Source organism: Molossus molossus, unplaced genomic scaffold (genome assembly GCF_014108415.1).
Source record: "Molossus molossus isolate mMolMol1 unplaced genomic scaffold, mMolMol1.p scaffold_m16_p_13, whole genome shotgun sequence".
NCBI lineage: Eukaryota > Metazoa > Chordata > Mammalia > Chiroptera > Molossidae > Molossus > Molossus molossus.
Genome location: NW_023425348.1, coordinates 72486350 through 72630528, shown reverse-complemented (window position 1 = coordinate 72630528; position 144179 = coordinate 72486350). Strand labels below are relative to the sequence as shown.

Below are 144179 nucleotides of genomic sequence, written 5' to 3'. Positions count from 1 at the left end.
TCTGAAGCTTCCCTCCTGGTGTTCTGGGCACTCTGTCTTCTCTCTCGGAGAGGGAGCCAGCGTCTGTTCATAGGCCGCGACCTGGAGGGGCCCACGGTGAGTCAGGCACTCGCTGTGGGAGCTGGGCGGTTGCTAATGTCTTTGGGAACTGCTAAATTACCCATCTAATTTGTTCCTCTACGCCAGCCACGAAAGGAAATCATTCTGTTATTTTGATCCTCCAAACAGGCCAGTGTTTACCATGATCTCACCAGCAACTCCGTGCATGCGTGCGTGTGTGTGTGTGTTGCACAACGCCCTTATGAAGAAGTGTCACTGGTGTCCTTGCCAGCATGCTTCAACACATTCCAATTCTGAATCGAGGGCAGGGATACGCAGGGCCTCAGAGAGGCCCTGGCCCCCAAATAGATTATATAACTTGAAGGATGTTTTTTTAAAAACCAAGGTGCATGGGGAAATGGCCACAAGTTCCTAGCGGCCCGAGGACCAGTGAAGGGGAGCAGATATTTGGGACTGTCCGCTTTGTGCCTGGCTCTGTGCTCGGGCTTTACCGATTTTATCTTGTTGACTTCTCGCAGCTACCCTTTGAGGCAGGTGTATGCTTTCGTGGGTCCTGGTTCGCGTCCCAACGTTTCTGCTCATACAAAAGGCTGAGGTCCTTAGGTCCCACCTGAAAGTTGCAATCTTATGTAAAGCCTTTTCTGACTTGATCAGTAAAATGAGGTGCGCTCTCCTTTGTGATCTCAGAAAACCATCGTGATTTGTGAACGAAACAAATGGCTCTTGCCGGAATGGCAAACTCCAAACGAGACAGAAAGACACTACACAAAGAACTGGTAACCATACATCGGATGGTGCTTTGTGCTGTGGAGAAGAATCACAGAGTGAAGGCAAAGGGAGTGGGTGGGCAGGGTTGTCAGCGCCTTACCCTGGTGGAGAAGGAAGGAGGGCCGGCACCAGGGGAGAATGCTCCAGGAACAGGAGAAGAGCAAGGGCCCAAAGCTAGAGTGGGAAGAATAGCTCGAGGCCTGTGGGCTGAAGCGGAGGGAGGGTGTGGGAGGAGAGAACCTATGGATGCCTGGGACTAGGCATGAAGGGACTTTGGCTTTTTCTCTGGGAAGGAAGGAAAGCTTTGGAAGGCTTCAGGCAGAGGAGTGAGATGATCTGATGTAAATTGTAAAAGAATTTGCTGGTAGCTGCCTAGAGAATGCCGTGTGGCTGGGGCAGAAGCAAGGGCCAGCCCCTGGCCCCCCACAGGCTCCCCAGGAGGAACGACGAGATGACACATGAACACTGGGACAGGCCTGGCACGGACTAAGTTCAGTCCACAGGCGCTGCTGCGGATGCGGCGGGAGCTGCCTCTCCCTTGTCTCCTGTGGACCGTCTTGCCCACGAAGGAATGTGGTCCCGCACTCTCGGCCAGCGCCCACAGTCTACCTTTCCTGTAGTTACAGTGCCCCGCCGTTGCCCAGCACCCAGCTGAATGTGCCCTCAGGCACTCCCTCCAACTTGCATCTTGATGACAGCCTTCCCAGGGTCAACTGATGCCTCCATGACCTGGATCTGGCTCAGGAGATGCACCGGCCCTGACAGCCAACCACCGCATTGCAGGTGACCACAGCCCAGACAACTACCACTTCTCAGAGGTCTGCCGCTCAGTTCCCGCAGCGGTCACCAAGGTGCGCCCTGCCAGGGCATGGGCATTTCCCCTCGGGGGATCCCCGACTCAGCGTGTAGCACTCAGCATGAAAGAGGTGAACACCAGACACACCAAAGTGATGACTCTCTCCTCCCCATCCTGTCCTCCGGGCACAATAAGCCCCATTTCCACTGGCTGGAACTTCCCCTCCTGGACCTCTCAAAGCAAGCCTACTACTTAAGGGTATCCCCCAGGCTAATCTGTACGGCCACATGGTCAAGGCCACATCCCAGTGGCTGGATCTCACACAATGTTGGGCACACTCTGCCCCCATGAGCAAGCCATCCCCTTATTTACACAATGCGGATGACACTAAGCTCATGAAAAGGGCCCACAAAACCACCAATGCCAGCACTACCGGTCTACACCCCTAGGCGTTGCCCTGTCCTATCCAGGGCCAGATGGACAGGACACTGGTTGATGTTCTCAAGTCTGGTCCTTGGCCCATGAGTCCAGATCATGCATCTAACCAAATGCACATGCCTATGTTTGTGTCAGAGTATGACAGGACTCGTGGCCCTCCACTGGCCCAGGTAGTAAAGGAACATGAGTAATTAGAAGCCCCAGAGGTAACCTGGCTCATCTGTGCCACTCCCTACAAACCCCTTCCCGATGACCCAACCCCCTGAACGCACCTGCACGCTCTACTAACTCTGACAGTCACCTTAACATTGTCCCGACTGCCCCAGGATGGGACTCCGCTGGTCGTGTTCCCGGGGACAGGTGATGGGCCGTTTCCCTGCCCACTGCCCTGTAGCTGAGAGTGTCCTTAGGGGCAGGAGAAGGGAGAGGAAGCGCTCACAATATGATCACACGAGGAAAAGAGCAGATGCAGCAGAGGAAATGTCCAGGGTCCTGTCAGAACCTGTGACATGAACAGCGCTGGCACTTGCGGCTTTCACCGAGGGCGCAGTTCCCTAACTGCCTGCCAGGGTGGCAGGTAACAGACCAGCTGCAGGTGATGCTGGCTGCCCGGGAGTACGAGCCTCCAGAGAACTTCCTGCTGTACGTGGATAAAAATGCAGGCAAAGTAATCCCAATAGCCCCCCAAACCCAACTGTACACGATGTGCCCTGAACTCCCTAGGACCTGGATGTCCCTGGCAGCCTGGGTGACCGTGTTCCAGGGCCCTCTGCCAACAAGTGAACTTTATGTACTGAACTGACTATGTAAAATCGATACAGCCTACAAACATATTAACAAGAGTCTTGGCACGGGGAACCAATGTCGGGAGGTGAATTTTGAAGAAATTGAATTGGGTGCAAAAATTAGCTCCCAGCAAAATGAATTGTGGGCAAACCGTTGATACCCACCAGGGCAGAAACCATCAGACACCCAGTCCCCCCAGTTTGCCACACCTAGTAGGTCATGCAAGGTAACCCGCCCTGCCCCTTTTTAATTTTCCCTCCTCAGCTTGTCCCCACTGGAATAGAGCACCTGAAATCAATCTGCCCCCTCCGCCACCTCCTGGCATTTGCCATCAGGTAGGCTCCTGTTTTGTATCTGTGTCTCCAGGACCATCTCCCTGCAGATGTCAGGGTGCCTTCTTGTCAGTGGGATCCTCACCCAGGGACTTCCCTCACTTCGCTAATGCCTGAGTCAGTAATAACCCTTTGAGTTACTTGTGACTGTGGCTCAGATATGATGCATTTGACAAACCGGTTGCCAAGTTGGACCAAAACAATATTCCTGTGAAGGGAAATAGAACCGGTCATGATTCCATCACTCCCCCAGAACTGCACCTCCAACTCCTGACCCCATGCATGAGCCTCACGCATGCCATTTCCTGCCATCCATACCTGTTCTGCTTACCGGGTTGGCTAGGAGAAGCTGCTTTGAAATTACTGGCTTTTAATCCCTACTCAGTCCTCACTACTTGATCCTCAGTAGCTCTGTGAGCTGGAGCAAGCTCCTTAACTATTTTTTATCCTCACCTGAGGATATTTTTGCATTTATCTTCAGATAGAGTGGGAGGGAGAGAAGGAGGTAGAGAGAGAGAGAGAGAAACATTGACACAAGAGAGACACATCGACTGGTTGCCACCCACATGACCCCAACCGGGGCTGGGGACACGTGCCTTTAGCGGGACACGTGTAACTGAGGTACATGCCCTTAGGGGGAACCGAACCCAGTTCTCTCTGGTCTGCGGGCCAGCGCTCTAACCGCTGAGCCAAACTGGCCAGGGCAAGTTTTCTGTAACTCAGTTTCCTCATCACATTGCTTCCTTTATTGAGGTGTTGTAAGGACAAACAAAAAACATTCCAGGTAAAGTTCATAGTACAAGCTTGACACAAAGACCATTCCCAGGTAGTTACTCATCAAGGGGCAACTCAATGCCTACTTCCTCCAGAAAGCTGTCCATGCCTTGTCCCACTACAGTTTCTCCTCAATCCAATCCGATTGCAGTTTTGGTTGGCACCTTGCTGTAGATCATGTATTTGTTCTCCCTTGCACATGTGTTCATTTGGACTTCCCAAATAAGAGACAAAGGTCCCTGGAGGAAGGGACCACATTGTACCTTGCTCTCCTACTACTTGCTGTGTCTTCTCACACTTTCTTCTCTTGGGATTGAATTTTGTCTCCGGAATGGCAAATACATGGCATGTGTGCCCACATGATCCCACTGCACAGTCTTGGGAGACACTAGTATTCGATATGATTCTATTCTCCCTAGAACCTGGGTTCAGACTCAGAGTCCTTCTTAACCCAGTGCTTTGGAAAATGCCTACTAATTTATTCAATAAACATGTATTGAGTACTTAATAAGTAATACCCCCATTTCGTATTCCGGGCATAAAACTTTGGGCATCTTGTCCCTGCACTTATGGAACTTGTCACTAAGTGGGAAAAATGTGATAAGCAAACACAGAAATAAGAAAATATCAGGTGGTGATAAGCACAATGATGAAAACCAAATAGCGGCGTGTTAGTGCCCAGAGAGGAGGCTACTTTGCATTGGGTGTCCAGAGAAAGACCTTCCGAGGTGCTGGAAATTCTGATCCGGTACACGTGGTATGGGCCTAAGAATATGTGTTGTCAAAAAGCAAATGCAGAGAATTTGGTAAACACTGACATGGTGAGTAAGAATAAGGGTATGGAGTCAGAAAATCTAGGCTCAAGTCCCATTTCCCACACTTACAGAGTTGTGTGACCCTGGGCGAGCTATTGACCTTCTCTCACCCCCAGTTTCCTTACCTGTAAAATTGGAATGCTGCTACTACTGACCGCAGAAGGCTGTTATTGGGATAAAATAAGACAAAACCTAGAAAATGCCTGGCACATAGTATGTGCTCAATAAAAGGTAGCTATTATTTGCAACAATAGGCCCATCCATTCCTAAATGTAATCTTTTGTCTGAATTACTCAGAAGACAAATCCAACACATGAGTTGATTTTTGCCTAATAAAACGGTTCCTCTTGAAAGATACATTCTCAAAAGACCTCCCGTGAGCGAGAATGCCGGAGTCCAACGAGTAAGTGTCCTGTGGCTCTCATTTAGGCAGGTTTCAGATTTGAAATGACTTTGGCCTAATTTCCTCTCCTATCAGATGGAAGCCTGGCTACTCGCCGTAACTTGGGGAGGGGTGAGGGGGGTGATTTGTGAGACCCAAAGGAATGGGAGGTCGGCAAAGCGTGAGACGCGAACAGAACACTGGCCTCCTCGGCCCAGCGGGAGCACCCAGCCGAAAGGCCACGGCAGCAGTGATAAGGACAGCTCCTGATACACCGGCCTGAACATTTGGAGAAGTGCGCCACACCTTCACAGTTATAAACTAAACTGGTACATAACGGAGAAGAAGAAGAAGAAAAAAAAAAAAAAAAAAAAGTTGGGCAGGAAGCAGCCTTTCAACCAGTGAAGAAACCGTTAGAATCCATCCCTTTGCCGATGCCAGAACTCCGCCTGCCCCTCCCAGCCTCACTATCAAGGACCCTCAGACTCTCAGAAGGCCCTGGGGGTATTTGTCCTTAGTTATCAAGGACCTGTGGAAACATCCCTCTAACTGAAGATAACGAACTTTTTCCCCCTCTCTCTTTCTCCATTCTACTTCTAGCTCCTGCCAGACAGCTCCCTCATTTTCTCTGTGACAACAGTTCTGAAATGAAGATATTTTTCATCCTGGACTTGAAGTAACTGGTAGAGAGGCAGGTAAGATGAGTTTTATTCCTTCATTTGTTCGTTCATTCCTTCAGTCAGTATCGGTTGGGTACTTACTACGTGCTAGAAACCGCGCAGGTAGGGGCTTGCAGTCTTTGGGGGAGCCGGACAGAGCTTAACAATCATGAAATGTAGAATGACACACTGTGACCCGGCCTGGGAGTAGCATCTTCTATTGGTGGGTCCTCACCTGGTCACGGGGGCTCAGGACCCCTCCCTGAAGAAGTAATATTTGAGCTGAGAGAGCGTGTTTCATACTTTGCTGGATTTCACTCTTGCCCTCCAAGTGGGAGTTTTCAGGATTAAAAGGAGGCCTCCGGGCCCAAAAGACTTGCTGCCGTCCCCTGCCAGTGCTGCTTCCAATACCAAGTCACGATTGCTCGACCCTCGTGAAGGTTAGGACGGAAATGACTTATTGGAGTGATAGAGGAGCCAGCATAAACCTGCCAGGACCTCCTTCAAGATTCAGTTCGCTTTGCAAAAGTTGCCAGATAAAAGATATTTCCAGATGGAGGGCCACGTAGGAAATACAAATGGAATAGTTTTTAATAGCTCTTCCTTTGCAAGATATGACCCCAGGCAGCCTCCTGCAACATGACGGGCAGCAGTGTCTCCTGAAAGTGTGAGGGGGGCTGAGCGGGCCCTGGGGCCTTTGGAGAGGGGCCGTGGCCTGAAGGGGCATTAAAGATGCTCTACACCCCTCCCTCCACTACCCCCCAAAACGGAACCTGTGCCTGCTCCACTCCAACCCCCAGATTCTCAGAGGAGAGGGCAGACAGGTATCTATAAGGGCGTGAGGTTCCTTTAGGGTGTGGCTTTGCGTGATAACAAACTGTACCCTTTCTCCCTGTCCTTGGAGCCGTCAGGGACCAGCCTGGCTCACAAAGGCCCCAGTGGGCAAGGATTGCCATTAGGGCACCTGGAGAACATCTCAGCGTTCATGGGACCGGCTTCCGCAGAGCACTGGGGTTGTTAAGTGGGTCTGGAGATGAACCTGAGAAGGCTGTGAGCCCCCAGAAATGACAGGTACAACTCTGCCCCTTGGCACAGATGTGCCCCTAGAGAATGCTCTTTAGCTTTCACCAGCTTTTTAATTGTGGTAAAATGTATGTAACACAACATACCATGTGAACCAGTCCCAAGGTCAGTGACATGAAGCACATTGACATTGTTATGCAGCCGTCACTGCTATCCATCTCCAGAACTTTAAAAAAAACCTCTCATTTATTTATTTTTTAATATTTTAAATTTTCATTTGCAGTTGACATTCAATGTTATATTAGTTTCAGGTACAGCATGGTGGTTAGACATTTCTATGTCTCCAAGATTTCTTTTATTCTCCCAAACTGAAACACTTTACCCCTGTACCCAATGAACAGTAACTCGCCCCCACCCCCCCGGTCCTTGGCAACCACCATTCTACTTTCTGTCTCTAAGACTCTGACTACTCTAGTTACCTCGTATGAGTGGAATTACACAGTCTCTGCCCTTTTGTGACTGGTTTATTTCACTATGTATAATGCTTTTAAGGTCCATCCATGTTGTAGCATGTGTCAGAATTTCCTTCATTTTTTAAGGTGAAATAATATTCAATTGAATGCCTATTCCACTTTTTTAAAAACCCATTCATCTGGTCATGGACACTTGGGTTGCTTCCCTCTTTTAGTCACTGTGAATAATGCTACTATGAACGTGTACGTACAAATATCTGTTTGAGTCCCTGATTTTAATTTTTTGTGGTATATACTCAAAAGTGGAATTGCTGGGTCACATTTTTAATTTTTGAGGAACCTACATACTGTGTTCTTTGTAGCTGCACCATTTTATACTTTCATCAGCAGTGCACAAGCTTCCCAATTTCTCTACACCTCCTCCAACACTCATTTCTTGTTTTTGTTTTTTTAATAATAGCCATCCTTTAATGGATATAAAGTGGTATCTCACTGTGTCTTGATCTACATTTCTATAATGATCAGATGTGGAATACCTTTCGATATTCTTATTGGCCATTTGTATATCTTCTCTGGAGAAATGTCTATTCAAATTCTTTGTCCATTATTCAATAGGGTTGTTTGGTTTCTCTGTTGTTGAATTGTAGGAGATCTTCATATTTTCTGGATATTAACCTCTTATGAGGTATATGGTTGAAAATTATTTTCTTCTGTTCCGTGGGTTGCTTTTTCACTCTGTTGATAATGTCCTTTGGTTCCTTTGATACAAAAACATTTTTAACTTTGATATAATCCAATCTGTCTATTTTGTTGCCTGTGCTTTTGGTGTCACATTGAAAAAATCATTGCTAACTCCAGTGTCATGTGGATTTCCCCTGTTTTCTTCTGGACTTTAGCTACCAGGGTTTTTAAGAGGTCTGTGACTGACAACAGATGGGCCTTCCTCAATACTGATTTTAGGGAGACCTTCCTCCCCAAATGTGAAGACCCTCAATACTGATTTTGGGGAGACCTTCCTCACCAATGTGAAGACCCTCAGGTCTTGGTGAATGTCAGTGTGACCCTTGAAATTGGGAAATTGACAACATGGATGTGATATCTGAAGCCTTTAATTCAAAAGGAATTATTGAATATCTCCAAATTTATATCAGTACCCTGGGAGCTAATAAAAATGACAACCATAGCCTCTCTTCTCCAAGAACGTAAGTCACTTTTGGGATAGCAAGAAGCTATACAGGCATGAAATCATTGTCCTGGGAGACTGAGTCTAACGAGCTCGTAACCAGGCCCTACAGCCATGAGCTACAAGAACGCAGGAAAGGATCAGCCACCATGATCTTCAGGGAACAGAGAACGCTTTAGGTTTGAGCTGGGCCCAGGTTGATGGCCACAACTGGGAGAAGCAAAGGGGCCTGGGGAGGATTTTGTGCTAACTGCAGTAATGATTGCCATTTACTGAGCACTTTCTATGTGCCAGACACCGTGCTCTGCCTGCTGCATACATGATCTCAGTTACTCCTCCTAACCTTACATTTATCATTGTCTCTATTTTATCATTGCAAGCACTGAAGCTCAGAGATTTGCCTAAGATTAATTACCCAGATAGTAAGTTGTGAAGCAGAAACTCAAAACCAGTTTTATTTATGTCCAACGCCTCTATTCTTAACCAGTCTACTATTTTAGCACCGAAGTTTTGAAACACAGGCATCCCAGATGGAGAGAACAGAATAAGACAATGCATCAAAATGGGTACAAGCAGGATGTTTGAGGTCAAGGAGGAGCAAGCAGACTGGCTGGAGGGGAAGGTTCAGGCTTTAGGCATGAGGGGCACACAGATGAATTGATGGAGTGGGCAGGATGACGGGGCACCGTTAACGGAAGCACAGGGAGTTTGGTCTTAGTCTGCCAGAAGAATAGGATCACACATCGAGCTGCAGCTCTAACCTTCCAGTCCACCTCTCTCCTTTAAAGCAATGAGAACATTGAGGACCCGATAGGTTCAGTAACTGCCGATGGCCGCAGGCAATAGGGAGCCACTGCAAATTCTTGAGCAGAGTGGTGACAGTGAAGAAAACAGTATTCCAGATATGTTTGATTGGCAATAACACACATGAGGGGCCCCTGAAGGGAAGCAGAAGAAAGCACACAGCTCTTTCCCTAGTTTTTGCTGAAGGGTATTTCTAGGGAGCATCATAGACAAGATCCTTCCTGCTGATGAGGTTTGACACTTAAGAAGGTAAGCGGCATTAGGAAGGTCAGAATTGCCTTCCCCACCTGGCTCAGTACCTGCAGCTAGGACATGAGTGCCAGAAAACAGCTTCCCGGAAGCAGCCTGGCCCCTTCTTCCAATGGAAGGCCTGTCTGCAGGGCAATGTCTCAGACCAGAGACCCTCAACTCTGGGCCAGATGTCTGTAAGCCTAACCCACCTCACCGTAGGGGCACAGAGCAGGTGAGACCAGGCAAGAGTCCCCCAGGCAAGGAGACCGAGCCCACTCTGCTTCGGCTGAGCCCTCGTGGTAGCAGAATTCCATTATCCACCCTTGTCCAGCCAACAGAGGCCTGCCCTGGTTGACTATCCTCCTCTGAGGTTCTCGGCTTAATTAATTCTAATAATAGCTGCCATCCATTGAGCATTATGCTAAGCATTTGACATGCATGATCTCATTTTATTCCTACAAACCTGTGATGAAGATATAATTATCCCCATTTTGCACGTGACAGAACTGAGGCTCAAAGTAGTCAAATAATTTGCCTAAAACCACGTAGCTAAAAGAGCCAGGACTAAAACATAAGTCTCTATTTCCAAAGCCTGTGCCTTTACCCCTATGGTCACCTGTGTTCTACAAACTGGGTCATTGCAGCCACATCTCCTTGTGGGCTTGGGAGCCCTACAGTGGAGAGTCAAGCTTCAAAGAGTGGCCTCATTGTTTCTTTTTTTTTTAAATTATTATTATTATTTTTTAATCCTCACCTGAGGACATTTTTTGCATTTATCTTCAGATAGAGCAGGAGGGAGAGAGGGAGGAAGAGAGAGAGAGAAACATCAACGTGAGGGACACATCGAGTGGTTACCACCCACATGACCCCAACCAGGGCTGGGGACAAATTGCAACTGAGGTACGTGCCCCTGGAAAGAACAGAACCCAGGACTCTGGTCCGTGGGCCAACGCTCCAACCGCTGAGCCAAACTGGCCAGGGCCCTCATTGTTTCTTGACACCCCTGTTGAGTGTTTCTAGTATCAAAGAGCCTGATCTTTTTCCCCAACTAAATCCTTAGGCCCAAATCTGAATATCTAGGCCCTTATCTTCTCCCAAAAGGGGTGCTTAAGAAACACAAAGGATCTTCCAGGTCCTTCACAACTTGCACCCAGAGAATGTAGTGCAGGTGTGCTTTGGCAAGGGGAGCAGGGCTGCCATTTGTACATTCATTCATCCAGTGAATTTCTCTGCAGGGCCCGCTGCTTGCTAGGCACATTCTAGGTGCTAAAGATGCAACTGAAAACAAGTCATAAAGAATCTAGCCTCACGGAATTTATGTTCTAGCTAAGAAGAAAGGCCAAAACAACCACAAAAAACAATAAATACATATGTAGTAAAATGCAAGTAATGATGATACCAGGAAGAAAAATAAAGCAGGAGAAAGGGTTTTTAAACGCTCTTATGAGGAGAAAACATTTGAACAGAGACCTGAATGAAGTACATGGGAGCCATAGGATGAGGAATCGCATCTCAAGGAGAGGATAGAGCAAGTGCAAAAGGCTTCCAATAGGAGTTGTCTTGGTTTGTTTTCATAAATAGGGAAAAGGTCACTGTGGTTCAAGCAGAGAATAAGCGGATTGTGGTGGAGAAAAGCAGTAGGGGCGAGAAAGCGTGAGGCCTTCTAGGCCACAGTAAGGAGCGTGGATTTCAAATGTGCTGTTGCTGGGTCTGAGGAACTGTGGTGTGTCGCTCAGGTGACGCTGTCTCTGAGCAGCTAGAGAGAAGAGACAGTTTACGTGAACAGAGAGCACAAAGACAGCTCTGTGAGTCAGCTCACCCAGCTCCAACTCCACCTTGAACTCAGAGCATTACAGTTCAGGGCCCAGTGCCCAAGAGAGAGATGGGGGAGGGTCCGATGGTGGCTGAGGTGAAAGAAGAACCAGTTGATTCTGTGTTTCATTCACCTTGTCCACATGAGGGTGTCTGAATTATTAATAAGTGTTCAAATATTTGAAAGCTGGGATCTCTCTGTATATGCAAAACCTTCCACAGATGCTTACTAGGTTCCAATCTCCTTTCAGCACCTGATTTGTTTCATTTCACAGAAACTTTATAACAGCTCCATGAGACAGGTACCCTGAACACGCCCACTTTACAGATGCAGAAGCTAAAGTCCAGAGAGGTTGAGCAACACATCCAAGGTCAATAAGTATGGAGTTGCTGTGGTCAGAGCAGGGGCAGGTGAAGCCCACCAGGGAGGCACTTGAGAGAACCAAGGAGCAAGCTAAGAAGTCCCATTTCTGAGGCCCCCTCCATTAGGACACGCTATGAGCTTAACTCCGCTACGACCTCGCTGTGAAATGTGACATTTGTGTCAGTCACTTCAGCACTTGATTTTGCCTCTTGTCTTAGTTGTAAAGGGTGATTTAGGAGTTACGTGGAAGAGGGAAGTCGGATGAATAAAATCAGGGATGTGGCGTAAGCAGGCAATGTGGTTAATGGGAAACAACGAAACTGTCAGCAGCCTAGTGAGGACCTACATGGGCACCATCCAGAATGGCTGGTTGAGAACTGTGGGCTCCCCGAGCCTGAGGCCAGCTGACATCTTAGCCACGCTGCAGCCCTTTCTGAAGCACCTAGTCTCAGCATGGTTTGGCGGATGTCCTGACTAGCTGAGAGATTGTTACTTCCTGATCCAGTGGTGATTACTTCTGAAAGATGGGGTAATAACAACAGCTATCATTTCTGAGCATTTACTATGCGCCGTCACTGTGCAAAGCATTTTACACACATTGTCATATTGAATCCTCTCAAAATTCCCAGTGGCCTCACCCTCGTTCTGGCCCTGCTGGGCATTATGATTGCTTTCATTGACAGACAGAGAAACTGAGATTCAGAGAGGTGAAGTAATTTCCCCCAAATCACACAGCCAGCAAACAGGTGAACTACGTCTCTCTGACACCTGTGCTCATTTTCCTACATTCAGTTGCTATGGATTTTTTTTTAGATTTTTCTTGGGGTGGGGGTTTGGGGGACTCTTTTCTACTCAATAGAAAACCTGATCTATTTTTCAGTAAGGTTATTAATAGGTTGAACATTCTGTGAAAACATTTCCATCAACCGGCCCTGAAATGTTCTGAAATAAGTTTGGGAGGCAGGTGCCTGTGACAATTGAGGAGTTTAAGAATTTCACAGGAGAACTGAAGCCATATCAAAACCAGTCTTTATTTTTGTTCTTGCATGTGAATGTCACAACTAACAGGTATGTGAGGCAACCTGGCTTCTAATGGTTGGAAAAAAAATAAAAGAAATAAATTGTCATTCTTGGCATTTTCCCAATGACATTTGCATTTTTATTTCTATTAGAAGTCCATTTTAGCAAAGAAATGTAGCCTTAGTCACTTGAAACTGCTCTTCCCTAGAAAACAATTGTAAATGTAATAAGCAAAAAGAATAGAAAATGCCAACAGGAAAGAAGTGATCCACCTGGGGTCGGATTCATCATACAGACGGATTCCATTTTCTTCTGATATTCCCATTCAGAAAGGAAAACCTGGAAAATTTCTCTCAATTTTAGGGTATTTAAGATTTGTAAGGAGTGAGGGGAAGGAAGAAGGAATTCAATTGCAATTCCACTGGGTAGGCACCAAGCAGGGATTTCCCCAACTCTAAAGAACTATTTTACATATTCGAATCCTCTCACAGTTACTGAGTCCCTCTTCTGCATAAGGTATAAGGTTGCTATGGAAAGATACAATAAGGTCATGATTGCTTTAAAATTATTCATAATAAAAACACATTTTGAGACTTGATTCTAAATGTTAAAGTTAAATTTGAGCAATTCAGTTGCCCGTTGAATAGAAATGAAATCCCACCGGTCGGCAGTTATTTCTTCCAACCACTGTGTGTGAAATTGGAATCTTAAGATACCATTTCAAATATTCACTTTCTCTAAGGAAGTTCTCCCCAAAGAGTTGTGAAAGATAAGAAACTGACCCAAAGTCACAGGCAGTAATCACTCTTTCTTTACCCACTCAGGTCAAAACAGAAGCATATTATTTGAAGGAAACTGTATGCCCCAAAGTTGGCTGTTCAGGGGTTACCTCCTGGAACCCAAGGATATATTTATTTTAACAACTAACTTGAGCCCCATGCAAAACAGTAGCAAGGAAGTCAGCAACTTATCAGATTTAATAAAAGCAAGCAGTTGTAAGCATATCATCTAGTCACCAAGGTAGTGAACATTAAAATGGAAAATGCTTGTTTTGTTGAACTGCAATAAGAGGTGAGGTAAAGGGACCCTACTCTGTTTGCTTTTTAAAAATAGAAAATCACCCAGCCTGTGTGGCTCAGTGGTTGAGCATGACCCGTACACCAAGAGGTCACCAGCTCCGTCCCCAGTATGGGGCATGCAGGAGGCAGCTGATCCATGTTTCTCTCTCATCAATGTTTCTATCTCTCTCCCTCTCCCTTTCTTTCTCTCTCAAAATCAATACATATTTAAAATAAACAAACACATACATGAATAAATAAATAAAAATAAAACAATTTTTAATGTGGGTGGGAAATTCTTATCTTCAAATTTAATTTTAAGCTTTATTTATTTTTCACATATAACTGACACACAACATTATATTAGTTTCAGGTGTACAACATGATGATTAAATGTTTGCATATATTGTGAAATGATCACAAGTCTAGTTAACATGTATCATACATAGTTACAAACTTTTTTTCTTATGATGAGGACTTTCAAGATCTATTCTCTTAGCAACTTTCAAATACACAATACAGTATTATTAACTATAGTCATCATGCTGTACATTACATACCCAGGACGTATTTTATGTATAGCTGGAAGTTGGTACCTTTGACCATTTTCATCCACTTTGCTCACACACACCACCACTACCCAATGCAACTACAAGTCTATTCTCCATATCTTTTGTTTTTAAGATTCTACATATAAGTGAGATCACACATCTTCCTCTGTCTGATTTATTTAAAATAGCATAATGTGTTCAAGGTCCATCCATGTTGTCACAGATGGCAGGATTTCCTTCTTTTAATGGCTAATATTCATATATACAAAACATTTTCTTTTGCATCCTCACAACAACTGATGCAATAGGTCTGGCATCCCCGTTTTATAGATGAGGATACTGGGAGTTTCAATTCCTGCTGTGAGCCCAGGGTCACACCAGTGGGAAGTGATGGGTTGAAATGCAGGCAGTCTTGACTCTCTGAGCCTTGCCAAAGCTGTCTCCTCAGATTACAGAACTTTCCTAGGCCATGCTAGCTGTTAAACAAGAGCCTAGATCAAACCCAGGCAGTCCAATTCCAAAGTCCTGACATTTTACCACCACACTGACTAGTTGTAAGGATATAAACTGCCCATCAAAACCTGTATATATATTTTCACTTCTGACTGTAGAGTGGTAGATTAAATGTTTATCACATAATTTAGGCTTGCCTAAAAATTCTAGTGGTTTTCTTTTTAAATTAAAGACAAGAGTCTAAAAAAGAAGATTGAAAAACAAACAAAACCCAAGAGTCTGATCATGAAAATGTCTTTTTATATACTGAGGCCTTGACTTGGACCCAAAGCTGCGCTTAAGGCTTCCTTTCACCCACTCACACAGAGGGACAGATTTTAATTATACCCATTAGGGACCCAAGCATTGGACATGCACACAATAGTAAATTCTGGTTATACTTGTGAAAAGTCAGAATTTAGCTCTGAACAGGGAAAATGAAGCGCCCAGGGATTCCATTCTGATGTCAGTCACAACATTTCAAGGTGAACCCAGGCCCTTTTGTGCCATCTTTAAAATGGGAGTAGAATGTCTATCACTGTGATCCAGACTGTTAAAAAAAAACCAAAAAACAAAAAACAAAAAACACAACTACAGAGTCTGAAAGTAGTTGGTACTTTCCTCTTCACAAGACTTGTGACTGGCATCATGCACAAATAGGCCTTTAATATTAATTTCTGAATGTGATCATTTTCAAGGAACTCTGATGAGGCCCAAGGGACCCACAGTTTTCTATACGGAAGGGCAGATTATTGGCCTTCCCCTCTCCCCTTCTGTATTTCCTCTCTTCCTAGAATTTGCCCTTGAGGTTAGAGGGGAAACCTGAACTTCAAAATCAAGTCTGGCTTTTTCCTTATTCCCTGACCCAGGGCAAAATAGTCTCTTGATCATTGCTCTTGATCATTGGAAAGGCACTTTCTCTTGTGCAGAGTTATTACTGGCACTTTACAGGGGGCCAGTTTAACCGCAGGAGTCCGATTTTTGAAAGATGCTGAGGGAGGGAATTCAGCCGCCAGCAGATGGAGAGGAGAGGAGACTGGACCAGCGTGGTCCCTCCCAACCACCCTCCCTCTGGGATTAGCTGCCCTAGCAGAGCTCAGGCGTACCCAGCCCGTGCACTCCTCGCTCACATAGCTCCAGTCGCCTCTCTGGAGCACGGACGCAGTCACAAGCCGGCAGCCAGCAGAGCCAAGCTGTCTTGGGCATCCTTGCGCACCGCATCAGCGGACCTGGGACCTCGAACGCCGGACGGGCGCGAAAGGCACTCGGAACGCTTGCATTTCTGTATGTGCTTATTTCACATTCTTGTCTTTTCTTTCTTCCTTGAGCAGCCCGCTGGTTACTTTCAGCCTTAGTTAACCAAAAGAAAAGGGAATCGGAGAAGCCCTGAGAATGATTAGAGGCAACTCAGCCGCCTCTCCAAGGAGAGATGTTCACTGAGCGACTCTCCCTGTCCCCGATGCTGGCCCCTTTAAGAAGCCAAGTCTGTCCTGCTGCTGCTGCTGCTGCTGCTGCTGTTTGTATTGCAAATCCCCAGGAGCCCCGTTTAAAAAAAAAAAAAAAAAAGGAAGAAAAAACGGGGGGGCGGGGGTACCGGGCAGCTGTCTCTTTAAATGTGATTTCCTTCTATTGTATTTGAATCGTGATCAGGAAAAGGAAATGAAACCAGAGACAGAGGGAAGCTGAGCGAAAATAGACCTTCCCGAGAGAGGAGGGAGCCGGGGGAGAGAGGCACGATCCCCTCCCCGCCCCCAGGCTGCCGCCCCCTCCCAGCCCTCGGAGGCGAGCTGCGCAGCGACCCTGGGGGAAGGTGCGAGGGGCTCCAGGCGGCCAGGCGGGCGCTCACCATCCCCGCGGGGCTGCGTGGAGCGGGCGACAGCGCGCGAGCTGAGCTGGACCGGGCGGCGGCGGCGGCGGCGGTGGCGGCGGCGGCGGGACCGGGATGGAAGGTTAAGTCCTGAGCAGCAGCAGCTGCTGCAGCCGCCCGGGGCCAGGCTGCGCGCCCCGGTCCCCGCCTCGGCCGGCCGCGGTGCGCCGGCAGCCCGGTGATTCGCTCTCTCTCTTTGGCGTTTGAAGGGAGCGCGGCGACTGTCCTTGAGCGCGGAGGGGCGAGCTCGCCGCCGGAGCGCCCCAGCAAGAAAAGGCGCAGAAGCGGTGGTGGCGCCCGAGCACCCGAGGGGGTCCGAGCCCCTGCAGCCGGCCAGCCCCGAGCCACAAAGGCAGCGCCCCCGCCGCCTGGCACGCCACCTCCCTCCCCAATGTCCTCGGCCATCGAGAGGAAGAGCCTGGATCCGTCTGAGTAAGTGTAGCTCCACTGCCCCTGCCCCTGGCACCCATGGAGTCCACGGCCTCGCGCCCTGGGGCAGCTGGGTGGCGCCAGCGGCTGGCGAGAAGGCTCCAGGTGCGCGCCCGCAGCGTGCCCTTGGCTCCCTCTGCCTTGCGCAGGGCTCCCCCTTGCTCGCGGTGACCCCCGAGGCACTGGGGAAGGGGCCGGGTGTCAAGCGGTAGGGAGAGGGGGTCAGTCCTGCACCTCTGCTGGCCCCTCCTGGCTACCGGGGACGCTTCCCAAAGCCACCGCGGGCCAGAAAGTTTACACTGGAGTAGGCACGGGGCGAGCTTGGAGGCGCGCAGGTGCAGGAGCGAGAGCATTTAGGGCTTGATTCTGCTCCCTTCTCCCTACTCTCTTCTCCCCTCTCGTACCTTCTCGATCCCCGTTCTCTTTGTCTATTTGGTCCCGGGAAAGGGAACATTCTAGTGGAAGCTTCCCGAGTCCCCGACGGGCCCTCTTCCCAGTCCGAAGGTGGAGCAGCAGCCAGCAGAGCCGGGGACCAGCCAGTGAGGGGTGCGAGCGCCCACCTGGGAACTCACGCTGGCCTCCAGAGACTTTCGAGCAACTAAATCCGGAGTTAATCTGGATACCTGTACCACCCCCCTCCCCTCGGGGTCCTCCTGTGGGGGCCTGTGAACCTCGAAAGTCAGTACATATTTTGTGTATACTGTAGGTGAATTTTTCTGGCGATCGGAGTCCCAGCTTTTATCACAGTCTCAGAGGGGTTCGGGGTCAGAGAGAACTAGAGCTCTGATGAGCATTCGCCGCATTTGTTTTTTGAGCCTCTTACTGGTTGGAAGTGTTTCCCGGTCCCCAGCCTCTATACCTCCAACCCATTCCTTAGTGTTAAGGTGGGGAGGACGGGTTGTTTAAAATACCATTTTCCCGTCAGCGCAAATGCCCTTTTAAGATTCATTAGCTGTCTGGTTTTGAGAATTTTTATTCCTTTGAAGTCCCCCATCTAATCCTTTGAAGGGATTTGTTACACAGACCAAAGGAGCTGGTTAATGACTTGTCCATTTGTGCTTTTAAGAGGCATTTGTTTTGTTTTGTTTTCTTTCCTTTTCCTGCTTTAAAAGAATTGTGCTTTCCTGATTGAAGTCTCCCCTTCCCCCCATTTCAGCCTTCTTTGGTGTTTATATACCTGGGTTTTACCCTCAGTTACCAGCATAAAAGCTCAGCATGTTCTCATAAAACACAGGAAGTACCATGATCCAATGAGAATATAAACATCACTATTCAGTCTTGAGGGTTCAGGCGCCAGTTCTATACGGAGCTAGGTTTGTTCTAACAAAAACCCAGCTTCCTCACATTCTCAGGAGAAAAATAACATTTCTTTACACACACACAGACAGACACTGGGCTTAAGGGTTGGTTTGCTCACTTTTTTTTTTTTTTTACACAAACCTAGAATTACAACTTAGCTCTGAGTTTTCAGAGCCCGGGCAAGACCATAGTAATACTATAAGAGTGAATTGGATGAATCGGTGCCTAATGCCTTTTCGATCAGCTGAACTTAGTCACTAATCCCTTTATTAGAAGATAAATCTGGAGGTTTCAGTTCCCTGAAGGAAGTTTGCTCTTCTCAAAGTTTGTGCTTTTTTCACTGAGATGAGAAAATTGAAACATCCTCACCTCATAACACAGCAGGCCCCTATTGAAGGATGCTCATCCACTCCATCCTGCGCTTCACTCTTTGCCCTAGTGGAAGATGGACCAGCTAGTTGAGGAATTACTGCAGCACATTTATTTTAACCCCCCTCTCTCTTGAAAATTGTCAAGAAATTATCCTAGAAATACCGGATGAAATGTTTTCAGATGTAATTATCAGATAGGTTCTAGAGGATTATAAAATATTAATCTGAAGGTGAATCCCACTCAGTTATTGGCTTGGAACATCCACGAAAGATAATGTGACATTGTCATTAATTATAGAAAGGTAGGTAGAGCTAATATCTTATCCTGTCCTTTCCTATCTCAGGCTATCACAATAGCTCTTTTGCTTAATATCTTTACTGTGGACCACTATCCTACCAGATGCTTCATTGTGTACTTACTCAAAGCCAAATTGGGTCAGTGTGATCAGCATCTCCAAATTACAGATAAAAACTTGCCTAGGCATATGCAAATAAAACATTTAGACAGAATTCATGAACACAGAGGTTTTCTCTACTATGCAGTTGGTGGCCCCAGCACCTCCTTGTGAGTAACAAGAGCAGTTCATTTTAATTCCAGGCAGTTTTGCATCAGCTAAGTGCAAATTCTCCTCTTTCACAGTTGGTTGGCAGCATCAGCATCAGGGCATCCAGTGGTGTTGAGGTTCCCTCAGTGTTTTTGAAAGCCCCCAAGTAAGACCAGGGGCTGTGGAAAGAAGAGATGCAATTCTGGGTTGATGCACATGAAAAGGCTGGGGATATTATTTTTTTAGAAGGGAGAATGGAAATCCTTATGTCTAACCTGTGGAAACAAAGAAACACAAGTCAGGCTTCAGTGAACTCTTAAACCTAGTTTAAAGCCTTGAGTTTTTAAAAGAAAACCGGCTTGGGTTTCACATTTTCTTGTTCTAAAAGCAGATAATCTCATGAAGGATCCTTATACTCAATCTACAAAGTGTGGGCTTGGTTTTAGTTTTTCTACATAGTCACAGGGAGGTGTGCACTTTATAGACAGAGTCACCTGAAGATGTCACAGTGTATCACCAACACTGATTACCTGAGTCCATCGTCCCTAAGTGTAATGGGTGCTGAAGCCAATCAAGACACCAGGTCACCTGGTAAATTAGTGCCAGCTAGAAATAGGAAACACAGATTTATACCCTCAAGGAAGCCAGGGGGAAATTCCCTTTGGGAATTTCACAGTTGGAAGCAGGTCCATTTAAAACAAACAAACAAAAACAACAACATAATAGATATTTTAAAAATAGATTTGTGTTTGAGTAAGGTTCAAAGAGCACTTGTTAATTGTTACAAATCAACAGGTATTGGGTTTTTCCTATACCCCATTTGGTGCTAGAATCATTTCTCCTACTCTTTATTTTCTTTTGGCAAATAAAGTTATTTATTTTAAAATGTAGAAACAAAAGTATTCAGATTCAAGTTAAGCAAAGTCAGAAGCTATAAGACGTTTTAATGAAAGAACACATACCGCAGGCTCAGTATTAACAATTGCCTGGATGGAGATTTCATGGAAATAATTGTTGCCTCTCCCAATTTTCTATCCCAAATCAACTTTATCCAAACCAGTTTTGAAGTTGTAAATAATTTCACATGCAGGAAAGTCTGTTTGATGTTCTTGATAAGTTTAGCAATGGCCTTAACACCTGAGATTTTTCTGCAAGGTTTCATTAGGGAAGAAAAATGGAATAAGAAATTTATGTAAAAAATAAAATAATGAGACTTCCTATTATATCCTGATGGGATTCTTATTTTAGAAAGAGAACACAAAATCACTTTTGGTCACTTTCTTCTTTTTTCCTCACCTCTGCTTTGGTGCAGTCGGGAAGGGCTTGAGGGAGGGTAGCAGGCAGCATCCGTCAGAAATTTGCAGGTGTTCATCTCCCTAGATAGTCGGCTGTCCTGACGGTAAGCAGCCAGTTTCAGTCCAAGTGCCTCCTCTGGAGTTCGGCAGTGCGCCTGGGTCCGGGGTGTGGGAGGAGAAGGAGCAGAAATAGAGAAGAAAAGGAGGAGAGGCGAGTGAGAAAAAGAAGGGAGACCAAAGGTACCAGATGGTGCTGGGCTGGGCGTGGGCAGTACCATCTAAGTTGCCTCGGGCGCCTCTGCCTTTTGGTGCCCTGCATTTACTCCTTAAAGGACCTGGGATGTAAGGTCTAGCTCTCTCCTGTCCTAACCCGAGGCTGGCAGGGCCTCGCTGCGGTCCAGCCTGTGGACACGCGGTCTTGTCCTTTTTCTTTGTGTCACCCACAGACAATTGAGTGAGGTTCCCTGTTTGTTGGCCCAGAGTGATTCCTGACTGCGGTGCTTGCCTCACCAAAATGAGGTTGTCCCTAATGCTTGGCCCTCTTTCCAGGGAGCCCGTGGATGAGGTGCTGCAGATCCCCCCGTCCCTGCTGACATGTGGAGGCTGCCAGCAGAACATCGGGGACCGCTACTTCCTGAAGGCCATCGACCAGTACTGGCACGAGGACTGCCTCAGCTGTGACCTCTGCGGGTGCCGGCTGGGCGAGGTGGGGCGGCGTCTCTACTACAAGCTGGGCCGGAAGCTGTGCCGGAGGGACTATCTCAGGTACCCCCCCCCCCCACCTCCCGGGCCCTCGGCGGGGAGGACATCTCAGTCTGGGTCCATCTCCTGGCTCCTGCTACCTGCCAGAATGAGGTCAGGCTGCCAGGCTGAGTCTCAGCTGCCCCCTGCAGAGAAGCAGTTGGCATTTCTTCCTGTTGGAGAAGCCTGTTTCCCTCCATTCCTGCAGGGCAAAATACTAATAGTGTAAAGGCAAGAGGATGATAAACACCAAATTCAGAATACTTTGTAAGTTCCAGGGTAGGCTCTTAGGAGCTCATTTAATGCTTCGAAACATACCTCCAGGTTATAAATATTCTTTTGTGTGACTCCATATGACGTGAGGAGAAACTTAAAAATAGAAAGCGTGTTCCCACCATGGTGCTCCAAGCATGTGACCGTCCCCGTTGGAAGGCCCTGAAGTCACGTGTAGGTTTGAGCCCCAGCACCATTGCTTCCTAGCTCTGTGGCCGGCGGCAAGTTACTTCACTTTCCTAAGCCTCGATGCCCTTATCTGTAAAATGGGGATAATAATAATACCTACTTTCAAGGAGGCGAAGGTTCAATGGGGTAGTGCACACAAGGCGCCCGATTTGGTGCACAAGTATCACATAGAGGCTGGGTGCTCTGTAACTAACTCTCCTGGCATGACCATTGAGACTTCTGTCTGAAGAACGAAGAGAAGGGAGGATGGAGGGCATACGGGAACTCTGCAGTACTCAGACAAGCGCTGAGGATGGCAATGCTGCGGGTCATACATACTGCTGGCCACTTGAACGTTCCAGCAGGGCACTCGCTGAGTCCCTTTGCCTGGAATGTTCTAGCACTTCCAGTTTCACATCAGCTGCTGTGGAGGGAACTCTGTGCCCTCTACTGTCAGATCTGCTGAGCTGTGTAGCTGTCAGTTTTGTGCCATCTTCCTTGGCAGAGGGTCTGCGGAGTAGGCAGCCCTAATACATGAGGACCACCCAGCCCTGGGGAGCCCGTTTAGACTCCAGTGCCCTTGGCTGCCAGGCTAAGCTCTTCCTCCCCAACCCCCCTCCCCGCCAAGCATTTTACGTTTAAAAAAAAAAAAATGCAGGCAATTCTACAGTGAAGGGAGCTTATCTGTTTACTGAGAGACTGATAGAAAAAGCTTCCCCCCCCTAAATTCCCTGATAAAGTCCTCGCAAACGTGGTGGTTCAGAGAAAATAAGCAGGGTTTTCAATGATCATGATGATCATTTTGGTCAGCTGCTTGTAAGTTATAAGAAAATAGAACCAGGATAAAGAGAGACTTGATTTTGCTCGCTACCAGTTTGCCAAGTCAATGCAGAAAGCAGACGGGCAGCCGATCCCCATTGGGCCCCCTGACTACATCCCTGTCACATCATTTGAATCTTATTAAGTGAAGTGCAGATAGAGGAAGGTCAGAAGAGCCCGGGCTTCTCCCTATCTCTACGGTTTTTATGTAACATTCAAGAATAAACCCAGAGCTGCCGGGGCTTGTTAATCTTTTCCATTTTTAAAAAGGAGAGAGAAATAGTCTGGGAGAACCCAATGTTAATTAACTTGTGTCTTGGTGACATGAAATAATTCTTTTCCCTGCTACATTCCTAGGCAACATGTTAATTAGCTCTGTGTTAGTGCGGGGGTTCCAGCCATCCTTTAATATTTGTATTATTGTTATTAACATGGCAGGAGAAAGCTTAAGACCTGACACCTCTTGACAGAGGAGAAAAATCTTTTTTTTTTTTTTTTGCTTTAGGGATGGTCCTTTAGCCATGGATTTGTTTGCATACATTTGCACGGTATCTGTCAGGGCCTTAAAATGGACATGTCGGAGGAGGGACTCTGGGTCCGGTGATGGGGTTCAGTTCTTCCCACTGAGAACTTCTGAGCATCTCCAGTGGCTGACTCACCAGTTACAGTCTTTTTCAAACATTTAGCCTCAAATATTCATGAGACACTATGCAGAGCCTAAACCCTGCACTGTTACGTTGTGTTGTGTTGTGGGGAACCTAACACTGTTAGCTGTTAATGTGAGTGGTGGCCCAGATCCCCTCCTTTTTACCAACTGTGTGAGGGCACCCCCCCTGCCCCGCCCCCAGCCCCCAGCCCCCAGCCCCCAGCCCGTGGTTTCACTTTCAATAGCCAGCATCTGCATCTGTTAGGACCAGAAGCACACCCACTCCCCCCAGACCCCCAGAGCACCTTAACCAATGACCAGCACCGCAGGAGCACCAAAGCCCTGGAGACATAACTTACACCCCAGAGTCCCTTCCCAGCAGGCCAAAGCCACCCTCCCTTCCCTACCCCCTGCCCCGGGACTCTGCGTGCAATGCACGCCCTCCTTGCCTTCTGTCCAGGGTTCCTTGCCACCTAGCTGTTTCCTGAGATCACATCTTCGAGAACGCACCTCAGGCTCTGCTTCTGGGCATCCAGCCTGAGGCACAAGTTCTCAGTGCCCGCTGTGAAGGCTCAGGTTGGATGCTGAGTCCTCGTGTGTCTTTACTGAGTAGACTGTCAGAACCCCTGGGCAGGAAGGGGCTGCAGAGGCCTTCTCCTCCGGGTCCCCTGCTGTCCAGCTTAAGACGCAGAAGCCGGGAGAGAGGAATCCGATGCTGCAGGGCACCTGGCTTGTTAGAGGTGATGCTAACTAGACCTGAACTTGTCTCCCAAATATTACTCCCTCGTCCTTCCCTTCATTAGCTGCCTGATGTGTAGTGTAATCTACCCCCGACTTCCCTTTAATAAACGCTCTCCTTTCTTAAGGGTCACACACCCCAGGCGGTTGGCTTCATTTCACACACACTGTTTTGTGAGTCGTTTATCCTTGCTCAGGCCCCGACTCAACTTACTGAACAGTCAGGAAACCAGAACTGTCTTTCCACTCTGTGACCTCCAAGGTGGCAGTGTCCCACTGCTCCGCCATCTGCTGCGTTGGAATAAAATGCTCTCCCCCAGTAATGAGTTTGCTCCCAGGTGGTGCCTTGAAACCGCTCCGAGCTCTTCAAATGGAAAGCGGAATTCAGAGGGAAATGAGCTGGCCCTGGCTCGAACCCGAGTACCCACAGACCACGTCTTCTTGATCCCTTTAATTTTGCCCAAATGTTTCAAAATTTGTCAACTGCCCTTATCTCCCCTATCACCCCTCAGAATGTACCGGTTGAGTCTCTGCTATTCTGAAGTTAATAAGAACTTCCAATAAGAACAAACATTTGCATAAAATTGTCCTGAAGTTTTTGTGTGAAAAGGACCCCCTCATGTGCCCTGTTATCAAGCACGTGTGAAAATGACTTCCTGTTGCAGGACTGGTGCAGCTGGGAAGACCCAGCTGTGTTAAGAGACACAACCAGCGTTGGCTTAGTCCTTGGCCATCGGTGCTTTGACATACTCCCTTTGATCCTCCAGCAGCGGAGGGATGTAGATGCTATGCCCACTGTCCTTGCCCAAGCTCACAGGAAGCAGAGATTTCCCCAGCATCACTTACGCACTCAGGTGGTCCTGGACCGAACCTGGGTCTTCTGATTTCAATACTTGTGATAGTCCACTCTTGCAGGCTGATTCTCAAACTTCCAGAATTACCTGGGAGTGCTCATTCACACACAGAATGCTGTGCCTGCCCCACAAAGAGTGTCCCAACCCGGGGAGCCTGGGGATTTGCATTCCTGACAGGTTCCCACGTGCTGCAAATGCCGGTGGTCCCAGGACCACACTTTGAGAACCACTGTGTTGCATCTCTCACAGTGACACTGACTATTGCTTGAAATATTCAGTGATGGATCTACTGAGACTTAGGAGAGTCTTGATTTCAATGTCAGAAGAGAAGTTACTCCAAAGATTCATGGCAATGGGGCAGCGAGGACCTTGAGTTACGATCTCCCATTCAATGTGGGGAGATGCTGTTTGTCCCCCAGATCTCTGAGGCATGATTAACTGCACCCCGTGCTTTCTGTCCAACTCCCTCTGTCTCCCAGAAGCTGGGGTCCCAGTGGACGGTCATGTGGAGGTGCCCTTGTAGCTTATGGAGGAATTCAAAACCCACCTTCCTCACGGGTGGAATTAATGACTGTTGAGGTGATGGAATTTGGGAGTCTCTGAAAGATGCCCATTTCACTGCATTCTTAGTCAGTTCTCTCTCAGAGGGCCCCCAGCTCCTCTTCTAAAAGGAAAATCCCCCTGGGAGGGGACACAGGATACATGCCTAACCTCTTAACTTCAATCACCTCTGCTGAGTCTTTTCCACAGAGGAGGGGGCGGGGCAGCCTAGAGGCGTGGGGGATTGTGTTGCAGGCAGGGAGAGAGCTCAGGACAGGGACCAGTTATGCCAGACACAAATGCCACAGATGGCCGTTTCCTCCCAGAGTGCCCTCTTCCTTGTGGGAAAGACTACACGTTGGACATCTGTCTGAGCTCAGCGACCCCTTGCTTCCTGACATCCTGGAAATTCAGCCTACCTCTCAAGCCCTTTCTTCCGGTGTCCCTGCCACTGTCTTAGCCTTTCTTTCTTTCTTCCCCCCACACACCCTAGGCTTTTTGGCCAAGATGGTCTCTGCGCCTCCTGTGACAAGCGGATTCGTGCCTATGAGATGACGATGCGGGTGAAAGACAAAGTGTATCACCTGGAGTGTTTCAAATGTGCCGCCTGTCAGAAGCATTTCTGCGTGGGCGACAGATACCTCCTCATCAACTCTGACATAGTGTGCGAGCAGGACATCTACGAGTGGACTAAGATCAATGGGATGATCTAGGCATCTTTGGGGAGGTGTTTCACTGAAGTCACTGTCTCCGTGGGGTCTTCACTCTTAGGCACTTTGGGGATTTGAGGGTGGGATGAGACATTTCTTATGACATAATGCAAAGAATGATACCTAAATGTGACAAAATGAACAGCCTACAGGGAGAACTTGTGGACAATGGCCACACCCTACCCATAATAACTGACATGATTAGTGGAGGAAAGGATCATTGGGGGAGGAGACAGCATTTGTGTCATCATGATGGGACTTCACATCTACAGATAGGCAGTTGTGGAAAGACATGTTGTGACTTTGACCCTTGAGAACTAGAGATGTGCAATTGATTACTTCCTGGCTTTTATGGCAACCCTGTTCCAATTACTGTCCTCCACATAAGGGAAGGACAGAGAGGAGAGTGGCCAACTTCCCAAGGCCTTAAGCATTGGACCCAAGGGAAATTGCATGGAGACACATTTCAGTTGAGAACGGGAACTACAACTTTTAACCAAACAATTATTTAAAGCAACACTGATGAGTCACTGTTTTTAGATACCTTAGTTTTGAGGTGAGAAGTTCCACAGATTGTTTCTATACAAATGTAAATCTAAAAAAAAAAAAAAAAGGTTGTTCAACTATTTTATTATCTTAGATTATATGAAAGTATTTGTTGTGTGTAGTTATTAAAAAAAATAAACTTCTGCAGACAATAAAAAACAACAGACAAAAATGCAGTGTTGTTTATTTGATAATGACTTACAGTTTGGGATGGCAGGGAAGTGGCTTTTTATATTGTAAAGGAGAAGTAAATAAGCAATTTACTTTTAGGTCAAATAAAAACTTCCGCTTATTGCTTGGGTTTATATGAGGCAGGCACATTTCTATATTACTAGCAATTATATAACAGGTCATCGTGTAGCTCAGAGGGATGTAGAATAATTAAATTGTTATTGTCAAACGTGCGTTTCACTTCAGCATTGTATAGAATGAACAGAAGGCAAGAGCATTGCCTTTGGGAAACCTGTAACCTAGAAAGGACACAAATACATAAAACAGATTCCCTTTGGGAGAGAAGGTAATTACCTAGTTTGAAATGTGGCAAAGATGCTGAGCTTGACACTTGGATTTTCCAAGACGTGTGTCTCAAGGTATTTTATGACAAGTGGTTAAGAGGACCTTACTTTGAGGATTTAAAGCAGGCACCTTCCTTGGCGCGTTCGCCTTTCACCCTATCCAGGTCACCATGAACTGACTATGAGCGCCACCTGCTGGTCATCACCTCAAGACTGTCCCAATGGAAGACCAAACTAGATGGATATGCTTTTCAATTGTTATATAAAAATTGGCAAGCGCCAAAATGTCTTAATGTGTTTAATTATTAAGACATCAGAAACATGCACCTATTTCACAGTTAATTAACTAGATTTTTTTTTAAACTTCCATCACTAAGGTTTGTTTTTTTTTCTTCTAGAGGAGAAATAATTAAGTGATGGCTCCCTTGGTCTGTAAAAGTGGTTGGGAAAGCTGGCTACTTAAGGTGGCCTATTTAAAACATATCTAATTATATTGCATATCAACTCAGGTGTCAGTAGGGTACTGCCAGTGAGGGAATGTTTGCTCCTAATTCACAAAGGGCATGTGGTTCTGAAATTGTAATCCCCGAATCAGCAGTATCATCGTCACTTTATAATTTTTTTTTTTTTAATCCTCACCCGAGGATATTTTTCCATTTTTTGTACAGATAGAGTGGGAGGGAGAGAGAGGAAGGGAGAGAGAGAGAGAAACATCGACGTGAAGGGACACATCGAGTGGCTGCCACCTGCACGACCAACCAGGGCCGGGGACAAACTGCAACCGAAGTACGCGCCCTTAGCGGGAACCGAACCCGGGTCTCTCTGGACCGCAGGCTGATGCTCTAACCGCTGAGCCAAACCGGCCAGGGCTCATCGTCACTTTAAAACTTATTAAAAATGAAGAGTCGTGGGCTCCACCTCAATTGGAGTGAATCAGAAACTTTGGGGATGGGGTCCAGCAATCTGTGTTTTAACGAGTCCTAAAGATGATTCTGACTCATGCTCAAGTTTGAGAATGGCTGTTTCAACCACCACCACCCCCCCTCCACCCTCACTCCCAGGTGGCAGATCATGCGCTCTAAGTTGTTAGTAGTTAATACTGGACACAAATGTTAATCATTGAGTAACTTTTTTACATGTAGACAAACACTGCCTACCCATAGTCCCTACACTTTAAATTTTTGCTTTTTTTTGGTCTCTCAGTGAAGAGTTGTCATCTACCAGATCAATCACAATTCAACCCATTTTAAATCATATTAACATGAATTATAATGGCAATAGTAGTAGATTTTTAGCTATGCAACTATTTTCTGAGTATTCGGTGAAAATAAAAATGATTCTTGCCTTGGACATGTAAACTTTATTCTCAATCTTCATGGCAGATTCTTAATCTTAATCTTCAACACACATAAGATTCGAGAACCCAGCCAATACCTTTGCCATCTCAAAAAAGCAATAATGAGCATTTCCCATCTGTCAGTGGCACCATCTTGCAGAATTGCGAATGCACAGGCAGAGTCCTTGTGGCAAGTCATCCGGGGGCCCCAGATGTCTAACCCACAACTGACTTGAGAAGAAGGGAATAAAAGAGAGAGAGACTTCCTAGGGACCAGATCCCAGAGTTACCCTGGTGATCCTTGACCGAACGTCACCCACGTGCCCTAGACCCAGAGCCAGGGGAACCAGGCGCCTGCTCCCTTCCCCAGTCCATGCCTTAATTCAGCTGTTTGCTGGAGCATTTTGCTCCCTCTCACCTCAGTAATGTCTGATGTCCAGAACCAGCTTCCTTTTATTGCAGTCTCTAACATTACCACTGCTTCTCGGGGAATCTTAAAGTTCCACAAAGTTAAGATAGAGCGGTGGCTAAGGAACTTTATCATCCGAAGACTTGGAATTGAATTGTGATGACAATGACTTTTTCAGTTAACAAACATTTATATAGCACCATGTACCAAGTACTCTTCTAGGTGCTTTACAAATACTAACTCCTTGAATCCACGTAACAGCCCGACGTGGCCGTTTCTGTTCGTTACCGTCCATCGTTTGCTGTTGGGGACACTGAAGCACAGACAGTTCAGTAACTTGCCTAAGGTTTCACAGCTGATAAATGACAGTCAGTAGTTGGCTCTACCCGAGAGCCTTTGCCTTGTACTCTGCTGCCTCTCCCGGACTCACCAACCTGAAGTTCAGGTTCATCGCCTGCAAAATAAAAAGTAATACCTTTATCCCCAGGTTATTTAAAAATATCTGAGTTTAGTCTAACCAGAAATGTACCCACAACACTATGAGATTAACACCATAATAAAGAGACGTCCAAGTGCTACGGAAACACAGATAAGGGAACAATTAAATTGGCCTTGGGACGGCTAGCTGGAGTAAAGAGGAAATGACATTTGAAATGACCCTGGACCAGAAAGAAGGCAAAAACTCAGAGAGACCTTGACCTTTCAGAGCAGGGTGTCAGGCGAGCACAGGGTTTTCAAGCGGGCGGTGCTGGCGGTGCTTTGGCTGGAGAGAGGCTGGGGCAAGTGAGGAAGCAGGTAGGGCAGGCGGGTTTCCCCAAATCGAAATCAAAACACAGGAATCTGAGCGAAGAGGGAGGAAGAAGGGTGGAGAAAGGAGGGCCTGGAACATCTGTGTATGCCAAAAAGTAAGAAAATGTTCAAAATAGTAATATAGGCACGCCACAAGGACAACGAAGGCAGCTTGAAGGGGCTGTCAAGGCCACATCTGGGACAATTTGACCACCAACATAGTTAAGGACAATCACAAGTTAGAAACCACTGGCGGGGGTGGTGGGCGGAGAATTTGTAAGTTAATACCAGTAAATAAATGGAGAGAAGGGAGGGCTGTTGTTTATAGCAGAATCTTGAGTTCCAACCAGTAAATGTGAAGAGAGTGTGGGAGTCAGAAAATCACTTTGCAATTACCATGGTAAGATGACGGAATCAAGCAAGAATTATCAATAGCTGCTAAATTTCAACAAAGAAAGAGCCAGATACTTGGATGTTCTTAAAGTGCTTTCCCATATGTAGCTTATTCATTGCGAGGGGGGAAATCAGTAATTACAGAGGGAAGAACTGGATAACACCTGAGCAGGTAGGTGGCCAGTGAGGGGCAGATGAACACTGTGGCCTCCAGATGGGGTACGGTGTAAAGGACACTCATTTTAGTACTCTGGCTGAGTATGCGTAATCTGAATCTAGCTAGGAGGCAAATTATCAGACAAACTCAAAATGATGAACTTCGCACTTTAAAAGGCCAGCAGTAGACCTTATTCTTCAAAAAATGTCAACATCGTAAAATACAATGACAGGCTGTTCCAGATTAAAGAAGGCTACGGGGACCTGACCACAAAATCCAATACCTTGCTCCATGGTGGATCCAGGGCTGGAGGGGAAATTGCTCTAAAGGACATCATTGGGTCCATTGATGAAACTGGACAATCAGTTCAAAGTATTGCACAAATGGTAAATCTAGTAAAGCTGATAACTGTACTGTGGTTCTATGAGACAATGTCCTTATTATTAGGAAATACACACTGAAATATTTAGGAGTAAAAAGTCATAATTTATTCTTTATTTTAAAAATTTTTATCCCTCCTACTTTGTTACTCTTTTTTAAGATTGCTGTAGCTGTTCAGGGACTTTTTTGGTTCCATATAAACTTTTGCAGTGTTTGCTCCAGTTCTGTGTAATCTGTCACTGGCATTTTAATGAGGATTGCATTGAATCTATAGATTGTTTTGGGTAGTATGGACATTTTAATGATGTTAATTCTTCCAACTCATGAACAAGGTATATGCTTCCACTTTTTTTATATCTTCATCTATTTCTTTTTTCAGTGTCCTTTAGTTTTCTGGGAACAGGTCCTGCACTTCTTTGGTTACATTTATTCCTAGGTATCTTACTTTTTTTTGTTGCAATAATAAATGGGATTGTTTTTTAGTTTCTCTTTCTGTGTGTTCATTATTGGTGTATAAAAATGCCAATGATTTCTGGATGTTGATTTTGTATCCTGCTACTTTGCCAAATTTATTTATTAGTTCTAGTAGATTTTTGATGAAGTTTTTTTTTATTTTTTTTTATTATTTTTGTAATAGATGTTTCTCCTTTTTTTTCCCTATTGACACCCTCCTCCCCATCCCCTCCACCCCGTCCCCAGCTTTCTTGTCTGTGTCCATCGGTTATGCGTACATGCATATAAGCTCTGTGGTTTATCTCTTCCCTCCCCCCACAACCCCCTCTTCTGAGGATTGTCAGTCTGTGTCCTACTTCTACGTCTCTGGGTCAGCCTTGTTCCTCAGACTGTTATGTTCATTATATTCCACAAATAAGTGAGATCATGTGATATTTGTCTCTCTCTGCTTGGCTTGTTTCGCTTGGGATAATACTCTCCAGGTTCCTCCATGTTGTCTCAAAGGATAAGAGATCTTTCTTTCGTACAGCTGCATAGTACTCCACTGTGTATATGTACCACTGCTTTTTTATCCATTCATCTACTGATGGACACTTGGGCTGTTTCCAGATCTTAGCTATTGTAAATAGTGCTACCATGAACATGGGGGTACATATATTCTTTCTAATTGATGTTTCAGGCTTTTTAGGGTATATTCCTAGAAGCTGAATCACTGGGTCAAATGGAAGTTCAATTTTTAACTTTTTGAGGTAACACCATATTGTCTTCCATAGTGGCTGCACCAGTCTACATTCCCATCAGCAGTGCACTAGAGTCCCCTTTTTTCCACACCCTCGCCAACACTTGTTGTTTGATGATTTGTTGATGGCGGCCATTCTGACAAGTGTGAGGTGATACCTCATTGTTGTTTTAATTTGCATCTCTCTGATGATTAGTGATGTTGAGCATTGCTTCATATGTCTCTTGCCAATTGTATGTCCTGTTTGGAGAGGTGTCCATTTAGCTCCTCTGCCTATTTTTTAATTGGGTTCTTTGTCTTCCTTTTGTTGAGTTGTATGAGTACTCTATATATTTTGGAAATTAATCCCTTATCTGATGTATCATTGGCAATTATGATCTCCCATACAGTGGGTTCCCTTTCCATTTTGATGGTTGTTTCTTTTGCTGTGCAGAAGCTTTTTAGTTTGATTAGTCCCATGTGTTCATTTTTTCCTTTGTTTCTGTTGCCTTAGGTGATATATCAGTGAAAATTCTGCTGCGTATGATGTCTGAAATTTTGTTGCCTACATTTTCTTTTGGATTTTTATGGATTCACGGGTCACATTTAAGTCTTTTATCCATTTTGAGTTTATTCTTGTCTATGGTGTAAGGTGATGGTCTAATTTCATTTTTTTACATGTAGCTGTCCAATTTTCCCAACACCATTTATTAAAGAAGCTGTCTTTTTTTTTTTTAATTTTAAATCTTTATTGTTGAATGTAGAATGTATTACAGATGTTCCTCATTTTTCCCCCATTGACCCCCTCCTCCCCATTCCCGCCCCCCTCCCGCCTTTTCCCACACTATTGTCTGTGTCCATTGGTTATGCATATAAATTCTTTGGTTTATTTCTTCCCACCCCCCAACCGCTTTCCCTTTGAGGTTTGTCAGTCTAGCAATGAGTTTGTACTTCTTAATCCCTTCACCTTTTTCACCCATTCCCCCAACCCCCCTCCCATCTGGCAACCAACAAAATGTTCTCTGTATCTATGAGAATGTTTCTGTTCTTCCTATTCATTTTGTTTGTAGATTCCATTGTCGATAGATATGTATTCATTGCCATTTTGTTTGTTCATATATTTTATCTTTTTCTTCAAAAAGACCCTTCATCATTTCATATAATAATGGTTTGGTGGTGATGAACTCCTTTAGCTTTTCCTTGTCTGGGAAACTCTTTCTATGGCCATTGATTCTAAATGACGGCTTTGCAGGATAGAGTAATCTTGGTTGTAGGTTCTTGCTTTTCATCACTCTGAATATTTCTTGCCACTCCCTTCTGGCCTGCAAAGTTTCTTTTGAGAAATCAGCTGACAGCCTTATGGGAACTCCCTTGTAGGTAACTCACTAACTGCCTTTCTCATGCTGCTTTTAAGATTCTCTCTTTTTCTTGAACCTTTTGCATTTTGATGATGATGTGTCTTGGTGTGGGCCTCTTGGGGTTCATCTTGTTTGGGACTCTCTGTGCTTCCTGGACTTGTATGTCTGTTTCCTTCACCAAGTTAGGAAAGTTTTCTGCCATTATTGTTTCAAACAGGTTTTCAATTTCTTGTTCTCTTTCTTTTCCTTCTGGCACCCCCAAGATGTGAATGTTGGCATGCTTGAAGTTGTCCCAGAGTCTCCTTACACTATCCTCATTTTGTTGGATTCCTTTTTCTTTTTGCTGTTCTGATTGGGTGTTTTTTGCTTCCTTATATTCCAAATCGATGGTTTGCTCCTTGGATTTACATACTCTATTATTGAATCTGTGTAAATTATTCTTTATTTCAGTTAAAGTCTCCTTTGTTTCTAACTGTGCCCTGATCATTTCTGACTGGTCCTTTTTTATGCTCTTAAGGCCCTCACTAAGTTCACTGAGCATCCTTATAAGCAGTATTTTGAACTCAGCATCTGTTAGGTTGCTTATCTCCATTTCGCTTAGTTCTTTTCTTGGGGTTTTGTTCTGTTCTTTCATTTGGGACCTGTTTCTTTGTCTCCTCATTTTGGCTGCCTCCCTGTGTTTGTTTCTGTGTGTTATTTAACGAGAGGTATGGGGCTAGCTGAGACCAGATGCTGCTTGTTTGAAAGAATTTAGGAACACCTGAAGCAGGATCCAAGACCGGCCAATCCTATGGTGAAGCAAGTGGCAACAGCTTGGGTGGGCCTGGAAGTTGGGTGGGGCAGGGCCTCAAGGAGTCACCAGGGCGGGGCTACCAGTGTGAGCCAGGTTGCTGGAGTCTCAGATAAGGCGGCTGTCTGCTGCCCCAGGGAAGGGCTCACCAAAGGAACAAAGGCCTCTGACAGCATGTTTGTCCCAGAGAAAGCCACCTCTCCAGCCCTGGCTCCAGTGCCAAACAGCTCAGTTCTTCCCTGTATGTCTCTGGCGTCCCTCAAGCTGCCTCCCCTCCAAGCTTAGAGGGAGTGAGTTTGATAAGTCCATGTGCGGTCCCTTTAAGGAGCTGCCTGGGGCTCCAGCCACGTCAGCTTCCCTGAGCCTCAGTTCCTGCTGGTTTTTCCAGCCAGAAGTGATGGGGATTTTCTTCCTGGCACTGGAATCCTGAGCAGGGCACCTGGTGTGGGACGGGGACCCCTCAGTCCTCAGGAAGGACCTTCCCAGCTGAGGTGTCCTCTGGATTTTATCTGCCACACATGGGTGTGGGACCAGCCCATCCCCTCCGCCCCTCCTACCAGTCTGGATGTGGCTGCTGCTGTAATTCCGTAGCTGTAGGACTTCCATCCAGCTTGATTTCAGGCGGTTTTGAATGATGGTTGTTCTATAGTTTAGTTGTAACTTTGATGTGGCTGTGGGAGGACGTGATGCCGCGTTTACCTACCCACTGTCTTGACCAGAAGTCAAAGAGACTGTCTTTACTCCATTGTATGCTCTTGCCACCTTTGTCAAATATTAATTGAGCATAATGTCTTGGGTCCATTTCTGGGTTCTCTGTTCTGTTCCACTAGTCTATACGCCTGTCCTGCGCCAGTATCAGGATGTTTTGATTACGGTAGCTTTGTAGTATAACCTGATATACTGTATTGTGATCCCACCTACTTGGTCCTTCTTTTTCAAGATTGCTGTGGCTATGTGGGGGTCTTTTTTGGTTCCATATGAACTTTTGAAGTATTTGTTCTAGTCCTATGAAATATGTCATTGGTATTTTGATGGGGATTGCACTGAATCTATAGATTGCTTTGGGTAATATGGCCATTTTAATGATGTTAATGCTTTCAATCCATTTACAAGGTATGTGCTTCCACTTTTTTATATCTTCCTCTATTTCTTTTTTCAATGTCCTGTAGTTTTTTGCAAGTAGGTCCTTTACTTCTTTGATTAAGTTTATTCCTGGGTATCTTAATTTTTCTGCCGCAATAGTAAATGGGACTTTTTAGTTTCTCTTTCTGTGACTTCATCATTGGTGTATAAGAGTGCCGTTGATTTCTTGACATTGATTTTGTATCCTGATACTTTGCCAAATTTATTTATTAAGTCTAGTAGATTTTTGATGGAGTCTTTAGGGTTGGAGTCTTTAGGGTTTTCTATGTGTAATATCATGTCATCTGCGAATAATGACAGTTTTACTTCCTCCTTTCCAATTTGGATCTTTTTCATTTTTTCTTCATGTCTGATTGCTGTGGCTTAAACTTCCAGTACTATGTTAAATAAGAGTGGCAAAAGTGGGCATCCCTGTCTTGTTCCTTTTCTTAAAGGAAATGCTTTTAGTTTTTCCCATTGAGTATGATGTTGGCTGTAGGTCTTTCATATATGGCCTTTATTATGTCAAGATTGATCCCTCTATTCCCACATTGCTGAGCATTTTTATCAGAAATGGGTGCTGGATTTTGTCAAATGCTTTTTCAGCATCTATTGATATGATTGTGTGGTTTTTTGTTTTTTATCCTCACCTGAGGACATTTTTCCATTTTTTGTTCAGGTAGAGTGGGAGGGAGAGAGAGGAACAGAGAGAGAGAGAGAGAAACATCGATGTGAAAGGAACACATCGAGTGGCTGCCACCCGCACGACTGACCAGAGCCGGGGACAAACCGAAACCGAGGTACATGCCCTTAGCGGGAACCGAACCCGGGTCTCTCAGGACCACAGGCTGGCGCTCTAACTGCTGAGCCAACTGGCCAGGGCGATCGTGTGGTTTTTATCCTTCATTTCGTTTATGTGGTGTATCATATTTATTGATTTGTGAATATTGTACCAGCCTTGCATCCCTGGGATGAATCCCTCTTAGTCATGGTGAATAATTTTTTTGATGTATTGCTGGATCCGATTTGGTAGTATTTTGCTCAGGATTTTGACATCTATGTTCATCAGGGATATTGGTCTGTAGTTCTCTTTCTTTATAGTGTCTTTCTCTGGTTTTGGAATTAGAATTATGCTGGCCTCATAAAACAAGTTTGGAAGTCTTCCTTCTTCTTGAATTTTTCGAAATAGTTTGAGAAGAAGGAGTGTTAGTTCTTCTTTGAATGTTCGGTAAAACGCCCCCCGTGGAGCCATCTGGGCCTGGGCTTTTGTTTGCTGGGAGAGTCTTGATTACCTCTTCAATTTACTTAGTTGTTATTGGTCTGTTCAAGTTTTCTTTCTTTTCCTGGTCCAGTTTTGGGAGACTATGTGTTTCTAGAAATTAGTCCATTTCGCTTAGATTGTCAAATTTGTTGCCATGTAATTGTTTATAGTATTTGTTAATGATCATTTGTATTTCTTTGGTGTCAGTTGTTACTTCTCCTCTTTCATTTCTGATTTTGTGTATTTGGGTTCTCTCTCTTTGTTTCTTAGTGAGTCTAGCGAAGGGTTCATCAGTCTTGTTTATCTTTTCGAAAAACCAGCTCTTTGTTTCATTGATCCTCTGAACTGTTTTTTTTTTCTTTTTTTTTTTTTTTTTGGACTCTATGTCATTTATTTCTGCTCTGGTCTTCACTATTTCTTTCCTTCTACTTACCCGGGAGTTTTCTTTTTGTTTGCTTTCTAGTTCTTTAAGTTGTGAGGTTAAATAGTCTATTAGAAATTTTTCTTGTTTCTTGAGGTAGGCCTGTAGTGCTATGAACTTCCATCTCAGAACTGCTTTCGCTGCATCCCATAGATTTTGTATTGTTGTGTGTTCATTTTCATTGGTTTCCAGGAAGTTTTTGATTTCTTCCTTGATATCCTCAGCAACCCATGCATTGATTAATAACATGCTATTTAGCCTCTATGTGTTCAAATGTCTTTGCATGTTGTTGTTGCAATTGATTTCTAGTTTCATGCCATTGTGATCTGAGAAGGATCTTGATATGATTTCAATCTTTTTGAACTTGTAGAGACTTAGTTTGTCCTAACATGTGTTCTGTCTTTGAGAATGTCCCATATGCACTTGAGAAGAATGTGAATCCTCTAGTTTTGGGGTGTAATTCTCTGTAGATATCTATTAAACCCATTAGGTCTAGTGCTTCATTTAGAGTCTGTTTCCTTGCTAATTTTTTGTCTAAAGGATCTATCCAGTGATGTTAGTGGGGTGTAGAAGTCCCCTGCTATGATTGTATTGCTGTCGATTTCTCCTTTGAAGTCCTTCAGAAGATTTTTAATATATTTTGGTGCTCCTATATTGAGTGCATGTATGTTTACCAATGTTATATCTTCCTGTTGGATAGATCCTTTTAATATTATGTGGTGGCCTTCTTTGTCTCTAGTTATGGCCCTCATTTTGAAATCTATTTTATCAGATATGAGTATTGCTACCCCAGCTTCTTTTTTTTTTTTTTTTTTATCCTCACCCGAGGACATTTTTCCATTTTTTGCACAGATAAAGTGGGAGGGGGAGAGAGGAAGAGAGAGAGAGAGAGAGAGAAACATCGACGTGAAAGGGACACATCGAGTGGCTGCCACCCGCACGACCAACCAGGGCCGGGGACAAACTGCAACCGAGGTACATGCCCTTAGCAGGAACCGAACCCGGGTCTCTCCGGACCGCAGGCCAATGCTCTAACCGCTGAGCAAAACCGGCCAGGGCTACCCCAGCTTCTTTTTATTTTCCGTTTGCTTGGAAGATTTTTTTCCATCCCTTCACTTTCAGCCTATATGAGTCTTTTGTTGTGAGGTGGGTCTCTTGTAAACAATATATATATGAGTCATGCTTTCTTATCCAATCAGTTACTCTGTGTCTTTTTATCGAAGCATTCAATCCATTTACATTTAAGGTGATTATTGATATGTACTTATTTATTGCCATTTTTGTTTAGTGTGGTTATATATTTCTTCCTATTTCTTCTACTAATTACAGCAGTCCTTTTAACATTTCTTGCAGTGCTGGTTTTGTGCTAATGTATTCCCTTAGCCTTTTTTTGTCTGTGAAGCTCTTTATTTGACCTTCTATTTTGAATGATAGCCTTGCTGGAGAGAGTAGTCTTGGATTTAGAACCTTGTTTTTCATGACCTTGATTACTTCATGCCATTCCCTACTGGCCTGTAGTGTTTCTTGTGAGAAGTCAGCTGAGAGCCTTATGGGGTTTCCTTTGTAGGTAACCTGTTGCTTATCTCTTGCTGCCTTTAGGATTCTCTCTTGTCTTTAATTTTTGGCATTTTAATTACTATGTATCTTGGTGTGGGCCTGTTTGGGTTCTTCTTACTTAGGGTTCTCTGTGCTTCTTGAACTTGAATGCCTTCTTCCTTCACCAAATTAGGGAAGTTTTCTGTCACTATTTCTTCAAATATATTCTTTAACCCTTGCACATTTTTTTCTATTTTGGGGACTTCTATGATGCGAATATTATTACATTTCCAGTTGTCCCATAGTTCTGTTAATCTGTCTTCCTGTTTTTTAATTGTTTTTTTCCTTTTGGTTTTCTGATTGGTTGACTTTTTTCTACCCTGTCTTCTAATTCACTGATCCTGTCCTCAACTTCCTCTACTCTGCTGTTTAGTCCTTCCAATGTGTTCTTTATTTCTGCTATGTCATTCTTCATTTCTTCTTGGTGGTTTTTCATTTCCAATTGGTTGATTTTCAATGTTTCTATGTCTTTACGCATGGTGTTGTTCATGCTATTGAGCTTCCTCAAGATCATGGCTCTCCGTAATTTATTCTGTTACATGTGTTTGTGTGTATATGTGTGTGGGGAGAGAGAGAGAGAGAATCAATGGTAAAGCAAATGCAATAAAATGTTAACAGTAGAATCTAGGTAAAGGATATACAGGTGTACTTAGTTTTATTCTTGCAACTTTTCTATACATTTGAAACTATTTGCAATAAAAATTTTTTTTAATTCGGGAATTTGGACATTTTTTTGTTTTGGGTTTTCAGTTCAGTTAGGAGAAAAATAAGGGGAGAAAGAGAGAGAGAATATAGTTTAAAATTCCATAATATACTGCTATTCATTTGTTATAATTTCAATGTACTCTGACCTTAGAAATGACGACCATGTGTCTCAAACAAGTAATTCCCCCCAAATACACACATCCAGTGTGAAGAATGTGTTTAGGGGGATTGCTTGAGTGCTGATTTCTGAAGCAGGTTATTTCTCAACCTTATAAAATGAACTTACTGCCAATGCTACATTTCCTTTGTAATTAGGATCAAGATGTAATCATCTGGCTCTGAAATGTGCATATCATAGGGCCAGGAATCTAAGCTATAATGTTTTATGTTTTATACCTAGATCTAAGAGTTGAGTTAAAAGATGTTTCAAAGAGCTAAAGTCATTTCCGTTTTCTTCCAGTGGCTGTGTATGAACTCTCCCAGAAAGTCATCATTTCTCTGAGTTAATAGAATCTTTGAAGCTAAATCAAGTCTATTTCCATTGTCACTAGTGAAGCTTTTGAGCTGAGCTCACGGAATTATCCTATTTGATGGCCACCTTGAGGATGGCTTTGTGGTGATCCCAGGAAAGGTCAGGCAGCAGCTTCTGGGTGTCCCAGGCTCTCCACCCACCTCATTCACTCTCATTACTTAATGAGCAGCTCAAGGCAAATGCCCCCCTTAGTTATATAGTAGGTAAAACAGATATGAAGGCAACATAATATGAAAGAAAGAACATTACCATGGAAATGAAAACCTGATTTGGCCACTAATTAGGGCTGTCTTTAAGCAGACCTCAGTTTCCTTATTTGCACAGAGTTCAAATTCTAATATCACCAATGAAAACGAAATGTCCAAAGCATTTGCCAACCTGGCATTTTTTCATTGTGCTTAATGTTACCTGACAAAATGAGAGGAGTGCAATGTAGAAGAGTAGTTTTTAGAGACAGCTGCACTTGGGTCTAGTTCTGGTCCATCTTCTCATCTGTAAAATGGGGACAATGATACTTACAGTTGCATATTATTGCAAAAATTATGGGTGATCTATGTAAAGCAACAAAGTCAGTTCCTGGCATTCATGATGCATGTATTCTTTCCATAAATATGCGTTGAACATCTTCTATGTGCCAGGCACTGCTGTTGGCAATGGAGATACATTGGTGAGCAAGACAGACATGATCCCTGTTACCATGGCACTTTTATTCTCATGGGAGGAAACAGAAAACAAATAAATACACAAATAAATGAATGCGTTTATTTTCGTGGTAAATGAAATTAAGGAAATGAAGTAAGACAACATGATAAGAAGTAAAGAGATACAGAGTGAGGTTTTCATTCTAGAATCGGGGGTTGGTCAGGGAAGGCTTTGGTGAGCAAGTAACTGTGAGCTAGGTCCAGAATGACAAGAAAGATCCAGCCACATAAACATTTGGAAACAGAGGACAAGTACAAAGGTCGCAAGCCAAGAGCGAACTTGTTGAGTTCACAGACCACCAAGAAGCCCCAGAGTAGCTGGAGAAGAAAAGTCATACATGAGACCAAATCATGTAGGGTCTTGTAGGTCTGGAGATGAGCTTAGATTTTATTCTGAGTGGAATGGCAAGCATTTGGAATCTTTTAAGCAGGAGGGTGACAGGCTTCTTTGATCAGTGTTTTAAAGATTGCCCTGGCTGCTACATGCATTAGGACTCTCAGAGAGCCAGTGGGAGACCATTGCACAATCCAGGTGAGAGATGAAGGCGGTTTGAACTAGAGTGTTTTCAGTGGGGAGGGAGAAAAGTTGACAGATTCAAAATATATTTCAGAGGAAACTAAGGTTACTTAGCAGAAAATAAAAATTAAAAAAAAAGAAGTTGGTTGTTTATTTTATTATTGTTACCAATAGGTAGGCAATTCTTAACCATTTGTGCATCATTTTTTGTTCAAGAAATGTCTTCTCCATGGTGTCTCTTGCAGTGCAATTTACTGTTCTCTAAGGTTTTACTTGTTTGGTGTGATCAGAGGAAATAAGCTGCTGAGAAAAGAAAAATATTATTTGAATATAGACAAAATCTTCCCTTTGTTACCTGGTGACTAAAGAAAAAATATATATAGTTGGTCTTAACTACTAGGGACTTGATTTTATTAAAAAAAAAAAAGAATGTGCCCTGGCCGGTTTGGCTCAGCGGTTAGCGTGTTGGCCTGTGGTCCAGAGAGACCGGGGTTCAGTTCCCGCTAAGGGCATGTACCTTGGTTGCAGTTTGTCCCCGGCCCTGGTTGGGTCGTGCGGGTGGCAGCCACTTGATGTGTCCCTTCACGTCGATGTTTCTCTCTCTCTCTCTCCCTCCCACTCTATCTGAACCAAAAATGGAAAAATGTCCTCGGGTGAGGATTAAAGAAAAAAGAATGTGACACTTCTGATCCTGCTTGCCATGGTTTATAATGAAACCAAGGTGCCCAGTGAGTACACCCAGAACAACTGAACAGGGGAGGTGAGAGGAGTCAACCCAGTGGACACAAAGATGAATTAAAATCTAAACTGGAGAATACTTAGTCTAGGCAAGATGGTGACCTAAAACAAATCATAACACGTATAATTGCTGAATAAAATAAATCCAAAGATATTTAAACGCAAAATCGAGCTGCAATGAAAGAAATATAGAAAACATTAGGCCCAGAAAGAAATAAAAGTCAGCCCTGGCCAGTTTGGCTCAGCGGTTAGAGCGTCGGCCTGCGGTCTGGAGAGACCTGGGTTCGGTTCCCGCTAAGGGCACGTACTTCGGTTGCAGTTCGTCCCCGGCCCTGGTTGGTCGTGCGGGTGGCAGCCACTCGATGTGTCCCTTCACGTCGATGTTTCTCTCTCTCTCTCCCTTCCTCTCTCTCCCTCCCACTCTATCTGTACAAAAAATGGAAAAATGTCCTCGGGTGAGGATAAAAAAAAGAAAAAAAATTTTGCCCTGGCCGGTTTGGCTCAGCGGTTAGAGCGTCCGCCTGCGGTCTGGAGAGACCCGGGTTCGGTTCCTGCTAAGGGCGTGTACCTCGGTTGCAGTTTGTCCCCGGCCCTGGTTGGTCGTGCGGGTGGCAGCCACTCGATGTGTCCCTTCACGTCGATGTTTCTCTCTCTCTCTCCCTTCCTCTCTCTCCCTCCCACTCTATCTGTACAAAAAATGGAAAAATGTCCTCGGGTGAGGATAAAAAAAAAAAAAAAAAGAAATAAAAGTCAGAAAAATTGCACAGAGCTGACCCTGAGATGCCCTGGGGAGTCCTGGCCACAGTCTGGGACAACGCAGGGATAGGAGATCAAGATTGCTGTAAAGTGAGAGATTGGTTCAACATTTGAAAATCAATCAGTATGACTTTTCATATTAATACACCACACAATCAATCGATAGATTGGAAAAGCATTTGACAAAATCTACTGAATTAATGATAAAAACATTGAGCCAACTGAATGCAAGAGAACTTCCTGAGCCTGATAAAGAGGATCTATGAAAAACCCAACACTAACATCGTGCATGATGGGAAAGACTGTTTTCATTTCAAGTTTCATAACAGGTGAAGGATACTTGCTCTCACAACTCTTATTCAACATTGTACTGGAAGTATAGGGAAGTAAGGCAAGAAAAAAGAAATAGAAAGCATATGGATCAGAAGAAGTAAAACTACCTTTTAATAAACAGAACGTCTGTAGAAAGTCTGAGGAATTAAAAAAAAAACACAACAACAACACCAACTGGAACTAATAAGTGAGTTTAGCAAGGTAACAGAATACAAAAGTCAATTGTATTTATATATACTAGCAATAAATAAAAATTGACAAAAAATATATAAATCCATTTAAAATGGCATAAGAATATTAAATACTGAAGGGTAGATTTAACAAAATGTTGCATACCTGTACACTGAAAACTGCCAAACATTGCTGAGAATGATTGAAGAAGACCTAGAAGAATGAAGAGCAATACTATGTTCATGGATCCAAAGATTTAATATTGTTAAGATGTCAGTTCTCCCTAAATTGATGTTTACATTCAACACAATCAAGATCCCAGAAAGCTTTTTAAGGGTAGGAAATTGATAAGCTAATTCTAAAATTTGCATAAAATGCAAAGACTCTAAAGGCCAAAATAATTTTGAGAAAGAACAAAATTGGAGAACTATGTATTATCCAATCAAGACAGTGTGATCTTAGTGTAAGAATAAACAATGGAACAAAGTTGCTTTGATAATCTAGAAATAGACTCACACATATATGGTCAACTTTTTTTTTACAAGATGCCAGGGTAATTCAATGAATTCAAATGCTGGTGAAATCATTGGAATTCTACCTGCAAAAAAGATATAAATCTTAACTCTGCACACATACATAAAAATGAACTCAAAATGACTCATAGACCTAAATATAACACATCTAAAAAAATATGTGGCCCTGGCCAGTTTGGCTCAGCAGTTGGAGCATCAGCCTGTGGACCAGAGAGTCCCGGGTTCGGTTTCTGCTAGGGGCACATACAAAAAAAAACACCACTTTGGAATGTTAAAACAGGGCAAAATAAACTTTGGCCTGGGACTAATGCAACATTGTGTCCCAAATAACTGTTTGCAAGCATAACAAGAAAGCAGATATTATGAATATAGGACTGATGACTACTGGACTGAAAATTAAAAACATTGTTTAGAATTAACATCACTGTTAGTTGATCTGACCAATAGAAATGTCTTCCTTCTATTGGTTGTTCCCATTCCTGTTCTCATAAATACCCCTTGCCCATCTCCTAATTGGAACACTCTGGATTTCTGCCTGAACGAAGCAGTGCTTCCCAAATAGCCATTCTTTAAAATCTCAGATTACATTGTCTCTCACTTTGGCCTCTTATTTTTAGGTTAACACACATAAAACTATCAAACGTCTATAAGGAAACATAAGAGAAAATACTGCAGTCTGAGATAGGCAATGATTTCTTAGATGCAATATAAACAGCACAAATCACAATTTTTTTTAATGGATAAAATGGACTTTATAAAAATTTAAGAATTTTGTCTTCCAAAGAAACTACTAAGAAAATAAAAAAGCAAGGTACAGACTGGAAGAAAATACTTGTAAAATATGTATCTAATAAAGGACTTGTATCCTGAATATGTAAAGAACTCTTATAACTCAATAATAGAGGACAACTCAATGAAAATGTGTAAAAGATTTAAATAGACACTTCGTGCTAAAGAAGACATGCAAATGAAAGACTCCTCCGCAATAAAAAGAAAAACTACACCTACTGACATATGCAACATGAATCGATCTCCAAAGCATTGCATTAAGTGAAAGAAGCCAGACAAAAAAAACTGTATATATTTTTTAAAAAAAATTTTTTTCTTTATTTATTTTTAGAGCGAGAAGAAGGGAGAGGGAAAGAGAGATAGAAACATCAATGAGAGAGAACATTGGCCACTTCTTGCATGCCCCCCACTGGGGATCGGGCCCACAACCTAGGCATGTGCCCTGACCAGGAATCAAACTGGCGACCTTTTGGTGCATGGATCGACACTCAACCACTGAGCCACACTGGCCAGGCAAAAGACTGTATATCGTATGATTCCATTCATGCAAAGTTCTAAAAAACGGAAATTATAGTTACAAAATCAAAATAAATCAGTGATTCCCAGGAGCTGGGGTGGGTGGGCAGGGAAGGGGTGAAGGGTGGGCAGGGAGTATGGATGCACCTCAGAAGGGCATGAGGGAGCTTTGGGGATGATCTAAATCTTCTATATTGTGACTGTGGCTGTGGTTACATGAGTGTACATTTGTTAACTTGTTGAACACTTAAACTTGGTGAACTGGATAATATGGAAGTTATACCTCAATAAAGCTTGTTTTGTTTTTTGGGGTTTTTTTTGGTACATGCCCCTAGCAGGAACCGAACTTGGGACTCTTGGGTCTGCAGGCCGACGCCCCAACTGCTGAGCCAAACTGGCCAGGGCAAAGCTTGTTTTTAATAACTGAACATTTTCTCTCATTGGATAGGACTAGAAATATCTGAATAGTTTTCAGTGCCCTTTGACCATACACAATAGCTGTGTGACATTGGCCAATTTAACTTCTCTGGATCTTGGTTTCTTCAGGTATAATGTGGAGGTAATAACAGAATATTGCAGGTTGTTATGAGGACCAAATTAAATAACGTACGTAAAGCACTTTGAACAGTGCCTGACATGGAATTCAATCACCAGCTCAGAAACACTGTCTAAGCCTCCAGGCTTTGTTCTGACTCGCTCAACAGCCTTCTCAACAACCTTTACCGCTCATTCAACAACCTTCTGCATGGCTTGGCTTCCTGGGTGGTTTCCCTACAGGGAGAGTTGGTCCCAAGAGTGTCCAGTGCCCTAGATCATTTTATTTTTAAATGTCAAAATTGCATTTTGGGTTATAGTTTAATCTCACATGAGTTTGGTTAGTATGAGTTACCCCCCACCCCACATCCCATCACCTCTAGGACACTGATAAGATCCTATGTCTAGACTGGCAAGGTCAAGGACCCGATGCCCTAGTTGAACGAGTGAGGCCCCAGTGAGTGGATGCCCCCGGCACCACTTCTGGACCATCATGTTCTGGTGGTTATTCAAGGTGGTGGCAATAAATGCCAGAGGGGAGGTCACCTTTGCTATAATCTCCTGTCTTTGAAAATATTTTTGGAGCCCTGGCCAGTTTGGCTCAGCAGTTAGAGCGTTGGCCCGCAGACCAGTGAGATGCGGGTTCGATTCCAGTCAGGGGCGCGTACCTCGGGTGCAGTTGGGTCGTGTGGGTGGCAACCAGTCTGTGTGTCTCTTTCACAATGATGTTTCTCTCTTTTCGTCTCTCCCTCCCTTCTACCCTCCTATTCTATCTGAAGATAAATGAAAAAATATCCTCAGGTGAGGATTTAAAATATATATATTTTTGGATACAAAAAGTATAGTTTACCTTGTTTTGGGGGCGGGTGCACAGTGAGGGAGGGACTAATGAAATACGATTTCATTTTCTTGGAATCAGCATAACTCTGGCTTATTCTGTGTGGCCATTCTGGTTTATAAATGATATTCTCTTTTTTTTTTTGTTCCATGGGAAATTCCTGACCTTGACCTAGAATAGACATTTTGGTTGAATTCTCATGCCCAGTAAGAGTAAGTAGAAAAAAATCAATAAATTCTCTTTGAGTGCTTCCTAATTATTTTCGTGTCTTGGCACGTGCTGAATAGAACGCTGCAGTAATGGGAGGAAGCTGCTTATGGCCCAACAGCCTTTCCAAGGGTGTTGATGGTATGGATCCAACTGTAACCGTTCTAACCACCAGGGTTCCTGGCACACCAATGGCTCTGCCCCCAGAGCAATAGCCGCAAATGAAGCAGTTGCTAATGAGAAAGGAATAATGGTGCAAATGCTGGCCAGTGACAATACTAGCTCTGCAGCAAGAGACCTCTCTGAGTCAATCAGAACAATTCAGTGTGGACCCATGACCACATTCCTGGACAGTTTTCATGAAAATGAATAAATACCACTGCTGAACTTACCTTTGCTCCTTGGACATTGGCTTACTGTCTATGTTTGACCCTGAATTTATGAATCCAGGAGAAAGGCTGGGTTGGGGGACGTATTGCTGATGAATTTTTATTTATTCATTCTCCCTTTTTGACTGTCCAATGTATTTCTGTAGCAAAAACAAAATATATTTGAAATCATTTCTGAAAATTGTAAAATTGGAAGGATTTCTACTGACCTATTTCATGGGCCTATTGTGAAAATAAGTACAGCATTAGAACAGTACTGTCACCCAGTACATGCTGTGTAAATGGTGGCAATTATTATTTACATGTTCACATTCTGAGAACGAATTCCTAGATTAGCTGAGTCAAAATGTTACATGTGCCAAAGTCACCTTACAGACGTGTGATTCTGTAGGAAATGTGGAGTCAAGATACTTGGGAACTTAGTCAATGCTACTATTAGTATAAATTATCCAACGAGATAATAGAATCAGAGAATTGGGGACCTGGAGGGAAAGACCAACACTTTCCTTTTCTAGACGGAGTAAAGGAGACCAGAGAAAGAAAGCCACAGTAGCAAAACTGGAATCATGACCAATAGCTCACAGTCCCTGTCCATGGTTCTCCAGAACGTTATGCTGTGGATAAAAATACATTTTTTATTTTTTTATTAAGTGCTTCAGAAAAGCTAAACACACTATAAACAAGAGATAGTATGAGCACTATATTTGGGCAAATAAAGTCTGAATCTGTTTATCTGTTCCCCTAATGGAAATGACAACCAGCACAAGCAAAATGCCGTGTGATTTGAAAGATAAGAGGGCCCAGCTCACCAGATCTCCTGTTATTACTGACGGAACCCTCCCAGCTATGGCACCTGGGAAAAATGGTAACGTGCGCAGCCAACAAAGACATTTTTAAAAGAAGAAGAAGCAAGTGATGCTATACGTTGCAATGCCACCTGATATTCAAATATGCTCTCCTGAGCTGTGTCTAATGTCAGCATCATTTTTTTAAAGAGACATATCTGTTGCAGTCAAGGTTTTTATTTTACTTTCCCCATTCTTCACTGCCTGGAGTAGGAAAAATAAAATAAAGAGAATTACCAGCTACACTACTTTTTAATTGTATGCCCTTGAGTCAGTGCAACAGCCACAAGGCAGGCTAGAGATTTCGGGGAGCACAGCAATGGAGAACGGTGGTTAGTGCAACACCTTCCATGAATATTGGTTCCAGCAGCTGTCTCTGCCATCGTTCTCTCAAGGTAATGCCTTGCTTCCCATTGTCATTGTATCTCAGCATCAAATTATTTGAATTCCAGACACATCGACAGCACACTGAAGGGCCCCTGCCAATTTTTGCAGCTCGCTTGGAGAAGAGCATCAGGAAGCATTACTCATTTATACGGCTCCCAGGCTCCCGTTGTAAATTCAGCGTGCAGGACTGCCTCCAGGTGCGGCCCTTCAGCTTAGCTCTCTAATCCTGTAACCCTTTACCACCAACTCCTTCCCGTAAATAGGTGCCACAAATCCCCAGGGTGGTGTTCCACCTCTTTGAGCTTCTGTTCCTGCAGATGGCGTCTGGGCTGCCAGAGCTGACCTGCAGACAGGAGCAGCTATTTTCCTTCAGTCCGGCCTAGGGGATGAGAGCCCCAAAGCACAACCCACAGCCCCCCTTCCAACATGTTCATACAGATGAAGTCTGTGCTACGATAGGGAAGCAGTTCATAATGGCCCAACTCCTTTCGAGGTGAGGGAGCCATTGGCGAGGGAGTTTTTGAAGATTTTTTTTAATGACCTGGGAATAATCTCACAACAAAATGTTGTCTAATCCCAAATCTTATATATGTTCTATTCACGCTTGTGGATATACATACCTGTACATATTTAACTGGAAGTAAATACATCACACTTAGCAGCAATTATTTTTTTCTTGATCTTTTTCTACATTTTATGAAACAAGCAGGTGTTACTTTTATATTCAATGGGGTTTTTTAAAGAAAAGGATTATTTTCAAAAGGTTCACTACAGTCAGCCCATAAAAGCCCCATTCTGAAAGTAAGGGGTTCCTGCCCACTGCCCCCCTGCTTAGAGAGGCTGCCACAAGGGGGTTCTCTAAGCACAAGTTGGGGTCTGCTGAGGAAGGAAGACAGAACTTGATAGCTGGAGCTGCCCTAGACCTTGGCGAGCTTTCGATTCCAGGATGCTGTGCAGATCCATAGTGTCTACTTTCCCCATGAGATCTTGGTGGCTGTCTTTCTGGGAATCTGGGAGACAGAGCCATGGCCGAGAATCTGTTTTCCTTAGCAACTTGATCCTTCTAATCACACGAGGCAGGAATTTCAGGCTCTCAAAACCCTGGAAACAGGCAAATAGGTTCCACAGGTCATTTTACTCCTTATTAAGTGTACCACCCAAACCAAGGCTACCACCAGCCCATGTGGCATTTTATACTAATTTGAAAAAGCTACCCCTCCCTCAAGTTAACAAAAAAGTTATATTACTTATTTCTCAGTAATAACAATTACTAAAGAAAAACAGTAGTGGCCCTGGCCGGTTTGGCTCAGCGGTTAGAGCATCAGCCTGCGGTCCGGAGAGACCTGGGTTCGGTTCCCGCTAAGGGCATGTACCTCGGTTGCAGTTTGTCCCCGGCCCTGGTTGGTCATGCGGGTGGCAGCCACTCGATGTGTCCCTTTCACATCGATGTTTTCCTCTCTCTCTCTTCCCCTCTCTCCCTCCCACTCTGTCTGTACAAAAAATGGAAAAATGACCTCGGATGAGGATTAAAAAAAGAAAAAGAAAAAGAAAAACAGTAGTGTGTACAAATTATACAAGTAAATGATTCATAATAAATTAATGAAAAATTCAAATGTTTAATTATAGTATTAGGAACTTAAGTCACCAATAATCTGTTGTAAGAAATAATTGCCTTGGTAGAAATAATTCTTCTGATAGTTTTAAGGCATATATATATATATATATATATATATATATATATGTTGTAGAAATGATCACCAGATTGGTAGTCTTTCTTATGGCATTGTGGACTTAGCATTGGTTTTAATATTTAATTTTGAGAGGCTGCATTCTTCACTGATAGTGATACTGTTAAATTAATTGTACCTTGACAATTTCAAAACTATTTGAAAATGAATCTGATAAATTACTGTCATAAAACCATTGCAAAATTTTTGTGGGAGAATACTAGATTTTAAAAAAGACAACTTCAGATTTTCAGTTCTTTATACATTGATGAATGAGGCATACAATTCTTTAATATGCTCAATCCATCCATTTTAATCGTACATTTTACCTCGTTTTGGTACTTCATATTGATAGTAATTCTTCAGATCATATGAGCTACCTAGAACCTTGCTACTCTAAGGACCCGGCATAAAGCATCACTAGGAGCTTATTAGGAACACACATTCTCAAATCTCACCTCACAATTACTGAATCAGAATTTGCATTTCTCTAAGACCCCTCGGAACTCTATTCACACGTGGAAAATTGAGAAATACTGAGCTTAGGGTGATGGAAATGCCATGGTATCTTTCAGCAATACAAACCTTTCTTTTAAAGATATTTTTGTTAGAAAAAATAGAAATAGATTTTGGATGGTCAGTGGATTGATTGTGGAAATAACATTTGAAATGAATCTTCCATCCTCCCCTCTCTGGTATTTTCACATTGGAGAAGTTGGGGTCGATGTCTGGAAATTGCAACGTGTTTATCAGCAATAAAACCTTTTTTAATTATCATAAATTTATTTTTCATGAAAGATTTTCTTAGCACATTCTATGCTTTCAAGGGAATAATATACATTGACTTTGGATTCATATCTAATTTTGCTTATCACATTAATTTTACCTTCATTTCACAATAGTCCTGAGCAATGTATTTTAAAGAGAATATTTCAAAAGTACTGTAAGCTCTTGATTTGTGTTTTAGAAACTGTTTGTATTCATATTATCAATATGCACTACATAGTCTCTCTAATTAAGTTTTAGTAGCAAGATGGCATCTACTCAATTTTCCCATCTCAGATTCAACAATGATTTTAAATTTTATGTTCCACACGTGCATTTTCAATATACCCCAACACTTGGTTAAAGCAAAAAGAGTAGTTATAATTTCTTAGATGATATAAAAAATTCAGTGCTGTCAAAATAGATGTTTGCTGCGTTGTTCAGTGCCAAATGTAAAGAAGATGCAAAACAAAAAATATAAAGTGTTCTAGAGTTGTTTTGAGGATCTGTAGCAATCCACAATCCATTGTGTTCTCCAGACACACTTGTGGCATTGCTGTATCCATTTTCTGTAGATTCAGTTTCTATAGCTGTCTTCTGAAAACACACATACACTTTCTTTTGACTTGTAGTGTACTGGACGTCCCAAATATTCGCATTTGAAGTGTTTACCTTTTTTGGAAATCCAAGAATCTCATATCATTATCTGTTCCAAATAGCTTATGCCAGGGATTGTATCTAACATAAACAAGATTTTCATTTCTTATCTGTTTCCAAAGTCATTCATTCATTACATCTGCTATAACTTCAATTATTTGGTTTTACATTTCATACCTTAAAATGTGTAACATTATCTGTTCATTGATGTGCCATTATGTTATCGGATTTTGTATAATTTCTGCCAGAGGAAGACAATTCTCATCATTGTACTCTTAGTTCTTTGGACAATCTTCCCCTTGGATGTTGCCTTGCCAGAGCCGCATGTGTGCGGTGCGAGTTACCATGTTCACAGTCTTTGTTGCCTGCATCTCTCAACATATAGTCTCAAATCATATCCCAGCTTTGACTTTTTCACACTATTGTTAAAGTGCATGTTACCTTCCTTTTATTAGGAATCTGCAATAAGTACTGCCAATTTTTGGTCACATTTTTATTCTTCAGTTGATGTTTTTTCTCATCTTTGAAGAATTTGCAATATAGCTAAAACACAGAATAATTAAATGCGTGAATTTTTTTTTTAATGATTAGTAAGAATTTATAAATAAATAACTTCTGAAAACTGCCTACCTGTATGGATCATAGTTAAATTTGATGAAAATAAATTTAATGAAGAGTTAAATTTGTTATATAAAATAAAGTTCAACTGCAGTGTAATTAATATTCAGATTCTTACATATTCAAATTATACAGCCAGTTACCTAGATATATCCAGATTAATGTTTTCTTTTTCTCTTTCCTCTTAATCAGTTATGTTTGGCATAAATATTAATGGTAAGTTCCCATCCTAGCCCAGCAGCCTTTGCCACCTCCATTCCATCTTCTCAAAAAATATTATTTTGATCTAAATTATTCCTTTTCATTTTTTTCTCCGTTTTCTGATTCTGGAATTGATTTTTAAAATTTTTTCATAATCTCTGAGCAAAAAAAAAAATTAGTATTTTATTTTAGAACTTACATGTATGTAACATACAAAGTATAAAAGTATATAATTAGCTAGCTGCTAAATATTAAGTATTAATATTCTTATTAACAGAATATCTACAACAAGGAGCAATTGCTGTTAAGTAATTACCAGATCGTTAAGGGTAATCTCTAATGTGTGTGCATACAATTTATTTGTGGACTATTTATGCATACGCAGTTTGGTGGTGATTCGTGCAATGATGAAAGTTCTTGTAGCTTTGCACTGGGAACAGAGCAGAGCCTTCTGAGGATAGCGAATAAACAGCAGAGATGGGATTCAACATGAAACATTAAACTAGCCGGGGCACTAACAACAATGGGGATTAAAATATATTTTTTGAAATCCGCACCTATCAGCATCCAATTAGAAAAGCAGTTTCTTGTTTAGAAGCAGAAATCGTTTTAGATGACATTAGATCTGCTGTTGGCTTGGATGACTGATTCATTTTCCTTTGTGAGTAAAAGCAGAACAAAACGTATTAAATCTCTAAGACACTTGACTGCCATCTGCAGGGAAATTGTAATAAATACACAAATCACCCATCCTTGTGTTAAACAGTAACAATAAATATACAGAAGTTGTCAGGATGCTGGCGGTGTCCTGGCAGACAAGGAGCATGTGTGCGGTGCCCAGCCGAAATAATCAGCTTCAGCTACTCACGTGGGAGCAAACTGGTGACCCACAGTATCTTTAGGATACAAATGTATTTTTAAAAGAACATTACCAAGTTTTAGGTTATTAGAGGCAACATTTAAAAACAAGGGGAAGCCCTGGCCAGTTTGGCCAGTGTCGGCCTGTGGACCAGAGAGTCCCGGATTCAGTCCTGCTAGGGGCATGTACCACAAAAGAAAAATAAACAAACAAATAAATAAATATAAACAAGGGGAAGACCCTGGCTGGTTTGGCCGGTTTGGCTCAGCAATTAGAGCGTCGGCCTGCGGACCAAAGAGTCACGGGTTCAATTCGGGCCAATTGTTGCAACTGTACCTCGGTTGCAGTTCGTCCCCAGTCCCTTTGGGGTCGTGTGGGAGGCTACCAATCGATGTGTCTCTCTCACATCGATATTTCTCTCTCTCTCTCCCTCATGCTCTATCTGGAGATAAACGTAAAAATATCCTTGGGTGAGGATAAAAAAATTAAAAATAAATAAAAACAAGGGGAAGGGCAGAGAAGCCACCGTGCTGGTCAGGGAGTGAGGGGTGGGCTGGGAGGACAGTTGGGCCCTCGGAATGAGGCCGCTGTGAAGAATCTGAGAGACAGTTGGAAGGCAGCCTTGACCAGGGTGGTAGGATGTAGCAGACAGAGTCAAGGGCAAATTTCAGAGGCAGGAAGAAAAAATAAATAATAGTTTCCTGGGCAGAAACAGGGAAATTGGGAGTAGGTATGATCTGAGGGAGAGTCTAATCTGCCTTTGATGTGCTTGAGGCAGAGAAAGGCACGAAGGGGGCAGGGTGCTCGGCTGGTAGTTCATCTGGTGAAGGACACGGGAGCTCTGAGGACCCGGCCTGCGAGGCTGGACGACAGAGATTCGCCCACAGTGCTGGACCGTCTGGCTGCCAGAGGAAGGGTGCGAAGTAAGTTTGGGGCTTTCTGATCCCGAGATGAAGGAGAGCCCTCAGGAGGAGGGGCCGGCAAGCTCCGAGGTGGGAGGTGGGATGGGGACTGAGAACTGGGAAATACACAAAGCCTGTGACTAAGGGAAAGGGAGGGTTGCTGGAGGAGGAACCCAGCTGTCCAAGACCAGCCTGGAGCACTCAGAGCTGCCGGCAGGAGGGAAGGGTGGTTCAGACCAAGGGGCCTGGCGCTCGGAACACTGGTTCTGCTCCTGTTGGTTGTGTCTTCGTGGGCCATTGTTACCTTCTCTGTGCCTTAATGCCTCCATCTGTTAAATGGGTTCCATTATAGCACCCGGGGTGAAAGCTACATGTATTCATAACGTAAAAAGTGGGGAACGTTGCTTGATACATGGCAAGGTGGGTGCTAACCAGCTTGGAGTGCGTTAGGAAGGTACGAAGGGCAGCTGTGGAGGTTCGAAGCCGTGTTAAGGGGAGGCAGCGTCTCTGAAGTTCTGGGGATGAGAGGGTCATAAGGAGAAGGGGTCAGGATGACACCAGGGAATGCATACTGAGCATGGGAGGGATTATGTCATGAAGGAACCGTATGGGCTTGAGTTTACAGATGAGAAAACCGAGGCTCATGGAGAGGAAATGAGTGCACGAGGTCACACAGCTGGACAGACGTGGGGATGGAATTTGAATCCACATCTGGCAGCCGACAGCCCCTGTCCCCACACAGAGGAGGGTCGCCCCTGGGGCAGCAGCAGTGTGCTCTCAGCCCGGTGTCTGGATCCGAGCGGGGAGGGAACGGAAATGGTGGGTGTAGGTCAGTCGTCGGAGAACTTTGGCCACGAGTGAACTCAGGAATGAGGTGACAGCTTGGGGGCCTGGTGTCACAGGGGGTTATTCAGAGATGGGCACCGGACTTGTTTCTAAGTCAGGAGGAAACAAAGAAGGAGTTGTGGGTGTGACTGGTGGAGAAAGGCCCTCTGAGGTGTGAGAAGGGCTGAAATCGGGGCCTCGGCTGAAGGGACTTTGTTTTGGACAAAAGGGAAGAGTTTATCACTGGACCAAAGAGTCCACCGTAGCACTTCTGCTCTCTCTTGGGGGGACAAGCTGAACCCCATCTTGAGACGCAGGTGTGTCTGATGAGCTGGTAGGACACACCTGACAGGAAACCTTAGCATTTGAGCAAGGGCCTGGGGTCCTGCTGGGGGTCAGAGCAGCCGTGCTCTGCCCAGCCACCCCCACCTGTCCGGCTGTGCAGTGTTGGAACTAACTGGAGAGTCGAGAGTTAACAAACTAGATTCTGTCTTCACCAAGGTGGTTCAGTCTGCCTGGGGACAGGGACAGTGGACACCACTGTAGCTGGTGAAGTGCGTGAGAGGTCACAGGGCACAGGCCAGGTCTAAGCGAAGAGCTGAAGGACAGGACCGGCAAGGAACCTCTGCAAATGACTGAAGGGTGGCCCAGGGCTTCCCAGAAACTGAAGTCCCCGGCTGCTGGGGGCGGCAGCGGGAGAAGCTGGACTTCACTTTAATGAATAGTTCCCAAAGGACCTGGGAGTCTTGGCACTTGTGAGGCGGGGGGTGAATACTTCAGTGCTGGGGGAGGGATGGGGGTGTTGTGTGAGCCCGGGAGGGGACGCCTGGGTGGTCATGTCCAACAGGCGGCTACCGTTGTGGGTGGTGGTTTGGAAGAGATGTGGGAGGGAGCTGATGACATGGGAGCTGTCAGCACAGACACGGATCCCATGTCTACGGACAGTGTGTGCCTCGTCTCCTGAGGGACTAGGAAGAGCTCGGCCTGGAAGAAATGTGGAAGCCAATGCTTTGTTTTGTTTTTTGAGGCAGATGAGATTTGAGTTTATGTAGACACTGCTGGGAAGGAGCCAGGAGAGGGGGTGGGTGGAATCTCAGTGGAGGGAGAGGGCGGGGCCAGCCCTGGAAGGATGGCCCTGAGCTGTGTGCAGGGGGGGAGTGCCAGGGTCCTGGGAGGCAGGAGGAGAGGGCGGGGCAGCCCTGGAAGGATGGCCCTGAGCAGTGTGCAGGGGGGGAGTGCCAGGGTCCTGGGAGGCAGGAGGAGAGGGGCCATCCCTGGAAGGATGGCCCTGAGCAGTGTGCAGGGGTGGAGTGCCAGGGTCCTGGGAGGCAGGAGGAGAGGGCGGGGCCAGCCCTGGAAGGATGGCCCTGAGCAGTGTGCAGGGGGGGAGTGCCAGGGTCCTGGGAGGCAGGAGGAGAGGGCGGGCCAGCCCTGGAAGGATGGCCCTGAGCAGTGTGCAGGGGTGGAGTGCCAGGGTCAGCTGGAGGCAGGAGAGGGCGGGGCCAGCCCTGGAAGGATGGCTCTGAGCAGTGTGCAGGGGTGGAGTGCCAGGGTCAGCTGGAGGCAGGAGAGGGCGGGGCCAGCCCTGGAAGGATGGCCCTGAGCAGTGTGCAGGGGTGGAGTGCCAGGGTCCTGGGAGGCAGGAGAGGGCAGGGCCAGCCCTGGAAGGATGGCCCTGAGCTGTGTGCAGGGGGGGAGTGCCAGGGTCCTGGGAGGCAGGAGGAGAGGGCGGGGCAGCCCTGGAAGGATGGCCCTGAGCTGTGTGCAGGGGGGGAGTGCCAGGGTCCTGGGAGGCAGGAGGAGAGGGGCAAAGGCTGAGGGCTGAGGAGAGAGGAGGCAGGTTTACTCACACAGCTGCTCTTAAGGTGAGCAGAGGGAGCGGAGCAGGGAAACGGGAGAGAGCACCAGGCAGCATGGAGGCCAGGGCCGGGCTGGGAGGGTCACTCGTCACGTGTGGGTGAGGGCTGGGGCAGAAGAGGGTAGTCTGACTGTTTCTGCCCACAGAACTCAGCTTAGGGGCAGTGGAGGAAATTGGCAGGAATCCAATCGTAATGTCTTCACATCCAGCTTCAGCGCCATGGTCGTTGGTTACATGGCCTTTTCCTCTCGCAGACCCCACACCTCCCTACCTTGGGCTCACCCGGCAGGTGGCAGCTCTGGTCAAGATCCGCTCTTTGCCCCCACCCCCCACCCGGCCTATGGGAGCCTACCTGGAGGTGGCTGGAGAAAACCTCCCCACCCTATGACCGAATTTATGACCTTGAACCTCAAGGAGGCCCAGGGGAGCCTGGGTGCTGTCTGGTCCACTGTCTGGGTGCTGTCCCCCCCTCTCCCAGACAACCACTTCATAGGTCTTCTCCGACCTCACCCCTGGGAGCATCCAGGGCCCCGACATGCTCCTGATTTTTGGTGGGAAAGACCCACCTCTGCCCCGAAGGAGAGCGAGGCCAGGTCGCCAGCAGTGGAGGCCGGCGGAGCTGTGCTGCGGACCTGGCCTCCCGCACCGAGTGACGTAAGGGCTGGGCCGACACCTGCACTGACCAGTGCGCTGCCCAGTCCGCAGGGCTCAACTGCACACGCAGATTCTCCACAGTTTGGCGCTAGCTCCTCTGACACTGATTCCCATATTTCAGATGCTCTTCGGAGGGAAGAGATTTCGAATACAGGTTCCACTGACACCACGTTTTTCTCTGAATGTGCAGGGTCATGGGAACCGTGACAGCCGCCCTCCACCAGGACACCAGTGACCCTGTGCCCTCGCGTCTTTCCGTCAGAACTGCAGATGGCTCTGAAGGCACCCTGGCTGCCCTCGCCTGGGAGGGGGGGGACGGGGACGGGTGGAGTATTCACCGTGTGTCCTGCAACACTTCGAGCAGTAGGGCTGCCGTCTGTCCCACTCTGGCCTCACATACTACCTCTGCCTGAGAGCGCCCGGCACCGAGAAGGTGATGTCCTCCAGCAAGGCAACTCCTCTGAGCCTCCGTGCCCTGCCCGGTGCTGTCGGGGCACAGAGCCGCGAGGTCTGACGCGGCCCCAGGGACAAGCTTCTTTGTGAACCAATCATTATATAGGGGCTCCACAAGCCTCTTACATGGGGAGCCTGAAAAAAATGAGAAGAAAAGTATCGAAAAGCCCCTGTTTCTCATAGCCTGCTAGCCCTGTCGCTGTCTGACTGGCTCCTGGGCACAGGTAGGGTTTCTCCTTGGACTGCAGGTGGGGTGCCCTTCTTTAGTGGTGAATATTGTTTTTTAAAACCGCAAATCTCAGTGTTGACTCTGGCAAACTGAGTGTCCCCACGGACAAAAAGGCCTTTGGATGGCGCGAGCGTGCTTTCAGGACTCAAAGCTGAAGTGAGGCATGTCCATCAGGTCCCCCAGCCGAGGGGACCGGCCAGTGGACGGGCCCCGAGTTGGCCTCCTCTGACAGAGAGACCAGCTGGGTAACGTTTGTGCTGGACGTGGGCCGCGAGTGTCCCTGGCCCCCTGCGTGCTTGGCCGCCCTGGGGAGCCCCAGGTCTCCGCAGGAAGATTCTAGTGTAGGGGCTGACGGGCCTGGGTGCGGAGGGTGGAGAGGCAGCTACGCAGGAAGACCAGGCCTGAATCTGTGTCTGAGACAGGAAACAGTGCGGGGCGGGCACAGCCACCCTCCGCAGTCACTTTCGAAGGTGGAGGAACGCCGAGACTCTTCTGTGTGAGGTCTCTGGCCCTGTCGCTGGGCCTTCCAGGCCAATGTCCTCCTCTCAGTGCCTGTCACCAGGGGCCCTTGCACGTCCCGCCTCTGCACCCCGTTTGTGCCAGTTCTCAGCACCCTGCTTTCTGAGAGCCTGCTGCTTGCCCAAGGCCCCCGGAGCCCTGGGAGATGCAGGGACCTAGGAAACAAGCAGAAGGCTGCCCAGGACACCGCGAGCACTGAGGGGGATGGGGACGGAGACCGGAGCCCCTGCAGACCCCCAACCTGCCCCTCACTCAGGCCCTGTGGGCTGGAGTTTCCATTGCGATGGTAACCGGTCTGAGATTCTAGTCTGAAACCGCTGCCTCCAAGCTGCTCAAATAAGACAGTGATGGGGAAGAGGAATACAGAAGAGAGTTCCAAGGGGGTGCGGGTGGGAGTGGGAAGGGGTGAGCGGCAGACCACAGGCCCACTTTTCTCTCCCACTCTCTGAAATGACTTCCACACCTTTCCGTGTCTCCTCAAACGTCCCACAGCCCTGAGTCTCCCCCCTCTCAGCCGCTGCAGACCTTCCTGTTTAACCCAGAAGACAGGTGCATGGCCCTTGCTTATATCCATAGCCAGCCATTCCTGTAAGCACTGGACCCTCCCCCACTCCCTAGTCAAGGACGTCCCTCCTGTGGCCGACCTCTACCCATTACCGGCTCCCTCTCTGTGGGATCCCTGTCCAGCGAGTGAAGTCATGTTGGGAGAGTGAACTTTCAAAAATCGACTCTGCTGAGGTAGAACGTGGATATAAAGTGCACCCCATTACAAGTGTAAAGTCAGATGAGTGTGGACAGATGTTTACACCAGCACCACCGGTATCCCCCTATGTGAACACAGCCCCCTTGATGCCTTCACCTGTTGAGATGCAACTGGGCTATTTCTACCTTTTGGCTCCTGTGCGTAAAAAGTTCGGTGAACATTCAAGTATAAGTCTGTGTGTGAACATATGTTATCATTTTCTCTTGGGTAAAAATCTACAGGTGAAATAGCTGGGTCCTATTGATAATCTATGTTTTAGTTTAAAGAGACATTTCCAAACTGCTTTCCAAAGTGGTTGTACCAGTCTACATTTCCCTCGTGGGCTATGAAAGTTCCAGACGCTGCCTTTAGTATGGTCGGTTTCTCTGCCCTAACTTGGGCCATTTTGTATATGTACAGAGGGATGTTCACTTGAGTTGTGATTTGTATTTCTCTGATGATGACGATGAACAACATCTTGTCGTGTACTTATTGGCTACTCATATATATTCTTTTGTGACGTGTATGTCATCATTTTCCTATTGTGTTCATTTTTTACATATCACCACAAATTTGTCCGACTAAATAAAGTTCATTCATTGTCTCAGTTTTGGTGAGTCTTCTGCTGAGGGTCCCACAGGCTGCGTGCAGTCAAGGTGTGGGCCTGGGCTGCCTCTCACCTGAGGCCCAGGTCTTCCTCGCACACAGGCTGCTAGCAGAAGTCATTTCCCCACAGCTGTGGAACTCCTGGTGGTTTGCTTCAAGGCCGACCCGAGGGCTTTGGTGCTGCTACTGGAGCCTCGGTTAGAACCCTCACCTGATTATGCCAGGCCCACCCAGGATAATATCCCTTTTGTTGAATTCAAAGTCAACTGATCAGGAACCTTTAACTACATCTATCAATCCTTTCATATAATATAATGTAACCTAATCACAGAGTAACATCCATAATATTCATAGGTCCCAACCACACACAAGGTAACACAGAGTAACATCCATAATATTCATAGGTCCCAACCACATACAAGGGTCTTAGATCATCTGAGAATTCTCAACCTACCCATTTTTAGTTGGTTGGTTTCTCTCCTTCATATCAAATTATATGAATACTTTATAAATTCTGGATACAAGTCCTATGCCAGATATGTGTGTTGCAAATATTGCCTCCTGCCTTCTTTTAGACATTTTATGGTTTTAATTCTTACACTTAGTTCTGTGACTCGATTTATGCCAACTTTTGTGTGTGATGGGAGAAAAGAGTTGAGATTCACTTCTCTTTTTCCAAATGGATATACCATTTTACCAGCACCATCTGTTGAAAACACCATTCTTTCCCCAATTACCTTGAAAACAAATAACTTATATACATATTTGGGCTCATATAATACATATATTATTCCATTGATTTCTATTAAATCTATATATACCTAAATCTGCTTCACTACTATCTATTTATATTGTCTTAAAATCAGGCATGTTACATTCTTCAGCTTTGTTCTTTTTGAAAAAATTTCTAGCTATTCCATGACCTTTGAATTTCTATATAAATTTTAGCATCAGCCTGTCAACTTCTAAAACAAAAATAAGCCTGCTGGAATCTGTGAATACACCCACTGATTGCTTACAGCATCCCAGAGTGCACAAGGATTAGTGTCAGCAAAGACTTACACCTGCCTATTATCCAAACGGATCCTTTATTGGAGTAGCTCCCTCATGATTGACAGTTCTGGTGTTCCCATCTTCTACTGCGTCCATCGTCCAATGTGAGAAAACAGCTTACCCTGTGGGCACTTCCTTAGGGGAAAGGGTTAAGTGATTCCTAAAGCCTTTACAATTTTCAGGATTTAATGGTTCTCAACTCTGTGTGCCTGAGAAACTGAAAAAACTGACAACACCTGTGCCCCATTCCCAGGACTCTAAGTTGCAATTGGCTTGAGGTGGAGGCCACAAGTCAATTATATAAAATCAGGCACCCGTGATTTTACAAAAGTTAATCAGATGATTCTGATGTGCAGACAGGACTGTGAACCAGAGATCTGCTGATTTAGAAGGACCCGGTCCTGGTCAGACAGATAAAGCTATGGTCTCGCGCTACCCTCTGGTGGTCATATTGATCACCACAGGCAAGTTTCCACATCTAAGTGTTTCAACTTGGAGCAGGAAAATTTAAGAAGGAGCAGAGAAGAGGAAGAGAAGGAATAGAAGAGGAGAGGAAGGAGAAGGCATGGCTTCTCCATAACCCAAAGGTACACGGACTCACAGGCATTTCCCTCCCCACTTCTCCTGACAACAAATGAAATGCCCCCAGAGACTGAGTCCTGGGGGCAGTCACATATATCTGCATTAAGCATGAAAAATCTCCCTATGGGTTCGCAGGCCAGACCCTGTAAGGGGAATTGAGAAGGAGAGAGGCTTAGAGGAGACAGCAAAGCCAAGCAGGAGACTTGATGTGATGAGAATGAAATATATAAAGTGCCTGGGAAATGAGTCTCAGTGTTACTTTATCTGTTTACCAGTCACTGTAACTTGGGGCAAATCATGTCTCTGAGCCTTGGTGATCACTGTCCACCACACAGCATTGTTCCATACACCAGAGTGTTTCCTGGAACTTGAACAGACTCCAGACTGTCCAAACTCCAGGCCCGTTTGATATGGGCTAAGGCTTCTCAAACCGTGTTGCGAGTGCGGAAAAAAAAGGGAGGGGGGGGGTTAAAACATAAAATACAAAATTTTTAAAGTACCACTTTATCATCATTATACAAGCTACATAATATATTATTTACAAGAAAAAATGTAAAAATTGAGGTTAACCATCTTAATTTTTTGGAAAATACTAAAATGTTAAATGACTCGTCTGAGATCACACTTCTTCCCATCAAAGCAGAAGCTAACATCTGGATCTTCTGATTCGGAATCAGGTGTTATGATCACTTGTCACATCTCTGCATGTGAAACATAATGCCTCTCCTTTGGGCACAAGACAACCGTGATGAAACAGAAAACAAAATGTGTGAGGGCAGGAACAGTGTCTGTCTATCACTTTATCCAGGATACCAGAAAATCATGTATTTTCTAGCGCTCAATAAATATGTGTTGATTACAATTCAATAAATACTTGCAGAGTGACCCACAATTAACCAGGCAGTATATGGGGCACATTTACACTGTTACCTTCAGTTTGTACTATTCTGTTATCATCACCATTATCGTTATGATCAGAGTTGTACACAGTTAACACATAGTAAAGATAGAGGTCATTATGTTATCTCATTTGGAATTGAGGGGTGAATAGTACTTCTCAGAACCTGTAAAAAGAAGGTTCCAATGGAAACATAACTTGAAAATCTTTGATGATGTTCTCTGTGTCCTCGTGGATCTGCATGGATGGGCCATATCAACTGCTTCCCCCTAGGTGGAAAAGAAGTTGAATCTGAACTTCTGCGCCTCAGCATTGTACTTCTAATCTAGGTTATAAAGTACCTGCTCGGTCTCTTCCAGTCTAGTCAGATTACCAAGAATTATTTTCAGGGTTTTCTTTTGAGATGAATGTAAAATATTAAAAAATAAATAAGTCAATGGCATGTGAGACTTAAGATGAATACTAATACAATCCTAATAAATACTACTAATAATAATACAATACTCATAAATCGACATGTATGTTGGAGTTAAGGGTAAGAGACCGACAGAGGAGAGAACGAATACATCTGAGTGGGGACACCAGCAAAGGCTGGGCTGACGCTGACTTCAGCAGGCACTCCAGCAAAGACAGCCTGTTCTGAGGAATATCTTCGGGGTCATCTTTGAAAGTTATCAACCTGTCCACAAGGAAAATTTCACATACACACTAAATCTTGAGTAAATGCTAGTGGTTGATCTTTGAGGGTGATCACTGGACCTCATTTGATTTCCTGAACCCCATTTTAAGAAAGCCTTATCTAAGATTAGCCCCTACCTTTGGAAATAAGAAGACAAAAGTGGGCATTCAGTCTCCTGGGAGACAAGAGGAAACCAAGGGTATCCCTGGACTGCCAAGAGATAAGACCAAGCCCTGCCAAGGTGAAGACGGGTGTAATACAGAGGTCAGGGGAGCCAGATCTCCCCTGGGGAAGGAGGGGTTATAATGCCACGAGGGGTAATGGGAGCTGTCAAGAGCTGCAGAACCTCCCGAATGCAGGATTCCTACATAATCAATAGTATTTTTTTTTTTTATTTTCTTGGTAAGAGAAATAAAACTACTTCAATGATTCAATTTAGTCAAGTTTTAGCAGTCCAGGTCATTCTTGGCCATGCTCCTGGTCCATTGTTTATAGAAGTCACCAACAGGGGTCGCTGTGAACGCATGCAACGCAGGCGGTCCAGGACCCGAGATCTAGATCGCAGACAAAACAATCACCCAGACGGACTCAAGAACAGACTGCTGCTGGTACTACTACTGACAGCCACGTGAGCTCTGGCCTCGGGCAAATGCTGGAAACTTGGAGCCTCCAGTCGCCGGAGGGCGGCGGATGGAGGGCAGAAGGGAGAGATCGGGGGCAAATCCCAGACCTAGTCCTGGTTCCCGCTGGTCCAGTTTCTGTCATTCTCCTAGAGCCATCCCGGATTTTCGCATGGGACAATACGCCAGTCAGGGTTTTTGCCTCAAGAAGTAGCTAAATCCACGCCAGGTTTTTCTATCAGCCGCCAGTTGTGCTGCTAGTCTGGCGGCTGCTGTGACCGTCCCCGCTAAGCCGCCGCTGCACGTCCGCCCTCTTTGGCTTCAAGCCCCGGTCTCCCTTTCGCTGTCGATGAGCACCTCGCTGCCAGGTTTTTCCCTCCCCAACCAATCTGCCTCTTTTCCCCGAAGGCCCACTCTGTCAGGGGCTGGCAGAGTCCCTGTGAACCCCTCTGTCCCCCTCCCAGATCCCAGAGCAGACCCACAACTCCTAGGCTGACTCACCCAGCCCTTCCTGACCCTACACAACCCCTAAGAAATGTTCCCCGCCCCCGCCGGTTTGGCTCAGCGGTTAGAGCGTCGGCCTGCGGTCCTGAGAGACCGGGTTCGGTTCCCGCTAAGGGCACGTACCTCTGTTGCAGTTTGTCCCCGGCCCTGGTCGGTTGTGCGGGTGGCAGCCACTCAATGTGTCCCTTTCACATCGATGTTTCTCTCTCTCTCTCTGTTTTTCTCTCTCCCTCCCACTCTACCTGAACAAAAAAATGGAAAAATGTCCTCGGGTGAGGATAAAAAAAAAAAAAAAAAGAAATGTTCCCCACCCCTAAGGTGGTGGCTCAGCGTACAATGACTACTTCTAAAAATCAGAGACAAAGTGGATATGTGGCTGTGTGCCTTTGTGGTTGGAACCATCACACAAGAGACAAGGACGCGTGCCCCACTAGGGCCGTCCACAAGTACAAGTAGCATTCACGGGGGACACCTGGGAGCAGAGGAGGTGCGACCTCCTCCCCAGTCCCCACTTCATGACACAGAGGGTGTGTACCGGAGAGGCAAGCACACAAAGTTCCTTATCACATATAGATCTTGCAAATATTTCCTCCCATTATATGGGTTGCGTTTTTACTTTTTTGATAAGGTCCATTAAAGCACAAAAGTTTTTAATTTTGACGAAGTCCAACGTCCCTACTTTTTTTCTTTTTAAAAAATCTTTATTGTTGAATGTAGAATGTATTACAGATGTTCCCCATTTTTCCCCCATTGACCCCCTCCTCCCCACTCCCGCCCCCCTCCCACCTTTTCCCACACTGTTGTCTGTGTCCATTGGTTATGCATATAAGTTCTTTGGTTTATTTCTTCCCACCCCCCAACCCCTTTCCCTTTAAGGTTTGTCAGCCTACCAATGAATTTGTACTTCTTAATCCCTTCACCTTTTCACCCATTCCCCCAACTCCCCTCCCATCTGGCAACCAACAAAATGTTCTCTGTATCTATGAGAATGTTTCTGTTCTTCCTGTTCATTTTGTTTGAGATTCCATTGTCGATAGATATGTATTCATTGCCATTTTGTTTGTTCATATATTTTATCTTTTTCTTCAAAAAGACCACCCTTCATCATTTCATATAATAACGGTTTGGTGGTGATGAACTCCTTTAACTTTTTCTTGTCTGGGAAACTCTTTATATGGCCATCGATTCTAAATGACAGCTTTGCAGGATAGAGTAATCTTGGTTGTAGGTTCTTGCTTTTCATCACTGAATATTTCTTGCCATTCCCTTCTGGCCTGCAAGATTTCTTTTGAGAAATCAGCTGACAGCCTTATGGGAACTCCCTTGTAGGTAACTAACTAACTGCCTTTCTCTTGCTGCTTTTAAGATTCTCTCATTATCTTGAATCTTTTGCATTTTGATGATGATGTGTCTTGGTGTGGGCCTCTTGGGGTTCATCTTATTTGGGACTCTCTGTGCTTCCTGGACTTGTATGTCTGTTTCCTTCACCAAGTTAGGGAAGTTTTCTGCCATTATTGTTTCAAACAGGTTTTCAATTTCTTATTCTCGCTCTTCTCCTTCTGGCACCCCTAAAATGCGAATGTTGGCACGCTTGAAGTTGTCCCAGAGGCTCCTTACACTACCCTCATTTTGTTGGATTCCTTTTTCTTTTTGCTGTTCTGATTGGGTGTTTTTTGCTTCCTTATATTCCAAATCGATGGTTTGCTTCTTGGATTTATGTATTCTACTAATGAATCTGTGTAAATTATTCTTTATTTCAGTTAATGCCTCCTTCATTTCTGACTGTGCATCCATCATTTCTGACTGATCCTTTTTTATGCTCTTGAGGCCCTCACTAAGTTCACTGAGGTTCTCACTAAGTTCATTGAGCATCCTTATAAGCAGTATTTTGAACTCAGCATCTGTTAGGTTGCTTATCTCCATTTCACTTAGTTCTTTTCTTGGGGTTTTGTTCTGTTCTTTCATTTGGGACCTGTTTCTTTGTCTCCTCATTTTGGCTGCCTCCCCGTGTTTGTGTCTGTGTATTACTTAACGAGCGGTATGGGGCTAGCTGAGACCAGATGCTGCTCGTTTGAAAGAATTTAGGAACACCTGAAGCCGGATCCAAGACAGGCCAATCCTATGGTTAAGCAAGTGGCAACAGCTTGGGTGGGCCTGAAAGTTGGGTGGGGCGGGGCTACCAGTGTGAGCCAGGTTGCTGGAGTCTCAGATAAGGCGGCTGTCTTTCGCCCCAGGGAAGGGCTCACCAAAGGAACAAAGGCCTCTGACAGCATGTTTGTCCCGGAGAAAGCCGCCTCTCCAGCCCTCGCTCCAGTGCCAGACAGCTCAGTTCTTCCCTGTATGCCTCTGGCGCCTCTCGAGCTGCCTCCCCTCCGAGCTTAGAGGGAGAGAGTCCGATAAGTCCGTGCGCGGGCCCTTTAAGGAGCTGCCTGGGGCTCCAGCTGCCTCAGCCTCCCTGAGCCTCAGTTCCCGCTGGTTTTTCCAGCCAGAAGTTACGGGGATTCTCTTCCTGGCACTGGAACCCTGAGCGGGGGCACCTGGTGTGGGACGGGGACCCCTCAGTCCTCAGGAAGGACCTTCCCAGCCGAGGTGTCCTCCTGATTTGTATCCGCCACACGTGGGTGTGGGACTAGCCCGTCGGCCTCCGCCCCTCCTCGTCTGGATGTGTCTGCTGCTTTAACTCCGTAGTTGTAGGACTTCCATTCAGCTTGATTTTCCGGCGGTTCTGAATGATGGTTGTTCTGTAGTTTAGTTGTAACTTTGATGTGGTTGTGGGAGCACGCGATACTGCGTTTACCTACGCCGCCATCTTAACCGGAAGTCTCTCTCCCTACTTTTTCTTTTGTTGCTCTTGGTTTTAGTGTCATACCTGAGGATCCATTACGAAGGTTGTGACGATGTTGTAACCCAGGAGATCGACCAAACTCAGACGCCGAGATGGGGTTTAATAAAAGGAGTTTATTGAGCTAAGTCCGCAGGCACCTGCAGTATGTCCCCGGAGAGCTAAAATGGCTCCTTTATATAGGATTTTGTAAGGGGGTTGCTACGTGTTAGCAAGCATGTTACAGAAGCGGAATTTAGCAGTTAGTTAATTACCTGTTACTCAGTTTCCCAGACATCTCAAAGGTCAAGATGTTTTCAATAGATTATCCCTGGTGCCGCCCAGGATTACTCAAGGGTTAGTTATTGCCCCAGGGTTAGCGATTACTTAGAGATTAGTTAGTGAAGAATGTTCTTCAGTAAAAGAGTAAACTGACAACCCCTTTGGTTGTCGTGAAGGCCTCTGGGAGTTTAGGTCAATGGCACTGAGTTATAACAACGATAACCTGCATGTTTTTTTCTACGAGTTGTATGGTGTCAGCTCTAAGATTTAGATAATTGACCCATTTCGAGTTAATCTTTGTACATGGTGTGACATTGGCAGCCCACTTCTTTCTTTTGCATGTGACTAGCCACTTGTCCCTGCACTATGTGTTGAAAATCTTATTCTGTCTTCATGGCATTGTCTTAACGTCCTTGTTGAAAATCTATTCACTTAGGTGAACAGGTTTATTTCTAGACTCTGTTTTATTCCATTGATCTGTATACTTCTCCTTACGCTGCCCACCTCACTTTTGCCTCAAAGGCACGCTTCCTCTGAGTGTCTCCCAGCCCAAGACTGACCATGATGGAGTATTAGTCTCTAGGCCAATCCTGTGGGTGTCTGGACTTCTCTAATGGACACCTTTGGCTCAAGTTGAAACCAGAGGTCAACCGAGTCCGGAGCTCGTGCTGCCTGCCACTGCCCAGCCAAAAACCACAGACAGGGATTGGATTGTAAGTGTGTGTTTAATAATGTCAGATGCCAGAAATCTAGGAGGTGACGGGTAAAAACCCTAACACCCAACTTCCCCACAAGTCTGTTAGGAGTAAGCTTATATAGGAGAATCAGGGGGTGAGAATATGTGTAGGGAGCACAAGGGGGGTTCTGGTGATTCCAGTCCTGGAATTTGAGTCCCTGTAGGGCTCTTGGGTCTTGATAAATGTCTTCATTACTGGTTCCTGGGACAGGATGGTCAGAGTTCTGAAACAGGTCAAGTGGTAATCTGGTGTGCGTCACCCCAATGTGTCTGAGACCTACTTGATCAGCCTCTGCATTCCTGGTGGCCAGGTATATAAATTCCAGGGCTGGGTTAAAAGTCTCTGTTCTTGCCTGGTCAACTGAGGACTGCAACAGATCTTAGCCAGACCATAAGGTTAAATATGTACGTTTGATTAATTAATTACACATTCTGTTAGTAAAAGGGAGGGAAAGGAAAGAGAAAGGGAAAAAAATAAAAATTGTAACTTTATCCTATCCTTGCACCCCTATCCTAGTGTTCTCCATCGGCCTGGCAAGACCTTCTCAGAGCTGCAGTTCAGTGTGAGATTCTTCCTGCCCAGTCCTCCTTCCTTCGCCTTCTTTTCTCCCAGCGTCAGAACCGCACCATAGCCTGAAGGCTTGGCCTACTCTCCTTCCCTTTCCTTCTCCGCAAGTCCCACCCACCACCAGTGCCTCTCTCACCAATCTAATCCTCTCTTGGCATTTGTTTCTTCGATGATCCTGACTGACACCTGGTGTAAAGGTTTGTTCCCATCAACCTCAGAGCTGTGTGCCTTACAGCCCAGAATAACACCTGAAGTTCACCCAGTTGTGCAGCATGTCTCGTGCTGTGGGTCTCAGCAATCTATGGCCATTGCATTCCACGGGATTTGGCCATGACAGAAGCAAGCTCTTTTGTTAGTGGATCCCGGTTTAACAGTATGTGAGTCTATTCCTGAAGCCAGCTAAGGTGTCAGGAACCAGGCTTGGACCCTAGTCAGAGGTACCATTTCCAGATTGCTACAAAACTTTCTGGGTATTTCAGTTCAGACAGGTCAGGAATGTCAGGTGACGTTTTCTTTGTTCAGGATGGGCTTGTTTCAGGCTTGGCAGCAGAAGAAAGTCCTTAGAGGTTTGGCTGAGTGGAGCGTCATTTCCGAAGCCTGCAGTCTGCTGTGAGACTGAACCCCGACATCTGCAATTCCATGGGTTTGCAGTAGGTAGGAGGCTCCAGGACAAGGGTCGCCTCACTGACGGCTGGATTGCTTTCAGGCCTTCTTCCCAGAGGTTCCTTCTCTCATACATGGCGTGCAAAGCTTACAGTAAAATTCCTATGTCTGAAAAGTGTTGTTTCCAAAATAGGGCGATCAAAGTTTGGGCCTCCATGCCCATCGCTAGCTGGCAGCCGCGCAAGAAGCCCTCAGGAAGGTCTCGTGAGTGACAGTCATTTCTTCTTTTCTCTTTTACAGCTTTATTGAGGCATAACAGATACACAAAAATGACACATATTTAATGTATACATTTTGATGAGTTTGGACATGTACAAACTCTTGTGGTGCCATCACCACAATCAAGGTAGGAAACATATCCATCACCTCCCAAGGTCCCCAAGCCCATCATCCATCTTTGGTCCACTTTTCCAAGATGGTATGCCACGGGATGCAGGCAGTACACGCAGAGCTGTGTCGCTGATGTAGTGGGATGTCTGTCCCCGAATAGCAGTTCTCATTGTGTTAGCATTAGCTCACTCGCGGGTGGTGCACCATGGGGGAGGGGGAGACAGTGCTGCTTGCCTGGGTAGGTGAAGGCAAATGACATCACTCAGGGTCCTCTAAGCAAACAGACACAACTTTCCAAGGGATATAACTGAACAGAATTCAATGAGGAATTACTTACAGAAGTATGAGCAGGATGAGGGAACCAGTGAGCATGGTGAGGTGCCCAGGGAGTAGTAACAGAGGGGACCCGCTTCCGACCCTTAAAGAGCAACGGGAAGGAACTGTGTCACCAAGCTGGACAAGCCGAAGATAGGAAAGAGGGCACCAACAGGAGTGAATTCCATAGAGAAACAGCCATGGTCAAAACCCCAGCTGGTGGAGATTAGATACCTAATTTCTCTTTCCTCCCCTCCCCCAGTCTCCTACATGGACTCCAGGTCACAAGGGAACCCAGCAAAGGAGCTCACAGCCTCCAGGGGCATGAGGCAGAGCCAGGGCACAGAATGACTTTCGCCTTCCTCCTGTAGAGTATTTCCACCCCCTCCCCCCTCCCACCAAGTAGCATTAGCCCATCCAAACCAGCACACCACGTGTCACCAGTTCAGCCAAGTTCACGATGTCTGTCACATACTACAGAAACAACAGCGGACAAACCGACCTGTTGAATCTCAAAAGGACACAGTGAGACCACATGCTAGTAGTGGCTTCTCCAGCCCTACAGGCTAGGAAGTGGGTGGATGGCACCCTAGTCTGTATTACATCTTGCATGAGAATGTGCGTTTTCTCTGCCCCTGCCAGGATACATTGCTTCAGTAATGAAATTTTGACATCATTGTATTCACCACTTTAGAAGTCACCAATAGAGGACACTTTAAATGTATCCAATTGGCGGGTCTACTCCAGAAGGTTCATATCAATTTTATAGGCTGCAAGAAAACAAAGCAGCATGTTCCAAACAAAACAACAGACAATTGTTTAGCAAATTGAGTATTTAAAGTCTCATCTAAGGAAAGAGCAGGGGACCAAGTCCCAGAACCTACTTTGAATGACTAGAAACTGTACCTTTAAACCCCCTATCCATCCCAGGCTTCTCATTCGCCATGGGTTTGTCTGTGTGTTTGCTCCACAGGAGCAGTTTAATCCATCCCAGATTTTTGCATCAACCCATCAGCCCGGCTGCCACTCTGAGCTACAGTGGCAGCTCCTAATCTGTCATTTTATCCTCTCTGCTTTCAGCCATAAAGCAGACGTCCTCCTGAATCTTCCTGGGCTCTGCAGAGGCAGGCCTCCTTTTGACCAATCACCAGGCAGCCTTTTGGCCCAGGGTTTTTATTTTGGGTGACGCACTTGTTTGAGGGAGTTGGTGCCTGGTAGTTCTGCCCTGTTTGTCCCACCGCCTCATCTCTTGGGCTCCCAGAAGCCTGGACTGCCTCAGCACAACCAGGAGAGCTGACACCAAGCTTTGCCCTGTCCAGTCCTGGCCACCCTGCGACCTGACAGCACCCCCCTGAGAGACCCAAATGGACCAGGCCATTTCCAAAAACAGCATGAGACAAAGTGGAGTGTGACCTTTATACAGCTACAGCACTACCAATGCCATTCAGTATAAATACAAAACGTTGGGGGAGGGGAGGCTATAAGCAGAGAAGGAGAAAGAGTGTGCAGACCCCTCTCCCATGTCACTCCCCATCCCAGCTGCAGCTCCTGTCCTCCCAGAGAGGTGTGCCTTGGCTGGGCAGGAGACTGGACACATCCTAGAAAGAGCTCAGTGGAGAGAGACCCTAAATGACGGTGTTTACATAGGGGGTGAGCCATGGCTAAGTCACCATTTAGCAGGTGCCTCTAGAGCTCAATATATGGTGGCTGCCTGTCCTGCCTCCCAGCAAACTCAAATCTGCTGGGGCAGCCGACTGCTAAATCATGCACATGAGGGAGCAAATGAGACTCCAGGGCCAGATGGATTTGTCTCTCCCCCAACCAGTTAGCAGTGTATCTCTCACCTCTAAAGAGTAATTGTATCAAAGCAGAAACTGCACTGTGTTCATCTTGATCTCTTACAACCCCCAGTCCAGACCCTCGAACAGGACAAGATAGGAATAAATGGCTGAGGGATTTACACAATAGCTGATGGCAACCTTGAAGCTGACGAAGCTTTGACATAGTGACTTAGAGGTACGGCACCGTCCACTAGAAACAATTAGCCATATTCCAAGGTGACACAAGGTTCTAAAGAGAACACGTAAATATATTTATTTCTTAGGCATTATCCATTTTTGTTCCTGAGAGAAAAGGAAAACTTTTTTTTTTAGGAAAAAAAAAAAAAAAGCCACATAAGAACTCTTCTTTCAGAAGCTCGTGCTTTTCTGATCTACCATAGGAATATAAATGGCAAGCAAATATTATTATTTTTAAATATGTTTTTATTGATTTTTTAGAGAGAGGAAGGGAGAGAGAGAGATAGAAACATCGATGTGAGAGAGACACATCAATCATTTGTTTCCTGCACACTCCCTACTGGGGATCAAGCCCACAACCCGGGCACATGTCCAGACTGGAAATTGAACAGGGACCTCTCAGTCCATGGGATGACGCTCAATCCACTGAGCCACACAAATACTATTTTAATGAAACCCTTCTATGCCCTTTAGAGGCTAGCTTCAAAAACAATTAGCAGGCTTGGAGAGACTGTTTCTTCCACCCAGGCACACGGACTCTGGAGTCCTCACCCTCATTAGCCCTGAGGACCACCCAACTAGGTAAGTCCTGGCTCCCTCTTCTGACCCCTTTCCAGCCAATACTGGGGATAAGGAGAGGGGGCAATAGGAAACCACCGCCCAGGAAAGGGCTCTTCTAGGTCCTGCTTACCTGCATTATTCCTCCAACCTCCTCTTTCTGCTTCATACCGTGTTGGGGAGGAAAATGGAGCCTGGGCTGAGACCACCTCCCCAAGGAGGCATTGACTGTGGCAGAGGGGCTGGCAACAGATGGCACTTGCCAAGGTGGGAAGTGGCAGAGGCTGGCAGCCTAGGAAAGAGGGGCTAGGGAGGATGGCAAGAGTTCTGAGTCCAGCCACATGGGAGAAGCAAGTCCTCCACCTGAGTGTCCATTCTGGCCTTTGGGGGTAGGGGGTAATCATTTAAAAAGGTAAAAACATGTATTTAGGTGCACATTTTTTCTTTTGGCCTTAGGCTCCAATATGGCTTGCATGACACTGTGGGATCCTGGGTTATTATTTTATTTTATTTCTTTATTAGCATTTTGGTATTTTATTCATTATGGATGTTTTTAGCATTATTTTTTATTTTATTTTTTTTATTGCTGAAGTATTACAGATGTCCCTCTTTTTTCCCCAGTGACCCCCTCCTTCCCGCTCCCACCCCTCTCCTGCTTTCCCCAACTTCATGTCTGTGTTGATTGGTTGTGCATATATGTATATAAGTTCTTTGGTTTATCTCTTCCCACCCCTCCCACTCCTCATACTCCGAGGTTTGTCAGTCTGTTCCCTACTTCTATGACTCTGGATCTCTTTTGGTCAACAGCTTATTTTGTTCATTATGTTCCACTAATAAGTGAGATCATGTGGTGCTTGTCTTTCTCTGACTGGCTTATTTTGCTTAGCATAATATTCTCCAGGTCCGTCCATGTCGTCTCAAAGGGTAAGAGATCTTTCTTACAGCTGCATTGTGTAAATGTACCACAGCTTTTTTATTCACTCATCTGCTGATGTGCCCAGCAGATGATGGGCTGTTTCTAGATCTTAGCTATTGTAAATAGTGCTGCTATGAACATAGGGGTGAATATATTGTTCCTGATTGGTGTTTCAGGCTTCTTAGGATATAGTCCAATAAGTGGGATCACTGGGTCAAATGGCAGTTCCATTTTTAATTTTTTGAGGTAGCACCATATTGTTTTCCATAGCGGCTGCACCAGTCTGCATTCCCACCAGCAGTGTGCTAGAGTCCCCTTTTCTCCACACCCTCGCCAGCACTTGTTGTTTGATGATTTGTTGATGACCTCCATTCTGGCAGGTATGAGATGATATCTCATCGTTGTTTTAATTTGCATCTCTCTAATTATTAGAAATGTTGAGCATTTTTTATATGTCTCCTGGCCATTTGTATGTCCTGTTTGGAGAAGTGTTTATTCAGGTCCTCTGCCTATTTTTTAATTGAATTGTTTCCTTTTGTTGAACTGTATGAGTACTTTATATATTTTAGATATTAACCCCTTATCTGATGTATTATTGGCAAATATGTTCTCCCAGAGAGTGGGTTCCCTTTTCATTCTGATGCTGGTTTCTTTTGCCATGCAGAAGCTTTTAGTTTGATGTAGTCCCATTTTTCAATTTTTTCCTTTGTTTCTCTTGCCCTATGCAATGCTTTGGTGAAAATTCTGCTACATATGATGTCTGAAATTTTTCTCAATTCCTTTGCTTTTCTAATCACTCTCAGATACTAAACAGTTTCTTTTCCTATGTATTACAAATGTTGGTGTAGGCCTGGCCAGTTTTGCTCAGCGGTTAGAGCGTCGGCCTGCAGTCCAAAGAGACCCGGGTTTGGTTCCTGTTAAGGGCACGTACCTTGGTTGCAGTTTGTCCCCAGTCCCAGTTGGGGGTCGTGTAGGTGGCAGTCAGCCGATGTGTCTCTCTTACATCGATGTTTCTCTCTCTCTCTTCCTCCCTCTCTCTCTCTCCCTCTATCTGAAGATAAATGCAAAAATGTTGGTACAATGTAATATCAAATCCAATTTAAATTTTAAAAATCCAGTTAGAACACTCAATTAAAACTCCCTCTTTTGACAGGAAACAGGGAAAGAGAGATGTTTAATGGGTTTCATCTCTACTTCTTGCTCCCCTCATCCTTCCCTTAGCTGCTGTAGTGAGGGTATTGGGAGTGGGGGAGAGGAAGGTCATATAGCATTAAAATATTATTTATCTTGATTACTGAGGGTTTTTTGGCACAACCCCTGTCCTTAAATTTTGTGCTCCTGGTAAGTGCTTCTCTCACCTCACCTTAATCCTGACCATGACAGTGGGGTAATTTCATACTTTTAGTTTTCTCATGAGGTCATAACTGGACCAAGTCCAAAGGAAAGGAAATGCAATAGGATGGCAGAAGCAACTACAGAGTGCTTGAAACTCCTACCAGCTTTTGGATTTAAAACAACAAAAGTAGCCCATTTGAGGGAGAAGTGGAGACAAACATGAATTAGGAGCAAATGCCTTTATAAATAAGTATATATTTTTCCCCTGTAAAAAGAAATGACTGTCTTCATCTATTCAACCTGAATTGAAACTTTCTACTTGTTGAATGAATGCCAGGGCAGGCCCTAAGGTTACAAGGATGAAAAAGATAGAGTTTAGCCTGGTGAGAGAGATAAGCAGGGAACAATGGACCTAAATCCAATTCCATAAATACTTTAAATACGTGCATGAATAGTTTGGAAGTACAGAGATGTAAGCAGAGGGGTTTGTTTTGGGTTTTTGCTGGGAGTGTCTCATTTGTTATCTGTGGGGTTTCAATTTATGGAGATGACTGAGTGCCAATGTGGCAAAGCCCATGCTATTGAGAGACTTGCATTACTTACACGTCCCTGGAGAAGGGGCACAACACACCATGCAAGGCCATGCAGGGCCCCACAGGGCTACAGCAGCAGCATCAGGTCTTGGTCAGGAGGCAGAAGCAGGCGCCAGGGGCAAGTTTAGGCCAGAGCCTTTATTGGGGTCTCCACTGGGCAGGGCAGGGCAGAGTAAAAAGCTTAGAATTGGCTAGTTTGAGCAATAAATGGTGGGCTTAGGGGTATAGAAGTACCCTCTAGTTGCCTGGTACCTCTTCCTGGGATAATTGAGATCAAGGGAAATATTAGCTCAGTGTGTGAGTCTTAGATAAAGGGGGTGGTTGCTTGCATGTGAGAGGTATACTCCCAAGTAAGTTGCTTGCTATCTTTAGGAATTAGCTAGCCCTAAGTGGGCAGTCTATTCCCAGTCAGCACGATTGTTAGGATGTCAAAATAAAAAAACAAACAATACCATCCTGTGGAGGGGGGAGAGAGGGGTGATTAATATTAGACAAAACCATAAAACATTAATGGTATGGTGAACTGACGAAGTGAAGTGGGCTTGGGGTGGGGGGTGGGGGATCATTTCACTTTTCCAAATAATTGGGAGAAAACTTTCTCCAGGATATTGACAATTTTGGAAAACTCAGTGATAGATGTATGTATAGGCTTGAAAAAGTAACATTTATTGAATATATAGCTTCATTACCATCCATAAACCACCTTAGGGGAGGGATGGGTTTTGAAGCAAACAGGCTCATAGAATTTGGGCATTCTTAACTAGTCCACCATCTCACTTCTGGTAAAGTAAATGAAAGATGTCTGACTGGAGTCCCCAAAGCCCCGTACACCTTACTGCCTCTGGAAAAGCAAAGAAAAAGGAGAAATCAGGTAAGATAAGTGATGTATTCTTTAGCTCACAATTCATGCCACTTCTCCTACTCCCACTCCCACTTTAAAAATACCACCTTGGCAAAGATGAACAGTGGTCATCACCGTGCCTTAATTATGTCCCCGGGATGGTGGTGGGGGGTGTTCACACCTGGTACTTAACCCTCCGAAATTAAACCTTGGCAAAAACAAAGCAAAACTCTGTATACTATACACTTTGCATTGCCCTCACAGGCCAAAAAATAACCACGGCGCCCAGGTGACAACGGCTGGCCCTCAGATTCAGTCCTGTACACATTTGTACTTGGGGTTAAAATGATGCCCTCCACGATCATTTCCCCAGTTTGGGAGAAGAGCCGCCTGCCAGCGCTGCTGGCTGATTCCCAGCTCGGACCCTAAGTGGACCGTCCTGGGAGCCGCCTAGCGCCATGCACGGGGTACGCGGTGGCGGAGGTTGCAGGCGGGACATGAAGGGTTTCTAGGTCGGAAAACGGAGAGAAGCAATGGACCTGGAGGCCAAGGGCGGGGATTTAGCGTGAGATTTGGGGCAAGGCTGCGAGGATCCCGGGCGCTGGAGACTGACGACATTGGAAAGGGCTTCGGGTCGGGCAAGTTTAGGGACCGGAACGGGACGAGAGAGTGCCAGCGACCTTAGGCGCTGCACGTGGGCGCCTGGCACGGCCCGCGTCGGACGGAGCGGGGATTTCAGACGCAGAGGGCTGCCACCGCGCGGGCGCAAGGGCGGTGGGCGGAGCTTTCCCGGGGGCCGCCCTGTGGGCGGGGCTGTCCCGGCGGTTACATAACAAACCTGTGCGATCGCTAACGGAGCGGCTCCGGTGCTGGCGGCGGGGGCGGGGCCTCGCCGGGCCGGGGGCGGGGCCAAGCCTGCACCGGGCCAGGCAAGATGGCGGCCATGGAGCCCGAGTCTGCGCCTCTGACTCTAGAATCGCTGCCCACCGACCCCCTGCTCCTGATCTTATCCTTCTTGGACTACCGGGACCTAATCAAGTAATGGGACGATGCACATGGCAGGGTGGGGTCACGGGGGCGGGAGGAGGCGGGAGGCAGGAGGGACGGAGGCCCGGCTCGCCCACTGGACCCGGACCCCCGCGTGAACCAGAAGGTGATGCCGGGGCCGCCCTCCTGCAGAGCCACCCAGGGGGCCAGGGGGGAGACGCGGTCGGTAAGGGGCCCGCCTTGAGGTCCTTCGCCCAGGACCCAGGCCTGAGGAGCGACGGGAGCCCTCTCTCCCAGGCCTTGGTGAGGCTCATTTCCGGGGGGGTGGGGGGGGGGAGGTCCTGTTTCCCCGCTGCCGCCCCGACGACCCCCGCACCCCGCACGCACCGGCCTCCACCTGATGTGGCCGGACCCCGGCTGCTTTGGAAAGGCCCTTTCTGGCCGGAGCGCTCTTCTCTGCTTGGGCCCCGGGCCTGCAGGTAGGGCGCTGGAGAGAAGGAGCCAGGCGACCCTCTGACCCCCAGGTGCGACTTCCGCGGCACCATGGTATCTGGCAGGGCAACTTTGGGACTTCTAGGCTGGAAAATTATTTTGCTTTCAGCCTTGTTCCTCACGGTTGCATGTTGCATTTTGTGTTTTGGTACTGATTTCCGTTGGTGCGATACAGGTGACCGCTTTCTCTCTTGAAAGCTTTGGGTTGCCCAGATTACCAGCATCTGTTCCAAAAATAAACACCGGTTGCTGGTCAGGGTGGTTGAAATACCCAGTTCCTTCAGCTTGAGACTGGGACGGTGGAAGAAATGGCGCTGTTTACACCCTTGACAGCTGGTGGCATGGCTCTGTCTTTCTGGTGCCACCACATACATTGAAGAGGAGGTGAAGTCGCCCTCTTAAGGATGGGCAGGCGAGATTCGTTTTGTTTTGGTTTTCTTGGATTAACTATTGCATTCTAGCCATTTGGTGATTGCCCTGTGTTATCAGGGATCCTTTAGAAATGCAGTCTTTTTGGAGTTACTGGTAGCTGTTGGTTGGTCTGGCTAAGTGGTGACAGAGGCATAACTCCAGTTTCTGACTGCTCATTATATTAGTACCTATAACACTTATTTTTTTTCCTGAAAACAAATGTTTGTCTACTCAGGCTTGTACCAAAGCAGAGAGATAAAGGTAATCTTTTCTTTGGGAAAAGCTGTTCCAGCTGCAGACTGTTTTCATCTGAAATATTCTGTCGCTACATAGTCTTTTAAACATCTAACGCAAACACACACCCTTATGATATATGGACTACATTGTTGGCAGGGTGATCTTCCTAAGACAGATCTTGCTGTCATTCTCCTTAAAAACTTGTGATGCTTCTTATTTGTAGACTATAATCTAAATTTCTGGAAGCATTTAAAGCTCTTATCATTTGGCACAGTGCACTCTAACCAAATCAGACTTTTGCCAGCATACTACATGCTTGTATTTTTCTTATTCTGTGGCTTAAGCTCTGGAATGGCTTGTCCCCGTCTTCTTATCCTGGCAAGATGAAGTTTCTTTAAGACCCTCTCGCTTGATTCCTCTCTCAAACTTTCCCTTCTGTGTATTTGCCATGCCGGATGGGTTGTGCACTTCTTAAATGTAAAGATTGTCTTATTTATCTTTTTAGTCATCACTCATTCATAGATTTTTTTGATGCCTGCTGTGTGCCAGTCTGTTAAATGTCTTGGATACAATAGTGAACAAGATAGATAAGGCCCCTCTCATGACGCTTACAGTCTAGTGGGAAAGATGGAAAACAAACAAGTGCATAATATAAGAGATTCTATGTGCTATGAAGGAAATAAATCAATTCCTCTGTTAAGGAATGAGAAGAAGAGACAATTCAAACCGGAAGGGGCTGCCATATATGAAGGATGCTATAGAGCGATCCTGGCAGAGGGAACAGCGTGTTCAGAAGCTGATTGGACAATAGCATGGCCTGTTGGAGGAGCTAGAAGACTGGTGTTGCAGGAGGTAGGGAGTGACTCACAGGCAGAGTGGCTTGAGAAGACACTGGTGAGATCATGCAGGACCTTGTGAGCCAAGGTGAAAAAGCAGATATTATTTTAAATGCTTTAGGTAGTAATCAAAGTTTTAAACACATGTGACATGATCCTTCTATAAATGTTTATGAAAGTGAACTGAGTTAAATACTGTATTCGGTTCTTGAGAGAGAGTGTGTGTGTATGATTTATCATAAGGTATTGGCTCATGAATTAGGGAGGCTACTGTTGCCATCTGCAAGCTGGGGACTCAAGAAAGCTGGTGGTATGATTCCAGGGGCTGAGAGCTGGAGAGCTGATGGTGCAGATTCTAGTCTGGGTCTGGAAGCCTGAGAACCAGGAAAGCCAAGGGCGAAGATCCCTGTCTCAGTTCCAGCAGTCAGGCAGAGAGCAGATCTAACCATCCTCTGCCTTTTTGTTCTATCAGGCCCACAGTGGATTAGATGATGTCCTCTCATATTGGGGAAGGCCATGTGGCTTAGTGGACCAATTCAAATGCTAATCTTTTCCAGAGACATCCCCACAGACATCCCCAGAAAAAATGTTTAACCAACTATTTGGGCCTCCCTTGGTCCAGCAAGTTGACACATAAAATGAACCATCGCAAAAATACCATTGAATTTTATCCCAGAAAAGTTGCCAGTGTACTGCAACTTCTTTCCTACGCTATACAGCTCAACTTTGCCAAGTGTCCTGCTCATTGCTAACCTTGGAAGTTTTTGGTACATATTTACTGAACCGGAATAGGTTGGATTGGATTAGTCCATTAGGGTCATTGTGTGATATCAGCTGCATAGTTTGAATCTCCTTCTCCATTCCAGGGTGATTTATTTACTAACCATTCTTAACCCTCACTGTGTATCAGAACTACATGTGGCACTTTTAAAACATACACGTGCCTAAGGTAAATATCTCGCCCCAAGCCTACTGAATCAGAATCTTTAGAACAGTAATTCTCATCCTTGCTGTGCATCAAAATCACCTTTGGTGCTTATTTCAGAGATTCTTTCATGTTGTTTAACTCTAGGGACAGTGGAGGGAGAGAATCAAGAAAAGAGGATTCTGAATTACAAAACTGGAGGGATTCCAGTGTTTGCAAATGTTAGTTTGGGCATCTTGTGAACTTGGCAGAAAAGGATGAGGATGAATTTTGTGTAAACTCTGACAAGTGAATAAAAGTTTTTAACATGCCACACTCATGGCCTTGTCAAACCCCATGTGATTTAAGCTCCCCTTAGTTGATTAGCCATTGCTCAAGTGAGATCTTTGAATACTACTTTATTTCTTAAAAAAAAAAAATTTTTTTCTTTATTGATTTTAGAGAGAAAGGAAGGGAGAGGGAGAAAGAGAAACATCAACGAGAGAGAACATCGATTGGTCGCCTCTTGCATGTCCCCTGCTGGGGATGTGGCCCACAACCTAGACATGTGCCCTGACCGGGGATTGAACCGGCGACCTCTTAGTGCATGGGTCGATGCTCAACCACTGAGCACACCGACTGGGCTGAATACTACTTTCTATATAACTTGTGATTCCTCTTCTGAAAAGATAGAAATCTATTCTCCTAATCTTAGGTTCATTCTCTTTGCAAATTAAATATGTAGTGTAAGATTTACAGGATAGAAACACGGTATATTAGAATACAATATAGCCCTGGCCATTGTGGCTCGGTTGGGCATCATCTCATGCACCAAAAAGTTGCCAGTTCAATTCCTGGTCAGAGCGCATGCCCAGGTTGCAGGTTTACTCCTGTGTCGGGTTGTATACAGGAGGCAACAAGTCTCTTTGATTTGAAATGAACTCCAATGATTTATAGGTATCAATGTTTCTCTCTCACGTTGATATTTCTCTCTCTCCCTTCTCTCTCTAAAATCAATAAAAAACCTATTTCAAAAAAGAATACAATATATAATACAATTATTTGTTTCTAAGATTCCATGTTTTTGAGCAGCTGATACGAACTTGAATGGCTATATCAAAGTAGAATTGTTATGACTCTGACGCTTTTTGTAGATGGGCTCTCCAGTAGTTGGTATAACTAAAAAGTGGTTTTGGCTGCAATAGTTATTTAAGAAAAATTAGAACAAAACAAACAAGTTTTTTGTATTTAATATAAAATATCTCACAGGTCTTAAGAAAATAAACACTGTGTACACCTGAATAACATTTCTTCCTGTATGCAGAAGTGATTATTGTCACAATAAGGAGTGTTGGAAGTCTCTTTGATTTGAAATGAACTCCAATGATTTATATGTATCATAGACTTTTCTATGAAAATTAAAATTGTAGAGGTTTGGGGGTTTATTTGTGAACTCAAATAGTTAAGATTTCCGTACTCAAACGGTGATTATACTAGCTAACACATTAAACAGATTTTGAAAATATTGTTTTGCAATTTATAAGGGTAGAAAATGGAAAATAAGAAAAGCAAAAGGAATAGAGCAAAACTTAACACTGAATATTTTCATCTTGATTTTTAAATTGTTTTCTTATTTTCTTTTATACTAACCGTGAATCTGGTTACTGTCAGTTGTTGCTACGTCAGTCGAAGACTTAGCCAGCTATCAAGTCATGATCCTCTGTGGAGAAGACATTGCAAAAAATACTGGCTGATATCTGAGTGAGTATTCGGGAATCTGCATTCTTGAAATTTGGCCCTGGGCTTCTATTACACTAATCTGTTCTGTTCACATTCTCCTCCCTAATCCTTATCTCTTTGTCTCCTTTGGTGGCTCTTGTGCCTGCCAGTAAATGGTGGTGTTCTCCAAGCCTCTCTCCTCAGCCCACTGCTCTTTGCCCTCTGTGAACTCGCCTGCATGCACTGTTGCGGTTTATAGTGACTACCTGTGTGCTGCTCGCTCTCAAATCTGAATGTCCATCCCTGACATCCTCACTGAGCTCCAGGCTTGTGTACATAACTGCCTTCTGAACCTTTCCATTGAATGACCCACAAGGGTTCACTGAATTTAGTAAATGTTAATAAATTTGTAAGAATAAAAGTGTAGATAACAGAAAGTGGAGTTGGGAAAAGTGAAAGAAAGGGTAGGATTGCTAATATCTTTTTCTTAGACAGACGGGAGTCATGTAGTGACTGAAGTTGCAAAGCAAGAAATAGAGGTTTAAGTGTATTGTTGGAAGTTGCAAGCTACTCAATAGAACTAAAACTTAATAACAGTTATCAAACATTGGGAGGAGGAAGAATGAGGAAGAGAGAATTTTAAGTATTGCTATATCCTGATCTTTTACTTCAGGGTATCAAAATAGATAGATGTAAAATTGATAAATCAAGACCTAGAGGCATAAACATTTAGAATTACAGAGATTACTTCCAGAAATAATTAAATTTCCTTTGAGAGGTTGGGCTTCATAAGTTCTTTGGTACTTTTTTGGTTTTGAGAAATAGGTGTTTATATTATTTACATTAATAAAAAGATACTTTCCTTCCACCCTCCCCCCGCAAAAAAACAGCACCCTGAATTGTTCTTTTTTCCATCTTTGAACCTGATCATCCTGCATTCCTAGTCTTCTTGGCAGTACCATCCCATCCACCTGGGCCTCTAAGCCAAAAACAGGATTCATCCCAGATCTTTCCTCTCCCTCTTCTCTCTCTCTCCTTCCTCCCTCTACTTACTCAGTTACTAAGACTTTCTGATTTTAGCCTCTGTATTTCTTGACTCTTTCTACTCATTTCATCTGGCTACATTTTAGTTCAGTTCATCATCTCTTACCAGGATTACTGCAAAACCCTCCGAACTCATCTCTGAGCCTCTGGTTTACATCCCTCCCACACCATAGCCACAGTTCTGCTCTTTGAACTACCCTGTTAAAACCCTTTAGTGGCCCTTCATTTCCTATAGGATGTTAGTATGTTGCCATAAGGCCCTCTGTGGTTGCCTTATCTTGTGTCATTCTTTCTCCCTGATAAGACTATGCATTTTTTGAAGGAAAAAAAAAAAAAAAAAAAAACCTTATTTTTAATATCCTCATGTGGCTAAGTAGACACTCAATAAATATTTGTGGAATTATAACAAATACAAATGTTGAATCATGTGATGCTATGTGATTCTCTGGCTAATCCAATGTAGATAAATTAGACTATAACTATATCATTAGATTCTAAATATTTTCTAAAATAAAAGAATCACTGTTAACCCTTGAACAACATGGGTTTGAGCTATACAGGTCCACTTATACGTGGATTTTTTTTCAATAACTATTGTAAGTGTATTTTCTCTTCCTTATGATTTTCTTAACATTTTCTTTTCCCTAGCTTACTTTATAGTAAGAATATAGTATATAATACATATAATATACAACTGTTTATGTTATCAATAAGGCTTCCAGTCCACAGTAGTTATTACTAGTTAAGTTTGGGGGTATCAACAGTTATACTCAGATTTTTGTCTAGAGCAGAGATCGGGGAGGTCCGAACCTCTGCCCCAGACAAAAATCTGAGTATAACTGTTCAAGTGTCAGCTGTACATACGCATTTTAAAATTTTATAATTGGTATGTTTCTAGAAGCAAGTTGAGATTCACACCCCATGTACCCTTCATATATTTTATTAAGATTAGAAAACAGAGAAAAAAGTTAGAAAATAAGAAAACAAGTGACTCATAATCCCACCACGTCAGCAATAACTCCTGTTGTTACATTTTCTGGTGTCACTGTGTGCTATCTAGTCTTCATTTGTAGCTGAAATAAATGAATAGGAAGGCAAAAACAACCACAGATTTCCAATAAGGTATGTTGGTAAATGTCTGAAAAACACTAATCTCATCTAAAAAGATTTTTAATCTCATCTTTGTACTCTGCTTAGGGAAGAGAAAACACAGAAGAATCAGTGCTGGAAATCTCTCTTCATTGATACTTACTCTGATGTAGGAAGATACATTGATCATTATGCTGCTATTAAAAAGGCCTGGGATGATCTCAAGAAATATTTGGAGCCCAGATGTCCTCGGATGGTTTTGTCTCTGAAAGGTACTGGGAATGCAGGGTCTGTCTTCCCCATTTTAGTTACTGTAGTATAAATAGGTTAAATAACTTTGGGTCTCTATCATCTGTTTATGATAGTTTGTGCTAATCCACCATTATCTGTAATTCACCATTCACTTTTGGCAAGGAAGTAGAAAGCCTATATTGCTGAAAGGACCCTTGTAGCACCTGCCCTATTTTTGCCTACCTTAGGACCCACACAATTACTTATTAGAAGGGAGAGCTGAACTCTTTTTATTCTTGTATTTGTTTTATATAAACACAGTAGTAGTACAAAGATTGCTTGAGGATAACTGTTGTGATTACTTTTAAAATATTTTTTAATTGAAAAATTGCCTGCTGTATCAACCCTCTGTTCTATTTTCAGTACAAGTAAATGTTTGACAGTTTAATATTTGAAAAGACCAAATAATAAAGGCCTGGGTCTTTAAGAGTGCAAGAGCAGCATAATAGACTAAGGACAACTTTCATCCCTACTTTGACATTTACAGAATAGTGGAAACTAAGATTTGAACTGAGGTCTATTTGACTCAAGAATCTGTGCTTTTTCTGTTACACGATTATTATCCAATTTTGGCAAGAAATATTAACAAGCTATTTCTCATTAATTTGATTTTTAAAATTTAAATGTATGCCCAAGAAAGTGCACGAATAGATTGCAGATATTGCTATTTATCTGTTTTAGCCTCCTAAGGTTTTTCAAGTTTCTTCACTAAAAGGAATTTTATACGTGTTTTGTTTTGCTAAGCTGAAATTGGGATCATTTGTACTCACATGTATTCTGTTTGAACTAGTCTCCTCTGAAACAGCATTCCTGTTACATTTCATATTTCCACTGTAACTTCCCGTGAAAATATGAATTTCATACAAATCATGATCTTATGACCAGGTACTTAAAACTGAATTTCCACGAAGCAGAGGGGGAATGATTCAGCAGAGAGTAGAACTTTGACTAATTTTTTTTCAGTATTATTCTTTAAAAAAAATTTTTTTTCCTTTGTTGAGAGAGAGAGGAAGGGAGAGGAAGAGAGAAAAAGAACATCAATTGGCCACCTCCTACATGCCCCCCACTGGGGATTTGGCCCACAACCTGGGCATGTGCCCTGACTGGGAATCGAACCTGGTGACCTCTTGGTGCATGGGTCGATGCTCAACCACTGGGCCTCTAAGCCAAAATATTAGGCTGGGCCTAATATTTTTAATAACTTTTTTTGAGGGGAAGCAAATAATAATATTATCCAGTTGGTATGTGGGGTTAAATAATTTCAAGAGGAAAAGAATTCTGAAAATATGTATTTGGTGGTAATGAGTAAAATAAGTTTATAATAGCTATTATTTATTAAACACAAAGCTAGGCACTGAGTTAAGTACTTTGTATAATTCCATTTAATTTGCCAACATTCTGCAAGGTAAGTAATTACTATTCTCATTTTATAGGTGAACCTATGACTCTAAGTTGTTTGCCATCACAAAGTAAAAGGCAGAACCAGGATTTCAATATAAGGCAGACGTCAGAGCTGTGGTCTTAACAGCAGTTGAAGGGAGATAGGACCTATCCATCCTATTTTATTTAAAATGTCTTAAGACTCGTAGAGAGCTAATCTAATATTAGGACATTTGGAATAAGAGAATATAGACATGGTTCTCCTTTCGGGCACAGGGTTACCAAGAAACGAAGAATACATAGCAGCAGCTTCTTGTTTTTTTTTTGCACTCAGTTTGATATTCCCAGGCCTCCCTGCTCACTGTTCTCTGCCTAGTGATTGGAAGTGAGGTTGTGGTGGTGTGAGAATTTCTCGACAGCCCCTGTGTTACTCTCAGGTGTCAGTTCTGGCGGCTTTGCCATGAGTTGGAATAGGATAAAGGCTCTTTGATATCTAGGAATGCTAGACCTATGAGTTTCAGGACTGAGTCAGGAACCTCGATACTTGCCTCAGTGGTCATAGTCCCTGACTCATTTTCAAGGTTATAGAGTTGGCAGCTAGAAAGGAAACTCTGAAAACAAATAGATATTGGGGCTTGGGGAAATTATCATAAGTATCCTAAAATTATGATACGTTAATATATCTTCCACCAATCTATCTAATGGTATGTATCGTGCATCTTCAAATTTCATATTTACTGCCCAGCCAGTATGGCTCAGTTGGTTGAGCATCATCCCATGTACCAGGAGGTTGCCAGTTCGATTTCTAGTCAGGGCACATACCCAGGTTTTGGGCTTGATCTTCAGTAGGGGGTGTGGAAGAGGCAGCCCATCAATGTTTCTCATCGATGTTTCTCTCTCTCCCTTTCCCTCCCTCTCTAAAATCAATAAAAACATTAAAAAAATAAAATACCTTAAAAAATTTTTTTATATTTACTTTACATGTTGGCTTAAAATTTTAGAGTTGGAGGGACTATAGAGGTTATTTCGATCAGGGGTTAGCAAAGTTTTTTTTTTTTAATGACCAGATAGTAAATATTCTAGGTTTTGAGGGACAGATGGTGTCTTGTTTTAACGACTGAACTCTGCTGTTACTGTGGGAAAAGCAGCATAGACAGTCCATAAGCAAACGGGTGGCACTTTTCCAAGAAAACTTGATTTACAGAAACAGGCGGCAGGCCGGGATTTGGCCTACAGCCTAGCGTTTGCTGATTCCTGATTTACACCACCAGTCCCTTCATTTTACAGGTGCAGGGACAGGCTCAGAGAATTTAGGTGACTTATGCAAGGTCACATAACTAGTAAGTGACAGATAGAACTCTAATCTAGGTTTCTTGGCTCTGAGTAACCTTTTCACTGTCTCCTATACAAGTAAGCTCGGGGACAAGGAAAGAAAATGAATATTTATTGAGTGCCCATAAAGCATTTTATTAAGCATGTGAAGCGTATTTAATCCTCACTGTAATCCTCTCAGGTAAGTGGCATTATCTCCCATTTCACAGATGAGGAAACAGAATTAAAGAGATGAGCTAACTTGCCAGAGTCAGTCCATAAGTGGGAGAGCTGAGATTTCACCTAGTCTGACTCCCAAATTCTGTTGTAGTACGATGCCTCTTTAAACCTTGATTTTACTTTTTTGTAAGTATATATTTCTTTATATTTCTCTTTTGCCATATTTGTTTGTTTGTGTTTTGGTTTTTGGCTTTTTTCTCTCTAGCTGCCTCTTCAAGAAATTCTTAATTTCTTAATGTTGTATGTTTAATACCCAACGTAGCACTAACAATATAAATATTAATCTGTCCTCATCCAATTCTGGTTCAGGCATTTTTCAACTTGTTTTGTTCTAAACTTTTTTTAAATACAATTTTAGTTTGGAGTAATTCTAAATTACAGGGAAGTCGCAAAAGGAATAGAAAGTTCTGTACACCCTTTACCCAGTGTCAGTCTCCCCCAGTGTGTTGCCCTGTGGGACATTTGTCAAAACTAAAGTATTCATTGGCATGTTATTAACTAAACTCCAGACTTTACTCAGATATCACCAGCTTTTCCATTAATGTCCTTTTTAATTCCTGTATCCAGTCCAGAATACCACATTGCATTTAGTTATTATGTCTCCTTAGTGTCTTCCCTCCAGTTTCTGGCAGTTTCTGTCTTTCCTTGTCTTTCATGACCTTGACAGTTTGAAGGAGTACTGGTAAGATATTTTGTAGAATGCTCCTCAAACTGGCTTTGTTTGAAGTATTACTCATGACTAGACTGGAGTAATGGGTTTCAAAAAGATTACCACAGAGGTACAGTGTTTCTCTCATCACTTATCTGGGAGCGTGATATCCATAAATGATCATCTGTGATATTAACTAACCTACAGAAATGTATGCAGATCATAAGTGTACAATTCAGTAATTATCATAATGTGAACACACCCACTCTAGCACCCTCCAAATCAAGAAGTAGAATAATAATCTGTATCTAGAATCCTCCCTCTTTCTCAGGGGTAACCACTCTCGCTACTACCACTGAGTAGTTTTCTCTCTTTTTGAACTTTTTGTAAATTGTATGATTATGTGTGAATTAGTTTCATTTTTTGTAGGATTCAACTGTGTCATCTGTAACCATAGTTTAATTATTTTTGTTGTGGTGGTATAGTACTCCATTTTACGAGTAGACCACAATTTATATGTTTATTCTACTTTTGATGGATATGTGGGTTATTTATAGTTTTTGAGTATTACCAATAATGCCACTGTAAAAGAATTGTAAATAATACAAATATAAATAAGTTTTATATACATATGAGCATATTTTTACCAGGTAAATACCTAGGATTGAGTTTGCTGGGTTGTAAAGTGTGCTTATATTAAACTTCAAATGATACTGTTAATTTTTCAAAATGGTTCTACCTCTGTACATTCCTGTGAGCACTTTAATGTTGTCATTCTTTGTATTTTAACCTTTCTAATAGGTGTTCATAGACTAATAACAGTTTTGTTTCTAGCTTTCCAATCATTACATGTCGTTTATTTATTTTTCTTACCCTATTGAACTGGCTAGGACCTTCAGTACAATGTTGGAAAGATATGATGATAGTGAGCATTCTTATCTTTCTAGTTGCAGAGGGAAAGCTTTTGATATTTCTCCTTTAAAGATGATGTTGGCGTAAGACCAGGCATTTGTGTTTAGTTTGGTCTCTTCCATACTCATCCAAACCCTGCAGAGGGAGACACAATCTGCAGAACATCCATACCCACAGGGAGATTTTGGCAGGCTCCAAACCCTGCTTAGACAGCCAAAATGGTTAAACAGAGGAACAAATCCCAAATGAAAGAACAAGAGAATTCTCCAGAAGAAGGACTAAATGAAATGGAGATAAGCAAGTTATCAGATGTAGAGTTCAGAGTATAGATTATGAGGAAGCTCAACAGCATGAGTAAAGATATAGAAACAATGAAAGTCAACCAATTGGAAATGAAAAACAACCAAGTGGGAATGAAGAATGGCAAAGCAGAAATAAAGACCACATTGGAAGGAATACCAGCAGAGTAGAGGAAGCTGAGGATTTGATCAACAAATTAGAAGACAGGGTAGAAAAAATCAATCAGAGAACCAAAAAGAAAAAAAAACAATTAAAAAACAGGAGTACAGTTTAAGAGAGCTGTGGGACAACATGAAATGTAACAACATTTGTATCATAGGAGTACCAGAAGAAGAAAGAGAGCAAGGGTTAGAACCCCTATTTGAAGAAATAGTGGCAGAAAACTTCCCTAGCTTGGTGAAGGAAAAAGGCATACAAGTTCAGGAAGCACAGACAGCCCCAAGCAAGAACCCAAGGAGGCCCACGCCAAGACGTATAATAATTAAAATACCAAAAATTAAAGGCAAAGAGAGAATCTTACAGACAGCAAGAAAAAAACAACAGGTTACCTACAAAGGAGCCCTCATAAGACTGTCAGCTGATTTCTCAACAGAAACACTACAGGCCAGAAAGAAATGGCATGAAATATTCAAGGTAAAGAAAAACAATGATCTGAATCCAAGACTACTCCATTTAGCAAGGCTATCATTCAAAATAGAAGGTGAAATAAAGAGCTTCCCAGACAAAAAAAGGCTAAGGGACTATATTAGCACCAAACCAGCATGGCAAGAAATGTTAAAGGGACTGCTGTAATAAGCAGAAGAAATAGAGAAATAGCAATAATAAGTTAAAATGGCAATAAATAAGTACATATCAATAATAACCTTAAAATGTAAATGGATTAAATGTTCCAAGCAAAAGACACAGAGTAGCAAATGGATAGGAAAGCATGACCCATATATATATATATAGTTTACAAGAGACCCAGCTCACAACAAAAGATTCATACAGGTTGAAAGTGAAGAGATAGAAAAAAATTTCCAAGCAAATGAAAATAAAGTTGATGTTTGCTGTAGGTTTTTTGCAGATGGTATTCATCAGATTAAAGAAAGTTTCTCTGATAGTAGTTTAAGAAGAGGGTTTCTTGTTTTTGTATTTTGGACAGTTGAATTTTTATCAAATGTCTTCCTTTTTTATTGTTATCATATGATTTTTCTATTTCATTCTGTTAATGCACTGAATTACATTGATTAATTACATTGATTTTCTGAATGTTAAACCATTCCTCAAATAAACTTACTTTGGTTGTAATGTATTATCTTTTTTTTAAAAATATGTTTTTATTGATTTCAGAGAGAGGAAGGGAGTGGGGGAGAGAGTTAGAGATATTGATGAGAGAGAAACATCAATCAGCTACCTACTATACACCCCCCACTGAGGATCGAACCTGCAACCTGGGCATGTGTGTGCCCTGACCAGAATTGAACCAGTGACCTGGTGCATGGGACGATGCTCAACCAACTGAGCCCCACCAGCCAGGCTGTATTATCCTTTCTACATATTCTTAGATTTGATTGGCTAGTATTTGATTGGGGTTTTTATATCTATGTTCATGAAAGAGTTTGGCCCATAATTTTCCTTTCTTACAATGTTCTTGTCAGGTTTGGGTATCAAGATGATAATGGCCTTGTAAAACAACTTGGGAAGTATTACCACTTTTTCTATTATCTGGAAGAATTTATGTAAGCTTGATCTTATTTCTTGCTTAAATGATTAATAGAATGCACCAATGAAGCCATTCAATCCTGGAGCTTTCATTGTGGGGAGAGTTTAAATCAAGGATTCAATTTCTTTCTTTTTTTTTTTTATTTTTTATCCTCGCCCGAGGATATTTTTCCATTTTTTGTACAGATAGAGTGGGAGGAAGGGAGAGAGAGAGAGAAACATCGACGTGAAGGGACACATTGAGTGGCTGCCACCTGCACGACCAACCAGGGCCGGGGACAAACTGCAACCGAAGTACGTGCCCTTAGCGGGAACCGAACCCGGGTCTCTCTGGACCGCAGGCCGACGCTCTAACCGCTGAGCCAAACTGGCCAGGGCAAGGATTCAATTTCTTTATTAGAAATAGGACTATTCAGGTGTTTCTACTTATTTTCATGTCAATTTTGATAAGTTGTGTTTTTCTAGGAAATTGTCCACTTTATTTACATTTTCCAATTTATTGCCATGAAGTTTTTCATAATATCCTCCTATCTTTGTAATGCTTGTGATTTCACCTTCCCATTTCTATAGTTATTTGTACTTTCTCTCTGTTACTCTTGATCAGTCTTGCTAGGTAGGAGCTAATCAATTTTAATAGTCTTTTCAAAGAACTGGCATTTGCCTCTGCAATCATCTCTATATTCATTTCTTTCTTATTTCATTCATTTCTCTGATTTCTTTGAGTTTACTGTCACTTTCTCCCTGATTTGAGATGATTACTTAGATCATAAATTTTCAAATTTTCTTATTTTTTTCAAATGCCTTTAGGGCTGTACATTTTCCTCTAAACATAGCCTTGGCTTCATCCTACAAGTTTTACTATGTTGTGTTTTCATTAACATGCAGTTCAAAATATTTTCTGACTTCTTTTTGTTTCTTCTTTGATTCATGAGTTATATAGAAATATATGGCTTGATTTCCAAATATTTGGGGCTTTTTTGTAATCTTTCTTATATAATTATATTTTAAGTCCACTGTAATTAGAGAATATACTCTATATGAGTCTAGTCATTTGAAATTTGTTGTGATTTGTTTTCAAGTTTAGCATATAATCTATCTTGGTAAATGTTCTATGTACACTTGAAAAGAATGTATTTTCTGCCATTGTTGGATTCAGTGTGATATATATATATATATGTGATATATATATTTAGGCAAAAATTATTAATCTTGTATTCTTGCTAATTTGGGGGGCTGCTTGTTCTATTAGTTACTAAGAGAGGTATGTTAAAATTTCTCACTGTGGTAGGCAGAGTTCTGAGATAGTTCCCAAGATTTCCATACTCACTGTACATGCATGGTATAATAATAGTCTCCCCTTGAGTGGGAGTGGACTGTAGATATAATTGATTTCAGTCCTGTGGTTAGATCATGTTATATGATAAAAATGAAGGGGTTTTGCAGATTAATTAAAGTCCCAAATTAGTTGATTTGAGGAAATTATCCTGAGTGAACCTGACCTAATCAGGTAAGCCCTAACAGGAACTGGCCTTGAATAAGCAAACTGGCAAGTTGTGGAGAGGGCCAGGTGACAGCGAATGACAGGTGGCTTCTAGGAACTGAGGGCCTCAGCTGCAACTGCAAGGATCTGAAGTCTGCCAACAACCGTGAGCTTGGAAGAGGACCCCAAGCACAAGATGCATAAGATGAGATAGCAGCCCTGGTTGACACCATGATTTCAGTCTGATGGGACCTGAGCAGAGGATGCAATTCACTCATGCCCAGATTTCTGATCTACAGAAATTATGAAATAATAAGTGTTGTAAGCTGCTAATATTTTGGCGGTAGAAAACCAGCACACCCACTATGATTATAGATGTATCTTTTTCCATTTTAATTCTTCATTTTAAAAATTATATTTAACCTATTTTATACCCCTGAAAATGTTGTTATTGTTTGATAAAGTCAGTATTATCTTAGATTTATCTTTTTAGTTGCTTTTCATTGTTTCCTGCTCCTTCATGCTTCCATCTGGGATCACTTTTTTTCTGCCTGAAGAATTCCTTTGTTTTTATTTATTTATTTATCTTTATTTTTTTATTCTCACCTGAGGACCCATTTTTTGTTCAGATAGAGTAGAAGGGAGAGAGAGAGAGAGAAACATCGATGTGAAAGGGACACATCGAGTGGTTACCACCCGTACAACCCAACCAGGGCCAGGGACAAACTGCAACCGAGGTACGTGCCCTTAGTGGGAACCGAACCCGGGTCTCTCTGGACCGCAGGCTAATGCTCCAACCACTGAACCAAACTGGCCAGGGCTATTTGTTTTTAACGAGGGACTGCTACTGCTGAATTTTTTCAGGGTTTTTTTTGTTGTTGTTTTGTCTTTTTTGTCTTAAAATGTATTTATTTCATCCTCACTTTTTGTTTTGTTTTTTTTTTATCCTCACCTGAGGATATTTTTCCATTTTTTGTACAGCTAGAGTGGGAGGGAGAGAGAGGAAGGGAGAGAGAGAGAGAAACATCGATGTGAAGGGACACATTGAGTGGCTGCCACCCGCACGACCGACCAGGGCCGGGGACAAACTGCAACCGAAGTACGCGCCCTTAGCGGGAACCGAACCCGGGTCTCTCCGGACCGCAGGCCAACGCTCTAACCGCTGAGCCAAACTGGCCAGGGCTCATCCTCACTTTTGATGTATTTATTCACTGGATATAGAATTCTTGTCAGTAGTTATTTTTTCAGCACTTTGAAGATACCATTCTTCTGGCTTCTGTTGTTTCTGTTGAGAATCTTGCTGTCAGTGTTATTGTTCCTTTGAAAGTGATTACGTGGCTTTTCCCCTTTTCTGGCTGCTTTGAAAATTTCTATCTTTGTTTTTTTGCAGTTTTTTAATAATGTGTCTAAATATGATTTTCTTTGTAATTATTTTCCATGGAGTTTATAGTGCTTCTTGACTCTGTGGTTTGGTGTTTTCATCAATTTTGGGAAATTCTCTCAGTCCTGTGATACTGTTGAAAGTATTGCTCAACTTCTCAGCCACTCAGCCTCATGTTTGCTTTCAGAATTGGCAGTCGCCTCAAAGGCAAGGTGGCACGCCTTTGGAGGCCTGGCTAACCTCTCAGTTTCTCTGTTCTGGACCCTCGCCCCACCAGGTCTCATTGTCTTTAAGGTCCTCCAAAAGCCTTGAAACCAATTTTGTGTTGTTCTGTTTTCTAGTTCTCAGCAAGAGGTTTGTTCCTACAACCTGGTGGACCATTGCTGGAAGTAAACCTCTTTTCTTGGCGTTTGTGATTACTTCCTACTTTTTAAAGCTAGAATATGTGGCAGGTTCTCAAATGTGCAATATTGAATTTAAGTTAGTGGCCTCCTCACAGCATGAACCTACACTGAAGCCCTGTATTTCCCAGTAAGAGACTACATTATTCTCGAATAATGTCAGTGTAGAGAACTTCTGGAGATTGTTGTTGTTTTTTTCATAGAGAAGTATGGGTATATTAGATTAAGAAAAATGAGGTTTGCTTTGTAATTTGAAAAGTTATTGTGGATTTCATTGGTGCGTACCTTTCCATATTTTACTTAGTGCCAGTGTTTTCCCTATTGAGAGGAAACTGGAATTTGCTTGCTCAGTGCTTCAAATGTCAGCCAATCTAAAGTGACTTGTTTCGCTGAATTTTCAATTCATTTCCCTGTATTTCAGCAGTGCATTTTGGACAGAATTCACTTGCTCTAAGATTGTTTCATTGGCTATCAGGAAGACTGTATTTTGTCTTACATTTAAAAGCTTATTGTTTCTTCATAATTTTCTTTTCTGTGCATTTGCAGAGGGTGCTCGAGAGGAAGATCTAGATGCTGTGGAAGCTCAGATTGGTTGCAAACTTCCTGATGATTATCGTTGTTCATATCGTATCCACAATGGGCAGAAGTTAGTGGTTCCTGGGTAAGATGGTTGTTGTTTTGGTTATTTTTAATGATACAAGTTATTTTCTAGAAGGAAAATAAACAAATCGTATTTGTAGTTACTCTTAATAGATTAAAGGAGTGTAGGAATTCCCTCTTCCTTATAGTAATTCATAAAACAAAATCTACAGCTTGGATTTGATTTTACCAAAATAAATGTCTCTCATAAAAACATTATTTTTATCAACACATCCTTACAGTGAAAATGAAGTCTGGTTCAGTGCAGGGGCAATAAGACGTAAGGGAGATGCATGTGGGGATATATTTTAACTAAAACTGTTCAGAACCCTTGAAGATGTTTATCTTATTATAGGCCAGATAATTTGTTTTGGAAAACCTGATACAAGTTCTGTGTACCATACATGTAAAAATAATAATTTTTTAGAACTACATACACTGAACTAAAAAATGCATAGTTTTGTCCTATTCAAGCATAGCCTATAATTAAATGGCCTATTTTAAACTACTAAAAGATGAAGTATTCATTGTGGAACCTCTTAGGAAAAGCAGACCATGTAGTTAGTAGCTGTCAAATTCAATCATGGTTTTAAAAACTATATGCTTTGAACGGGTCTGCTCCTTTTCTTCTTTTATGAAATTAAGCTATTTCAGAGACTTTGCATTTGTGCAATGCTAATAAGAATTTAGGGTGAACTTTGCATTGTTCTCATTGGAACATGGTGACTCTGTGTGTGAAGAATCGTATGAGGCCCGTTACCATTTCAGATCAGGGTTGAGTGAGTACAGGGAATCTTGGAGGTGATTGTATTGAAATTGTAAGGTAGTATTCAGAAATGAAATATTGGGCAGTTAGGAATAAAACCTAAGTTACTGGCTTTTTTTTTAGTCTGTGTTCCTGTTGAACTAAAATTTGACAGAATTGAGAAATTGTCACACTTCGAGAGCAAACAGTAGAGAACTTTATTAAAAGAGTTGCCTAGAATTGATAAGACAGAAAGCTCATGATTTTCAGCACAGGGATTTTTATCTATCCACAGCCCTGTGATGAGACTTCAGATAGGAGTCTCATTAAGGACCCACACCTGTGTTATTCTCATGTACATGCAGTGAGATGAATTTAGATCTTATGCATCCCAAGTTTATGAAAATTTGGTCAAGGTTTAGGCTGATTAACATTTATACTCTGGTAGGATAGAGTAAGCTAAAGGTTGTAAGAGCATAAAGGTATTGGAGAGAATTTACCCCCTTTAAACATTAAATTAGTCACACACGTATACATAGAAAATCAGTTTATCATGGCAAGATATATTCTTGAAAGCAATAAAACTTTTTTTTTTTTAATAAAGCTGACAGTGACACATTTAGGACATTAAAGCTTTTAATTTGAGTCAGAATCTTTCCACTCAAGAGTTTGAATTTAATATATAAATTGTAGTATTTTGGGCATTCCCAGTTTAGAATTGACATGTTAACCAGTTCTTATAAAGTTCTCAATGTGAAATTATTATTCGTTAAGAAGATGAAGCATAGCTGTTGTTTGGCACTACATCTGATTAAATTTTTGAGTCTGTTCTCAGGTTGTTGGGAAGTATGGCGCTGTCTAATCACTATCGTTCTGAGGATTTGTTGGACGTCGATACAGCTGCTGGAGGCTTCCAGCAGAGACAGGGGCTGAAATACTGTCTTCCTTTAACTTTTTGTATACATACTGGCCTGAGTCAGTACATAGCAGTGGAAGCAGCAGAGGGCCGGAACAAAAACGAAGTTTTCTACCAATGTCCAGTAAGTAGGAAGTGTGTTTACGTTTGGCTTTAAGATGTGTTCTCATGAGTGTATAAATTGTTGAAAGGGTATAGAGCATTATACAATTTAATTATAGACCTATCTAACTAGACATAATGGCATGGAATGGCAAAAGAAAATTTTACCGATGGAAAAACAATGCAAACTATGGTACATACAGAGGGAAAGCTATGATTTTTGTGTTAGGGCATTTTAAGGAAAACTAAACTAATGAGCTTCTTGTTGAAGTAATTAATTATACATTTCTAACTTTAAAATTTTAGCTTTGGAACATCATTTGATCCAAGAGCAGTAGGAACTTTCTAAATTCTTCAGTAGGTATTTGAGATGTTGAAAAATGAAGATCCTTTAAAAAAGATTTATATTGATTTTAGAGAGAGAGGAAGGGAGAGGGAGAGAGAAAGGGAAACACTGATGAGAGAGAAACACTGATCGGCTGCCTCCTGCATGCTCCCTGCTAGGGACTGAGCCCACAACCTGGGCATGTGCCCTGACCGGGAACCTGGGACCTCTCGGTGCGTGGGACGACGCTCAACCACTGAGCCACACTGGCCAGGGCTGAAGATCCTTTTAAGAAGGTTTTTGTTATGGTTTTAACATAATTAGAAAATATGATATTTGGTTTCAGTCTTATTTCTTCAGTTCTCAGTAATTCCTTAGTTACAGAACTTCTTTCATTTTGACCTAGCTGTGAACTTTTAACTTAAAAGAGGAATTTTAAATAGAAAATACTGTCCTAGCCGATTTGGCCCAGCTGTTAGAGTGTTGGACTGAGGACCATAGGGTCTCCATGAAATATAAATTCCCGGTCAAGGGTATATTCTTGGGTTACAGATTCGATCCCTGGTCATGTGGGAGGCAACCAATTGATGTCTCTCTCTCTCACATTGATGGTCTCTCCCTCTTTCTTTCCCTCCCTCCCTTCTACTCTATCTAAAAATCAATGGGAAAATGTCCTTGGGTGAGGATTAACAAAAAATAGAAAATACTTTTCATAGTTATCTGAGGCATGTGACTCTTACATTTTAAATATTTTAAGAGCATTCATAGCTTTTAATTTTTTTCTAAACATTTTCACATCTTTTATCTCGTTTTTGACTTGATACTGCTATAAAGTTGTAGGGTGATGGCTCGATCTCTTAATTTATAGAGAAAAGTGACTAACTTTGAGTTCTTCAGGTCTCTTGACTGAATTCAAAGCCCTTTCTTCTAGGATAATTGGCTGTGTTTCTTCTTATCTTAACTTCCTAGTTCTTTTCCTGAAGGACAGATTTTTAGTTCATTGTAACAGTAATAGCAATATGTAAATGTTTAGCTGTTACTGAGAAGTGCCCAGCACTGCTCTTCTAAGGACTTGATAGAAAGAACCTAAATACAGAAATAATGAAGCAGGAGCAGAAAGTATGAGAAATGTTCAAGTACGGGGACAGCACCTGGGTTATTGTACACTTGTTTTGCCTTATCTCCAGGGAAGAATACAGATAATGAACAGTGAGAAATTAAGTAAAATGTATATTTTTCTTTTTTATTTTTTTATTTTATTTTATTTATTTATTTTTATATTTTTCTTAATTAAAATATTCTTTTTCTCACCTAGGACCAAATGGCTCGGAATCCAGCTGCTATTGACATGTTTATCATAGGTAGGAGAAAAAAAAGTCATCTTTTTCCCTTTTTTTCTCCTGGTCAAAAAGATTAAGTTGGTAGAAACTTTTTAGTTACATGATCAGTTGAAAATTTTATACTTGTATTTCTTAAGGCTTGCTGGTTTATAACGTACTCTCTCTAGGCACGCATTAGAATAGCTCTTGTACTTTATTTGAAATTGGTTTCTATTTGGAAAAAAAAAAAAGCCATGCCCTATGTAGTCTTAATGCTCTTAGGACTCTGTTATGGAACAGTGAAATGTATAGAATTAATATGAGTAAGTACATATTTCCCTTATATGCACATGTAGTTTTCATCAATCATGTTACTACATAATTATATATATATATGTATATATAAAACACAACTTTGTACTTTTTCTCTCTTTTTTTAAAATGTTGTATTGTTTAAAAAAGATTTTTTTTTTATCCCCACCCGAGGACATTTTTTTGCATTCATCTTCAGAGAGAGAGGGAGAGATGGAGGAAGAACGAGAGAGAAACATCGATGTGAAAGAGACACATTGACTGGTTGCCACCCACACAACCCAAACAGGTTGGGGACAAACTGCAACCAAGGTACATGCCCTTAGCGGGAACCAAACCTGGGACTCTCTGTAACCGATGCTGTAACCGCTGAGTCAAACCGGTCAGGGCTAAAAAAGATTTTTAACTGATTTTTAGAGATAGAGGAAAGGAGAGGGAGAGAGAAAAATCAGTGGGCTGCATTCTGCATGTCCCCAGACGTGTGCCCTGACCCGGAATCAAACTGACAACCTTTCAGTACATGGGACAGTGCCCAACCAACTGAGCCACACTGGCCAGGGCAGTACCTTTTCTCTTTTGGTGCCAATGCTATAGTAAAATACTGGTAAGTAACACTAGAGACCTCAAATATCAGTCTTTGAAAACCAGTGTAAACTGGGCTTCATAAACTCCTTGATACAACTACTTTTCCTTGGCTTTAAAAGGATATTTCTCAAAGGATTTGAGAACAATTCAATTTGTATGCAAGTGCTGCTCACCCCCTTGCTATCCATTCAGTCTTGTTTTGCTTAGATTTTGCTCAGTTAAGAGAAGCTCGCTGTTTATCCATTTGGCTTTTTATCCATTTGGGGTATCCCTGGCACATATTTAACATCCTCATATGCTAACAGTAAAGGAGTCTTGCATGCTGAGACGTCTGTATTTAATTATTTCTCCTAATTGTAAGCTTGAACAGAGTATATGCTCTATACTGTGTTACAGTCTAGGTTTTGTGGCATACTTCACAATATCAAGAAGCTCTCACTCCTGCGTAGTAAGTTATAAAAAGCTTTTATACTGGCCCCTGGCTGTCAGCTTCCCCTGACCCATGTGGTCTGTGGCTTCTTCTAAGCTAAGAATCCATGGCGGTTTTGCTTCTACTCATTGCCCTTTTTGGCATCTTCAGCACATATTTTTAGAAGTGATCATCATGGCTGTAGTGCAGCGGTGCTACTCAGTTTATAGACTAAAAGCCGCCTGATCTCTGAAGTAAGCTGCCAGCTGGGCTCTTTGAGTTTCTTGCTGTTGGTTTGGTGCTGGTTTGACATGGCCTGGAAGACCCCACCCCTATAGCAGAATACTCAGGTCTAATAATACTATTCTGGTAGTTGGGGTTTCTCCTAGAATGAGAGAGCAAAGCAAAGATTTGAGATGAGATGGAAAGTTAGTGCTGGGAGAAAAGATGAGAAAGCAGTTTCCTTTAAGTTACCTTGATGAAACCCCAATGCTATAAAAGAAACATACAGGCTTATTTTATTTTTATTTTTATTTTATTTTTTTATTTTTTTATCCTCACCTGAGGACATTTTTCTTTTTTTTTTTTTTTTTTTTTTTTTTATCCTCACCTGAGGATATTTTTCCATTTTTTGTACAGATAGAGTGGGAGGGAGAGAGAGGAAGGGAGAGAGAGAGAAACATCGACGTGAAGGGACACATCGAGTGGCTGCCACCCGCACGACCAACCAGGGCCAGGGACAAACTGCAACCGAAGTACGTGCCCTTAGCGGGAACCGAACCCGGGTCTCTCCAGACCGCAGGCCGACGCTCTAACCGCTGAGCCAAACCGGCCAGGGCCATTTTTCCATTTTTTGTTCAGGTAGAGTGGGAGGGGGAGAGAGGAAGAGAGAGAGAAACATCGATGTGAAAGGGACACATCGAGTGGCTGCCACCCGCACGACCAACCAGGGCCGGGGACAAACTGCAACCGAGGTACATGCCCTTAGCGGGAACCGAACCCGGGTCTCTCGGGACTGCAGGCCGACGCTCTAACCGCTGAGCCAAACTGGCCAGAGCCATACAGGCTTATTTTAAAAGATAAACTACCTGCCTGGCTGGTGTGGCTCAGTGGTTGAGCATCAACCCATGCACCAAGAGGTCGCTGGTTTGATTCCTGATCAGGACATATGCCCAGGTTGTGGGCCAGATCCCCAGTGGGGGGCATGCAGGAGGTGGCCAATCGATGTCCTCTCTCATTGATGTTTCTATCTCTCTCTCTCTCCCTCTCCCTTCCTCTCTCTATAAAATCAATAAAGAAAAATATAATAAAATAAAAGAACTATCTTAGAACATATAAATTATATCTTGATTTAACTAAGTTTGACTTTCATGGAATTTCTGGTAAAACATAAGATGGAATCTCCTGGTGTTCAGTGCATTATTAATAGATATTTAAGAAAACTATTCTATGTTCAGATGAGTTTAGTAAGTGAGGGCTGCATAGAAAATTCTCCCATTTTAAAGAACATACTTTGGTATGTATGTATTATAATAAATTTAGGTACACTGAAATATACTATGCCAATTTCTTTTTTATGTAGACCATAAGAAACTTATTTTTCTTATATAATATTTTATTTCAGTCTTGGGTGGTGTGGCTCAGTTGGTTGGGCATCGTCCTGTGCACTGAAAGGTTTTGGGTTTGATTTCCAGGTTGTGGGCTTGATCCCCAGTAGGGAGTGTGTAGGGGGCAGCTGGTGGATGTTATACTCTCACATTGATGTTTCTCCCTTTTCCCTTCCTCTCTAAAAATCAAACTATTCCTTTAAAAAAAAAAAGTTCTATAATATTTTATTCCATGAAATATAAAAAATGATCTTTTTTAAAAATTCCTCACCTTAGGATATTTTTCTACTTATTATCAGATAGAGTGGGAGGGAGGGAGAGAAACAGAGAAACATTGACATGATAGAGCCACACTGACTGATTGCCTCCCGTATGACCCAACCAGGGCAAGGAACAAACCCAATTGAGTGCTCTTGACCGGAATCGAACACGCAACTCATTGGTCTGCAAGCCAACGTTCTAACTGCTGAGCCAAACTGGCCAGGGCTAAGAAATGATTTTTTAAAGCTACAGGAAAAGTACTAGTTTTCATAACAAAATCATACCTTATTTGAATATTAATTACATGATTAATGTCATTAAAGATGGACTTCTTAACATCTTGTTTTAAGTAGACAGATGATCAGTGCTTATGTTGAATACAAGAGCATTTTATAAATAAGGGGTCAGTATGGGCCATTAATAGATATTAAACGTCAACTATTGTAGTGTATTTCCTCTTAGTTGATGCCTTTGAAATGTTAAAGCTATATGCCCTCAGACCCAAGCCTAAATTGTATCTTCTGTCATTCTCAAAATAGATTATTAAGTAAATACTGTAAATTTAGCATCTGACATTTAGCATAGCAGAGTATAGGAACTGGGTTGATTAAAATAAGATTATAAGAGGTTTGTTGGGAAACATTGATTAAGGGACTAATGTATGGTAGGCACAGAGATATATTAACAATGTACTAACAGTAAGAGGGTCTGAAAAGTTAGGTTGTATTACTAGAGAAGACAAATATAATTTATGTAAATGCTTGTCACTGATCCAGTCACTAGATCACGGGTGTATCATTGATCTTTTCTGCTTCGAGCTGGTCACTGAGAATATGAAGGGCCTCTGTGCATTTGAATCATACTAGTGCAACTAGACTACTTTGGGATTGGTCTGAGGCCCAGAATTCTACAGTGCCATACTCCTGTTATGTGTCCAGACTGTGCGTGGGTCAGGATGTACCTGGACCGGGGATATACCCTGACAGGTTGAGGATAGGTGCTGATATTTTTCCTGTAGTTTCTTCCTAGATATCTCCTTCTTATCTCCTTTGTTCAAGAAATTATAGACAGAAGGCTTTTTATTTCTGTACCAGAACAAAATAAAGTTTAGGACTCTGTTATTTAATTATAAGTGTAAAAAGTAGTTTGAAGTTAGTTGGAGAATTCCGTAGCAGGGTAGTTGGGAGTAAGATGGATAGAACTGAGACTAGAAACTGACCTAAGAAAGGACTAGTGGGCCCTGGCCGGTTTGGCTCAGCGGTTAGAGCGTCCACCTGCAGTCCCGAGAGACCCGGGTTTGGTTCCTGCTAAGGGCACGTACCTCGGTTGCAGTTTGTCCCCCGCCCTGGTTGGTCGTGCGGGTGGCAGCCACTCGATGTGTCCCTTTCACATCGATGTTTCCCTCTCTCTCTCTCTCTCTCTCCCTCCCACTCTGTCTGTACAAAAAATGGAAAAATGTCCTCGGATGAGGATAAAAAAAAAAGGACTAGTGGAATTATAACTATAAATGTTTCTAGTTTTGATATCATACCTTATGCAAAGAGAAATTACAATTGTTTCCTTGATTCCTGTATAGATTTTACAAAAACTATTTCTCCTTTTCCCCGCTTTCTGGTTTACAGGTGCTACTTTTACTGACTGGTTTACTTCTTATGTCAACAGTGTTGTATCAGGTGGCTTCCCTATTATCAGAGACCAGATTTTCAGGTATTTCACTTGGGGCTTTTGGAATGGAATGATTGGAATCAGCAAAAATCATCAGTTACAGACCATAAGATGAAATTTCCCAGCAGGTTAACAACAGAACCTCTCATAATTGTAAATCTATTTTATTCTCACTTTAAAGTCAAAACATCCAAACACTTGAACAGCCAGTATTTTTCTTATCTTGAAGAAGCAAGAGAAAAAACTGATTTTGATTTAGAAGTTATGGCTGTATAGTAGTTACATAGTTTCTTTTTGGGGGAGAGGGGAAACCCAGCTGTTTACCAGTTAGTAGATTTAGTGTGAATAGCAAGTCAGTAACTATTAACTTCTAGCAAATATTTATTATCTCTAAATGGAACATCCAGGCATTATCGGTAACATTGGTTCACAGCAGCCTGGTTGGCAGAAATGATAGATTAAGTATGCATTAGAGGCCCCTAGAATAACATACATAACATCTTCATTGTCAGAGCCACTGTTTATAGGGTATAGCTGGGTTTCCAGATGCCCCTAAGTTTCCTTAGCTCTGAAAACGGAGATTGGTTCTTTTTAGTTGCCAAATTAATTGCTGATCTATTATTTGAACTGCTAATCCTTGACCTTGGACTGCTACCATTACTGATCCAGAGTTTTCAAAGCTTTCTGGTTTGCTTGTAATTTCTAGTTTTTGGGGTTTTTTTCTAAGTTTAATAGGACTATACCTTTAAGATCTCAAATGTGATTTAAATTTTCAATCATAAAGTGAAATATAAGCTATTTTAAATTGTATCTTTAAACCTTTTATCTTATAGAATTGGGGTCAGTTGACTAAAAAATGTTTATTTTTTTAAAAATTGCCTAGATATGTTCATGATCCAGAGTGTGTAGCAACAACTGGGGATATTACAGTCTCAGTTTCCACATCGTTTCTGCCAGAACTTAGCTCTGTACATCCACCCCACTATTTCTTCACATACCGAATCAGGTGAGAATTTGACATGGGGTCACCTTTCAGCTAATAGTGGGAATATCCTATGGATGTGTTGACATAAATATAAAGCACATCTTGAAAGGCAGCTTCTTGCTGAGTGTGGAGGAAGGTGGATAACAAAATCTTCTACAGTATAGTTGGGTTTTTTTTTCTGCTTTTCATTTATATTTGCATTTACTGATGCTGAATTTACTCTGGGGCCATAATTTTTTGTTTCTTCAGTGTCCTCTGAGATATGTTTTTCTTCTGTGCAACCTCCTGTTCTGGTTTAGGAACAATCTGCTCTTTTTCAGTGAGGATCACCTCAACATGGCAGGGAGAGTCATGAGTGGGTTAACCCACCCGTGACCTCTGTAGGTTCTGCGCCGCATCTTGGGAGCTTTGTTCATCTGGATGTGCTCAGTGACCACAGATTCTCCATCTAGACCCTGAAGTTCAGTATTGCTCCCTGCAGTTGTAAGCATGTGCAGCGAAATTCAGCACTCTTTTCAGCCACCGATCCTCGTCCGGCCCCACTGTTTGGGCAGGGCACTCCATCATTGTGATGACGGAAAGGCACACATTGCTTCTGTAAAGTGCCATCCTTCAGATACTCGGTGGCTTTTTGAATATACATACCCTTGATGGTCTGAGCAGTTTCACAAATGTTCTTAAAGTGAACTCAGAGATTTGAACCTCTTGCATGATTTTGTGGGGTTTTCTGAGTCAAGTGAATAGTGAATCATTTTCAGAGGTCGCCTCAGGCTCCTTATGGGAAGAATAAGTACAATATAGTTTTTAAGACTCCTTGAGTTTATAATAACCTCTAAGTTATTTCTTGTAAATACAAGTATTGTGCCAGATACTTTGCAAGCTGGACGACTAAGTTGTAATCATAATGAAATGTCAAAATTAGAGGTGTAATGTTTCTAGAAGCTATCAAACTGCCCAAGGTAAAATCCTGCTTTTTAAAATATCATCTGGCCTTTGTATATTCAATTAAAAGTCTAATAAATACTTACTGAGTGCTGCCTGGATATCAAACATGGTGTTAAGCACTGGATTCGGTTAAAGAAAAAACAAATATTAAATTCACTTGAATTAGAAGTATTCTATGCTGTGACATAAAGACAGCTCATTGCCCTAAGGGAGTAAGGATACTTTGTTTTTAGGTATATTTTTTATATATTTTATGATGTTGTATATAGTATTGTAAAAATAAGTATATACATACATACTAGAAATATTTCAGTAAAATATACTTACCAGGAGCATTATAGGATTTTGGTATCCTACATAGCCTTTGATATGTCTAAGTTATACATATACAGATGTTTATTGTTTAATTTAGACCTTGACTAGGACTGAGACATGCTTAAATTAATAATATCTACATATGCTACTCAAAATGAAAATAAGAGGTAGCAGATTCCCAGAGGAAGGGAGAACTAATAGTATTGGAAGCAGAGTCAAGGTGTAGTCCCAGTAATGAATAGTGACACTTTGAGCTTCCCAGAGGCTAATGGAGAAGAGGGAAGTGGGGTGCACAGCCTTGGAGTGAATAGATTTGTCGGTGTATTAGAACAGAAGTGTTTCAGGGCACTATATTCTAGAAAGTGTTTCCCATATTGGTCTTTAGTTGTCACCATTGTCTTTGTGAACTTTTATGTTGCCCTTTCTGTTGTTGGTCCCCACTGAAGTCAGGTGCGTAAGTTGAATGACAGCATTCTCATGGGAGAGTTAAGCTAATCAGGCCAATATCTTTGGGAACTTCCAGAAATAGGTGATTAACACAGACTTTGGGGTGTGTTTAATTTCCTTTGGAAATTATCTTTGTGGTCTTAGTGCAAATATTGTAGTTCTTAAACAAAAGAAACCAAAAAAGGCCTGATTTCTGTCTTTACTGCTCCATTTCCTTCTCCAGGATTGAAATGTCAAAGGATGCACTTCCCGAGAAGGCTTGCCAGTTGGACAGTCGCTATTGGAGAATAACAAATGCTAAAGGTGATGTAGAAGAAGTTCAAGGACCTGGAGTAGTTGGTATGTAATGCAAGATTTGGGTTTATATATCAGTTGCTTCTAAGACATTTTAGAAAGCATATATGTGACACAGCTTGGAAATGCATGATGTAGTTAGTAGATAAGACTACATCTTTTTAATAGCTATGTTTACAGTGTGAGAGGTGTTACAGATTCTGGGCTTCTCCTAACTACAATACTTTGCTTCATAAATATAATGTGTAAACATTGTAATTCTATCAGTTGAGTACCTTAAACATGGACTTTTCTAAAATTATAGCAAACTCAGGGATTGAGCTTTCATTCTGTGGAAACAGAATGAAAATTCAACCTGGGTTCCTTGCTTTTCCTTTTTTTTGTAGCTGAATAATTATTCACTATCATATTTTGTAGATATAGGGCAGAAAGAGAAAATAAATTTTGTATTTGTCATTTTTTTGAAATTTGGGGAGAAATGTTAAAATTAATAACAGATTTTTATTGTTTGTGGATTTCAATTATCTCTAGCTTGATTTCCATTGGCATTCAGTTTTTTAAAAAAATTACAATTATCTTAAATTTCTGAACTCTTAGATTCTTCAGATTTTGTATTTGTGCTTCAGAAAAACATTTAAGCTGTGTACTTCTTTCTGTTACCGGTCCTAAGCATATACAGAATTCAGTTTAAATTGAGGTTGTTCTAATTTATTGCCACAAATAAAGTCATATTCTACATGTTTATCTAAGGAATTTTTTCTGAATTTGGGATCTAGCGCCAAACAATTTTATTAAAGCTGTAATTCTTTTTCAGTCATGTGATCCATTGGAGTAAGAATTCTCCCTCGTGACTACCATTTTGTCTGAGCTAAATTCTTAAGCTGCATCTTCAGAATTTTATATTTTAGTCTCTTGCTTGCTACTTTTAAATATTTAGATTATTATTATCACTGTTTAAACTAATGTCTGTGACACTTACTAACCATGACTTAAAGACGGTGTCTAAAATTTCTCAAACATTTTGAGAAAGAAAATACTCCTTTTTTATTTTATTTTCGTCTACTAGATATTGCCCACTTCACCCACACACACAAAAGTCAAATCATCCATAATCCCATCAGTATTAATATTTTGTTAGATTTTCTTTTAGACTTTGTTTCTAATTGTGCATATACTTTAACACAGTTTACATAATCCCATAAAGGACGTATGTAATTTGCTGTGATGAACTGAATTCTATACTTTAATTTATTGTTATTATTTTCTTTGCAGGTGAATTTCCAATCATCAGCCCTGGTCGGGTCTATGAATACACAAGTTGTACCACATTCTCTACAACATCAGGATATATGGAAGGATATTATACCTTCCACTTTCTTTATTTTAAAGACAAGATCTTTAATGTCGCCATTCCCCGATTCCATATGGCATGTCCGACATTCAGGGTGTCTATAGCTCGATTGGTAGGTTAAACTTTCCTCTGGTGCTGATTTACGTGACTTTTTAGAATTAACTCTACAAAGGGTCTTTGTTGATTAGCCAGACAAATAGTTTATAAATTATGTTCCAGAGAACCCTAGACATTTTGAGGGAAGTACCTTGAGGAGGGGTGGGATATGTGAATGTGTTGGGAGAGATGGACAGTAAGGAAGCAGGCTCCATACTTTAGTCGGAGTAATTCCACTGTTACCTGTTTTTGTTTGTTTGTTTTGAATAGCTTTATTTTTAGAGCAGTTTTAGAGTCACAGAAGAAAGAAGGTACAGACATTTTCCATACACCCTCTGCCCCCACACAGTATTTCCCACCAGGGTGGTACCACTGTTACAACTGTTGGACCTACACTGGCATGTCATTATCACCCTAAGTCCATAAGGTACATTAGGGTTCACGCTTGGTGGTGCGTATTCTATGGGTTTGGGCAGATGTATCATGTCTATCATTAGTATTATATAGAGTACTTTTAAGTTTTAAAGGTTCAGCCTCTTTTCCACTGTTTCCAAAAATACGTCTGTCACCTAATGAGAAACACCACACTAGACTAGTTAGTATCTGCTTTATTTTATTTCATTAAGACTGGGAAAACAATTTCTTATAATGTTTTTGCTAAAACTCTCAATTTTGTAAAATAATACAAATATCCTATAGAAATTATTACAAAGAGGATTTAATGGATAGACTTGTACTTTTAGTAGTCTCTCTTTGGGATCATTTCCTAAGTCAACTAGGTATATTTTTTAAATCTCATTTTTAAGGTTATCTTATGGCAGATATAACAGTAACTTATGAGCTATAAAATGATAAAATAAAATTATGAGGCTCTAGTTATACGATAAAAATAAAATGTGAATTGCATAACCAGAATGTAATTGAGTTGTAGGCATCAAAGGTTCACAAAAAACCCTCTGGCTCCTGGGATGACCCTGATGGGTAGGTCTAAAATAAGTCTGGGAAGATGGACATGATATAAGCCTGACCCAGAGTGGACACATTCACAACTCCAATTTGTAGACAGGAGGATGATGATGAGACTTTATTTAGGCCATTATACTTGTAGTGTGTCTGGGACAACAATCTACAGTGTGAGTTAGGAAGTGAAGCTTAGCTTCCTTCCCAGTGGAGGAATGTTTGCTACTCTTCATGTCCAGTACTGGGGATTTGCTGCTTCCTGTGGCAATCTTCCATTTTGACCAGCCCAAACTCTATGAGATTGGTATTATCTTACCCCTAAATGTTTGATATGATTTATCAGTCAAGTCATCTGGGGCTGGAATTTTCTTTTTGGAAAAGTTTTGAAATATGAATTTCTTTAATATCAATATTTTCTGTTTCTTGTTTCACTTTTGGTAATTTGTGTCTTTCAAAGCATTTGTCCATCTGTCTGAATGTTGAATTTTTTGGTATAAAGTTATTTACAATATTCTTTTGATAATCCTCTTAATGGCTGCAATGTCCTCTTTTGTTCTTCATATTGGTAATTTATATCTTTTGTTCATCAGTTTAGCTAGGGGTTTATATAACACTTTTATTGATCATTTAAAAGAACAACTTTTGGTTTCACTGATTTTTCTCTATTGTTTGCTCATTTTCTATTTTCCTTGATTTCTGTAGTTATCTTTATTTCTCTCCTACTTACTTTGGGTTTAATTTGCTGTTTTTCTATCTTCATAAAGTAGAAATTTAGATTAGTGATTTTAGACCTTCTCTGCACTGTTTCAGCTACATTTTATAAATTCTGATGTTATGTTTTAATTGACATTTGGTTCAAAATACTAGATTTTCCTTGTAATTTAATTTTGACCTATGACTTTTCTAGAAATGTATTAATTTCCAAACATTTGGAGATTTTCCAGTTATCTTTTGGTTATTGAGTTCTGATTTGTTATGTTCAGAAAACTCACTGTGTATAATTTCAATCCTTTTATTATGACCCAGGATTATGGTCTATCTTGATAAATACTTATGTATTTTTAAATAATGTATATTCTATTATTTTGGGGAAAATTATTCTATAAATGACAGGTCGAACTGGTTGATTGTTTTCAAGTCTTTTATATATTTACTGATTTTTTTGTCTTTGTCCTATGAAAGATGATTGTTGTAATCTCCAATTATAATTACAGTTTTGTCTATTTCTATCAGATTTGCGAAACTCTATAATCATGTGCAAATATGCTTAGGATTGTGCTGCTGTCTTTTTAATGAAGTGCTCATTTATTGTTATGAAATCTCTATCTCTGACAACATTCATTGTCCTAAAGTTGCTACTATTCCTGACAAAAAGTATAGAGTATTGAGATATATTGGGGCAGGCAGTTATTATTAGGTCAGCTTGATTCATATTTAGGCTTGTTTTTAATGTTTGTTAGGGTGGGTATAAAGTAGTCTTTACTTAAGGACATTTAAACTTTTCGGTCTCTCGTATCCCTTAAGCTCTTAAAAGTATTGGAGATTCCTCAAAAAATTAAAAATAGAACTATACCATATGACCGAGCAATTCCACCTTTGGGTATTTATCCAACGAAATAAAGAAAACAATAATTCAAAAAGATATATGCACTCCTATGTTCATTGCAGCATTATTTACAATAGCCAAGATATGGAAGCAACCTAGGTGTCCATCCACAGATGAGCAGATAAAGAAGATGTGATTATCTTATCTATCTATCTATCTAGATATCGAATGGAATATTACTTGGCAATAAAAGAAAATGAAATCTTACCATTTGCGACAACATGGATGGACGTAAAGAGTATTATGCTAAGTAAAATAAGTTGGACAGAGAAAGGCAAATGCCATATAATTTCACTTATATGTGGAATTATAAACAAAACAAATGAACAAACAAAACAAAACACAAACAAACTCAGAGCCAGAGAACAAACTGATGGTGGCCAGAGGGTAGAAGGGTGGGAGAATGAGCAAAAAGGTGAAGGGATTAAGAAGAACAAACTGCCATTTATAAAATAAGTCACAGGGATTATAATGTACATCATAGGGAATATAGTCAATAATGTTGTAATAACTATGTATGGTGACAAATGGTTACTAGACTTATTGTGGTGATCACTTTATAATGTAAATATATATGTCTAATCACATTGTTGTATACCTGAAGCTAATATAATATTGTATGTCAACTATAATTAAAAGAAAGTTATGAGGACTCCAAAGAACTCTTGCTTATGTGGGTTATATTGATATTTATCATGTTAGAAATTAAAACTGAGAAGTTTTATAATATTTACTTATTCCTTTTTTAAAGTTTAAAATTTTTAAATTTATAATTTATAATTACAATAATAAACTCATTACATGTTCAACTCTCTCTTAACTATGTTCTTACTTATTTAGAGTTTAGTGTCTTCCCAACCACAGATAATAGTATAAAATCTTGACCTGCCTTGTGGAAAATGTTTTTTCTCTTTCAGTGATGAGAAATCAATAAAAATAAGTGAGAATTCTGGACTTATTTCTAATCAACATGAAGAGGCAGTGGGGGTGTATTTGTATTGTATTGTACTTGTGTTTACCTTTCCTGTTTAAATATTAGTTTTCTTTTTTAAAAGTGTTTTTTGATTATGTTAGAGGGAGAGGAAGGGAGAGGGGGAGAGAGAGAGAGAGTGAAAGAGAGTGAAACATTGATATGAGAGCAAAACATGGATTGGCTGCCTCCTGCAAGCCCCCCCTACCAGGGATTGAGCTCAGAACCTGGGCATGTGCCCTGACTGGGAATTGAACCAGCAGCCTTTTGGTTCACAGGATGACGCCCGACCAACTGATCCACACCAGCCAGGGCAAATATTAGTTTTCTTGATATGGAAATTGAATTGTTCTCCTTTTGTGTCCGCTAGCAATATGATTAAGAGGCTTAATCCTTTCTTTAGCTTTTCCCTCTGAATGACACTTTAAAATATACTTTTGGTTGGTCTTAAGCCTTTTCTTGGTCTAGGTAGTTTGTTGTTTGTTTTTAGACACTTTAGAGGTGCCTACTGCTGACTTACTTCCATTCCTGTCTGTGCGTTCCTCCTCCCATCTGCTGTTGTGTATATACATTTTATCTGTGATCACCAGCAGTCTTCCTCCTTAGCCACATTGCTTTAACAGTGTTTCTGTTGTTTTCTTCTTTAAGATAATTAACAATCATTCTACCTGGATTTAATGTTTTAGAATTTTCTTATCCCCCTTGCCCTTTTGGACCTGCTATTGAATTTCAAAGTCTTCATTCCCTAGATTTAAAAAAAATACACAGAGATAAAAATAATGGGATATCTTATATCATATTTGTGTATATTTAATCTGATTATTATTGTTTGTGTTATAATCCCAATGACAATTCTTGACAAATTCTAAAGAACAATACCTTTTTCCCATATCAATTAATTTGCCCACTCAACATATTTTTTGAGTACCTACTAGGTGCTGGGGAAAATGCAGTGAACAATACAATTAAAATCTCTGCCATGGAATTTGCATTCTAGTTAGAAGAGACAAAGTGTAGCAAATAAACACCATGTACTTAGGTCAAGTAGTAATATGTGCTCTGTCGAAAAATCAGTAAAGGGGATAAGGAATTTCCTGTTGAGTTGTATAATATAAAGGTGCGTCAAGAAAGGCCTCAGTAACGTTTGAGTTGAGACTTGAAAGAAGAAAGAACCCTTGGATGTATGGGAGAAGGATGTTCCAAGCAAAAGAACATCAAGTGCAGAAGTCCTGACCCACTAATGTGCCTGGTACGTCTGAAGAACGGCAAGGAGGCCAGTGTGCTGGAGGGCAGGGAGCAGGGGACAGTGGTTGGAGAGCAGATCAGAAGGGAGCTGAGTCATGAAATGCCATAAAAGCCTTGGTGGAAGGAATTTTGCTGCAACACATTCCAAGTTTCCCACCATTTCCCACATTACCTACTGGGATCTCTTTGCTGTTCCGAATTCTGTCCAATATAATGGCCTCTCACTGGATCTCCAAATGTGTGAGAGTTGACAGCAGAACAAGTCAAGACTTGATTAGAGGCCCTGCTTAGGAAGTTTCCAGGTGATGTTCAGATATTGCATATTCATCTTCACCACTGCCCTATTCTGAGAGCCTTCGACAAGTTAATTTAAAAGTAGAGGCCACTGGTGGTTGAATTGAAATAATGTGTCTTTATAGTCGGAACTCAATAGAAATCAGACCTCTTGTTGACAGTACATAAAAATCACCAGTAGAGGTCATACCTTGTTAATATTTTCATATCTTTTCTGTAAGCATATAGATTAAAAAGGAATTGTTACTTAATACACTGATATGAAAAATTCAGTAAAATGTTATCTTGAGTTGTTAGGAGTGGTCTGTTTGCTACATATGAATTAACAACTACCATGTAAAAAATAAGTGCTGTATTAATGAGATATACTTATCATGAAAACCACATTGAGCATTTTTAAACATGTAATAGAATATACACTCTGGAATCTTGTATCAGCGTGTCCATTATGAAATTGTTCTATTCAAGTCTATAAAGATTCATATTTTATATGTCTGGTTGTTTAGATTCTAGATAAATAAGAATTTGCATTAAATAAGTATAAAAAACTGATGGAAGTTCTTATCAAAAGACTGTTTTCTCTTTCAAGGAATTGGGTCCTGATGAGTATGAAGAGATGGAAGAGGCAGAAGAAGAGGAGGAAGATGACGATGATTCGGCAGATATGGATGACTCTGATGAAGATGACGAAGCGAGGCCCAGGAGACTCTTCGATGTTCCCATTCGCAGACGCCGCTACTCCCGCCTTTTTTAGCAAACCTCTACGAATGGAAGCACCAGGATGAATCCAGCCTGTCTCAATAATGTAAATAACTAAATTGTTCTCAGCATATAGCAAGAAAACTAGCATAAAATTGTTCCAGGCCCTGGGTTCTATGCAACTCTTCATTAGGAATTGGATGGTTTGGGTTTATTTTGTGTCTTTGAGATAGAGGAGGAAATCTTTTTTTATTTTATTTCTAGAAGTCAGTTGAAGGAATAGTTATCTAGCTAAGGAATGGACATCTCTCTGTTTAAAAATATTTTATACTTATAAAACTATGGAAGTGGGAAGGAATTGTTTTGAAGATTTAAAATATAGCAGAAATACCTACCCAAGGATAGAAACTGTGACTGAAAAACTCTGTGAAAAGATTTCTTGAATTGTGAGTTATTTAGAAATGAACATACTTTGTAATTAGGCTAATCCATTTAGTGATTCCTATATATTTTGTACTCACAGGGAACTAATTGACTAAATACCTTGAATGCTAGTTGTTTTGTCATTTCTTAGACAATCTATCCTTGAATTTAAAAGTTTTATTACTATAACCTTGAATTTAAAGTCTTTATCACTATGACCTTGACTTTGAATTTAGTCTTCAACTCTCCCAACCTTTAATTTAAATCTTCACCACGACAACCTTGAATTGAATTTAAAGTCATCAACGTGATAGCTTTTATGGTATTGTTCACAGATGCATCACTTTTGAAATGTCGCGTGTACAGTATGTATTGTGTTGTTTATTAACAAAAAATTCTTCACAATGTCTCCTGTAGTCTAAGTTTGTAAATACTGCTTCTGTTTTGTTTCTCCTTTATACACTTGACTGTCTAACTTTGTGGTAAGTGACATGAATTTTATGTTAAGATTAAGTATGTTTTCCTGAAACATGGATTTTTGTTTGTTTGTTTGTTTGTAATTATATAACTGAGAGTTTGGAATGAAATCCAAGTGTCAAAAACTCACATTTTAAAAACAAAATTTGGTTCTGATGCTGTATTTTGTATAATTGCCTATTACTCATAAACTAATATTAATAAGCTTTTGTTATTAAGATGGAAGAGGAGCCAGATGCCCGTTGCTAGAGGCCCATTCACAGTCACTTCCTGGCTTTGCCTACACCCTTTTCCATTTCCCCCAAGAACAGTTCTTCTGCAGGGAAAACTAAGAAGAGGGAGGTGTGTATACAGGGTGAAGCAGCTGCCGTCAGAGACCGTGAAGTCAAACTTACCCTTTCATATGGGCACATGTCAAAATGTTCTGAGATGGAGTAAACAGTTTTTCCTACTTATTTTTTAAAATAGAATATTATCAGGTTACTAAATCTTTCTATTATACCTATTCTTTTTAATCAACCCACTGATTTTTAAAAATTTTACTTTTATTGTTGACACTATTACAGATGTCCACATTTTCCCCCCTTTGCCCACCGCCCCCCAGTTGCCCCCCGCCCCATTCCCTCTGGCCACCACCACACTGTTGTCTGTGTCTATGGGTGATGCGTACATGTTCTTTGGTTAATCCCTTCACCTTCTTTCACCCAGCCCCGGACCACCCCTCTGACAGCTGTCGGTCTGTTCCATGTATCCATGCCTCTGTTTCTATTTTGTCAGTTTATTTTGTTCTTTAGATTCCACATATAAGTGAGATCATATGGTAATTTTTAAACTTTCCCAATAAAGCAGTAATTTAAAACTAGTTAATGTTAGAAGTTAAAGCTGGCCCCCAGATCCCTTGCCATTTACATATTTCTCCTTTCTAGATGACCTCTCCTTTCTCTCGGCTCCCAGAGTACTCATGATATCCCAAGTGTCCCCTGCAACTCCACCAATTCTTGCTTCTCAGAATGCTTTATTTAGGCTTGCTTATCTGATCAAAAGAATGACCTCTAGTTCATACTAAGGTATTAATAACAAGCTGGCAAAATTTTATTTTACTGGCAAAAATGTGTCTTCATGCATAAAAGGGAGCTAACGGTCAGACTTGATGAAGGCCATTTCCGGCTCTGAGTTCCCTTGAGACCACCCATCCATTTGTCTAGTGCTTGAAGTATCAAGATGAAACAGATACCTAAATAGCCTAAACAGCTTAGGGGGCTTCTCCTCTTGTGAGAAGTCAGAGGTAACAGTTCAGGGCTGATATGGTGGCCCAATAGTGTCGACATTTCAGAGTCCTTCCATTTTTCTGTTCTGCCATCTCTATCACAAAACTAATCTTAAAGGTCACCTCATGGTTGCACAATGAAAGCTGCAGTCATGTGCTCCAGGTAAGATAATGAAAGAAAAAAATGAAAGTAAAAAATCAAACATAGGACTGGAGAGGTAAAGCAGCCAGGTCTCCCAGCAGGATAGATAGAGAAGGGGTGAGGGATGCAGGAATTAACATAGACAGTAAGCAGACATAGTATGAAGGACTTGTAATGGCCCAAGTAAGACATGCTGCAGGCCTGACTTAGGGCAGTAGCAGTAGTGAAGAGGCTATGAAATTCAGACAACTAAATGATGGAGTAGGTGGGAGTTGATTAGATGTGAGGGAGTAGGAGAAATCAAAGTTGATTCCCGAGTTTCTGGTTTCATTTATAGGGGGTGGGGGGTGGGGGTGGGAGAATAATGGAACATTGGAAATGAGTTTAGATTTGGACACATTTTGAGTTCAGATGTCTGGGACACGTAGGTAGAGATGTCCAGCAATCAGTTGGCTATGAGGATGAAGATCAAAAGAGTGGTCAGGACTGGAGAATAAATATTTGCAAATCACCTGCAAACATCTATCTCTAAGGAAGAACAAAGTGGATGCACAAATAACAATGATTCTCAGTCCCACCCTGGAAATACAGATTATGAGTGGGAAAGAATTTCAGACTGAAAGGTCAAGGAACTGGAAGCAACAGCTGATAGGATGCATATAAGATAATGCATCTGAAAGAGCTTTGTAAACAAGCTATCACTGGAAATACATGTTGAGTTGATTAAACTGGCACCAAATGTAACTCATTTCCTAACATCCCTAAGCCGTCAGAGGATCATGGTAGAAGGAACATGTCACGATCAATTATGATTAGCCCTATTTGAATGTTATCTCGGGCTTTCTTCTCCTTATGATTCGGCATAAGCAGTCATGAGATGCAATATTTTCTTACCCTGATCCTCAGAGACTGTCTCAGTCAATCTCCTGGGAGAAAGACTTGTACAATATATTGGCCTTTTGTTCTCCACTCTCCCTTCCCATGGCGCTCTTAGAGCCAGTTCTGCAGTGGGTGTGACACTTTCCAAGTGATAAACGGAGACTTCAAATTACATTTTCACGTAAAAATAACGTTTTAAATGGTGGTTCTGGTCCCAGATCCGCCAATGTAAGCTTTTAACAGATTTTCATCTTAATCTAGCCCTGGCCATAGGTCTTTCCTGAACCTGGGCCAGGAGCCTGAGCCCCTGGCGCGCAGTGGCTGCCCAGCTCCCTGACCTGGGCACTCAAGTCCGGAGCGGTGACCGTCAGGGGCCGGTGCCTGCGCTGCTTTGTACTGCTCCCCGGCCGGGGCGCGCAGGGCGGGGCCGGAGCCCGGGCGGGGTGGGGCCAGCGGGAGGAGGCTGTGTCCTCCCGAGCCCAGCGCTATAAAGGCGTCGGGTCCGCACAGTGCGCGGAGCTGGAAGCAGGATAGTGGGTCCGCGTGGAGGTAAGGCCAGGCGGCGGGCCGAACGCTGCTGCCAGCCTGCGGCGCTGCTGACCTCGGCAAGCGCGTGCGCCCCTGGACAGCAAGGCCCGGACCGCCCCCCATCCCCACCCCCACCTCCTCTCCCACCCCCAGTAGGCGGTGCAGACGTCGTCCCCAGCTCAAGCCCCTTGCGCCGGCCTCCGCGGGCTGGGGTCGGCCCCAGCTTCCCCCCGAGCCCCGGGGCGGGGTGTCTCCCGGGGCCAGCGCTTCCCCGCACCGGAGGCCCCGGTCGCACGCTTTAAGCTCCCAAGAGAGCCCGGCAGAACTGCGGGGAGAGCGGGCACTCTCCGAAACACCTCCATTCCCTGGGGAATATTTCCCTGCTCCCTGACCGCGGAAGGGAAGCCCTTGCAATTTAAGGAAAAGAAATTGCGCCCTGAAAGGAGGTTAACGCCACCCCCAAAATGGTCACGGACATTCTGCTCTTAACGTAGAGATTTCAGTTTTGAACTCTGATAAACAGGGTAGGGCTGAAAGTAAGACATTTTAAGTCCAAGTTTGGTGTGAGGTTTTCTTTTCTTTTTCAACTGTTGTCACGATGAACAGATGGAGGTTTTGTTTTCTTTAGCGGCTCGGGCTGCGCTCTTAATAGAGTCTGACGGCGACTTTTAAAGAAATGTTAGTGATTTGAATGGTTGTTTAAAGAGAAGCAAGCTCTTCAGGAATCCTGCAAATGTACCAGCTCACATACTCCTTTTTTCCTATCGGACGCAGGTGAACCTTTGTCAGGAAATAAATGTTTCCTCCGCGCCCCAGGTTCCAGGAGCAAGCGCAGGCCCCAGGGTCCTGCTGGTCACCGCACTGCGGCCGGGCCGGCCGAGTACCCTGGTCAGGGAGCTGGGCAGCCGCTGCAGCCAGAGGACTCAGGCTCCTGGCCCAGGTCCAGGAAATACCCACGGCCAGAGCTAGGGCTAGATTAAGACCTTTAAGAAAAATTTTAAATTGATTCTTACAGAGAGAGAGTGAAACATCGATTTGCTGTTCCACTTTATCCTTGCATTCATTGGTTGATTTCTTGTATGTGCCCTGAATGGGGATCAACCGCAACCTTGACATATGGGGACAACACTCTAACCAACTGAGCTTCCAGGCCAGGTTAAAACCCAGGAAGTGGAAAGTTTATAGTGTCCTTTGATTTGATATCCAAAAAAAAAAGAAAGAAAAGGAAAAGAAACTCCAAGACTTATAATTTCCCCATTTGTTTGTTTTTTTAAACTTATATTAAAATGTATTTTAGCCCTGGCCGGTTTGGCTCAGCGGTTGGAGCGTGGGCCCTAAGACCAGAGAGTCTGGGTTCAGTTCCCACTAAGGTCACATACCTTGGTTGCAGTTTGTCCCCCACCCAGTTGGGATTGTGTGGGTGGTAACCAGTCGATGTTTCTCTCACTCTCTTCCCTCTTTCCCTCCCTCTCGTCTGAAGATAAATGCAAAAATGTCCTCGGGTGAGGATAAAAAAAAAATGTATTTCAAAACTTGTGCCCATGGCAAGCTCACACTGGGCCCTGGTGTTAGGTTTATCTAGCCCTGCTGTTTACTGGTTGGATAATCTGAATGAACTACTTACTGTCATTTTATTAGTAAAACCATAGAGCTTACTTTGTTAGGTGTCATAAGGACTAAGTGAGATAATTCATGGAAAGGGCTCAGTTTGGCACCTGATATATGGTGGTTGTTAATATTTCGGGTACCCTTGTGAACCACCTCCTTTTGTTCCCCTCTGGGGACAGTTTACTCCCAGTTCTCCAGGGCAGGCACACAGGGCTCAGAATGTTAACCGAGGGAGGTGGCAACGTTTCCCAAAATGTTGGGAAATTTATGACCCCAGAGTAGATAGGAAGTTGCCTTACTGTGGACCAAACATGCTTGAGAGTTGTAGCTTCTGTATTTCAAAGTAGAAACAGGAGACTGCTGAACTTTCCCGTAAGAAAATATCCCATTAGGCTGAGTGGCTTGGAAGCTTAAAAGCCCAAATAAAATGGATTTTAGGGTGTGGAGAGTGGGTTTCTAAAGCAATTCATCTTTGATAGCTCCAAGAACAAGCATTAAAAATTCTGGGCCAGCTCTTGAAGAACTTCAGCCAGACTGCCACAAATAAACTCAAGCCCAGAAGTGCTTGAGGTTTTCTAAAGAAGCATTTTTTTGTTTTTGTTTTTGCTTATGCCCCATATCTTTGTGAAATATCTTTAAGTGGTTGGCTCTGTGAAATAGCTTCATTAAACAGTTAGCTCTGCAGTTATAATCTCCAAGAGCAGGGCCATGATAGACTCTCTATGATAAGTGCTCTGGAAAGCTAGGGACTTGGAATCCTGGAACGCATTTCAGATAGGGCCCTTCTAAGGGAAGCTGCAGGATGGTGTAGTTTAGGGAGGTCTGGGGTGTTTTTGACTCCTGTGGTGAAACCTCAAGGTGGGAGGGGCTGTTCATTATGATGTGGCTCTTTCTGTTTGTTTTCCCCTGCTGATGAAGCAAACCTCCAAGCCCTTGACACTGCTTGTTACCAGGTTATGTTAACCTATTTATTTGTGAGTTACCAGACCCCGGTGAATAGAAGTGTGACCCACCCAGTGTGGCTTTACAACTAACCTGGTTGCCTTGGGACAGGTAACATCATCCCCTGGGGCCTCCATTAATTTCCTATAAAATAAGGACTTGGGTTTTATCTTTGAAGACGTTTGTAGCCTTAATGTTTATCAGCCTTTCAGGCCCCAGACTCCCAGGAACAGTAACTATATGCTTGTGCATCTATGAATCTTCCAATGTAAAATCTCTTCTCTGGTGGTCTCAGCTTAGCAAATTGATTTCAGAAGGTGAATTCACAAGAAGTCTCCCCACCAGAGACTTTACCTATGGTGAAGACCTCACAGCTGGTTTTAAATGTGGCTCTACCATGTACCATGTTCTGAGATTGGTGTGTTAGTTATCTACTGGTGCTGAAACAAGTCACCACAAATTTAGCAGTTTAGCACAACACGAAAGTATTACTCTTAAGAGTTCCCTAACTCAGAAGTTTGACTCGGCCTCACCAGATTCAAATCAAGGTGTCGGCAGGGCTTTCTGGAGGCTCTATGGGAGAATCTGTTTCCTTCCTCTTTTGGGTCATTAGCACAATTACAGTCCTTGTGGTTGGAGGACTGAAGTCCCATTTCCTGGATGAGTGTTATGTGAGGACAGTTCTTAGCTTCTACAGGCCACCTGTTTAACTCAACTTTGACACCCTGCTTCTTAAAAATCAGCGGTAGTAGGTGAAGTCCATCTCGCTCTGAATTTTATCCCCTTTCTGTTTTTACATCTCTCTGAGACTTCTGCCTTTCTCTTCCAATTAAATACAGTTACTTGGTATATAAAGTTGCCTATATTCATCTTTGGGAAAGAGAGAGATGATTTATTCTACCTTCTCCAGTTGTGTAAATTAGCTCCGCTCCTCAGCCCTCACTTTCCTTTTCTTATAAATGGAGGCAGAGATTAAAGTTGCAGCATTGTATGGAGGACTAAATACAGGTAACTTGTCACTATCACCTAGCAAACAACTGGCCATAATACACGCTAACGAAATGGAAGTTGATGCAGAAAGGTGGGCTTGCCTACTGTCTGGCATTCAGTGAGAGTGGGCCCAGAGTAGTCACGAGGGTTCTTATAAGGAGAAGAGGCCCCCAATTATTTGATCGGACTCTGCCCTTTCTGAGTTTCAACCTTTTCCTGGCCTTCAGCCAATTCCTGAGCAGCAGATGACCTCTGAAGATGTGAGAGATGACATTCCTAATCTAGAGGAGATGGAGCCTCACCCAGGAAGAGCCCCATCTGTCCGCCCGGCCAAGTTCTGGCCTGTGGGATTTAGGAGAAGAGAATGTGGAGCCTCCCTGGTGTAGAGGGGCTGTTGCCTCTTTATTTCAGGATAGGCTTAGGGGTTCCCGCTAAGGGCATGTACCTCGGTTGCAGTTTGTCCCCGGCCCTGGTTGAGTCGTGAGGGTGGCAGCCACTTGATGTGTCCCTTTCATGTCGATGTTTCTCTCTCTCTCTCTCCCTCCCACTCTATCTGAACAAAATATCTAAAAAAAAAGAGAGAGAGAAAAGAAAAAGGATAGGCTCAGGGAAGTAAGGGTGGGGTTGGGAGTTTCCTAAATCTGCTCTGCATACTTTAGACATGATAGAAGAAACAACCAACCTCGAGAGAATTTTTATGAGTTTATTTGAGCCAAACTAATAACAATTGCTAGGAAGCAAAATCTCAATGGGTTGAGAAAATGCTCCAGAGAATGGCAATTTTACAGTTTATTTTATACGCTAGAATCAAAGGAGGAGATGTAAGTGGGATTATATGGGATCTATTGGTGGTAAATTAGGGAGGCAGAAGAAAGCAAAACCGGGAAATCTCTGAGATTGGATAAAAAGTAAAACAGAGACACATACTTCTTTTACATTGGTGCGTACGGGATAATTAGTAGTTAACATTTACAGCACATAGAGATAGTATTCAGGGGAACAAGATAATGAGGAATGGTTCTGTGGGCTCATGCTCTGGTGTGGTGGATGTGCCCTGAGGGAACTGGAAAAGAGGGCTACTCTGAGATTCCAAGGGTACTTTATCTTAGATGCAAAAAAACAAGATGGGTCCTGGCTGGTTTTGCTCAGCGGTTAGTGCATTGGCTCACAGAGCAGTGAGTCACGGGTTTGATTTCGATCAAGGGCTTATATTGGCGGTTTCGGTTTGTCCTGGCCCTGGTCAGTGGTGTGTGGGAGGCAGCCAGTCGATGTGTCTCTCTCACATCAATGTTTCTCTCTCTCCTCTCTCACTCTCTCCCTTCCTCCCACTCTATCTGATGATAAATAGAAAAATATCCTCAGGTGAGGATAAAAATAAATAAAAAAATTCATGCAAATTTCAACATCTATTCCTATGTTTGTTAAAAAAAAACAACAAAAAAAAAAACAGCCCTGGCCGGTTTGGCTCAGCAGTTAGAGCATCGGCCCATGAACCAGAGAGTCCCGGATTTGGTTCCCACTAAGGGCACATACCTTGGTTGCAGTTTGTCCCCAGCTCTGGTTGGGGTCGTGTGGGTAGCGACCACTTGATGTGTCTCTCTCATGTCGATGTTTCTCTCTCTCTCTCTCTCTCTCTTCCTTCCTCTCTCCCTCCCGTTCTGTCTGAGAATAAATGCAAAAATGTCCTTGGGTGAGGATTAAAAACAAAAAACAAAAACAAAACAAACAAACAAAAAAAACAAGACGGGCTCCCTTAAGGTAAGGATTGACCTTTGTCAAGGAAGCTGCAGGCCTAGGACATGACTACCTGCCATGACCTGCTTTAGGTTAGGAAGTTTTATGTTCAGGTCATCCTGTGTGATTATGTTAGGTCTCTGAGTTTGTAAGGCCCGCCATGCAGGCCTCCCCTGAGCTTGTCAGGTTTAGTATGTGGCCCCCTTTCCATCCACAGCAATTAGAAATCTCCCTGTGTCTTGATTTCTTTAGCAGACGAGAGGAGGGTCTGAGGCATTTCAGCCCTCCCCTGATGCCCACAGCTACACTTCCAGGCTTGAATGCAATGCGTCATCAGTTACCTAGAACCTCTTTTACTTCCCGAGAGTGAACCAGGAGGTGTCCCCATCATACTCGCTAAGGTGGGGAGCCAGGGTTCCCAGCATGCTGAGCCGTTGCCTCCTGTTCTGCCGCTGAGTGCATGTTGGTGCTCTCCAGAGTCACTCGTTTGGTTGGATGCCCTTGGCGTGGCCTGCAAAAGGGGCCTACACTGGGCTCCGGCTCAGCCCACAGCACTGGGCGGAACTGCAGCGGAGCAGGCTCCTGTATGAAGTCCTTTCCTCATAGTCTCATTTGTCTGCACAAGCTTTATGGGGAAAGCAGTGCTATTCCCACTGCTCGGAGAAAGGGTCCGCGGCTATTACAGGTGAGAGCTAGGGCAGGGCCCGGGTAGTCCTGACTGTGGCCCTGTGTGCTCTGACTCCCCATAGCTGTCCCTCTCACCAGGATCAACAGCATTTCTTTTTATTAATTTTAATTTTATTACATTAATTAATTCATTCATTTGTTAATCCTCACCTGAGGATATTTTTTCCATTGATTTTTTGGAGGAGGAGGAGAGAGAGAGAGAGAGAGAGAGAAGTATTGATGTGAGAGAAAGAAACATGTGAGAGAGACACATTGGTTGCCTCCCGCATGCTCCCTGACTAAGGGCCAAGGATTGAGCCTATAACCCAGGTATGTGCCCTTGACTGGAAATTGAACCCTCAATCCTTTGGTGGGGGGACTGGGTGGGTGGGGAGTGGTGCTCTAACCACTGAGCAACACCAGCCAGGGCTCAACAGCATTTCTTCATTAAGCTGAGGTCTTAGAGCAGGAGGTGGGGGAACCAAGTGCTGCCCCACCTGAGAGCACCCCTTGGTTCATGGCACTCCAGCCTGGTAGATTTCCTGTGCTTCTTGGCCTGGTAGCTCCTTCCTGATGTCTCCCGAAGCCCCCTAGGCCTTCTAGTTCTTTTTTTTTTATCCTTACCTGAGGACATTTTTCCATTTTCTGTTCAGATAGAGTGGGAGGGAGAGAGAGGAAAAGAGAGAGAAACATCGACGTGAAAGGAACACATCGAGTGGCTGCCACCCACACAACCCAACCAGGGCCGGGGACAAACTGCAAACGAGGTACGCGCCCTTAGCGGGAACTGAACCCAGGTCTCTCTGGACCGCAGGCCGATGCTCTAACCACTGAGCCAAACTGGCCAGGGCAGCCTTCTAGTTCTTGGTCTCTGAGATAACTGGTCAGTGGTCAGTCATTTGTTGCTTCATGACAATTCTTTGTATATCTTCCTTCCAGATTCTGTAGACAATGGGAAGCAAAGGAGTGATCATCCTGCCTGGGCTCTTGCTCATCCTGTCTGTCCTCTACAATACAGGTGAGTGGTCTGGAGGGACGTGGTTCTGGACCACCTGGGCCCCTTGGCCATACACTTCCTTTTTCTGAGGCCTCAGGAAGACTGAGCTGATGCCACTGGCCTCAGCCTGGCTTTGGTTCTTTGCCTTCCAGTGTTACGGGCCCGGGTTGTGTGATAACTCCTCCTGTGTTACAGCTTTGCCCTCGGTGGAGCACCTTCCTGAGTTACAGCTATTCTGGGTTACAGAACTGTTTTTTTGGGTGGGGCATACACTCAGCAGCTTAAGTTTCACCCCTCTCACTACAAGCTGCCGGGGACACCAGTGGACACTATCTTTAGAGTGCTGAGCTCAGTCCTGCTCTGACGCTTCTGTGCTGTGATGAGGATGGGGATCTTAGTAATAGCAGTAGCAGCTAATGCTTTTAGCATCTGTGTGCTGATCACTATTCTGAACATTTCATAGGTATTTACTTATTTAATCCTCATGTCAACCCTATGGAATAGGTACTGTTTTTATCGCCATTTTACAAATGACAAGACTGGGGCCCAAAGAGATTAAATAACTTGTAAACGATGCCACAGAAGTGGCATAGCCAGAATCTGAGCCCAGAGAGCGTGGTACCAGGGCATATGCTCTTAACCCCTTCACCTCCAGGCCGCCCCTCCCTGGCTCCTGGAAGTATCTGTGTATTTCTGAGTCTTAAGCGCTATAACACTAGGAACACGTGTGATTTGCTTTGCTTCATCATAAGGATCAAGTATCATTTTCTGCCTTTGTTACGTTGGTACTACCAGTTTTTGGGAGGGGGGACAGAGAAGGAAGTAGCAATGTAATGAGCAAAAGAAAAAGATATCTTCCATGTTGGAGCATGTCTTACATACGGTAGCTTTAGTGACCACCATATATTGAATGCCTATTATGTAGTAGGGACTGTGCCCAACCCTATCTCATTTGATCCTCCCAGCCATCCCGTGAGGGGTTAGTATTGTTATATCCCTTATATGGTTGAGGAAACTGAAGCAAAGAAGAAACCAGTCCAAGGACACATTTGAATATGCTCCCCTTTCAGAGAAAAAAGAGAAATTATGACTCCCCTCCCTCCCCACCTCTGGTAATTTTATCCGGAATAGCTTGTAATGGGGTTCACTCATGTTACATCGCTATATTACCATCTGAATTCTTCTACCCGGTGTATTTTCTGTAGTTAGAATAATAAGATTGTGCCCTATTTCCAGAAGTCTGTGTATGGAGCAGATCCTTCTACCCTGGCTTAGTGGTGAAAATATCAGACAGTCAACCGCTGACTTATCGCTTGTCCCTGACCCGGGTTCCCCCCCACCCCCCCAGTTTGTGCTGTTTCCTTCTCTTCCCCACTCAGGACAATCAGAAGATTGATGTGGTTAAACCAAGCTTGGGTTTTAGAACTGGCAGCCTGGGTTTGAGTCCCAGCTCTCCCACTTAGTAGCTATGTGACTTTGGACAAGTCTGTTAACACCTTAGTCTTCATTTTCTCTTGAAAAGTGGCGATAGAGATCACTGGGCCCATGTCTTACCCCAGCTCTGTGAGGACTGAGAGAGAGCTGCGCACACAGGTGCCCAGATATGTGAGCACTGAACAAATGTGCTGGTTCCGAACGTCTCTGCCCCCCCGAAGCTCCAGACGTGAGCTTGGGTTCCTCTGCCTGAAGGTTTGTCAAGAAGCCAAATGAGCTGCAGCTCCAGCCAGGAGAAAATGCACGGTTATGGGCAGCCTTTCCGAGTGGCCCTCACGAAGAGCCAGGCTAGAACAGTACCTCCCTCTTACATGCTTTCCCCCATGTGTACACACATCTGAAGCAGAGGGGATAATAGAAAAATTGCATCTTATCCCTTCTCGCTGTGGCTCCCCGCCACGTGGCAAACACCGATATTGGGGAGAAGAGGCAGAGCGAGGTGATGGAGTCCTGCCCCAGGCATGGCAGATGCACATTGTCTGGCAGAGGCACGTGACAGGAAGAGGTCATCTCTACTTGGAAAAGGCGCGTCCACATGAATCGGGCAAATTGCCTTGCAACTCTTACGTCCCTGCCCCCCCCACAACATATGTGAACTATGACATGTCTTTTTCTTGTCACTGTTGATAGAAAGTAGAGAAGGAAAAATAATCCAGCAAACCCCGAAGTCTAGCTAGCAAAGATGAGTCCTCAGGACGCGAATGAGAGCAGAACTGGTTTTCACATCAGAGAACCAGAGGCGATTTACGTCTGACGTACCCCGACTCTTGTGTTCGGTGTCACTGCTGATGCCTGGCTGCCCACCTACCTGAATTTAAGGTGTGCAGCTGCCATCCTCCCCTTGACCGAGTGTGCTTCTGGTGATGATGGGTCAGCCCCTTGGTGGGAGCAGCTGTGGCCATGACACCATCCCCCAGAGGTGGTTGCACCTTCTTCTGTAGAGACCAGAGAGCAAATATTTGAGGCTTTGCAAGCCAAGAGCCGAAATCAAGGATATTATGTAGGCTTTTATGTAAATAATGAGAGAAAACAAATTTCTACAGCATTTTAAGTAACAAAATTTGAAATGTTATCATTGAGTACAATTGTTTGTAATACAGATCTACTAATGGGAAGAATGGAATTTGGGGGGGGGGAAGAACATTTTGCTTACTTGGGACTCAAAAGTTAGTGTTCCCTCTCATCCAGTTGGTTGTGAGTATTCATCTGTTAAAACTGATCTGTAATGAGATTGTATGTCTTTCATCTTTGAAAATGTCTTTTCACACAGATAGCTACTGCCAAATATTGAGTATTAATCCATGAAAATGACTTCGTAGAGCATATTCATTGCTCGGAAGGCATTTATAGAATTCTGTTAGCTTATTCTCTTGATAGTGTTTCCTTTGAATATAGCATTACATTGCAGATTAATCACTTCCAGTCGAAGTGATTAATTGAACCGTTACATGGATTTGCAAATATGGAAATGTCCTTTTGCACTTGCATCGGGGTCTAAAAAGTGCTGCTGGAACTGCAGTTGGGGCTGGGAGGAATCGATCTGCTGCAGGTCTGTGTGGGAATGGAAGCATGCTGACCTCTGCCTCACAGTCATGAGGATGGGCAGTGGGCAAGTCAGTGCTGGTCTTTCAGGTTCTGACGGGTTTTCTCCCTGACTCTAGGTCACGGCCTGCAGTGCTACACCTGTCTCAACCCAGGTGGAGAGTGTACTCTCTCCAGAAACTGTACACCTAATTTTGATGCCTGTCTCTTTGTCAAAGCCGGTAAGAGCCTCCCCTTTCCCCTCGCCTGAGTGTAACGGGATGATGAGGGCCTGGAAGAAAAATTATGCCAACTCTACTCCTCATTAGACTTGTATTCAACAAGTACTAGCTACCATTTAATAGCATCAGCTACATGTAGCACTAAACTTTTTTTTTTTTTAATCCTCACCTGAGGACACTTTCCCATTTTTTGTTCAGATAGAGTGGGAGGGAGAGAGAGGAAGAGAGAGAAACATCAACGTGAAAGGGACACATCGAGTGGCTGCCACCCGCACGACCAACCAGGGCCGGGGACAAACCGCAACCGAGGTACATGCCCTTAGCGGGAACCGAACCCGGGTCTCTCTGAACCACAGGCCGACGCTCCAACCGCTGAGCCAAACCGGCCCGGGCTAAACTTTTCATATATTTTAAATGTAATGCTTCTCACCTACCACTTGGGGTAATATTTTAGTCTCATTTGATGAATGAGGAAACTGAGGTTCAGATTAAACAACAGACTAAGGTCAAGTAACCAAGCCAGGATTTGAATGTGGGAATCCATCTATTCCGATGGTGATTCTCTTAACAGTGGTGCTGGCTGCCTCCCAGTCTTACGAGCCTCCCGTGGGTCCGAGTCTGAGCTGGGGGCGAGGGAAGCAAAGAGGAAGAAAGGAGACAACATTATGATAGAGGCCTGTTTACTAGCGCTCAGAAATGGGAAGGGGGAAGAGTGTTCCTGAGTGTGACAAAAGCCAGTACCAAGGTTTGGTGGCCTCAGGGAGCAGGGCCCTCAGGGACACCGGTGGGGGACTGCTAACATTGACAAGTCCTATAAAACGGAGTTTCCCACATTGGTGAGACTCCAGACTTTCTGCCTCCATAAATCCTATTATTTAGGAAATGGTTGACAGGAAAGAAACCAGCAGAGGTGTGGCCTCCGTTCTGGCTGCATTGAATATGTGTGTGGAAATGGTACTAGTGAGTAATGGCTATTTCTGGGTCTCCAAGCTAGGTAATGTACAAGGAACTTCTCCCCCCAGACTCACATCTCTAAGAGATAAAAATAAAAATGCCCTTTGAGCCCTGGCTGATTTGGCTCAGGGTTTGGCCCTCGGACCAAAGAGTCTTGGATTCGATTCCGGTCAAGGGTACGTACTTCGGTTGCAGTTTGGGGTCGTGGGTGTGGCAGCCAATCGATGTGTGTCTCTCACGTCGATGTTTCTTTCTCTCTCTCTTCCTCTCTACCTCTCTCTCTCTCTCACCCACTCTCTCTGAAGATGAATGGAAAAAAAATGTATCCTTGGTGAAGATTAAAAAAACAACAATGATCTCAATCCATATAGAAATGTGTAAATGAAGACTAGTCTTTTGTGAAAGTAACATTATTAAGTTACTTGGGAGCCCTTCTACAGAAAAATTGATGCATTGAGCCTCATAATACACTTTATTTACACAAGTGGGTCACATTCTACATGCAGTTCTGCATCTAGGCTTTTTTCTATTAAGATATACCTCACGCCCTGGCCGGTTTGGCTCAGCGGTTAGAGCGTCGGCCTGCGGTCTGGAGAGACCCGGGTTCGGTTCCCGCTAAGGGCATGTACGTCGGTTGCAGTTTGTCCCCGGCCCTGGTTGGTCGTGCGGGTGGCAGCCACTCGATGTGTCCCTTTCACGTCGATGTTTCTCTCTCTCTCTCTTCCTCTCTCTCCCTCCCACTCTACCTGAACAAAAAATGGAAAAATGTCCTCGGGTGAGGATAAAAAAAAAAAAAAAAAAAAGATATACCTCACAAAACAGAAAATGTACATTTTAAAGTATACAGTTCAGTGGCTTTTTAGTATGTGCACATTTGTGCAACTATCACCACTTTCTAATTCCAGAACATTTTAATCACCCCAAAAGGAAACACCTTACCCATTAGCAATCATTGCCCATTCCTCCCTCCCACATACCTTGGCAGCTACTAATCTACTTTCTCTCTCCATGGGCTTGCCTATTCTGGGAATTTAATATAAATGGATTCACACATTATTGTGGTCTTTTTCAACTGGCTTCTTTCAACAGTGAACCCTTTCACTGAAAATAACGTTTTTAAGATCCACTCATGTTGTTGCATGTATCAGTACTTCATTATTTTTTATGGCTGAATAAAAAGTTTTATTGTGTGGATATACCAGTTTGTTTATCCATTACTATCTGGGACATCTGGGTTGTTTACACTTTTTTAGCTATTTTGAATAATGCTGCTGTGAACATTTGTGTACAAACTTTTATGTAAACAGTTTTCAATTTTCTTGGGTATATATAACTAGGAGTGGAATTACTAGATCATATGGTAACTTCATTTTTAACATTTTGAGGAGCTGTCATAAATTTTCCAGTGTATCTGCACCATTTTGCTTTCCCATCAGCAATGTTTGAGGGTTCCAATTTCTCTACTGCCTTGCCAACACTTGTTATTTTTTAGTTTCTTGGTTATGTCCATCCTAAGTATGAAGTGATTTTTATTGTTTTTTATTAAATTTTTATTTTTCAATGACAGTTGACATTCAAGATTATATTATTTTCAGGTGTACAGCCTAGTGGTTAGACATTTATATAGCTTATGAAGTGATCCTCCCATAGTCTCGCACCCACCTGACACCATACATAGTTATTACAATATTATTGACTGTATTCCCCATGCTGTACTTTACATCCCTGTGACGATTCTGTAACTGCCAATTTGTACTTTCTCAAGATTGCTGGGGCTATTTGAGGTCTTTTGTGGTTCCATATAAATTTTAGAATTATTTGTTCTAGTTCTGTGAAAAATGCTATTGGTATTTTGATAGGGATTACATTGAATCTATAGATTACTTTGGATGGTGTGAACATTTTAATGATTTAAATCTTCCTGTCCTTGATCACAGCATCTGCTTCCATTTATTTGTATCTTCAGTTTCTTTCTTCAGTGTCTTATAATTTTCTGAGTACAGGTCTTTTACCTTACTGGTTAAATTTATTACTAGGGTAGTTAACTTTTTTTTTTATGCAATTGTAAATGGGGTTGTTTTCTTAATTTCTCTTCCTGATAGTTCATTATTGGTGGATAAAAATGCAACCAAGCCTGGCTGGTGTGGCTCAGTGGATTGAGCATTGTCCTATGGACTGAGAGGTCCTGGTTAGATTCCCAGTCAGAACACATGCCCAGGTTTCAGGCTCAATCCCCAGTAGGGGGCGTGCAGGAGGCAGCCTATGGATGTTTCTATCTCACATTGATGTTTCTATCTCTCCCTTCCTCTCTCTCTAAAAAATTAATAAAAACCTATTTTTAAAAAGTTAAAAATGCAACAATTTCTGTATATTAATTTTATATCTAGCAACTTTACTGAATTCATTTATCATTTCTAGTAGTTTTTTGGTGGAATCATTATGGTTCTCTACATGTAGTATCATGTCATCTGCAAATAATGATGATTTTATGTCTTCCTTTCCAATTCATAAATCTTTTTTGAAAATATGTTTTTATTGATATTTTAGAGAGAGAGGAAGGGAGAGAGAAATACAAACATCAGTGTGAGAGAGAAACATCCATCAGCTGCCTCCTACATGCCTCTACTGGGGACTGAGCCTGCAACCCGGGCATGTGCCCTGACTGGGAATGAAATCAAACTGGGACCTCTCAATCCATGAGACAATGCTCAATCCACTGAGCCACACCAGCTGGGTGAATTCATAAATCTTTTATTTCTTTTTCTTGTCTGATTACTGTGGCTAGGATTTCCAATACTATGTTGAATGGAAGTGGTAAAAATGGACATCCTATCTTGTTCCATGTGTTAAGGAAAATGTTTTAGTTTTTCCCTGTTGAGTATGTTAGCCATGGGTTTGTCATATATGGTTTTTATTATGTTAAGGTGTGTTCCTTCTATTTCCACTTTGCTGAGAATTTTTATCTTAAATGAATGCTGGATTTTGGAAATGCTTTTTCATCATCTGTTGATATGATCATATGATTTTTACCCTTCAGTTTGTTTATGTGGTATATTATGTTAATTTATTTGTGGATATTAAACCTACCTTGCATCCCAGGAACAAATGCCATTTGATCATGATGTATGATCTTTTTAATGTATTGCTGAAATTAGTTTGCTAATTTTTTTTTTCTTTTTTTTATATTATTTTTTATTTAATTTATTTATTTTTGTTACAGATGTTTCTTCTTGATTCAGTATTGGAAGATTGTATATTTCTAAGAATTTGTTCATTTCTTCCATGTTGTCCAGTTTGTTGGCATATAATTGTTTATAGTATTTTCTTATAATCTTTTGTATTTCTGTGGTGTCAGCTGTTGCTTTTCTTTTGTTTCTGATTTTATTTATTCTAGTCTTGTCTTGATAAGTCTGGTTAAAGGTTTATCCATCTTATTTATCTTATCAAAGAACCAGCCCTTGGTTTCATTGATCTTTTGTATTGTTTTTTAGACTCTGTTTTATTTATTTCCTCTCTGATCTTCATTATTTCCTTCCTTCTACTCACTTTGGGCTTTGCTTGTTTTTCTTTTTCTATTTTCTGTAGGTGTCGGGTTAGATTGTTTGTTTGAGGTTTTCCTTGCTTCCTGAGGTAGGCCTGTTTTGCTATGAATTTCCCTCTTTATATCCTTAGTTCTAGGAGCTCCATTCAGCTAGTTTTCAAAAAGATAGTTGTCCAGGGTGTTTGTTCTATAATTTAGTTGTAATTTTGATGTGGTCATGGGAAGAGACAAACAAAGCATTTATCTATTCCACTATTCTGACCAGAATTTCTCATTGTGCTTATGATTTATATTTTCCTACTGACTAATGATATTGTGCATCTTTTTATGCACTTATTGGCCATTTGTATATCTTCTTTGGAGAAGTATCCACATTTTTTGCCCATATTTTAGTTGGTTTATTTGCCTTTTTATTGCTGAGTTATATTTTATATATTATGACCAGACTCTTATGTCAGATATATGATTTGCATACATTTTCTCCCCTTTTTGTATTTTTTGTTTTGTTAATCCTCACCAGAGGATATTTTTCCATTGATTTTTAGATAGAGTGGAAGGGAGGGAGGGGAAGAGAGAGAGAGAGAGACATCAATGTGAGAGAGACACATCGATTGGTTGCCTCCTGTAGGTATCAAACCTACAACCCAGGTATATGCCCTTGACTGGGAATTGAACCCAAGACCCTTCCATACATGGGCCTATGCTCTAACCACTAAGCCAAACCAGCCAGGGCTATGTATTTTTTGGATAGTGTTCTTTGAAACACAAATGTTTTTGATTTTGATGAAGTCCAATTTATCTGTTTTTCTGCATTCTTTTTTTTTTTTAAACTCAGGCTCTTCCACACCAACACCTGCAAGCCTATGTCATTGTTATCTGTATGGAATATCATTGTGTGGAACTCTACCATAATTTCTTCAAACATATTTTTTATTACTGGGCTGGTTTTATAGTTTATTGCTGTTACAGATAGTATTGCAATGACTGTTTGGGGGCATATATCCTAACCCTTTTTATAAGTAATATCATAAAGTAAAATCTAGAAGTGGAATTGCTGGATCAGTGTGGGCATGTGTTTAAAATTTTTGGTAAATCTCTTAAAACATCCTTAGATTGCCTGTTGCCTCCCCTCCACACACAATCTTACTGGCTCTGAAGAGACTGATTTTATGGAAAAGTTCCATTTAGAGCTGAATCATCATTTACTTAACTGTTCCTCTTTACAACCCAACTGGGATGCACATTCTTGCCCGAATGTCTCTACTTCTACAGTGTATGTTCCAAGAAGTAGACTTGAGGGTTCAAAGGCAGGTACAGAACTTGACCCACTTGTTTGCTTACCTTGTGTATGTTTTTTTCCACAGAGACACGAACATACTACCAGTGTTGGAAGATGGATGATTGCAACTACCTCACCCTTTCAAAATACTTAGGAGAGAAGACTCTAGAGTATCGCTGCTGCCAGAAGAACCTGTGTAACAAAAGTGGTGGGACAGTTATAACAGGGACCACAATTCTCCTGGTGACTGAGCTGCTCACAGCATTCTGGAAATTTATCTAAATCAATACCAGGAGAGATTCTCCTAAATTCCCTATTTCTGTGTATTCCTTATTTCCTTTGCTGCCACAAAAGCTTTATATCTTCTAACTGGATCCTGTTGGGAAAGACTAAAACTAGCTTGAGCAACTGGGATAAGAGAGAGGGACTCAGAAACATGAAGACCAGTCCTACTTGCCGAGAAGGCCCACTTGAGGGAAGACGTTTAAGAGTGAAGCACAGATGATGTGAGCTAGGTTACATGCTTCCTCCTCTGCTCATGGCAGTGACAGCTTGACTAGATTGTCTGCGACCGTCATTTACTTCCCCTCATGCTCCTAGGATGTAGTTAAATAGTATGATCAGTGCTTTTGGGGGGGAATGGGGCAGAGGTGTTCTTTTCAACAATCTCTCTCACAGGGAATGCTTTCATCCTCTCCTTTTATGACCCCTGTGTTGCCACGTAGGCATGACGAGTGTTCCAGATGTGGGCTGTCAGGGGCAACAAGATTTTAAATGCAGAGTGATTGGGATGACTGTTATATTCTCAACTAGAAGGTATCTGGCAGAGTAGGAGGTAAGTTTTCCAGGGAGCAGGGTGTAGAAACACCAGGTCTGTCTTTGGAGAGGTACTAGGGGCTGAAATCTGAATTTTCTTCTGTCCCTAAATTTTGTATGGGCTTTGCTGTCTTTCTCTAGAAAAACTTAACCACATAAATTAATGGTGTGTTAAAACTATTCCCCTCCTGCCCTGGCCGGTTTGGTTCAGCGGTTAGAGCATTGGCCTGCGGTCCAGAGAGACCCGGGTTCGGTTCCCGCTAAGGGCATGTACCACAGTTGCAATTTGTCCCCGGCCCTGATTGGGTCATGTGGGTGGCAGCCACTCAGTGTGTTTCTTCATGTTGATATTTCTCTCTCGCTCGCTCTCTTTTTTCCTTGCTTTCCCTCTTGCTCTATCTGAACAAAAAAATTGAAGAATGTCCTCGAGTGAGGATAAAAAAAAAAGCAAAGAAACAAACCTATTCCCCTCCCTTTATCACTGGAGTTTTGCTTTGTCACACACAGTCCAAGACTAAATATTTGAACATTCTGTGCTACATGTGATTTACAGTATTATGTGCTTATTTTAAATATTATGAGTAGAAATACCCTTAAGTGTGTTTCTGTTGTATGAATGCAATGGGAAAAGCCTTTGGGGTTGCAGTTTGAGACCGTCAAATATCATCATGAGCATCAACAGGTCTGCAAGGATGTTTCATCTGCTGACATCAAGCCTGTTGACTCCTAGCTAACTTGGCACAGACTGTGTGAAATTCATTTGTAAAGGCTATTAGCACACTCAAAAATGTTGAGACTTTCAGAAGCTCTGCCAAGTCTCCTAAAAAGTGATACTCTTTTTTAGGAGGGCAAAGTTTTGCTTTTTTCTTGTGGGTGCTGGCAAATAATTTCTCAAGAACCAGTAGACTTCATGACATTTATATTCTTATAATCTTGGTTGCATTTAATAGCACAGCCTGACTTTTGCAGATGAAAGTGGGATTTCTTAATGAACATTTTTTTAAAAGAGCCTCGATTATGTAAGCTGGGAGATAAAGTGGAATGAATAACACGTTTTTGAAAATAAAATCTAATCAAATGCATGTGTCTGGTCATTGGCCCAGAAGGATAGCAGCAAAAGCAACGCAATGAAAGAAGAGATGGTGGGGGGTACCAGTTTTCTTCTTTTGATGCCATAGACAAATCAAGACTTCCTCAGTCAGACCTAGCATTCCCGTGGTGCTCTGTGTGTTCTGCTAGCCCAGTGTTTTTCCTTACATCATCTTTAATTCTGTTCCAAGACAAAACAGTAGGTGTGACTTTTTCCATAACAGGGCCTTTTCTGCCCAAACAAGTACTGACCATGCCCACAGCCACTAGCTTATAGGGTTATACACCATAAAACTTTTATTTGTCTAAACTAAAGCTTCCTATTTATGCACACTTATATTATGTTGGAATAAAACAAATGACCATTGGGTTTCCAGGTGGGTGTCTATGTGGATGTGTCATAGGTAAGGATGTTTTCCTCAGCAGCTGAATGGGTCCAGAGCCTCTGGGACAGGTTGGGGGACAGCATGCACCCTACAAAGGGTGTGTGCACTAAACTAGGGATCAAGATTCTGGGACTGGGGTGGGGGGCTTTTTTTCTTTGACGAGCTCCCCAGGGGTGCTGCCATTCCCTTCCTTGCTTTTCTTGGCTGCATGCAAGTTAGCCAACCCCGGTATGTTGGTCGTGTCCATATACAACTAGTGCTCATGCCGGCCCAACTCACCCCACCCAGTCTGGCTGTAGGTTTTACATCAATCAATGTCAGTCGACCTAAAATATTGGTGATACGGCCCTTGCTGGAATGTGCTGCTGTGATGTGGTGTTATGGCCAGAGCTGGAACTACGCATTATAATTCATAAACTCGACTAGTGTAGCTAAAATGGGACCTGGCGCTAAGTTTTTCAACAGGGAATGTAGTGGTCACAACTTGAGGGCTTACTGGGCACCAGGCACTATTTGAAGCCCTTATTTTTCCCCATAACCATGACTATCGTATTGCCCATCCCCAAACCGATCAGTGTTTACAAGTTACCATCCCCTGCCCGTCTCACCGACGGACTGTGCCCGGGCAGCTCCCGGGGCGTCAGCAAGGTCTCTCCTTACCATAACTCCCTCAGACCTTTTGTGTCACTTGGACTAGTTTGAGAAAGTTTCTGTCCTTTGTAACTAAACATTCTTGACCAAGGTAACTACTAGTGAGAAGAGTCCACTGATGATTGCTAACTAAGCCACTCTTTTCCCTGAGCTACGGGAAGACGTTAAAAACACTAATGATTGGAATGAAGAGAACGTGTATATGATGTGAATAAAGTAAGCTTTGAGGTTTTAACTGCAGGTTTACAATAAGATCTCCCCACAACAGACTTTTACTTCAACGAAGTACATTTATAGCACAATTGTAAAGGGCCCTTTTTCATGCCCCTGTCACCGACTAGCTCTGAGGCCTTGCACATACTACTTCACCACTCTGACCCTCTGTGTCATCATCAGCTGTAACAGTGGTGCCTATCATAGTGGACATTTGATTTTTTTTTAACCCACAACTTTATTTTATTTTATTTTTTTTATCCTCACCCAAGGACATTTTTCCTTTTTTTGTTCAGGTAGAGTGGGAGGGAGAGAGAGGAACAGAGAGAGAGAGAGAGAAACATCGATGTGAAAGGAACACATCGAGTGGCTGCCACCCGCACAACCGACCAGGGCCGGGGACAAACTGCAGCCGAGGTACATGCCCTTAGCAGGAACCGAACCCGGGTCTCTCCGGACCGCAGGCTGACGCTCTAACCGCTGAGCCAAACCGGCCAGGACAACCCACAACTTTATTTTTTATTTTTTGTTAATTCTTACCTGAGGATATTTTTCCATTGGTTTTTAAATAGAGTGGAAGGGAGGGAGGGAGGGAGGGAGGGAGGGAGGGAGGGAGGGAGGGATGGATTACTGTGATAGAGACACATTGATTGGTTACCTCCCACATGACCCTGATGGGCCAGAGATCGAACCTACAACCCAGGTACATGTCCTTGACTGGGAATTGAACCTGAGACCTTTCAGTCCTCGGGCTGATGCTCTAACCGCTGAGCCAAACTGACCAGGGATGAACATTCGATTTTTAGCCACTTGGCCTCTGTTCCCACTCCCTCTGATAACAGAACCATAATTATCTGTTGGGGAATCACTTCCACCCTATAAATGCAGTCTTGGTGGGACTTTGTTAATGAAGGTGGTCTACCCTCCTCCAGCCAAAAGATGGCTAAGGTCTCTTCTGGAATTGAAGACTTGAGTGGAGTTATACAAGGACTGAAAAATATGTTTTGGTTGAAGCTGTGAATCTCTCAGGAAGCCTACAAGTAACAGGCAACTCAACTTAGAGTATCTTGATCAGATACAGTGTGATTGTCTCGCATAAACGATCTGAAGATAGCAGCTGGCACTGCTTCCGCTGCTTAACAGCGTCTTGGTGGATGGGTCTGTGATATTCTTGGTCTTTTCCTCGTGATCACAAGGTGACTGCAAAGTCCCAGCATTGCACAGGTTCAAGGCAGGAGGAGGGCGAGAAGGTAAAGCTTCAGTTGTCTCTGTCCCTCTAAATTAATAAAGTCAAATATTTCCTGGAAAGCCCTGGCTGGGTTGCTCAGTGGTTAGAGCATCGGCCAGTGGACCAAATAGTCATGGGTTTGATTCTGGCCAAGGGCACAGAATCGGTTGAGGTCGTCCCTGGCCCTGGTCAGGGTTGTGTGGGAGACAACCAGTCGATGTGTCCCTCTCCCATCAATGTTTCTCTCCCTCTCTCCCTCTCCCTCTCTCCCAGTCTACCTGAAAATAAATAGAAAAATATCCTCAGGTGAGGATTAAAAAAATAAAATTCTCTGAAAGCTTCCAGCTATTTTCTGGCCATATCTTCTGGCTAGAAATGTCTCATGGTGACCCCTAGCTGAATGGGAGACTAGCAAAGCCACTATTTTGTTTTTCCAGCCCCTGTAGGGGAAGGTTGCAGGGACAAGGATTAAAAATAGTCATTGAGCCCTGGCCAGTTTGGCTCAGCAGTTAGAGCGTCGGCCTGCAGTCCAGACCCGGGTTCGGTTTCCGCTGAGGGCACGTACCTCGGTTGCAGTTTGTCCCCGGCCCTGGTTGGTTATGCAGGAGGTAGCTGTAAGGTAGCCAGGCGCCGCCGGTGGGAGGTGGGAAGAAACCGAAGAGCCAAACAGTCGAATAAGCAGAAATCAGGCTTTATTGGGTACACTCCGGGCGGGTTCACAGACTCCGGGGGTCGAGTCCGAGAAGCTGCGCCCGATGCTGGGGTTTGTGATTTTTATATCTGCGCCTGTGGCAGCGGGAACTTGTTGTTCAGGTTAAGTCCTGAGGGGCTACGCATGGGGGCCCCTGGAATGTGAGTCTATTGTCCCGGAGCAAACAGTTCCTGGACTAGGACAGGAGAATGGGACAGGAGTTGATCTATGAGTTCCGGGCAAACAGTTTCTGAAACAGGGTGGGAGTCTAGGTTGGGTAAGCGAGATAATGGCTGAACAGTTTGCCTGGCGCCAGTTCCCAGGCTATTGGACAGTAGCCACTCGATGTGTCCCTTTCACGTCGATGTTTCTCTCTCTCTCTCTTCCTCTCTGTCTAAAATCAATAAAGGAAAAAAAAAGTGACTTTAAAAAAAGTCATTGAGAACAGCCAGCCAACTGAAGAGACTGTTGATTCCTTCCTGCTACCCGGATTCCTAAAGTTGCCCTGGTCTCTGCACCCCCTACACCCAATTCTCAAGCTTTCAGTTCCATACACTGTCATTGCCCTTTGTATAAAATCTTAGTATCACCCTCTGTTGCTTGTGAGCAGAAAAGCAGACCTACCCTCTAAGGGTTACCGCCAGGATAATTTGAGAACACATTATAGTAAGTGGTCAAGTACATGTGAGCTACAGTTATGTTACTCCAGGTTGCACAGCTAATCATGCTGGCTGATGAGATTTAAACTCAGCTCTCACCTTCCAAGCCCCTGCACTCTCCAGTCCACCAAACTGCCTCCCAAGCGTCAGTTTATTTTTCAATGTGCTCACTCTGCAAGTGCGTGGGAATACGTCTGCCAAGGGAAGCAAGGATAAGGGCGCGGCTGCATTTTTTAGAAACTTTCTTGAAACAGTGGGTGTTGTGAAGGGCAGTGGAAATGCTTAGGCTGTCATCTCCTGACCGATACAATGGTTAATTCAGATGAATAATGAAAGACTGGTGCTCCCCAAATAGCCAAACCATTGAATTGTGACACAAACAACTTCTAATTAAAGCCAGCCCTCTGTCAACAAGCCAGCATACTTGCAAGCGACCTTGCCCACGGGAGCCTTGGGAACTGTGGGGAAGTTTAGGAGAAAGTGGCCAAGAAGCTGAATACTGGGGTCAGCCTGTCTATCCGGAATTCCAGTTCTGATGCTAATTAGTCCCAAGACCCCGGACAAGTTACGCAACCTCGTGTGCCTCAGAAAATGGGGATAACATCTACAGCTGAGGGGTGCTGAAATGATAAAATGAGTTAAGACAGTGCCTGGCTCGCAGTAGCCTCTCTCCTTTTAATATCACTGTTTTCACCCCGGGCAGTTTGACTCAGCAGTTAGAGCGTTGGCCCTCGGACCAAAGGGTCTCGGGCTTGATCCCTGGGCCTGGTCGGGGTCATTCGGGAGGCAGCCCCTCGATGTGTCTTTCTCACATCGATGTTTCTCTTTCTTTCTCTCCCTCCCTCCCTTCCGTCCACTCTATGTAAAAAATCAATGGAAAAATATCCTCAGGTGAGGATGAACATAAATAACAAACAAAAAGATATCACTGTCCTCAGCAGGACAACAGGTAATCAGCTAATGAGCTTCCAGGACGGAGGGCTCGCTAGATTAGCTGGAGTGGGTTTGGTGTTCAGGGAGGGACACTGCAGCCCCTGCTCCACTTTCCTCATCAAGTCACCAGGGTTCATGGTGCTAATGCAATCCATGTGTGATTGTTCAATAATAATCACAGTCACACTTTATGGAGCACCTACTATATGTGTCCCAGGATTTGCCAATACATCAGCCTTGTGAAGTAGATTTGTCTTCATTTTATAGCTCAGAAAACTGAAGTTCAGAGTGCTGACATGACTTTCCCAGAGTCGCAGAGTCCTGGATTCAAACATGACTTTTGTCTTAGTATGTTCAGGTGGCTATAACAATACCATAGACAGGGTGGCTTAAACAGCAAACATCGATTTCTCACAGTTCTGGAGGCTGGAAACTCCAAGATCAAGGCTCCAGCATATTGGTGTCTGGTGAGAACCCATTCCTGGTTCACAGATGGTGGTCTTCTCACTGTGTCCTCGCACCGTGGAGGGGGCAAGGGAGCTCTCTGGAGTCTCTTTACAAAGGGCACTAATCCCACCCGAGGGCTCTGTCCTCGTGACTTAATCACCTCCCTAAGGCCCCACCTCCTAATACCATCACATTGGGGCTTAGGTTTTCAACATATGAATTTTGGGGGGGACGACACAAATATTCATTCCTTAACAACTCTGCTGTATTCTAAGACGCAAGCTCTGTGTGTTCCTAAAAGCTGTCTGGAGCCAAGGCAGGCATGGTGGATTGTGACATACCCCTAAAGAGGCAGAGAATCTGGTTAAGGTGTGACCACTGGCATTCCATCTAGATGCAGAGCTATGCCCTGGCCTGTTTGGCTCAGCGGCTGGAGTGTCAGCCTATGGGCCAGAGAGTCCCTGGTTCGGTTCCCTCTAGGGGCACATACCAAAAAAAAAAAAAATAGATGCAGAGCTAAAGTGATGCAGGGGAAGTGGGACATCCAGGGAAGCAAGTGTAGGCAAACCCAAGTTCATATGCCCAATACGCAGGAAGACTAATCACTATGCAACAAGGAACATGTGTGTTTTTGAGAGGCAGCCAAACAAGGAGACAGGGAGAAAGCCCAATTTTGTCTCCTTGAGAGGAAAAAGACATGGAGTTTTAAGGGATTTGAAAGGGAACTTTACATGCGAAGGGAGAGGAACGAAGTGATTCTGAATCTGATAATGGAATACTACTCAGCTATAAGATAAAATACCGCCATTTACAACAACATGGATGGATCTTGAGCGAAATAAGTAAGATGGAAAAAGTCAAGAACCCTATGATTTCACTCATATGTGGGACATAAAACAAAGCAACAAATGAACAAACAACTGGGAAGCAGACAAAGAAGAGGGTTCAGTGAGAAGGCTTGTTAGAGGCAATTCCCCAGGGTTGTGGGAGAGTCTGGAAAAAGGGACACTGTTATGGATTTGTAATACATCTGAAGGAGAGTGTCTTCAATGAGATGCAGTTTGGTTCTTTTCCCAACACATTCACTGTCAGGAGCTATCAGGCAACAGGAAATGCTAACAACTGAAAGGAAATCCTGGGAACCTGTCTCAACTAGCCACTTCTTTTCCTTCCGAGTGATGTAGCCGTACATTACAGGGGACACACCTAGTTCCCTTATGTGAGCAGCCAGGGCTAGTAAGACTGAGGGGAGGCAAATTTCCTTGACAGCCTCCACCTAAGGATCATTCCTGGGAAGGAACAAAGATGGATAGGGACCAGTTTAGGCTGCCAGCAAAGGGAGTCAGATGTTCAAGCTGGATGTCTTTGGGCAAGTTGTTTGACTTTTAAGTCGGTTTTCTGTAAAATAGAAATAAGAGGTACGGGCTGCCTCATACAGTTATTTGTGATGACCAGACAGAAGACAGAGCAGTGTGTGTGGAGCACGTGTAAACCTAGAAATTCTGTCCAAATGGGGGAGGGGGGACCTATTCCCACTGAGGGGCTTTTCTTTCCATACTTAGCTGGACCAAGCCCAAAGAGCCGATAATACTGGGCATATAATAGGACACAATAAATATTTGGGAACTTTAAAAAAGTGTTATGTGTTGTGGGAACTGAAAGGGATCACATGAGGATTATTTTAAATTGAAGGCAGCTGAGATGAAGACTCAGGCGGAACTCTCGACGGAGTTTTTTATGCCTAACATTAGGGCATAAAAACAATTCCTTCCTATAAAAGGAGAGGAAAACGCAAGAACATTTTCTCTTGCAGTTCTGGCCAGCTCCCGGCTTCGTGCTTTTGTACGATGTCAGGCTTGTGGAATTTAGGGGCGGTGGGAAGAGTCGAGGGGCCGAACCCCGCTTGGGGCTGGAAGGGTGGGGTGCTGTGGTTCAGTGGATGAGAAGATCCCTGGGCAAAGCGGAAACCGAGGGGTGGGCCCCGCATGAGGGCGCACCTACGGGTTTCCACACTCTGGTCTCTCCAAGGGCCTATTTCACCCCAGGGGCGCGGCCTGCCGTCAGCGGGCGGGGCCAACCCTGGGGCGTGGCCAACCAGACCTTAGAACCCCGCTTGTTCGGGGCGGGGCTAAGGCGAAAGGGTGGGGCCGCGCTCCCTGGGGCGTGGCCTGTGGAACCTCAGAATCCTGGCCACTCGAGGCTGGCGCGCGTCTCCCGGCACGGGGTTCCTCCCACGCAGACTCCCATTCAAAAGATGCCGAAGGGGCGGCGCGGCCGCCAGAGCCCCACGATGAGCCAGCGGCCAGCCCCGCCCCTCTATTTCCCCTCCCTCTACGATCGTGGTATCTCCACGTCCCCTCTTAGTGACTTCAACATCTGGAAGAAGCTCTTTGTGCCGGTGAAGGCGGGTGGGGCGGCGGGGGGCCGGTCCCTGCCCCAGGGGCCCGCGGCCCCGATGCCCCCGCCGCCGCCACCGGGCCTGGGTCCCCCCAGCGTGCGGCCCTGGCCCTCGCCCTGGCCCTCTGGCCTGGCCTCCATCCCCTATGAGCCTCTGCGCTTCTTCTACTCGCCGCCGCCCGGGCCCGAGGTGGCGGCCTCGGCCCTGGCCCCTGGCCCCACGACCTCCCGGCTCGTCTCTGCCTCCCACCCCGAGGAGCTGTGCGAGCTGGAGATCCGTATTAAGGAGCTGGAGCTGCTCACCATCACTGGGGACGGCTTCGACTCCCAGCGCTGTGCGTGACCTCCCCGGGGCCTCCGAGCCCACCCTCAGCTTGCCTGGACTCCCTCCTTGGCCCCAGCCGCCTCTATCCCCCGACCCGCAATGTGGCCTCGGGCTCAGACTCCAGCACCCAGCACTCCCAGATCCCAAGTCAATCCTCCAGAACCCAGACATCCCCATCCTGGATTTCAACCTACTCTTTTCTCCAAACTCCATCCTCCGTTCTGAGCCCTTTTGATAATCTGGACTCCGAGCCCCCAAACTTGGAACTCCATCCACCACAACCCCTCTCCTGAACTTTAAGCCTCTTGAACAGTAATACTACTACCCCTGGAGCTCCACCCACCACCAACAGCCCCTTTCTCTAGAGACCTGAGATTTAGTATTATTTATCTTAAACTGGGGTCCTCCTGATGGGAGGTGGGGGAAGTAGGTGAGGGTCAGTTGGAGTGTCTGTAGGGGCAGATGGGAAATATGCAAAATCCAGGAGGCCCAAGGACATTCACTGAGGGGCTTTGAGACTCTCCACTTCTCAATGCTGGAAGGTAGCCTGCCTGTGACAAGCCCTCCACCCTCACTCCACCCTTGTAGCCCTCTCACCAGGGTCCTGGACTCTACCATCTGATCTTAGGTCTCAAGTCTTAGGGGTCTTACTTAATCAGGACAGAGCCGGTGTGCTGATGTGGGTGGGATTCCTCTAGCATGCAAGTTGACGAGCCCTCCCTGTAGGAGAGTAAAATTAAGTCCAATTCTACTCCCAGAGGACCTATTGCACTGTACAATATTTGGTAGCTATAGGCTGTTCTGCAGACTTTGTCTTTCCCATCACCCATTCTGACTAAGGCTAGCACTTGACCACTGAAGGAGGGCAGATTGTTCTAGAAAGACCATCCCCATTATTCTATAAAACAGGTAAAATTGGCCCCCTTCCCACACAGGGAAGGGGGGTATGAAATAATCTAAATGTTTAGGTCTATGTGGCTGTGGGTCCCGAATTCATTAAGCACCTTGTAATATTCTTTCCCCATAGCCACGGGAAGAAAGCAATTCCTAGAAAACTTGGACTTTTTAAAGTTTTTTATTTCTCAACTACATATCCTCTACTTATATATGTTTTTCCCATACATCTTTTAAAAAAATGGGTTTGGGGCTCATGTTGGGAGCACCCAATTGCTTTAGCAGTGTAAGAAAAATCCCTTATCTCTACTTCAGCCAAGTTTGTTTTGCTCTCCTGCAGATAAGTTCTTGAAGGCGCTGAAAGATGAAAAATTACAAGGACTGAAGACCAGGCAGCCTGGAAAGAAGTCAGCCTCTCTCTCCTGAGGCGCTGCCCACCAGAACCTGGGCAGCCACCTCCTTAGGTGTTAGTGCTTAGATAATGTGTCCTGTTAGTTGTCATTTCAAAATCGTTATTTTCTGTTCTGTATTTACTGCTGTTCTTATTGCTCCCAGCATGTACTCCACATACAGTGCTCACTTAAGTGGTAAATCTCATGGTGTCTCTCCTCTCTGTGCTGTTGCTGGGGGAACTTTCTCACAGGGTCTGGAAGCTGCTGCCCCGCCAGCAGTCAGGGGTCCCTAAGGCTAGGGGAGGGCACTCCCTGCACTGCCAAGTCAGGAGGGAATTGGGGAAAACCAAGGGCAATATATATTTGGCTCCGTTGCTGTGGCCCAAGCTCAGCAAGGCTCTTGAAGGACTGGAATAGTGGGTTTGTTTTCCAACAGCTTTAGTCCTTAGAAGTGTTTTGGTTTATGGACCACAAAGCTACTGGATAATCTGATCAAAGCCATGGTCCTTCCTAGAAATTAATACATTCAAGAAGTAGTTGAGAGCTTATTCTGTACCAGGCACCCTCGTGGGCTTTTGTGATTGGAGGTGGGGGAGACACAGATAATATTATATAGCCCTGGCCGGTTTGGCTCAGCGGTTAGAGCGTCGGCCTGCGGTCCGGAGAGACCCGGGTTCGGTTCCCGCTAAGGGCATGTACCTCGGTTGCAGTTAGTCCCCGGCCCTGGTTGGTCGT

The 144179-nt window shown here is 43.4% G+C and overlaps 4 protein-coding genes across 7 annotated transcripts; all 4 read left to right on the top strand.

The window, feature by feature from the left end:
* Positions 1 to 5797: 5797 nt before the first annotated feature.
* Positions 5798 to 26823, top strand: LMO2 (LIM domain only 2; the record flags this gene model as incomplete). The annotated part of the gene is made up of 5 exons (XM_036259597.1): positions 5798 to 5846; positions 15956 to 16105; positions 16898 to 17120; positions 21177 to 21392; positions 25900 to 26823. Coding segments are annotated over 5 exons (858 nt in total), but the record flags the coding sequence as incomplete, so codon positions are not given.
* A 49869-nt stretch (positions 26824 to 76692) lies between these two features.
* On the top strand, positions 76693 to 113696 carry FBXO3 (F-box protein 3). Its single transcript, XM_036258336.1, has 11 exons — positions 76693 to 76817; positions 81318 to 81407; positions 83607 to 83770; positions 94094 to 94208; positions 95767 to 95971; positions 97590 to 97635; positions 102390 to 102474; positions 103316 to 103438; positions 105348 to 105463; positions 106691 to 106881; positions 112530 to 113696. The coding sequence occupies exons 1-11, from the start codon at positions 76714 to 76716 to the stop codon at positions 112692 to 112694; spliced, it is 1404 nt and encodes a 467-aa protein (XP_036114229.1). The 5' UTR covers positions 76693 to 76713; the 3' UTR covers positions 112695 to 113696.
* Positions 112637 to 133391, top strand: CD59 (CD59 molecule (CD59 blood group)). 4 transcript variants are annotated; one of them, XM_036258340.1, is made up of 4 exons: positions 112637 to 112745; positions 123235 to 123313; positions 126448 to 126549; positions 132409 to 133391. In XM_036258340.1, exons 2-4 carry the CDS (start codon positions 123247 to 123249, stop codon positions 132603 to 132605), a joined length of 366 nt encoding a protein of 121 aa, XP_036114233.1. In that variant the 5' UTR covers positions 112637 to 112745; positions 123235 to 123246; the 3' UTR covers positions 132606 to 133391. The 4 variants fall into 4 exon arrangements, with proteins under 4 accessions (XP_036114233.1, XP_036114230.1, XP_036114231.1 ...); XM_036258337.1 differs by lacking the exon at positions 112637 to 112745 and adding an exon at positions 116309 to 116376; XM_036258338.1 differs by lacking the exon at positions 112637 to 112745 and adding an exon at positions 122009 to 122030.
* An 8299-nt stretch (positions 133392 to 141690) lies between these two features.
* Positions 141691 to 143767, top strand: CUNH11orf91 (chromosome unknown C11orf91 homolog). Its single transcript, XM_036260259.1, has 2 exons — positions 141691 to 142168; positions 143393 to 143767. The coding sequence occupies exons 1-2, from the start codon at positions 141691 to 141693 to the stop codon at positions 143476 to 143478; spliced, it is 564 nt and encodes a 187-aa protein (XP_036116152.1). The 3' UTR covers positions 143479 to 143767.
* Positions 143768 to 144179: the final 412 nt, after the last annotated feature.

Excerpts from the sequence above, each read along its gene's own strand:
- FBXO3 (XM_036258336.1), top strand. The coding sequence starts at position 76,714 with ATGGCGGCCATGGAGCCCGAGTCTGCGCCTCTGACTCTAGAATCGCTG. Across the intron at positions 76,818-81,317 it reads GACTACCGGGACCTAATCAA|TTGTTGCTACGTCAGTCGAA; the intron begins GTAATGGGACGA and ends GGTTACTGTCAG. Across the intron at positions 102,475-103,315 it reads ATCAGAGACCAGATTTTCAG|ATATGTTCATGATCCAGAGT; the intron begins GTATTTCACTTG and ends AAAATTGCCTAG.
- CD59 (XM_036258340.1), top strand. The coding sequence starts at position 123,247 with ATGGGAAGCAAAGGAGTGATCATCCTGCCTGGGCTCTTGCTCATCCTG. Across the intron at positions 123,314-126,447 it reads GTCTGTCCTCTACAATACAG|GTCACGGCCTGCAGTGCTAC; the intron begins GTGAGTGGTCTG and ends CCCTGACTCTAG. Across the intron at positions 126,550-132,408 it reads CTGTCTCTTTGTCAAAGCCG|AGACACGAACATACTACCAG; the intron begins GTAAGAGCCTCC and ends TTTTTTCCACAG.
- CUNH11orf91 (XM_036260259.1), top strand. The coding sequence starts at position 141,691 with ATGCCGAAGGGGCGGCGCGGCCGCCAGAGCCCCACGATGAGCCAGCGG. Across the intron at positions 142,169-143,392 it reads CGGCTTCGACTCCCAGCGCT|ATAAGTTCTTGAAGGCGCTG; the intron begins GTGCGTGACCTC and ends GCTCTCCTGCAG.